The sequence below is a fragment of the Misgurnus anguillicaudatus genome, chromosome 7 (assembly GCF_027580225.2).
Source record: "Misgurnus anguillicaudatus chromosome 7, ASM2758022v2, whole genome shotgun sequence".
Lineage (NCBI taxonomy): Eukaryota > Metazoa > Chordata > Actinopteri > Cypriniformes > Cobitidae > Misgurnus > Misgurnus anguillicaudatus.
The window spans coordinates 38,347,952-38,450,033 of record NC_073343.2 but is presented as its reverse complement, the minus strand read 5'-3'; the positions used below and the strand labels follow the sequence as shown (position 1 = coordinate 38,450,033).

At 36.8% G+C, this 102,082-nt stretch overlaps 7 protein-coding genes and 2 long non-coding RNA genes across 23 annotated transcripts; 4 read left to right on the top strand and 5 right to left on the bottom strand.

The window, feature by feature from the left end:
- Positions 1-3,530: 3,530 nt before the first annotated feature.
- LOC129417372 (AFG1-like ATPase) lies at positions 3,531-14,885 on the bottom strand. 4 transcript variants are annotated; one of them, XM_055172004.2, is made up of 13 exons: positions 14,740-14,885; positions 13,897-14,114; positions 13,756-13,807; positions 13,556-13,657; positions 13,083-13,213; positions 12,860-12,959; positions 12,334-12,392; positions 12,096-12,178; positions 11,814-11,884; positions 11,601-11,701; positions 11,164-11,304; positions 10,975-11,088; positions 3,531-5,107 (listed from the first exon to the last, which is right to left on the bottom strand). In XM_055172004.2, exons 1-13 carry the CDS (start codon positions 14,846-14,848, stop codon positions 3,737-3,739), a joined length of 2,652 nt encoding a protein of 883 aa, XP_055027979.2. In that variant the 5' UTR covers positions 14,849-14,885; the 3' UTR covers positions 3,531-3,736. The 4 variants fall into 4 exon arrangements, with proteins under 4 accessions (XP_055027979.2, XP_055027980.2, XP_055027981.2 ...); XM_055172007.2 differs by lacking the exon at positions 3,531-5,107 and adding an exon at positions 9,576-10,567; XM_055172005.2 differs by lacking the exons at positions 13,556-13,657; positions 13,756-13,807; positions 13,897-14,114; positions 14,740-14,885 and having other exon boundaries at positions 12,334-12,444; positions 13,083-13,111.
- A 1,110-nt stretch (positions 14,886-15,995) lies between these two features.
- On the top strand, positions 15,996-18,094 carry LOC129417368 (uncharacterized). The gene is made up of 3 exons (XR_008635747.2): positions 15,996-16,215; positions 17,224-17,348; positions 18,001-18,094. It is a non-coding gene; the product is annotated as an uncharacterized lncRNA (long non-coding RNA).
- Positions 18,095-22,026: 3,932 nt separating this feature from the next.
- On the top strand, positions 22,027-28,001 carry vsnl1b (visinin-like 1b). Its single transcript, XM_055172002.2, has 4 exons — positions 22,027-22,047; positions 24,249-24,415; positions 25,061-25,276; positions 26,360-28,001. The coding sequence occupies exons 1-4, from the start codon at positions 22,044-22,046 to the stop codon at positions 26,555-26,557; spliced, it is 585 nt and encodes a 194-aa protein (XP_055027977.1). The 5' UTR covers positions 22,027-22,043; the 3' UTR covers positions 26,558-28,001.
- A 69-nt stretch (positions 28,002-28,070) lies between these two features.
- On the bottom strand, positions 28,071-56,970 carry smc6 (structural maintenance of chromosomes 6). 4 transcript variants are annotated; one of them, XM_073869910.1, is made up of 28 exons: positions 56,847-56,935; positions 46,566-46,599; positions 45,959-46,113; positions 45,517-45,634; positions 44,300-44,405; positions 43,445-43,581; positions 43,307-43,368; positions 42,980-43,060; positions 42,514-42,615; positions 42,140-42,259; positions 41,969-42,064; positions 40,065-40,211; positions 36,694-36,782; positions 36,349-36,513; positions 36,077-36,255; positions 35,789-35,990; positions 35,603-35,717; positions 35,336-35,499; positions 34,439-34,574; positions 34,161-34,241; positions 33,908-34,078; positions 33,145-33,282; positions 32,899-33,044; positions 32,250-32,375; positions 30,879-30,984; positions 29,978-30,125; positions 29,785-29,887; positions 28,071-28,492 (listed from the first exon to the last, which is right to left on the bottom strand). In XM_073869910.1, the coding sequence occupies exons 3-28, from the start codon at positions 46,097-46,099 to the stop codon at positions 28,414-28,416; spliced, it is 3,258 nt and encodes a 1,085-aa protein (XP_073726011.1). In that variant the 5' UTR covers positions 46,100-46,113; positions 46,566-46,599; positions 56,847-56,935; the 3' UTR covers positions 28,071-28,413. The 4 variants fall into 4 exon arrangements, with proteins under 4 accessions (XP_073726011.1, XP_073726013.1, XP_073726012.1 ...); XM_073869912.1 differs by lacking the exon at positions 46,566-46,599 and having other exon boundaries at positions 56,847-56,970; XM_073869911.1 differs by lacking the exons at positions 46,566-46,599; positions 56,847-56,935 and adding an exon at positions 46,197-46,519.
- tdrd6b (tudor domain containing 6b) lies at positions 48,728-56,359 on the top strand. 2 transcript variants are annotated; one of them, XM_073869909.1, is made up of 5 exons: positions 48,728-48,878; positions 50,391-55,691; positions 55,841-55,902; positions 55,987-56,058; positions 56,146-56,359. In XM_073869909.1, the coding sequence occupies exons 2-4, from the start codon at positions 50,429-50,431 to the stop codon at positions 56,032-56,034; spliced, it is 5,373 nt and encodes a 1,790-aa protein (XP_073726010.1). In that variant the 5' UTR covers positions 48,728-48,878; positions 50,391-50,428; the 3' UTR covers positions 56,035-56,058; positions 56,146-56,359. The 2 variants fall into 2 exon arrangements, with proteins under 2 accessions (XP_073726010.1, XP_055027957.2); XM_055171982.2 differs by having other exon boundaries at positions 55,987-56,359.
- A 62-nt stretch (positions 56,971-57,032) lies between the features above and the next one.
- LOC129417363 (ankyrin repeat domain-containing protein 66) lies at positions 57,033-77,012 on the top strand. Of its 8 annotated transcripts, none has more exons than XM_073869914.1 (5): positions 57,033-57,249; positions 57,624-57,852; positions 58,011-58,126; positions 76,039-76,267; positions 76,810-77,012. In XM_073869914.1, exons 1-5 carry the CDS (start codon positions 57,111-57,113, stop codon positions 76,955-76,957), a joined length of 861 nt encoding a protein of 286 aa, XP_073726015.1. In that variant the 5' UTR covers positions 57,033-57,110; the 3' UTR covers positions 76,958-77,012. The 8 variants fall into 8 exon arrangements, with proteins under 8 accessions (XP_073726015.1, XP_055027970.2, XP_055027968.2 ...); XM_055171995.2 differs by having other exon boundaries at positions 57,110-57,253; XM_055171993.2 differs by having other exon boundaries at positions 57,110-57,286.
- LOC129417360 (adhesion G-protein coupled receptor F2) lies at positions 58,123-71,175 on the bottom strand. The gene is made up of 17 exons (XM_073870017.1): positions 70,506-71,175; positions 70,148-70,163; positions 69,917-70,045; positions 69,005-69,157; positions 68,792-68,910; positions 68,656-68,714; positions 68,453-68,562; positions 66,539-66,784; positions 63,226-63,459; positions 62,993-63,145; positions 62,417-62,598; positions 62,153-62,335; positions 60,188-61,486; positions 60,026-60,067; positions 59,270-59,305; positions 59,083-59,160; positions 58,123-59,011 (listed from the first exon to the last, which is right to left on the bottom strand). Exons 1-16 carry the CDS (start codon positions 70,554-70,556, stop codon positions 59,104-59,106), a joined length of 3,069 nt encoding a protein of 1,022 aa, XP_073726118.1. The 5' UTR covers positions 70,557-71,175; the 3' UTR covers positions 58,123-59,011; positions 59,083-59,103.
- A 3,012-nt stretch (positions 77,013-80,024) lies between the features above and the next one.
- Positions 80,025-97,122, bottom strand: adgrf3a (adhesion G protein-coupled receptor F3a). Its single transcript, XM_073869179.1, has 13 exons — positions 97,090-97,122; positions 96,885-96,943; positions 96,526-96,635; positions 95,996-96,214; positions 93,503-93,739; positions 93,261-93,413; positions 92,719-92,903; positions 92,440-92,625; positions 82,815-84,128; positions 82,651-82,692; positions 80,427-80,462; positions 80,231-80,308; positions 80,025-80,158 (listed from the first exon to the last, which is right to left on the bottom strand). Exons 1-12 carry the CDS (start codon positions 97,120-97,122, stop codon positions 80,252-80,254), a joined length of 2,631 nt encoding a protein of 876 aa, XP_073725280.1. The 3' UTR covers positions 80,025-80,158; positions 80,231-80,251.
- Positions 97,123-97,269: 147 nt separating this feature from the next.
- LOC129417371 (uncharacterized) lies at positions 97,270-101,880 on the bottom strand. Its single transcript, XR_008635750.2, has 5 exons — positions 101,610-101,880; positions 101,442-101,508; positions 98,282-98,297; positions 98,041-98,169; positions 97,270-97,393 (listed from the first exon to the last, which is right to left on the bottom strand). It is a non-coding gene; the product is annotated as an uncharacterized lncRNA (long non-coding RNA).
- Between the last annotated feature and the right edge of the window lie 202 nt (positions 101,881-102,082).

Sequence of the window (102,082 nt, the reverse complement as noted above, 5' to 3'; positions counted from 1 at the left end):
CACAAGAACATGAGGCACATTTTACAGCTATTGTCACTAGGTGGTGATTTTCTCTCTACAGAGAGCAGTGCAACATAATAAATGATTTTCTTCACACACAGTCAATCCCACTGATTGTTTTTATTGCTTATGAATGAGTGGCTGATTTCTACACGTGTATGAATACACATTCATTTAGTAAAAAATTCACCAAACACAGCAGAGGAGCTCAACGAGAACATTTAGTACATTTCCAAAGAGCATGTCTCCTTGACAACCATTGACACATCATTTGATGTGTCATATTTATTATATTAGACACAGTGTTGCTTTCGCAGTTGCACAGGTATTTCAACATATACAAGGAGACAATGGTTTTTATTAGACCTATTACAGTTTCTCTAAAAAAACTGAAAAGTTTGATACATGATGTAATGAAGATATATGGATTAGAAGAGATCTTGGTATGATTCTGATCTGGTGTAAGATCATCTCTTATTGAAAATGCTTTCACTAAGACAGCATAATTGCCAGCTCTGAAGCATATAAAAAGGTATTTTCTATTTAATTTCACAGCCATTAAAATGAAAAAATATAATTACTAATTAGAAACGTATTTACCCTCTTGTTCATGCAACCCAAATAACAACTGTTTTTAAGCCAGGTGAGGCTTTCAGTTTAGACATCATAATAAATATATTAACAGATTTGTGAAAATAATTTAAAATTGCTTGATCCATTAAATATCACTGACCTTATAATCTAATAAAAACCAAGATCACAGTGGCTAAAATGAGATAAAAAAAAAACATGTGAACATTTCAGGGAAAATATAGGATTTTTTTGCTATTAGGATCATTTACTTAAGTTGGACTTGATGGTGTCAGTAAACTGGAAAATATTTCACAGAAAACTACATAATGTCACATAATTGAGGAGCTGTGGCTGTTTGCCAATAAGACTCTTTAACGCTAATAATACACTGGTCTACTGCATAAATCAAAAATAAACTACCATGCAATGGAAAAGCCAGTGTTTAGTGTTACATTGCTACATATTACAGTTTACAAATTAAAGTTTAAAAACGTTTACAAAACTGGTGAAATTTTAGAAAGAGATGTACCAATGCACCCAGTAGCCTACTTTTTCTTCTGGAGGGATTCCCTGCAGTTTGTATTACATATACTGCTAATGGCTGCCAAAAAAATAATCAGTGTGAACTGGATGAAGGTACATGCACCTACTGAGACAGATATACACATTTGAGAAAATGACTGGATTTGCAATTTAAATCGGACATCTTTGAACAAAAATGGGCACTAATCGAAACATACTTGCTTGAAGGACTTTTAACATAAAATATTTAAAATATAATTATATATTAGTAATATAATTTTCTCCATATTTATATTTATTTATTTTCTCCTTATTTTGCTCGATTGTTAATTTTTTACCTCTTTTTTGTGTTTTATTTTTTTTAAATGCTCTGTTTATAAAAAAAATTTACATTTATTTTCAGATTATCAAATATATGCCAAAGCCTCATGTTGTGCACATTTAAAAACTTAAAAACATATTAAAATAAAGACAGCAGAATCAGGGTTTTTTGTTGTACAGGCTTTATTTACATGCACCTTGCTTTGCACTTCCTAATTTACATGATTCAAAATGGAAATAGACAGGTAAAGTCAAGCAAGCATCAATTGCTAACTAATGGCCAACTGTGGTGTGAGTTGAAACCTACAGATGTTGTTTTCACAAATTTCAATTAAGAGTAAAAGACAAATAAATTTAGGATCATGGGAAATTTTACCAGTTTTTTTGTGAAGGGTTATTTACAGTAAGCAGCCAAACCCAAACAAAACAATAGCATTAAATGTCATAATTTCGTAAACTAAAAAGCATTTGGGATTGCTGAGAAGGGATTACATAAACTTCACTGTGAAACCTATTAAAAAAAGAAAACACATAATAGTCATCTTAAATTCTGTAACTGCAGCTGAGTGCTTATGAAACCTTGAGACTGCCTTTAATAAACATACATTCAACTGCAATGTTAAAACAACATTTACTCAAATTTTGCACCTATTATAAAGAGCGCTTGGCTGTGAATGGCACTATTCATATATTTAAAACAAAACAGTGAGATTTATCATCAGCCGCGTTTGGCATTTTCAAGGAAACTGTGAAACAGTACAGCACACTGTAGAAGTTTGCAATGGGGTTGCAGTTCATTTTAAAATAATGCTTTCTGCTAGCATCTTTCATTGTTTTTCTGTGCACACACACATTGCTATGAAAGGGACATGCCAGCCGTATAAATGGCTCAATGCAATATAGCACCAAACGCTCTTAGCTTGCTTTCTTGCTACAAATACATAAACATCTAGTAGTCCTTATTCAGTGTTCCAAATAACCATACTGTATATATTACCTGTCTAATAAAATTCAATATTTGTGCACGCACACACACATATACAGTGTACTGTATATGTACACAAACACCAAGGGCCACATTCATGAAACAAGAGCCGGACTTGCAGAAATTCATAAAACCAGTCTTGTGTAAACAGATGCATGCATGCGTGTTTATCCACGAATACAACGTACGGTACACTACCGCATACATTATCCGTATTCAATGCATTCAAACCATTTACACAGTACAATTGTATGTACAATTAACGCAAGAATGGTCTTACAAACAAATTGCACAAAATTTCATGCAAATTTCAGATTTTAAAAATTGTATAAATGTAAAAGCTTTCATGCTCATGTAAACACAAGGCAATCGTAACACCACCGGCTTTTGCAAGCTGCAGTCCGCACAGAAATGAGTTTTCCATCAATGAGGCCCTTATAAACGTGAGTATGTACAGTACATACAGGAGGAGTATAAATCTATAGCTTATCATCTATTCTAGAATGGTTGAAGTCAAAAGTGAATGTGGATTGAGGTTATGGAGAGCACACGAATTGGGAACTTCGTGGAAAACACTGATAAACTAGCTTCATACAGCAGAACATTAAATACATAGCTTATCATATCATATCATTATTCACTTTTCCATTTAAGGATCAAGGATACATTATTATATTCACTGGTTTCACAAAACACAACCCTTTTCCAGTTTCACAAAGATTATTGGATACACACCAATTTTCCATTGCCATTGCTTGGACAACGGAAACATTCGTGTTGTAAACAGGCTATTGTTGAATTGGTCCTGAGGACTGGTTTGGCAAAAGGCAAGTGTTTGTTGCAATGCGAGGACTAGAAACCTTTATCATCACGGCTACAACAACTCACAACAAACTAAGAGCACCTACGTACTAAAGTATACACTGTATTCGAGAATGCAAATCCATTCATTTCAATAGTATGTTAACAAGGACACAAGGGAAAACGCAGGGATTGGCACCATTATACGCAGTGGTGCAATTTTTACAATGTAGGTTTCGGGCTTCGTATTTAAGGTGGACTAAGGGAAGTATAATTTGAAACTTCTCTACGGTTCTCCTCTTCAGCAGCTAAGTTCAATACCTTATCATTGGTGATCGGATGAAAAATGTTTTAATACCTTCATCAAACAAGCATCATGTATGACAATACAAAACATACAGCCAGAAAATATAACATCACCACCAACTGAATGAATCACTGAAGATAACTCAAACTCATAGCTTTTCTACAGCATTATATACACGGTTGCTTTACAGTGGAAAGTTGGCTTAAACGCTGTGTTCTGGCCCGTCACTACATTCCTGGGCCTGATAAACCTGGTACCCAGCTTTGAGACGAAGTTCGTTTGGTATTGGTCAGGTTAGCATTCTGAGAGGATATGAGATGCGAATCAAAGCTGAACTCCAGGCCTTCGGCATCCATCAGATCATTGCGGGTGATGGCATCCATATCGCAATCGAGGCCACCACTAAACGCTTCAAGGTCCAAGTCAGACGGGAATCGGTCCTGAGACGCAGACTGAACGCTGGTCACACTGCCGTTGAGACCCGTCAACAACGAATCGGAGTTGAGCTGCATAGATGTGCTTCTGAAGGGAGACTGTTGGACATGTTGCTTCATCAGGCTTTGGTAGTCCGACTCTCCGCTCGAGACGCTGTTCAGCCGCCATCCGGATGGCGACGCCTTCTTGTGCCCCGATTGTCCACCAGGACCAGCCTGGTTGGACATCATAGGGTCGTTACGCAGCAACAGGCCGCTGCGCCGGGAATTCTGAGAGGAAAGGGAGGCACTTGCCTGAGAAATTAGCGGGTCAGAATGGGTAAGAAGGACGTCGCTGCGACCGTGAGTCTCGGAGCCGAGCAAGTCCTGCAGACTTTGCTCGCTAAAGAGGGAACTGCAGGAGAACGTAGCCTGTGTGTTTTCCTGGATCGTTTGCATTGGAGACTGCCTCAGGCCAGTGACGGATGGAGGACTAAACATGGAGTTAGAGCCATAGCTGCCAGATGGAATTGCCAGACTGCTCCCAGAGCAGCTGAAGGTAAACACTGGGCTTCCCTGTAGGTTGGTCCCACTCTCATCTTGACCTGGAGACTGGGAAGCGGTCAAGCTGATGTTATCAAGAAGGTCGTCCATTAGATTGTCGGAGAGGCCATCGTTGAGGTTCATGGTTCCTGCGAGGTCAGCCAGACGGGGCAGCTCGGTCAGGCCGGTGGACGGGGACATACTGCTAGGGCTGGAGTACAGCATGGGCGACAAGGGAGAGTCATCATCGGGAACCTCATCCACCTCTAGGTTGGCCAGAATTGGGGACAGGCGTCCACTTAGGGTGCTGGCATTGGAATTAGTGCGAGAACGGAAATCTGTCCAAGCGTCGAGCTCGTCGCTGCTACGGGATGTCGGGCTGCCGGTCCATTTGGACAGGCTAGACGAACTCTCCGAGCTTCCGTCCTGGGTAGCCTGCAGAGCGGCCTTCTTTTTGGCAGCACGACCACGGGCGCTCTTGATGAGCTTGTTACTGTTGTCCATGGAAACGGCACGTCTCCGTGGAGCTTTGCCCCCTTTTCCGCCGTCTGGGTTGACCATCCACCACGAACTCTTTCCTGTTCCTTCATTCTGGACCCGGACAAAGCGACTATGGAGTGAAAGGTTATGTCGTATCGAGTTCTGTGAACAGAGAAGAGTACATGGTGAGCTGTGCATCATAACACAAAAGAGACATTTGAGCATCTTCCTATTGTGTCACCGAACAAAGCATTTAAATCTAGATTTAAAACCACTTTAGACTGAAAAGCGCGTAGGATGCTGGGGTGGTTGCCAGGGAGTTCCTATGCAAGTGCTAAGGTGTAGACCTTCATCTGAATCCTACTAATAAAATACTAATGAAACTACTAATAAAAATGTAATTCTGATACATTCATTTTGCAAATGCTTTCTTCAAAGGCGCCACACATAGTACATTTTTCAATCTGAGTGTTCCCAACGTACCCAACCCATGACCTTGGCATTGCTGGCCCTATACTCGACAGAGACATCTACACGGTTCATGCAAGCAAACCTTGTGTGTAAATCTCACGATTCTCTTATCATTCTCAAAAATCTCTTATTTCAAATGCAGAAGCTGCTAAAGGATTTATGCAGTTCCTAAATCATGCAGAAAGTTTAGTAGCGCAGTGCAGTGGATCTGCACTAATGTGCACTGCGGTACAGAGGGTACAGCAATCCATAATGCAGTACCTGGAGATGTGAGGAAAATTCACGAATAAGACCTGGTTTTTCTCTTTAGTCTGAAGCTAAAAATGGTGCGCACTTGTAAGATGTCCTGCGGTTATATCGAGAAAAAAGCTGGACTCCGTCCTGTAAAAATCTTCCTAAAGAATGTGAGCAGGGTTTGCTTTTTTACTGTGGTTAAATGAAAGTAATCTAACACACAATGAAACATTGTCTTTGCTGACATTAATAGCTACAACAATTACAAAATAAATCAAAAACTACATGGAATTATACTGATGGTTTAGAAAATTAAGCTTTTCCTGTAGGGACTTTGACTATAAGCAATATCATTTCAACTGATGCTATACTTGCAGCTTCTTTGTAAAAGGACCATATCACTGAACATAAAATATATTTTGAAATAATTAATCTATTGCATTGAATAAACCCTGTGCATTGATTATTTCATAATAAACTGAGTGTTTGAAATGATACGGTCCTTTTAGAAAAAAGCACCACTCACAACAAAACTGCAGCGATGCCAGTTTACACACAATGCTGTAGCTCTTCACACGCTGCTACACACTGACCTACATAGTTTCCAGTCAGCTGATTGCTGCTTATGCTGAAACCACGAGCCAATCGAAAGTGGAGGTGGGGACAAAACAGCCAATAACAACACTGAGACTGACGACATCCACATGGTTTTTATTTTTTGTCCCTTAGAAGCAGATGCGAACACACTGCAGGACGTGCAGAAAGGCTGCTCAGAGCATGCATGAATCTTCATATAATCTGCTCAATCGTAGGAAGTGTCCTTTTGCGATGCAGTGCTTGATTAGGAAATATGGTTTAGGAATGAGCAATTAAATTTGGCATCTAACCTGCATGGATCTATAGACTGCTACCAGTTTTAATAACATAAAAAATATACATAAAATAATAAAGCACATGCATGGTGACTCATAAATTGCTCAGGGTTATGGGTTCAAGTCCCAGGGGACACAATGTGATAAATGTACACTATATCTTCATTGCTTTGCTACAGTAGCTGATTTACATAAAAATGTCTGCAGAACGCACAAATGTAAAAGCTGAGTCAAGGCTTTGTGATGAAGTGGCCAAACTGGTACATGTTCATATGTAAACATTTTTTGCATTTACAATTGGATGTTTGATTAATTAATCTAACTATCCAGTCAAATCATATTTTTAAATGTTACACTGTAATATAAATGTATCACCCTCCTGGCACAATGATTTCTGTATTCATCCCATTTTAAATCCAGCCATGTCAAGAGCATTCATTAGACCTGATTCCATGTTGGATAAATTGCTTTTTGCAGGCCAAGCTAATCCCTGAAATCAACCACGGATGAGATAAGCGCAGGAAAAGCAAAAGCTCTTTCTACATCCGAGTCAAAAAAACGACAACAAGAATTACAAGCTCTGTCGCCGGATAACGCACAATTGAAACGTGCAAGTTTCTATTATATACTCGAATTCAGTTAAAAAAGGGCACGATGATGAAATTTAATTATTATTAACTGCTGACAGATATGAAGCTCAAATAATGATGAACTAAACAGAGGCTATTTAAAAGATCAGCTGTAACACCCTTTTGGTTCCTGTTTAGCTCAGTGGTAAAGCATTGCATTAGCAGTGCAAAAGGTCACGGGTTTGACCCCGGGGAACACACATGCTGATTAAAAATGTATACTTTGTAATGCACCGTTTTATCACTTTGGATTAAAAGCAGCTACCAAACGCGTAAGTGTAAATGGAAGTAACACGAACAAAATCAAGTTGCTAAAAACATTTCTTCACATCAGTGCAATAGGTTATTGAAAAGAATCGTTTCTTAGTATGAATATAAAGAACCTTTACAAAGAATCTTTAGGTTCTGTAGATCAGTGGTTCTCAAACTTTTTCCGCGTACGGCCCCCTTATGTACGGTGCATTCCTTCGCAGCCCCCCCAAAGAAAATTTATGAGAAAAACTTTAACATTTTATTAAACAAAACATATTAAGTTATACAAAGTAGTGCTGTTGGTCAGTAGTCTTATTTTTTAGGTTTAATTACACAGAATTCATGATAAATGAATGTATTTTATAAAATATCATAAAACTGGGGCCCCCCTGATGATACAGCTCAACAAAGAAGCGTTTAGGATCCTGTATTTTTAGTGTACTGAACCAAACCACACATCACTCGGTCAGTATTTCACTTATTTCAGAAACTGTTGAATTTTACCACCCTGTGAAAAACACAAAAGTTGGTTTATTATAAGAACAAAAAAAAAAAAAACACTTTAGTAAATGCAAGGGTGGACTTGTAGTCTGATGTGCCCTGACAGTCAAAAAAAAGGCTTTGTTAACCCGGACATTTGTTTCCATGACCTGACATACCTTCCATCCTGCAGAGCTGTTGCTGTCACCTTTGTCCTTGAAGTATGGCACACTTCGGACCATCCAATCATAGATCTGGGCCAATGTCAGCCTTTTCTCCGGTGAGCTCTCGATGGCTTGCGTGATGAGATCCGCGTAGGAATAGTTTCCCCAGGCATTCCTGCGGGCAGATGATTTTCTGGGCTGCTGAAGAATCAGACCATTGGTGCCGGGGTCACTGCAGGCAGCGGTCGGCACCTGCTGGGAAGAGACTGGAGATCCATTCTCATCATCTTTATCATTGATACCAAGACTGGTTTCTACAGTAGGTGTGCTGTGGCGCTCATCTGCTTGAGTGCAGGCTGATTTTGACGTGTCTGTAATGTCACTAGATTCACAAGCTTCAATGCCATTTTCATCCACCTCTTCCTCAGGAATGATGTCAACATCTGCTGATTTCCCCGCGCTGGACTCCGGTCTCGGGAGAGGCCACGTGCAGGACCTCGGCCTTTTTTGGGGCTCGAAATCAGGGTCTATGTCGACGTCCACAGAGGAGGAGTTCTCTTCAAAAGATTCATCTGCCATATTTCCTCGACTCTTTTCTAGATGAATGATGTGCGGACGGCTTTTGTGAACACAAGAGCAGATGTGTCTTCACGCATGCCATTCATTTGGGTCAATTGTAAAATCCACATTTCAGCACGGGACTCAACTTTAACAATCCGAGTGTAGGCTACTTAAAAATATACTTCTTTCACATGCATTTTGCGCGTGCACGTAAAGCATACAGATTCGCGCATCGCGCTTCCATTTAGGGAGTTTTAAGTCAATTCGCACTAAGACTTTGAGGATTAATGCAACAGGAACGAACATAAATATGCAAATGCACAAACTCAAAATCTCGATTGTAGGCTACTAAAGATTACCAGAAGCTTCCGCGGTTCCGTAGCGAAGCGAATGTAACGGATCAGCCGTTCGAAATTGTTACATTGTTAAATATGCGCTCCAAACCTGTTACAGTGTAACATTACATCATCTGAACGATACATTGTTTCAAAACGCAGCTGCCATCTTAATAGATTTTTAAAGCGATCGGAAAGCCCATGTCCGACCAATCGCCCTCAAATGATCGAGCCATACCTCTGGAGCCTTTACTCGGCAAACGTACACGATTGAGTCCAAACCGAGCCCTCATTTTCCCCAATAAACCTCCACGATCGCGGGTCCATGTCGGAGCTGGACGCTGCGTCCCGCATCCCGGGCGATCCTACACTGAAGCCCCGACTGACTGCGAGAAGCTGCAAACTACGAAGAGAAACACAAAAGATGATCTGCCCCCTGGAAACAGTCCGAGGAATTGCTGCTTAAAACTGGAGCTTCATGCAAACCCACTGCTGATGGTTTAAAGGACACTCGTCGTGTCATTGAAATGCCATCACAAGAGGTCTCATTCAACACTCATGCATTGCCCAAAAAATCTTTAATAAAATATTTTTGGGAAATGTGACCGTGGGAACTCAATAATAAAACGAGGCATTAATAATAATTATATTTTGCATACAAAATTAAGACATTTATGCATTTTCTTGGACACTTTTATCCAAACCAACTTACAGTGCATTCAATCTATACATTTTGTTTTTTCAGTATCTGTGTTCCTAGGATTGAACCGCATGACTTTTGCATTACACAATGCACCACCAATACAACTTCAGAAATTACAGGGCTGTTTGATTATTTGTATTACTATGAAATTAGCAATTTCCAGCAGCTTACCGTGTAGCTAAATACAAAATATTTGATGTATAAAGTATTAGCACACTTCTCAAGAGATCACACAATTTAAAGGATAATTGCTTCAGTACTGTAGTAGTTATGCTTACCTTAAACATAACTAATAAATAACCCTCTCTCGCTCTCATTCGCAAAGATCTAACCACGTTCCCTTCAAATAAAGCTTAATATAAATAATCTCATGTTACACATCAGAGAACAAGACATAGATAAGATAAAACAACCAACATAATAACCAGACATCTTAAATTTGATGAAAAAAAATTACATAAACATTATTTTTTAAATATTTTCCATTATGTCAACTGTTTAACCATTGTATGGATGCAAATAAAATATTTTTAAAACATTAAAAAGGCCTCAGTTTAAAATATATCTTTGGCAGACCCGGACTCTTCCATTAACCTTGTCTGATTTCCCGAGAGCAAACCTCAGTACAGACATTAGTTTGTTTCCTTATTTGCATGTGCGTTTAAATAAAGTGCATCAGTATTGCATACAGTCCTGGTTAAAATACAGTCTGAACCAAATCAAATGCAGTTGATCCCGAGACCTCATGATAGTTGAGATGGCTACTTCACACCGAGTGTCAAATGATAAAAGCTACTTAGAGCTCCTATCCCCCGCAAGCCAGTACTCCTCCGACTGCATCTCAGTAAGGCGAGACACTGTTCTCTGGAAGGCAAACACCTCCTCCTCACCCGTGAAGATGGCCAGCGAGCTGCCTGCATCCTGAGCCATTAACACACATAATCAAATCAATCATGTCTATGAATGTGCAGTGATGATCCATCAAAAAGACATCAAGGTTCACCTACATGAGTCAGCTTTTAAGAGCACTGCTGGAGCTCTTATTTATGAAACACTATCAGAATAAATGTGTAATTTGTGAGTGTAAAACTACTTTTACAGAAAATTATTAAGCTCATGTTGCATGAATAAGAACGTGGAAAAGATAAACATTGTGACTAACAGAGCAGTACGGTTTTCTAAAATAAATATCATCAAAAGCCTAAAAAATTTATTTTTTACCATTTGTCCTATCCTTGATGAGTAGCAAGGACACACAGATTTAATCTTTTATTAAAAAAAAGGTCGCATTTGAAAGTTATACAGAAAATGAATAAAAATGTAATTACCCTTGAAATGCCTAAATCATCCAACAACACATGCGTGTCATGATGATCGTTGTGATGGCCATTATGAACAAACAGCTCATCTAACACTGTCTCTGCATGCAGCACCACTCGAACCTGTGAAGAGATGCAAGAGTTTCATCTTCAGGACCCCCTAACAGAGACTGAACTCACAATTATATTGTTATTTACCTTGTGCTCATAGAGTGCATCAATAAGAGTTATAAAGCGTCTGGCCTGTGTCTTCTTATTCAACGTGAGCAGAGGAATGTTGCGAATAAACACCGTGTCAAACACAGAGGAGATCTCCAGGTAGTCACTGGCTCCGACAGGCTGACAAAATGCACAACAGCTTCTCAGAATACAAACTTATAAAAATATTCAACTTCACTTCTTCTTATTATTAAAATTTAGAGACGGTATAATAAAGAATAGACGGCTCGTCAAAAACTAAATAGGAAATATCACAACGCCCCAATCGTAGTTTGCATGTCCCACTGTCCAATTTAAAGAACCAGTGAGTGTAAATAAACATGTATACGCTTTTTTAAAAGGGCTAAAGATTATATTAATGGTTTAATTTTTATTACATCGCAATTTATTGAAGAGACTTTGTAATAAAATGTTACCCGGTCACAAAGCTCCTCAAAGGTGCAGTCTGCTACGGTCCCACAAGCCTTGTTAAGTGTCAGCGTCCGACCATTAACCTTCAGAGATCTGGGCCGAGTAACTGAATAAAACAGAATCAATCGGATTCATGTGACCAGTGTGATCACAATTATAACAAAATGAAATCTCATGTGGAAATTTTGTTGTTTGAGTAACAATCTAACAAAACTTACTGTCATTCTGCTTGAAGGCCAGCTCATCAAAGAGTTTATCAAGCGTTGCATTAACATCCGGCTCACTGGAGCTGAATTCAAAATTATAATCCATTCAAAATTACATTATGACACAAAATGTGCATTTACTCATAGTTAGTCAAGCATTCGAATTTTAAATATATACAACATAAAGCACATATACATGCAATCTAAGCATGTGTGTTTAAGTGTCCTGAAGCAAGCAGCATATGGTAAATAATGTCCTGCTGTGTGCATGACACAATGAATTTATTTTCTCACAGGTAGAAGAGTTTTCCCGCCGCAGGGCGATTTCTTTTCCGGTAATCTATTCCAGAATCCAGACGCAGCGTGTGGCAGTAATGCTGTTTAACAGAGAGTTGCATTGCTTTAAGCATGTGATCTTTATAACAGCAAATAACCCAACATTGATTATTATCGTGTTTATCAACGAGGTCAATAAATACAGAAACGGTCCCTTATTAATTATTATAAAATAAACATGCGAGGCAGCGTTTACCTTTAGCACAGCTATGAATGGCACAAAGTTCACCCTCTGTAATCCGTTTTTGTACAGATCTGCAGAAGATATAAGACTCCGTACAAACAAGAATCTGAAGGCCAAGATTAACTGAAGCAAACAGCACATTGTGTGAAGGCAAACATGAAGACTAAACTGATCTGAAATCAGTCCTGTTGATTAGTACAACCGATTGCTGTTGCTAAACAGAGTTAAACCTGATAATAAAGCTTGTACTGAAATCACCTTTACAAAGACTTAAACCTGACAAGTGTCTGATATATCATCACATGAGCATCTGCTCAAAATCTATAGAGGTCATGTGTGGTAGCTTTTCTAATGTTTAATATTAGAGGACTGAATGCTGTGTCAATTCTTATATCCAAACAAACATGTATTATATCAGTAAGCACCGGTATATTTACTCCACAGTCATTTCTTTTCATTAGCCCGATTTGCATTCACAAAATGTAAAACAGTAACCGAGAGGAGGAGCTTAGCTAAGGTTGCATTTTTCGTTTCTTACCATCTGGAGGCCGATTGGATGTGGCAACAACTACGACCCCATTCAGAAAGAGATTCTCAAAAAGCTGCTTCAGAATCATGGCATCCGCGATATCAGTGACCTGCTCGGACAACACAGACCAAAATCAATATTGCTTTATTCTCCGTTGACTGTTATTTGTCATTGCACGCTGAAGTGATCACACAATTGATTTAATTACGATCATACAGAGCGTAACATTCACCTGAAACTCATCAAAGCACAGCAGACAAGCCTCCTCACTTATTTCTTCAGCAACCGGTGCTATAGGATCATACGCCTTTGCCATTTTACCCACTTTTCTCTTGGGTAGACTCTGCTTGAGCCGATGAATTCCTGCAAACATACAAGTCATGACATTATTATCGGTCTTTTAATTTCTACACCACTACTCAAGTATAACTAAAATGAGACACTTATCATCTGCTCTTTGATTTCTACACAACTACTACTAACTAACTAACTAAACTTCTGCATCTGTTCCACTTTATAAAGCATTTGGTATTAACAACAATATACCAAATTCTGCCTTCATAAAAAATAAACGCTGAGATCATTTCGTTGATTTAGCATTGAAGTTGCATATATCCAGTTATAAAATATGAGATCAGGAAATCAGTGCACAAATAATCAATCATTTACAGCAAGGTAATAAAAATGACTCTTAGTCAAACTCACGTTTATGTACATCCAACATAAAACCGTGAAAATGAACTCTTTTTTTCTTTGTTGTCTCTACATGATCGTAAAACATATCCATAACCATTGTTTTCCCTGTACCTGCAAACAGCAACAGTGATAAAACACAATAAGCAGATCGGGAAGATGTTTGACTAACACTACGCAATAACCATCATTATGATTCTCACAGAACTTACCAACATCACCATATATGTAGTAACCCTTAGGTGGCTTTTGTCTGGAGAAGAACTGTTGGAAAAGTATATGAAGCAAATATAAATTATGTTAAAAACAAGTCTGATGTTGGTCGCTTTACTGTACAACTTTTCAATTGCTACCTTTGAAAATAACGTCAAGTGATCGTTGCTGTATCCTCGAAGATCCTTTTGCATCTGATCCAGTTTTTCCAAAACAGCCTTTTGCTGCAGATCTTCTCGCAAAACTCCATCTCGTATTAAACTGTTGTAGTGTTCCAAAGGTCCACTGTAATTGATGTTTGGAAAAGTTGTTGAATTGGGCTCTTCAATGGGCTGAGACACCACACCTGCAGCAAACCCTGCAAGACAGATTGTGTTTTATGAGCAGAAACAAGTGTTGAAAAACATAACAGAGAGGTATGAATTGTGTTTTCAAGATGACCCTATTATTGTATGAGTATATTAGGATGGGGCAACTTTATTTTAATTATTGCAATTTTATACAACGTATACTTGCAATATTTGTTTTTAAAACTTTTCTCTATAACAATTTTACTTAACACGATTATTTTTACTATTACAGACTATTTAATACCAGGTCTCTCCATTGTGACAACTTACCCCACAGCCTGTTTTAAAGCACTCTTGTTCCTTAATGTTCAGCACACCCCTACACTGTACTAGCAAATGCCAAATCAAATTTTATTTTAAGAAACAAACTCACCTGGTCAATAAAAACCTGTCTATCCTATAGACAGTATCAGCACTAGTGTTTCAGACTCAACTAATATATTACACAACCGAATAAAGGTTCACAATGACATCCTGAGAAATACACAGTAACATTTCCATTAACGTTACCATATTTTTTTACAATGCTCTGTATTTTTTAAGATGTTCACTCTTCGGTATAAATAATGTCCTTTATCGCCAAGAATAACTGTAATGTGACACTTTTATTAACATGACGTTGTAATTTCTTACCTCTTCTAATACAGTTCGTAATATTAAGAAAAACTGACTTTGACTGCAGCTTATTTTTCACATGAAACTGAAGCCCAAGCGCCACCAAGGACGCCCTGCCGGCCGCCATGTTGATTCAAAATAAAAAAACTTTATTCATACTGCAGCCTGACCGGTATGGAGTGGGCGTGGTTATCATGCTGACAGCTTTGTGCCGCAGGGATGACGTATTTTTGCAGGCCAAGGGGTTTTCTCGCAAAAAGCCCATTCATTTCTTTCCAAAAGACTTTTGGATTCTCGCAAAAATAAGCTCTGTGTTTAACAAAAGTTAAAGACACTTAGACGTTTTGTGCAACAAGGTTTTTGTCCAAAAATTTGATCCATTTTGAAGTGTAATGCGTTTAGAAACATAAAAAGGCGAATTTTGACATTCATAAAAGTTATGTTCATCTGTGAAGACTTACTTGTTGGACCAAACGTGTTAGTGTCATTAACTTTTTTTAAACTCGGAGCTTATTTTTTTGCGATAATCTAAAAGTCTATGGGAAAAATGAATGGGCTTTTTGCGAGAACCCATTAGGCTTGTTCGACTTCATGCGGCGCCGCAGAAACTGACAGCCGGATGACATCGAAGTACCGCGAGAGCGAGACGAAATTAGACTTCCTATGATTTCGCTAATCGTTCTCGCGGTACTTTGACGTCATCCGGCTTTCAGTTCTTGCGGCGCCGCATGAAGTCGAACAAGTTTATTGTCCCGCTAAATTCTGGGTTGGCCTACAAAAATAACATAGGTGTCGTAAAAATGTGAAATAATATCTACACGATGTATATTTATGTAGCGATGTTTGTATATATGTTATTCAAGCGCGTTTATCATATTAATGTGGATACTGTATTCTCGTCACGATGTGGGCGTGGTTTACTTTACAGATGGCCTTGCTCTGTCAAGATCCAATAATTTAGATTAAACTTTAATTAAATTTAGCTTTAAATAAGCTTTAATTGATAAGCTAAGATAGTGTTTCCGATACCTTATATAACGCATCAGTTACAGACACTCAAAACAAAATGTTATTTAATGGGTGTGTAGGAAGGGTTGTCTCTGGGGACATTTGAAAAAGAGATTTCATAATAAACTTTTTTTGGATCATAATGAGATTAAATACTGCATTTAATGTTGACATGAACTGTGTAGCCTTCCTCTGCCTTTGAATTACTGAAGAATGAATAATAATGGAAGTAAACCTAGAATGTTGTAAATGGAAAGTTGCCCAGGTTCGGGATGTCTGTTGCCATGACAACAATGGACCTGTCTCCTGAAGGCTGGGTGACTTAGCAGCATGAAGCACACAGTAACACCCGGTTTAGCTTCATCAGATGCTGTGCCATTCACCTTGCTAAATCTGGAGCAACTCTGCAGGAGATTCGAGCCACCTTTTGCATTCTTTACCATCCATCTTTAACACTTTGTCTTGTATTTTACCCTTGACTGGAAGGTAAGGTGAGAAGGTTCGTGTTGTTTCAGCCATGCTCATTGTATCGGATTATGTGTAGTGTTTTATTCTTAGCAGAGCCACTGTCCATGGCTACATAATGCAAGATGATGGATGATGTATGTGTATGTCTGCATGGATCCATCTTAAACCCTTACACGGAATGCTGTAGTTTAATGAGACAGCTGAAGCCTGTATGACAACAACATTTTGGAGTCCGTATTCTAAAGAAAATACTCATACAATTGACTAGAAATGAGTATTTGTAATTAAAACCTCAAAGTTAAAAGAAAAATAGTTATTTATATTTTGCAAAAGGGAAATGAAGGCTATATTTTAGGCACATTAAGGTTTTAACATTGTTTCCATTAGGATATTAATTTTATTAAAATTACCCACATTTCCAAAGAGCAACATTAATGAGAGTTTAGGTAAAAAACATTGTTTTAAGTTATGTATTTGATTTTAGACCCAGGCTTGTTCTCTTTAAACCCTGTAAGTTTTACCATTTAAAAAGGTTTTATTACTCCCTACTGAAAAAGCTGGTGAGCTGGTTTCCCAGCTTGGTTTAAGCTGGTATTGCTGGTGTAGCAAGCTGGTCTAGTTGTGTTTTGGTTACTTTTTAAGCTGGTTTAGCTGTGTTTTGGTCACTTTTTAAGCTGGACTAGCTGGACTTTGCTGGTCAGGCTGGAAGACCAGCTGACCCACCAGCTTTGCCAGGCTGGGAGGCCCAGATTAGACCTCCTGCCACCTTAAACCAGCTAAAACCAGCTACCAGCTTATGCTTGTATTTGCTGGATTTTTCAGTAGGGCTGGCAATGTGAGGGTAACATTTCCGGAGTTCTAAGTCCAGTTTTAAATTCCTTTCCAGTTCTCCTATGACTATGGAAACCAGATCCCTACTCAAAAACTTAAAAAAAAGTTACAGTAGATGTCAGTGCCAACTTTTGACAGTGAATGTCCTATGACCAATAAACCATTATGTCAATGTTCTCTGTTTGTTGTCTTCAGATCTAACATGAGCTCCTGTGGATTTAGCAGCAGGATTGAGATGAAATGGATTTTCTGAGTCCTTATCCTGAGTCTCTTCTTCCAATAAGGATTCCAAGAAAAGAGGGAATAAACTGGAATTGAAGGTCAGTCTGTGATGATCTGATTTTACTTAACATGGGTGTCACTGTTACTATTCCTTCAATTTTTGTAGATTTGGACAAAATATTAAACCTACGTATTTTTGTATCAGATCTAAAGTTTTATCTGAAGTGTGAACAATAATAAGACTGGGGGAGACCCTGTTGACTCACATTGATAGATTGACAGGAGCAATTTATAGAGACCAGAATATCAGCTCTTAAGGATGGATCTTTTCTTACATCTATGCTTTGGCAGACGCTTTAATCCCAAGTGACTCACTGAGCATTAAATCTATAATTTTTTTTAAACCACCTAGCAATTATTCCATTCACATTAGCAACCAACCAGAACACTCTAGAAACGACATAGCAATGTTCCAGCACAACATCATGGCATGTATGCATGTACATGTGCCAAAATTCAGTGTCATCTATCTGCTGTGAATTTTATGCATTGGCCACTTTACATTAAAACCGTTTTAAGACGTGGTTCTTTAAAACATTAGCTGCATATACCGTGTCAGTTATTGATTGGGCCAGAGTGGGTATCTTCTTCTGTTATAATTACATATTATGGCTGTATTGTAAAAAGCTCACTTCTCCCACTGGCATCTGAAGCCAAGAATGATGATGTCATGTCTGGCTATTTCCCCAGAATGCATCATTCCTGAGTCTGATCTCAGTTCAGCAACACAGGATTCAGCTATGATACCTCATGCTTCTGTACCTGTACCATGACCTGCCATATAGTGTATCTGCCAGGGGTTTGCCTCATAAATGTTTACTTAAATGGTGTTTTACACTTTATGGATCGGGTTGGTTAAAATTCACTTCATTAGCAAAATCCTATAAACCTATTTACTGGTATAAATGAAAAATATGGTCTCACACTTCTGGATGCTATTGTGAATGAGAAACTATGAAGAATAAGTGTTGAGAGAAACATTAATAAGTGCTGATACTTAACATCTTTGATTTAAGACTTCACTTGACTAAACTTTTATCCTCTTCACTTTCAATCCCAAACCTTTCTATGGGTTCCACTCATACGGATGGACCGCTGGCAGCTGTATCAGTCCTAGAGGAGAGCAACACTTAATACTCAGATGTTGTCACGGGTGAGATGGGAATTCTTGCTTTATATGTAGCAGGTGGTTTTGTCCTGTGGTCTGTGACAGATGCTTTCTATTCTCCTTTTTAACAAAACCTCCAGGTTCAGAGGATTTCAGACCTGCTGTCATTGAAGGATGTCATCTGATTGCCGATATAAACACATACTATAGATATACACTCACCTAAAGGATTATTAGGAACACCTGTTCAATTTCTCATTGATGCAATGGTGTAATGGTGTGGGGGATGTTTTCTTGGCACACTTTAGGCCCCTTAGTGCCAATTGGGCATAATTTTTTTGTTTTTTTTTCTCCTAGGGGGTTTTTTACCCCGGGAGGTAGCCTTCTTGGGCTTAACTTAGCTTCTTCTTCTAGACGTTACATTAGTAATACGCTCGCTCATAATGTAGAGTCATAGCCGCAGCAAATTTGACTGCTTATTCTATCGTATATTATGTTGTGCTATCTGTCGTTTTTCTGTTCTTTTACAGATTCAATTAATTTAAAACTGAATTGAAACAATTAAGTATTGTGAAAAGAGCTATATAAAAAAAAATGAATTGAATTGAATTGAATTTAAATGCCACGGCCTACCTGAGCATTGTTTCTGACCATGTCCATTCCTTTATGACCACCATGTACCCATCCTCTTATGGCTACTTCCAGCAGGATAATGCACCGTGTCACAAAGCTCGAATCATTTCAAATTGTTTTCTTGAACATGACAATGAGTTCACTGTACTAAAATGGCCCCCACAGTCACCAGATCTCAACCCAATAGAGCATCTTTGGGAAGTGGTGGAACGGGAGCTTCGTGGCCTGGATGTGCATCCCACAAATCTCCATCAACTGCAAGATGCTATGCTATCAATATGGGCCAACATTTCCAAAGAATGCTTTCAGGACCTTGTTAAATCAATGCCACGTAGAACTAAGGTAGTTTTGAAGGCGAAAGGGGGTCAAACAAAGTATAAGTATGGTGTTCCTAATAATCCTTTAGGTGAGTGTAGTTCAGAAAACTTGCAAGCAAATCAAAGACAGTTTTGATCCTATAAAAACTATATGCATGACATTTTATCCAAGCTCTGCCCCTACATAACAAAAAAAAATAATGCATCTATATAATATTGTACTTTTCTATCCGTAGCTTTTGTATCAGTGGTTTGTTTCAGAGTGATGCTTTCCTTGAAATACAGTACATTTTACTCTTACAGGGTTTCCACGGGTCCTTGAAAGTTTGTGAATCTGGGGGAAAACTCAAGGCCCTGGGAAGTTTTTGGAAATATACATCCATAGATACAGGTCATTGAAAGTGCTTGAATCCATTTTATGCAAGAAGTTTTCTGGAAAAAAAATCCATATTATTCCCTGTGTAGTGTAGGATAATATAATAAAAATTCGAGACTTTTAAGTACACGTGCTAAACTGTTCGCTTTAAATGCTTATATCTTCTGTATGCGAATGTTAAAAAAAATACCAAAATGCTTTTTTGCATAGTTGTGTTTGACACATGAAAACGTCTCAGGTTACGTATGTAACTGTTGGTCCCTGAGAAGGGAACGAGATGCTGCGTCTCTTGTCATACTTCCTGCGTCCCTGTAATGCCGTCTTTGGCAATATTTCAGATAGCGATATACTTCCTGGCTCCTGCGTCACCCCATCTTTGTCGTTAAGCCTCACCATTGGTTGAATTTGATAAACACATTCGGACGCACTTACCCCTGGAGGCGTCCCCAAAGTGTCACCGCAGTGACGCAGCGCAAGTTCCCTCGAAAGAGAACTATAACAATGTATCTTAAAAGATAACACAATGTAACCTTGCTCTCACATGAAATGTGTCCCCACATTTAGTCTTTGAATTTGAGGGTATTGGACCTGGAAAGTCCTTGAAAGGTCCTTGAATTTGAAGTTTACTAAGGTGTGTGAACCCTGCCCTTAATAATGAAGGTGCTACGTGATGCCATGAAGAACCATTTTTGGCTTTATGGTTCCATAAAGAACCTTTTTTAACATCCAAAGAACCTTTCTGTTTTACAAAAGATTCTTTGTAGTGGAAAATTGGTCTTTAAACTTGTTCTTCTGTGGCATTGAAGTGATGTCATAAAACATATGAATGCTGACAGATAACCAATAAACTGATTGTGAAATATGTACTCTTTAATGAAAATACTGTCTAATACTTACACTCTGAAATAATTTGTTATATTTTATTTTATATAATGATCTGAAATGTTTATGGAGTTAAGTGCACAGAATCTCATTAAAATGTTAAAGTATCAGATTTCTCTTTGAAAACACAAAACTGAAAACACGCAGTTACTGTTTTCCATGAAATTGATTTGAAATGTTGGAGCCAATTAAATGTCATTTGAACAAAATGATAAATAAATTTGTTTTCCAACTGTTAAATTAACTGAGGCAGCTGTTGAGAATCAGATCTGAGAAGAAAACAGATCATGTTTGTGATTATAGATAGAAAATTTGACTTTACCAACGGATCTGAACAAAAATTCTAAACTTAAAAACACAAGCATTATCATTGCATTATCAGGCTTTTTAATTGAATCCTCATTTTGGGAGTCTGAGAGACACCAAAACCCCCAACACAGCACTTAAATATCTTTCACTATATGACATTGCTTACATTGTTTATGTTTGATAAGACTAGGTATAAAACATGAATTAATGCAATCCCTGCATAATATGCCCTATACATAGCCTAGCCACATAAAATTAAAATTGTGTATGTGTATTTTCACACATGTATGTTTTGCATAAATATGTGCCAGCCCCGGAAGGTGAGCTCCCCCACCTGAGTCTTGGTTCCTCCCAAGGTTCTCATCTTAACACATCTTTTATCTGGATTACTGAAGGGTTTGTAAGGCACAGTTGTTTTAAAGCTGCTTTGGGAAAATAAAACAACTCCATACAATAAAATAGACTTGTGCATACAGCATTAGGGACCTCACAAGTAAAGAATTGAATTCTATTATAGAATATATAGCTCATTTATACCTTGCACGTATGCATTAAAGCATTTTGGCAACATATTTTAATGCTAGAGCTTCAAATGTGTGCGCTGCCTAATAGATTGTTTACAGACACGAGCACCCCTAAGAGCAGGGTTGCAAGCGTACAATTTGCGCAAACGCACGCCAGGGCTGAACGGCAGTGTAGTGTGGTGCTGATGTGGTGATGCTCGCTGTATGCCGCATGTCTTGCGTCGCATAGCGCACACAGACGGAAGAGGGCTCGTGCCATCCGGATTTACCTGTATACATTATTTGGCATTGCGTAAAAGCGGCGAATCCGAGGAAGTTGGGTTCGGCACACGCAAAACCTTAAGGGTCCCGAGCACCACCGCGCATTTCCAGTAGCCTCCTTCAAATAACTTTAAGTAAGAAGGAAATGCATGCATGCGTACGGAGCTGATATATTTATATGACTGCATCGGGTTCTCTCTTTTCTGGATGTAGCTGTTTTAATGAAATGAAAAAACCCCCTAGGAAAACGCCAGGAATGAACGCATGAATGGATGAATGAGAATTCTGCATTGCATGGCCTGAATACAAGACACTGCGCACAGATGAGTACGTTAGGCTTTAATTGAAACAGTATGGAGTAGGATATTATATTTGGCACACACCATATATCTATAGGCTACCGCACCGTTGCATTTCTAACAAAAGCTCAGGGGTTGATTTGGTGACAGTGCCATGATGCGTTTGGTGTTGTGTAATGCGTGAAAGAGACGAGCTGTTTGTCAGCCACAGATGATTTTTTATCATTTGATTTAAGCGCAGTGCAAAGCGCAGACAAACGCGACGCGACTGCGTCTTTTCTCTGCACGACGGATAGGAATGATCCAAATTCAAACATTTTAACAGAAAACCAAATTTTAATTTATTTTGGAAAACAAGATTTTTGTTAGATGTATGTTTGACACATCAAAAGGTTTTAAAAACCGGTATATATGTGGCTGGTGACGCGCATCTAGCGCATTACATCGTTTCTTATATTGTGTCTTCATTTTTATATTCCTGCATTTAATGGCTAATTATTCTGCATTGTTTGCCGGTCTTTTCGCGTCTCAAGGTCATTTGTTCAGCCATTGGTGCTTAAAAAAGACCCACCAGTGTTACGTAAGAGTGACTGTGGGGTTAATGGTGAGCCCAATTGCTGGCAGTTTTAAAGAAGCGGCATTCATACGAAATGATTTTGATTCTGCTGTGTTTTTCATGTTCAGTCGCTTGACACATTGATGCAGGAGATGTTGCGAGCAGGAGTCGGGAGCTCCACATGGAGATGAAGCTCTCAGCCCCTCCCCATGTGTAGCCTATTTTACCAGATACCCATTTACACATCGACTCGAACAGAATACAGCCAATAAAACTCACACTTTATATTGCAGTGTTGCTGTCTCTGAAATTACAGAGGATATACAACTTATAGCCTACTTCATGATTTACTTATAAATTAATTTGAAAAATGTACACTCTAACCCAGGACTGTGTCAAAAAGGGACAAACCCATGCAGCAGTTGGGTTTAATTAATCCAGATATGTTTAAATTTGGGTTTGTTATTGTTAAATTTAAACAATGGGTTAAAACAACCCAGCATAACACAATGGGGGTTGGGTTCGTTCCATTGCGGTTGAAAATAACCCATCATTCTTTGGGGGTTAATATGTCATTATCAAACACCAAGGGGTGGTTTCCAAGACCACGTTTAGATTAATCCAGGACTAGGCCTTAGTTATTTTAGTACATTTACAAAAAACATTACTGACGTTTTAAGACAAAACAATGGCACTAATATATATGGATATGTCAGTGCAAAATGTTTTTAAATGAAGGCAGCACAAAAATGTACTTTAGTCTGGGACAAGGATAAATCCTGTTGTGGAAACAGCCCCTATATTGTCAAGATTTTAGGAGCGGTCTTAACAATCGAATGTGCATATTTTTGATATAAATAAAAACGAGCTTTAAGCAAACTCAAGGTTTTCTTCTGGCTCCACTTATCAATGAACATGAAAGATCTAGAAAATTTAATTTCTAAAGTAAATGTAATAACATTTTGATAACCCAAGTATTAATCACAAAATAACACATTTTGGGGCGGTTTCCCGGACAGGGATTATCCTAGTCCCAGACAAAAATGCATGTTAAAGATGCCATAATTTAAAACATCTTGCACTGCATTTTGGATTTCTTAACATATATCAGTGCCATTGTTTAATGTTTAGTCTCGAGATGCACACCAGTAATGTATTTGTAAGGTATGTTTGTAAAAACTACTTAAATGTCCTAATATAACTACACTCTCAGAAATAAAGGTACAAAAGTTGTCACTGGGACAGTACCCTTTCAAAAAGATACACATTTGTTCCCAAAAAGTGCATATTAGTTTATTGGCAGTTTAAATATATATATTTGTACCTAAATGGTACATATTAGGACCTTTTTTAAAGGGTACTGCCCCAGTGACAGGTTTGCACTTTCATTTTTGACAGTGTACGGCCTAGTCCTGGACTAATCTAAACCTTGCAGGAAACTTCCCCTTAAAGTTGTAATAGATGGTTTTAATCCATAAAAGCTGTCACTGAGGTGATAAGAAGTATATATTAAGATGCATACCGGTACCAAATGTATATATTTTTTGTATCTAAATGGCACACATTAGGACCGCTTTTAAAGTGACAGTTTTTGTACCTTTACTTTTTAAGCGTGAACACTTTTATCTCTGATTTGAACACAACTAACTTTCTCTATATTTATTTTTATTAAGTAATCATGGGCAAGCAGAACAGCAAACTGACACCTGAGGTGATGGAGGACCTGGTGAAGAACACAGAGTTCAATGAACATGAGCTGAAGCAGTGGTACAAGGGCTTTCTGAAAGACTGTCCCAGCGGTCGACTAAACCTGGATGAGTTTCAGCAGCTGTATGTTAAGGTCAGAACAGTATTTAGCTTTATCCTTCCTCCTTTCTAAACTCTTGATAAACATGATTTTGTTGAGTTTTCTGCTCCTCATCCTCCGCCAGTCATCTCCAAACTGTTATTAATGGTGGCATCACTGCTACTGGTAAACTTTGGGTTAAGTGTTTTAAATCCCTAAACATTTCACTTTAGCATGCAACTCCTCTCATTGCCGTGTATTCCAACAAGTCTAACCAGAATATCCAAGGCTCAGAATTGAAGCTGTAATCTGTGTAATTTTAATAATAGAAAGACTATTACTGTGAAAAGTGTCTGTGATGATCAAAATGTGCAGTTCAAGATGTACTTTTTGTTCCTGTGTCCAGCGTGCAGAAGCAACTTATTCTTTGAAAGTTGTTGAAGCTGCTGTAAAATATTCAACGTTTAGAATGCCTCTTAAAAAGAAACGTTAAATAAATATGACAATTGGTCATATGGTTGTTTCAAACCTATTCTGTAATTTTAGGAATACTTTAAAGCAGTTTGTGCTTCGCTGAAAATACAATATAAGAGTTAATGAGTTTGGAACAACAAGGCCTTTAATAAAACACAGCAGGATGAGTCCGTGACCACTAAGTAAAACTGTCAAACTGATGGAGGTCTGGATTTTTCTCCGCAGTTCTTCCCGTATGGCGACGCATCCAAGTTTGCGCAGCACGCCTTCAGGACCTTCGATAAGAACAGTGACGGCACCATCGATTTCAGAGAGTTCATCTGTGCCCTGTCCATCACATCTCGAGGGAGCTTTGAGCAGAAGCTCAACTGGGCCTTCAACATGTATGACCTGGATGGTGACGGCAAGATCACCCGAGTAGAGATGCTGGAGATCATAGAGGTACATAGTTTCCTCTTCAAATCTTATTCACCCTCAGATCATATGTGGCTTATATATTAAATATTTTGCAATAAAAATTGGCAAAAAATTGTCTTAAGTAGCATGGGTATATTTGTAGCAGTAGCCAACACTACATTGTATGGGTCAAAATGATCAATTTTTCTTTTTATGCCAAAAATCATGTTCCATGAAGATACTTTGTAAATTTCCTACGATAAATGTATAAAAAAATGCATTTATGATTAGCAATATATGTTGCTGAGGACTTTCAGTATTTAGATTTTTCTGCATCCTCAGATTCCAGATTTTCAAATAGTTGTATCTCAACCAAATATTGTCATATCCTAACAAATCATGCAGTACATCAATGGAAAGCTTATTTATTCAGCTTTCAGTTTTTGATGACAGATGACCTTTAGGAGCGGATGGGCGCAGACATTTTATCTACATTTCAATGCATTGGTAATGTTTGCCTGAAAAGCTTTAAAGGGGGGACATGTCACAAGACTTTTTTAAAATGTGAAATAAACTTTGGTGTTCCCAGAGTACACATGTGAAGTTTTAGATAATTTATTATAGCATGTTAAAATTGACACTTTGTAGGTGTGAGCAAAAAGTGCCATTTTTGGGTGTGTCCTTTAAAGTGCAAATGAGCTGATGAAATGCAAACACTGATCGCCATAATGATGGTTTGTTGAAATTGAAACACAATTTTGCTGTCAATTATTTTCTTTCTCTCTTTGCACTAAATGTCAGTGCCGTGGTGGGATAGTGCAGATTAAGGGGCGATATTATCCCCTTTTGACATCACAGGGGGAGCCAAATTTCAATGACCTATCACCAGTCACCTATATGGTTTACCAAAACTAAGTTACTGGGTTGTTCTTTTTCACATTTTATAGGTTGATAGAAGCACTGGGGACCCAATTAAAGCACTTAAACATGGAAAAACTCTGATTTTTAAGAAATCGCAAATGGACGCCGCATGCCTTTGTCTCTGTTTGCCAATGGCAGAGGTTTGATGAATATGCAAGCAGTCTTAACGCCTCCATGTGACATTTTCTCTCTCTCTCTTGTGTAAAGGCTATTTATAAGATGGTGGGCACCGTGATAATGATGAAGATGAACGAAGACGGCCTGACACCCGAGCAGAGAGTGGATCGGATCTTCAGCAAGATGGATAAAAACAACGACGATCAGATCACACTAGACGAGTTTAAAGAAGCCGCCAAAAGCGACCCGTCCATCGTACTGCTGTTGCAGTGCGACATGCAGAAGTGAAGCTGCATGCGCACGCTAGCATGCTACGGACTGAATACGTTATCTGTTTCCACTCTCATTTCCACAATGTTTGGACTACTTTTATGAACTTCCCGTGATTGACAAGCTAGTATGCATGAGAATGCTAAATGCTACGAGTTTAGAGTACTATACGTTTAATTTACCAACACGCAACAACGTGAGATGTGTAAATCAATCGAGTCCGGTCGTTTCATCATTAGTGAAGTGCTCCGCCGTATTTCATTTCTAACTGCAATATTTCACGTGCACACGCAGCAGTATTTCACGCAGTAGTTTGGGTACTCGAATCAAAGCGTCACTTTAAATGTTGCGATGAAATCAGTCTGTCGAAGTTCAATACTTAAAATTACGGAGGGCGGAGAGGTTTGTGCGGCCCTCCTACCAAATGTGCTTGTACTTGAAAATATAAATGTGAGTTATTTGCATGCATGTTCTAAGTGTAAAAACCTACTCTCTCTCTCTCTCTCTCTTCATTTTGGCCACCTTGACGTATAATACAAGGAAGGCCTTATATAAATGATAGTATCAATAACAATACTAATGTGTGAGATTTACATTTGTTATTCATCTGTCCATTCGATGTCCTCCCTCGGATGCACGTTTCCTCTTTAAGACTTACAATGAATGTTGTAAAAGCTTCTCTTAGGCATTATTTTAAATCGTTTTCATCTGCCATTAGCTTTTCCTCACACGAGGACCTGACAACCACTTATACTTGATTTTGATCGCTGCTCTACAATAGCTGACATGAAGATTATTTTCGATTGTCTTTCATTATTTCTTACATTAACACATCATCACATGCATGAATGGTTGCTTGTGAATTTCTTATTAGTAATAATACATAAAGGGCAATATAACATTTAAAGGAGGGCATTTAATAATAGTTTTTTGTTTACCCTAGTAATACATCAAACCCTAACCAATGTGTTTGGTACATGTTAACCCTCGGTGTGCTGCGTTTTTATTAAGCCGTTTTGTAAATTGATATTTCTACTCAACATTTCACGATTTTTACTGCAAGAGCTCAACCAAGAACTCTTGAATAGTTTTGCATTTCCTGCATCGACTAAACATAGCAGTACCCGCTTTATTTTATTCCCAGTATACTGCATCATCCATATTTTCTGTTTACCAAGCACAAAATTAAAAATACGATGTCCCAGATCTTGCACGAAACCCATTTATATCCTGTGAAATACAGGCTGCTTTAAATCCCTCTGGTGTCCGAACGGCTCATCCACGATATATGGTGTATATCTCTGCCCTGTACATATTTGTACCTAATACGGTGAATCAAAATTTAAGCAGTCATTTATTTGTGTAATGAGGTTTGTGTTTTATATGTGGCATGTTTTAACTCCATATGTACTGAAAACATTGTGATTAAAATCAATAAACTATCTATGGGGTTGTTCTCAGAGCGCAGGTGCTCAGATGTGTGCGAGCGTTACCACAAATCAAAAGGCTGAGAAGGCAAAACGAAGAACAGTTATATGAACTCAACATTGTGGTTTATGTAAAGGATGCAGGTATCAACTGACAAATGCAACATGTATTTACTCTGTAGTAGAAACAGGAATGATGAAGAACAGGTGTTAACGGATATAAACTCAACAGCCAAGAGATGAGATCGACATGAATTGTTTTTTGCGAGAAACAGACATATTATATTGTGAGGTAAAACACGCTTCATTTCATTCACACAGACCGATAAAAACGAGCAAATGTTTGCACATAAAATGACATAAAACTTCCATATGAATAAATAAACAAGAACATAAATAAAACCAATCTAAAAGCAACACATGGATCACTACAGTGACAGTGTGTACCTAATGTCCATTCTCCTCTGTGTCTCGTTCTGGATCCTGAAGTTGGTGGATTTTAATATGAGCACTTTTAGGCAGATTGCTGAAAAAAAGAATGCAAAGAAACATTACAGGTTTATGCAAAAAACATGCAAAAGGGCTCATATCATAATTATCATTTCATTGCACTTTCAAAATGTGTTCCAAGCATATGCAAAAACAACATCATGTAAAAAAAATTCATTGTATCCAAACCTTTGACTGATAGCAAAGCACTTTATTTTTAAATTTAGCTTTGCTATGCTGTGCGAAATGTGACCCTGGACCACAAAACTAGTCCTAAGTAGCAAAGGTATACACTCACCTAAAGGATTATTAGGAACACCTGTTTAATTTCTCATTAATGCATTGGTGTAATGGTGGATGTTTTCTTGGCACACTTTAGGCCCCTTAGTGCCAACTGGGCATCGTTTAAGTGCCACGGCCTACCTGAGCATTGTTTTTGACCATGTCCATCCCTTTATGACCACCATGTACCCATCCTCCTACTTTCAGCAGGATAATGCACCATGTCACAAAGCTCGAATCATTTCAAATTGGTTTCTTGAACATGACAATGAGTTCACTGTACTAAAATGGCCTCCACAGTCACCAGATCTCAACCCAATAGAGCATCTTTGGGATGTGGTGGAACGGGAGCTTCGTGCCCTGGATGTGCATCCCACAAATCTCCATCAAATGCAAGATGCTATCCTATCAATATGGGCTAACATTTCAGCTTTCAGTACCTTGTTGAATCAAGGCATTTCTGAAGGCGAAAGCAGGTCAAACACAGTATTAGTATGGTGTTCCTAATAATCCTTTAGATAAGTGTCTTTGAAGCAATAGCCAAAAATACATTGTATGAGTCAAAATGATCTATTTTCTTCAATGCCAAAAATCATTAGGGTATTATGTAAGATCATGTTTCATATTTTCCTAGCGTAAAAATATAAAAACTTTTATTTTTGTTGAGTGGATGCAGGTGCTAAGGACTTTTTAATTTAAATGCGATTTTATCAATACAATTTCATATTTCGGCCAAACATTGTCCTATCATAACAACTCATAGATCAATGGGAAGTTTATTTATTCAGCTTTCAGATGATGTATAAATCTCAATTAGTTTTGCCTTTATTTGATAGACAGTAAGAGAGTATGTGAAAGTGCAAGGTGGTGAGAGGAGTACGGGATCGGCCAAGGACCGACATTCGAATTTGGGTCGCCAAAAGTGCATCTGCACCATATGTTGGACTCTGACTTAATCTTTTTTTTTTATTGACCCTCATGACTGGTTTTGTGGTCCAGGGACACAAATAATCACAGGGGTTTCATACTGTAGGTGCAAATCTTTACCTGGTGCTCTGAGGTGTGATGAAGATGAACTGTCTGAGCTGCTGACGTTCGGACAGCTCCAGTAGAAGATCCAATGAGATCTGGCGATTGTGCATATCCATGTGCGTACAAACAAGAACCATTCTTTAAATATACAGTATGTATAAAATAATAATAAAATCACTAAAAGTGTGTGCAAGTATTCATACCATGTAGACATCAAACTCATCCAGGCATCTGAAGGGCGACTCTGTGATTTCCCAGAGAGACAGAAGGAAGCAGACGGTGGAGAAGGAACGCTCCCCACCTGACAGAGATCGCATGTCACTCACGCTGTCGTTCTCTCGCCCGGGAGGCTTCACCTGAGTAAAAACAATTAACATACATGACTCAGAATCATGTCATGTGCAATGTGGAAAAAACCTATTGTATGTTTTTAAAGCATTTATTGTTGTACTGTCTTAAACTTATACTCATTTAAATATACAATATTGTTGTTTTATTGTCATTTTGTGTTAAATTATTGTATTACAGTAATGAGAATAATGATAATTATAATCTTAAATGGGACGTATCATAAAAATCGGACTTTTTCAATGTTTAAGTGCTATAATTGTTTCTCCAGTGCTTGTATCAAGCTAGAAAATGTGAAAAAGATCAACCCAGTAACTTAGTTTTGGTAAACCATTCTCTGCAAGCATGTGAAAAAATAGCTTATTGAAATTTGGCTCCCAATGTGATGTCAGAAGGGGATAATACCGCCGCTTAATCTGCACTATCCAACCACAGCACTGACATTTTTGCTTACACCTCCAAAGTGACAATTTTAACAAGTTATAATAAATTATCTATATGATATTTTGAGCTAAAACTTTATATGTACTCTGGGAACACCAAAGATTTATTTGACATCTTAAAAAAGTCTTGTGAAAAGTCCCCTCTTATCTTAAAGTACTGTCTGGACATATCATATAACAGTAATAAGAATTTAGAAGTTTTTAATCATGAGTATAAAAATGAATTTAAATCAAAACACACAATTAAGTAAAACTATTAAACAAGCACGTAGGCAAACAAATATCAATCATAAAGGGAAATATTCAAAAGTAACTTACCGAAATGGACAGCGTTTCGTTGTTGTGGTCAAACATCATGGAGCCACAACACTGCAACTTTATCATGAAGTTGTTGAAATACAACTTACACCTCACAGAAAGCGATCTGACAAAACAACACAATTTACATATTCAGACAACAACTGAATCAACTCTAAACTAACCTGACTAAACATTTACAAATACAACTTAAAAGTCCGTATAAAGTCTGATATTAAATGTGTTCTTAGTTTGCCACACCACAGACAAATGTGATATTACCACCCAGACAAATTAAAATAATAAAAAAACACCAAATAAATAAAATAAGTTATCAAAATCTTGGAAAAACAGGCAGGATTATCTGCTCTCAAACACGGGGGCGTGTCCGATGTCACCACTGAAACCACGCCCACTCGTTGGAAAGCTGCCATCTCTTTAAACTTTTAAAGGAGCATTTCACCAGTAGAAAAATTCATCTTTATTGAAAGTGCGTCATATTTGTAGTCGAAATGTAACATACATTTTGGATTTGGTGCCTATTTGACTGAGAAAAGGGGTGTTTGTAGTCTCACCCTCTCAACAAAGATATTGGACTTCCTTCTTTCAATGATGCAAAATGATGATTTTTACATCATTGAAAGAAGAAAGTGCAACACTGAAATCTGTATTTCTCCTGTCTCAGCGGAAACTGAGGAAATTATGCACGACCATTCAAAAACATGACCGGGGTTCTAACGATACAAAGCTTAACGCAAATAGGTGAAGTGTCCCTTTAAATGCAGATACAACCTAAATGGATGCTTGCGATTGTGTTACAGGCGGGGCCATGCTCAGTGGCTCCAGTGCATCATCGAGACACCGTTTTAGCCCTGCCCAAATGCTGAACACATAAATACAATTCAGCATAGTTCACAATCTTTGTAATGTTTTCAGCAATACATTTCTAATATTTATAATCTGTTCAGAAACAATCTGAAATGACTTTACAAGGACTTTAATAAAAATGTTAAACAGTAAACACGTTTCCTTTCTTTACACTCCACACGAGTGATGGCTGACACTGATGTTTGAAAAACTTTTAAAAAGGTATATTTTAATCCATTTAGCTAAGAATGTGCCTAATGCAGATGCACTTAAATCTAAAAAGACATATGGTTTTAATCACTGCACATATGGTGAAGGAAGATAATAACATTAAACATTCATCCTTTAGTAAAATGCACAATCAGGATGGATGTTCAAATAGCACATCAACATTTTGCTTGAATCCAAAATAGCTGATGAAATTTGTCACCTTCTGCCTATATTACCAATCGTTATATTCCATCTATCTTTTAGCATCACTGCTTGTGGAGAGACGTAACGCAGTGTTCATACGATTAAAGTTACCGTCTCAATATCTTGTATCGAGCCTGTCGGTCGGTCATGATGTTGTCCAGACGATCAATAAACTTCTTCAGATCCCTCAGCTGGTTGGATTTGCTTTTGTAATTACCGTGAGCCTCTGCGTACTCTCTGAAAAATGCATTCATAAAGCATTTATTGTAGTTTTCTGTAAATATTTATTCACAGTTATTTACTAAAGCTTTTAAACTAATAGCCAAACTGCTAAAATACACCACGAAAACTAAAAGACATGCTCCAGGTTTATTACTGTGATCTACTCAAAAATACAAAACATTTAAGCTTCACATTTCTGCCATTAAACATTTTAAAAAGGCACTTTTTATTTCATGTTTACTTAAAACTTAGGTGACAAAATCAAGACATTCGCTATAAAAAGTTCACCCAAAATGAAATTTAAATTTTGACTTGCATAGTAGGAAAAACAAATATGATGGAATTCAATTGATACCCTCAACTGTGTGCTTACCATCATTTATCATCTTCAGCATTTATCACAATACTTGACATAATATTTGTTTTCCTACTATGGAAGTCAATGGTTACAATCAGCTGTGTGTTTACCATTATCAAACTATCTTCTTTTGTGTTCATCAGAAAAAACTTTCCCTTAAACAACGATATACGTGCATACCGGATGACTTGTTCCTTGTCCCCGTGGTTTCTCTCGTGCGTGTTGATCTTCTGCCGCAGGCGTGTAATCTCAACGTCGATACTTTTCGTACTCAGATTCACGTGCGGTCGCTCAGGACAGATTTCTTTGGCTTTGGCTTCAAATGCCTTTATAAAACGATTCAAACAATTACCAAATCTCATACTTTTGAGCACTGTCTATTGCTCTTTTAATCCCAATAGTAGTATAAACGAGAATCGTAAATGCCCGAGTTTCCTCTTCTTTAAGAGACAATTCTGCTCTCATGGTCTGAATATTGTCCTGATGGCTCTTTAGTTTCTTCGTCAAGACCTGCATGGTTTGATCCAGTTTACTGTACTCAGACTCGGCTTTCACCTGCTCCTCCTTTAGAAGAAAATCAATCGATCTTTCACTTGTCAAAGTGATTTGCCTACTTTTATTTTCAAGCCTAAAAATGACCTACACAAACCTGAAGACTAACAATAAGACAAAAAAATTACAATTACAATCAATGCAAAATACTACATTAAAGGGGTCATATTATGAGATTTTTTTTAAGATGTAAAATAAGTACTTGGTGTCCCCAGAGTACATATGTAAAAATTTAGCTCAAAATACTTTATTATAACATGTTAAAATTGACACTTTGTAGCCCTGAGCAAAAATGTGACGTTTTGGGCGTGTCTTTTAAAATGCAAATGAGCCGATGAAATGCAAACACTGATGGCAATTATTGGTGGTTTGTTGCAATTGAAATTCAATTGTGCTGTCTATTATTTTTTCTCTCTCTGCACTAAATGGCAGTGCCGTGGTTGGATAGTGCAGATTAAGGGGCGATATTATTGTAATAAGATCCCTTTCTGACATCACAAAGGGAGCCAAATTTACTTGGTTGATCTTTTTCACATTTTCTAGGTTTATAAAAGCACTGGGGACCCAATTATAGCACTTAGAAAAAGTCAGATTTTCATGATATGTCCCCTTTAAATCCTAAAATGACCTCTCTGACCTTTATCTGCTCCACCTCATCTGATAGACGTTCCATTTTATTTTTCACATCTTTATATTGCTGATTAATATTCATGAGGGATCTCTCATGTTTCTTCAAATCTTTCTGTGCGTCCGTCACAGTTCTCCTCTGCGATTCGATCTTCTGCTGGTTCTCTCGTGCATCTTCTTCCTGCACATTTCACAATCACATTATTTCATGCCGTACAACCATACAGATTGTTATGGACTGTAAAAATGCATGAACTTCTCACCAGCGAGCTGATGTCCTCAGTTTGAGGTTCTTCAATGTTCTCCAGCTCTGTTATAGAAGCTTTAACCTTATTGATATTTTCCTAAAAGCACAACAAATATTGGTCTGATAACGAAGCCAATAAAGAGCACAGACATATGATGATCTGCACATGAAGATACTAGCACTCCACAAACCATCATTTGACTCATTTTTACTTCATACACATTTATTTTTGAGTTCGACAAGCATCACCGAACATCTGTAAATTAACAGTAATGTCACATTGTTGCTTAATACCTGATTATGTTTGCAGGTCACGATGACACTGCGCAGTTTCTCCTCCATGGACTGAATGTCTTCCTTTACTGACCTCAAGTGAAGCTGGAATCTGGAGAGCTGAGCCTGATTATTCTCCACCTCAGACTCCACCAAACTATACATCAGATCATATCAAACATAGTTAAAACTTTATATGTCTCGGCCTCATATCCACTGTAGTGTTGTAGCTTGTGAATTTAATTTCACCAAGCAGGACGAGGATCACCATTTGTCTTGAAACAACCAATCAGATTTAGTCATGTTGGTTTAAGGCATGGTTGGATTCAATTATTTCCCTTAGATTTGAATTGGGGTAAGCTACTGTACGATTAAAGGCATAGTTCACCCCAAACTGAAAATTTTGTCATAATTTGCTCACCCTCATGTTGTTACAAACATAGATCTGTATAAAGGCTAGATCTCTTACGGCGGAGTCTCTCACGTCATCACCTGGCGGCCATCTAACCACCGATTTTCAAATGGTTTGGTTTCTTACAAACTTTATTAGCGTGGCTATAATTCTGGATGCTTTAATAAAATAATTCATTAAGTATGCCGTGTCATAGGTACCTCTCTGACGTTTATAACAAACCAAACACTCTGAAAATCGGTAGAAAATTGAGCAAGTTATACTAAAGTAAACGCTGCTCAAAAACGGTTTGCTTACAAATATTGATTAAAATATCTTCCTTTGTGTTCAGCAGAACAAAGAAATGTATACAGGTTTGTAACAATATGAGGGTGAGTAAATGGTGACAGTATTTTCATTTTTGGGTGAACTATCCATTTATCAGTTGAAATGAAACTTTGATGCTTGAATCAGACTTAAGCCTGGTTTTCACAGATACATCACATATTTGTGAAAGTGACACTTGCCGGATTTCTGCCTCTGGATCGCCACCAAGATACTTGACCAGAACTTCATTTTCAGGAGTGTAATAGCGATTGCTGAATACTTGATCGCCCTCGGCAGTAAAGGCCTCGCGACAGTTTTTCGGAGGTCTCGACCCCTGCATGACTTTCCTTGCACGAGCTTTTTCCTGAGATAAAGAAATCATTTCGCTGCGAGTCTCAAAACAAACACTGTTTATTTTATTTGAAATGATTTTCCCAAAACACAGAGAGATTTTTCAAGGCCCTTACCTTGATAATCAGAATACTCTCGATGCTCCTCATGTCAATAAGACAGTTTGTTATCACCGGGTTCTCGATATTGAGGGCGTCCAACACGGATGGAAACTCAGGATGGCAGACCCCACTAACAAAAACATCACAATATATAGATTACCATCGTAATAATACGAAATAGCGCACACAAGTATTTCTTACCGGCCTTGAAGTTTATAAGCGCGGTCTGTGAAACGGCACACTATTATTTGAGGCCTACTGCCTCTGGGAAAATACGGCGACATCAGTTCCTGCAAAACTTTCTCGTCCTTGTAATTGTCGCAGCAGAAGGTTTTCATGAAACTTCGTAGGCAGCTCTCAACAGCCACAACTAAACTGGGATCTTTCAGACTGATGCATGCACCTGTGGTAAAAAAATACATTAAGGGTTATATTTAATCATGCATGGTTTAGCTAACCAGTTAATGCTTTATTTCAGCGTTTGGTCACCTATTGGTCCCACTGGTTTCTTGATGAATCGGCCCTGAGCAAAAGCTCTGTCGATGGATTGCAACAACTCCGGCATGCTGTCACCAAACCGTCTCAATCTGTTGGACCTGCTGGCCATGAGCTGTTTTTTTCTCTTTAGTTTGGACTCCAGACACGCCTGGATTTCTTTTTCCTCCATGCTGAAAAGGAAAAATTGAAATAGTGTTAAATATTAAGGCGATGATTAGCCTTCTCTAATAATTTAAACCCATCCAACCAGTTTATAACTTTACCTGAGTTTATCATACTCCTCTCTCCCTTTGAGAAGCGCTTGCTGTTTGTCTTTAATCTCTTGATTTAGCACGTTGGACTCGGCCTCAAGTTTCTCCAGCTGCTTTTTGAAGGCAGATATTTTCTTCAGACGCTGAATTTGCTCTGCCTCATGGCTTCTTCTGAGACTGTTTAGGATGTGAGAATGAGTCCAATCATTTACATTTAAAGCAGAACAACTATATATAAAGTCGATAGATGTTGGTCAACTATTAAACTTTAAACAAATGGCTGCAGAATTCCTGTATGTATACTTGTATGTAAGAAATGTATACTGTATGAGATGAATAGAATCACAATGAACTTACCTGTGATTTATTTTGTGAATTCTGTCCTGAAGCAGGCATTGCTCCTTTTCTAACTGTTTCAATTTATTCTCAGCACAGACGTAAATCACCTGTAAAACCGGCACACTAAAAATCTATGCAAAATCTTTACAAAATCATCAAGGGGCCTGTTGACTGGAAATAGCCAAACGTTACTACGGGTGAATTATTTGGTTTTCTTTCTGATGTTTAATCTTACTATTTCAGTTGCCATAGATAGATTTAGAGGTATAAGTCAAGAGTTTGGTTCAGAAATGAGAACATTTTTTTTAATTTTTAAAGGCATTGGCATACCAATTAATATAAGTCAAACTACAGTTGGTTTGTTCAGGGGCGCCGCTAGCAATTTTGGGCCCTATGAAAAAATAGGGGGTCAGGCCCCCACCATACCCATTTCGAACCAAACATACAATCCAACCTACTGTAGCTATTCAAAATCTTTGTCTGTAATTTAATAATACAGAACTATTTATTTTGCTATTGTTATGACCACAATTATCAGTATTTATAGACACCTACAATGTCTGCAGCTAAGATAATTTATTGTGCAATGTAAATTTAATTGAAAAATACAGTACATTTATCGAATATTCAGAGAAAATGCAATGTTCTTAAAGATTAAAGATACATGAGACCATGCCTGTGAAAACCCAGCTGAAGTATTTCTTTGTGATTTACTGTTTTCCACATAAATTCATCCTACATAATGTAAAGAACATTTTGTGAAAATATAAACTTGATATCTTTAATATTGACTGAGTAATGTCATGTCAGCGATTGAAATCATAGTGAAATTAATGCTTGAAATTAAACTGTGATGCTTTTTATCTCACAATAAGATTTAAGACTTTAGTCTGATTTTCACATGCAGTCTCAGTGACATACTTGAGCTGTTACACACACCAATGAATGACATTGTAACATTTAAAAATGGCAAACATGCATCTTTTCTATACAGTTACCTTATTCCTCAAATAAGACTGAGTCAAAAATGCTTGACCAAAGCCTGTATTATAATTATTAGCATTATTTATAAGGTAAAGAACAAGTTTCACACACCAGCAGCTTCAGTAAAGCAAAAATAACGACAGATCATTGAAACGGTGAACTTGAGAAAACAGCTAAATTGTTATTAAATGATTCTTCAGACTGTTTTTAAATCAACGGGACTCTAAAATGAAATGAAGGACAACTATAGCAGATTACAACATAAATTTCCATTGATTTCTTAACGCTGTTGCAAGGTGAGACGCTTATACATAACTGGACTAGTTTAGCCTCAGTTGCATTTCAGTTTCATCACAATCAACTCGATTCACGACTGCATAAAAATCCTTCCTTGGCATTTTGCGTTGCAAAACATTGAAGTGTGTAACCGATCGCATTTCTAGTTTATGTTAATTAGCTTATACGGGCTACGTTAATTAAACAGCTTATAAGGACTGACTTTGCGTTAGAATCATAACACAAAACAGGGAACGTAAATGACCTTGTTTATTTTTAAACTGAGGTGAACAGACCGAAGACTTTACAGTGGAAAGAAAACTCCATTGTATTGCTCCAGCGTCACATTGTGTAAACTGCATTTATAGTAAGGAAGTGCACATATGAAGATATCATAGCAAATAGCAGTAAATACACACACCTTGCTCTCTTGTGAAGTTCACGCGCACTGTGAGACCGTGGATTGAAGACGGCGCTAACACGCAGAGTAAAGACGGGGGCGGAGCTAAGAGGGCTCAGCTTAAGGGGGTTGCGTTTGCGGCACAGTTCTTCGCTGGGGCCCTTAAAAGTTCATGGGCCCTTAGAATCGTCCTAACTTTTCCCCCCTTTACGGCGCCCCTGGGTTTGTTTTGATTTAACACTGACTTTTTGAGACATTAGCTTATTCACTGTATCCCCCAGAGCTAGATAAGTACATACATACCTTTTTTATCTCCATACGTGCCTAGCTTAGCACAAAGACTGGAAGTAAATGGCTCCAGCTAGCATACTTCTCCCAATAAGTGTAAAAATAATGCCAACATTTTCCTATTTATTTGTTGTGATTTGTATAGTCACAGGGTGTACAAATAACAAGGCCATATGAGACAGCAATCTTTTAACCGTATACATACTGGGAACTATATTCTCAAAAGGGAAACACTGCTACTTGGGCAGAGTGATTGGCGCAACACTTGCAGCATGCTAGCTGGAGCCATTTACTTCCAGCCTTTGTGCTAAGCTAGGCTAGTGGTGGGTGCGTCAAACAGAGTTACGGGACGCACTGAGATGAAAAGGGTATGTATGGACTTATCTAACTCTGGGGGATACGGTGAATAAGCTAAAGGCTTCCTTTAAGGGGCTGGACACACCAAAGCTTTTACCCCACGGCGGGCGCATGTTTTCAGTTGTTTCCAATGGAAGCTCGGCGCTCTTCAAATTAGCCAGCAGCTAGCAGTTTTCTTCCGCGCTGAAAACCGGCGCACAGGCTTTTTTCCGCGTTCAGCATTTGGCATTCGGCATTGTCCAGGCGTTTTCAGCCGCGTTTAAAAGTTTTGGTGTGCACAACTCCTAAGCCTTCATAACTACATAAAAATACAGCTATGTAGCACAATAAAACACAATAAAAACATGATAACATAATTATAAACATGTTTTGAGAAAAAAAAAACTTAAAAACAGAGTTATCTCATTTTGGAACCAAACTTTGACTATTTACTAATCATCTTGTCTTCTTGTATTATAAACTGCGTTTCCATTACAAATTTGCGCAAAGTTTTTGCTTTATTTCTCAATGTCAACAAAAAATTATTGCGAAATGACGTCATTTCCATTAACCAATGATATGCGACTAAAAATTAGATTTTCCTTTTGATAAGTCATTCCAAACATCATGTCAACTGATGATGGTAGGTTTACTAATTTCACATCCACTGCACTAGGCATTATTTTTAAGGTGTTTCTTGTAGGTAATAGTACATTATTTTAAATCTAAAGAGATGTAGGAGTGTTATCCGAATATTATTATTGGCTAGGAAAGCACTTATTGAGGTGTTTCTAGGAGTGCGAAAAAACATTCCATTGCAGTTTTGCAAAATGCAACTTTTCCGAATTGCCTGAAAAACCACCTCATGCAAGTGTAAAAACTTGTTTGCAATATAGGAGTTTTCGCGAAATTGATGCGTTTCCATTGGTCGTATTTTTAATTTGCAATGTCAATTTGCGCAATTTCAAGGGTAATGAAAACGCAGCTACAGTCATACTGATTGTATGCTTTCAATTTCAGGGAGAAAAAAAAGAGCAAACATGCTTGTGTTTCATAGAAGAAAGTTACAATTTCAATATAACTAACATCACACAACAGATCTCACCTCCTGGTTTTTCTGTGCTTTAGATTTAACTTTAATTTCTTCCTTGAATTTTCGACTCTCTTCTGCCAAACTGTCCTGCTCTTCGGTTAACCTCCAAATCTTCTGTTGGATTTCTTGTGATTTCTTTTCAGAAACAGAAACTTTGTTCTGGAAAACCAAAAAGGGAAACAACCATTAACTTAGCATTTTTAAGTTTTTTTTCAACTTTTAGTTATTCTGCGAACAGGAAAATTATATTAACCAATAACATCTGTCATGAATCTGGGTTCCCACACCTTAGTTAACTTCAAATTCAAGGACCTTTCAACGACTTTCCAGGTCCAATAACCTAAAATTCAAGTACTAAATGTGAACACATTTGAAGTGAGAGCAAGGTTACATTGTGTTACCTTTTAAGATACATTGTTACAGTTTCCTTTCGAGGGAACTTGCGCTGCATCACTGCGATGACACGTTGGGGACGCCTCCATGGGTAAGTGTGTCTGAATGCGTTTATCAAATTCAACCAATGGTGAGGCTTAACAACAAAGATAGGGTGACGCGGGAGCCAGGAAGTATATCACTATCTGAAATATTGCCAAAGACGGGGTTACAGTGACGCAGGAAGTATGGCAAGAGAGACGCAGCGTCTCGTTCCCTACTCAGGGAACAACAGTTACATACGTAACCCGAGACGTTTTCATGTGTCAAACACAATTATGCAAAAAAGCATTTTGGTATGAATCAACATTCGCATACAGAAGATATAAGCATTTAAAGTGAACAGTTTAGCATGTGTGCTTAAAAAGTCTAGAATTTTTATGATATTATCCTACACTACAGGGAATAATATGGATTTTTTCCAGAAAAATTCTTGCAAAAAATTTATTCAAGCACTTTCAATGACCTGTATATATGGATGTATATTTTCAAAAACTTCCCAGGGCCTTGAATGCTTTTTCCCCCAGACTCACACACTTTCAAGGATTTTAAGGACCCGTGGGAACCCAAAAGGCGGATAACCCAGATGCAGACGTTTACACACAAAAGTTTATTCACAGTAACATAAAGGCCCATGAGGGGGCAAAACAACTGACAGAACTCACAGGAGAGGAAACATGGCATCACATGGGACAAAACGAACCAGCACAGAACAGCAAACACAAGGGCACTAGATAGGGGAGTAAATGATAAGGGTGTAGGTTACAGAAATGAAACAATAACAGGATAAATAACAAGACAAGGGGGCAGCGTCAGGACACGAGAGAAGGAAGCACTACCACACAAAACATGTGGGACATGATCCTGCCACAAAAAGCAAAAACTATGACGAGAAGGCAGGAACATGACAACATCGGTACAAAGACACCAGAGAAGTTAAAGGTGCAGCGTGTCATTTCCGCACCACTGGCAAAACAAACAAGTCAATGTATGGAAAGTGCCAACAGGTGGTTTACTTCTAGCTTGTTTTACACATTATACTAGGATAGGAGAAAATACTGCAAACTACAAATAACCAAACAATTACGCTATTGCTAATACACAGAATGTCTCTTTACATATATGCAGAATATTTGGGGTATTTCTCTCATTCTCTCAAGGTATTTTTCACCCAAAAATTTGGTGAGTTTTTTATTTATTTGAACACAAAATAAATGATGATAACCACACAGTTGATGGAAACCCATTGACTTCCACAGTAGAAAAAAATAAATAGCATGGGTCAAGTCAATGGGTATCATCAACTGTGAGCTGTGCTTACCATCATTTATCAAATTTCTTCTTTTGTGGTCAAGATAACAAAAAACTCAAACAGATTTAAAACAGCATGACGGGGGGGGGGAAATGCATTTTTGGGTAAACTATCCCTTTAATACAAATTTACATTTTTAAAAACCAAAACAATGCTTTGCAACAACACAAACCTGACAAAGCTCCAGCTTTTCTTTGAGCTTAAATTCAGATTCTTCTCGTTCGATTTGTTCCTTGAGCTGTTCAACTTGACATTCCATCTCTCGCACCTACAAGCAACAGAGATGCTTCAACACGGCCCACTTTCACACTTCTGCAAAATGTGTTAAAACATCATACTGTACCAAACACCACGCCATCTTCTGTTTCAGGTCCTCCAGCGTTCGTCTCAGATCGTCAAGGGATGATAAAGATTCATATCTCTCTTTCTTTTGCAAGAACAACTGCCTGAGGTCTTTTAGACACTAGAAATACAGTATAAGATTTTCACCCTGTGATTTCACAACAACACAGATTTATACTGTTTTGGAAAAAAATGTAAGTGCAAAAATTGGTCGTCATGATAAAAGCATTGCAGTTGCAATGACAAGTTAATGGGTTGTTAAAATGATAACTAAACCAATTTAAAACCTCAAAAGTCTTAACGAGCAATAAAACACAAACTGTGCATGACTAAGTATGAGCAATGGATTGACAAAAATAAAAAACACAAGGTCACCTCCTCTTGTCTTTCCACCTGGTCACGTGTAACGGCTTTAGTCTGTTTAATGTGAATGTAATCCCGCTTCATCTGCTCCAGAAGAGTTGCTTTCATGAAAAACTTCAAGGAAGAAAGATATTGTGAATTCAACCTCAAAAATACAGCATTAGGGAGTGGTTTCCCAGACAGGGATTAGCTTAAGCCAGGACTAGGCCTTAGTTTAATTAGGAGATAAAACTAATTTTAACAAACATGCCTTACTAAAAACATCACTTTTGATGTAAAACAAAGGACACTGATGTATTTTAAGATATGTCAGTGAAAGTTGTTTTCAGTTTGGACATATCTTACATTTATTTTAGTCTAGGACTAATTTAATCTCTGTCTGAGAAGCCGCCCAAAAAAGCCTTTTACAAAACCAGGATTAGCAACAAAACTTTAGCTATTAATAAGAGATCTGATTTCACTTTTTAAACAAAATCACCTTGTATTTGTCGGTCTCATTTTTTGAATGCAGGAATTGTTTACTCATTTCCTGGTTGAGGATTGACACTGGATTATCAACCTGTAACATGAAATCAATTGAGAACATAAATGAAAAGTAATAAGCCAAAGTTTAATAAAGTTTAGAAGTAGTGATCTGAACCAACAAGACGTTAGAGCGGTTACGCACGTGCACAGCTGAGGTCAAAGACCTCGACACAAACATGTGGTTTGTGGTTAATGTAACCAGGAATTCATTACAACGTTAAATCCTAAAGAAAACGACACAGTATTTGTAAGAAATTGCATTGGAAGTTATCAAACAAACCTGGATGTTGAAATGGTCCAGTATAGCAGTTAACTCCTCCTTCTTTGTGGAGATAACGTGCCCTAAAAATAGAGCAGATATTTATATGTGAAAGTAGAGAGGAGGCTAACATTTCTATCCAAAGAAATGACATATTACCTGTTTTATTCTTAATCTTACAAGTCCTGCAGCCATCACTTGTGATCCGATGCTCGATACAGATACTGTCACCATAAGTCTCGATCTTATAGGCCTCCTTCCCTCTGTTCTTTAATTTCACTTTAATATCTGCAGCGCTGTACACAAAGTGCCACAGAGTGATTACCACACACAAAAAAGATGCTATCATATAAAGAAGCTTCACACTTGTAGTTCAGTTCACTTAGTTCTTTGGTTCGGACCAAAAAAGAAACAAAAAACTTTGGTGCGCACTAAACAGGCGAACAGAGACCGCTTAAAGGTGTGTCTCTGTCTGCTTCCTAACAAACTGTGGTGTGGTTCGACTGATATGTGAACGCACATGGACTAGAGCGCAATGAACCAAAAACAGTATCTGATATTACAAGACGTGACCCTGATTTCACAGCGGGATGAGCGATGTATGCATAAACAAAATGAGCAGAGGGCAAACGTTGAGCAACAGAGGTAATGAGCCGCATTAAAATTTGATCCATCAAGCATATGCTGGAAAAATGCACAAAATGTTTGGTGATAGTAAAATATATTCATGAGCTCTAAGCTGTTAATAACAGCTCCATATAAAGACGCATAAAATGAGCATGTTTACTCCAGCATGCATATTGTTTTTGTGGATGAGTTGACATGGCTGGCGACCTTATCCTTACGCATTAAGGTTTGTTATCTTCAGGTTCCCTGATAAAATGCTAAGCGAACCATGACTTAATAAATTGTTATTTTTTTTGGGTCCGGACCAAAAGAATAAAATGAACCGGACTACAATTATGAAAACACGCTAATAGAGTCCTTGCCAGTACTATTTTAAAACAAACTAACCTCTCTCCATATTTTACAAAACCCTTCAAAGATGCTCCTCTGTTGGTTGTGGTTGCTTTTCCACCAAGCCCCACTATAAGCGCTGTCAAAATGGCACTTTTCCCACCTTACAAAATTACACAAAAAAAGAAAGTTCATAAAAGATTTTGGTTCCAAAACGCGATAAATGCCATTTACAAAAACGAGTTACTGTCCAAATCAGTATTATATCAAGTCAGTATTTAAAAGTAAATGCTTAATTTTAGGCAAAATACAATATCCGCCGTGTTATTCTGTCATCTTTTCTACCTTTTTTCCCAAAACGCAATAAATGCCACTCCTCCTTTTCTGCAGAATGCAATAAATCCGCTCCACAAATTACAGTGCACCATTCCACGCATTGTAAACAAACAATGGCGGCAGGTTGAACACACAAACTCCTCGATGAAGTTTTCCTCATTTTGTACTTCGTGATCAACAAACAAACAAAAACTAAATAATACTTTATTGGCATTGATAAACCTGTGGTGGTTTTCTGTGACGGGAAAAAAACGTAAGCCATCAAAATCTAATTATTTATGTGAGGCACTCGGGAGCCAGTTGCTTGTTCTCCCTACAGCATCAAGCTTCTGTCATGCTAACACATTGACCCCAGGGGATCTTTTGGAAAACTTTCCATTATTTTACTCAAAGTCAATGAAAATCGAGCAGGACTAAAACATTTTACAGCTGATCGCTGTGAAAAATGTTAAGCAACGGCATCAAGTATAACCGCAGCAATGACAGTGATCTTAATATGACAAAGTAAGTGTTTTGATTAATGCCATTAATGTTTATTTTTTTTTAATCAGTGTATACAACTAGTCAACTAAATGAATATAAAATTGCAAAGATGAATGCACATTTATACATATTGATTTAATAGATTTATAGCATTTTGTGGAAAAAATAATTCGTTTTTATAATAAATCTTTGAAAATCAAGTTACATTTTTTTTGTTTTTATAACTTAAAGATGCTATGTGAAAGTTTGTAACAGAAAATAGTGGTTTTAATCTTGTCACTTTCTTATAGAAAACACGTTTTTACCGAAATTTATTGCGTTTTGGAACCAAACTCTTCATATATAATATGGAAATTATTAACTAATAGTCACATAGAAAGTCTATATTACTATTACAGATAATCATTCTCATAAATCATGAAAAAGTGTCAAATTCTGGTGGTACCCATACTTACTTCCATTGTTCCCAACAATGAAGTTTACATTTGGTCCGAAGCTGAACGGTCCAAGTAAATGGTGATTCATGAAGTTCTTCAAAGTGATATTTTCTATGACACCTATATCTCCAACACTCTGAAAGAAAACACAATAATAAACATTAATTGTAGTTGAACTATCACAATCCTCATAATGAAACATTATCAAGATCACTCCAAACCATAAAAAACATACTTTTTTAAAGAAAACCAACAACAGTACTTTTCATCTGTTTGGAATTATGCACAATTAAACTGTCCTAAATCCACAATGCAATGAAAAAATATTGTATAGTACAATAATCTGACATTAACATACTGCTAGATAAAAGTCTTGGGCTGGTGAATTAAGTTTTTTCCCATTATACCCAATTACTCTCATGTTGTACAGGTATACACACAATTTAATGATTAAACTGACAGAAGCAGAGAGCGGCTGGTCTTGCTGGCCTCCATCCTCTTCATCAACATCCATATCATCCTGAACACATGTTTTTCCCTCCGTCCTAGGAGTTTTAGAGGGTTTTACAACATCAAGGACACAGGACCTCCTCTTATTCATGACTGATGCCTAACCTAAAGAAAAGACACACTATTACTGTTCAAAACAAACTAGCAACCACTAGTAGTACTACATCACAAAAACACATCAGACGCACCAGCATGCACCTAAACATAACAGTCCGCCGGTAGAGGGATGCGCCTTACAATAGACTAGTTAAAAATAAAACTAACGAGTTTAACTTTGCAGTTCATGTTGCACAACCCAGTTCAGACCCCCGATATTAAAAACATGAAAGATTTAAAAGCACACTACGAATTTAAAACGTCATTCAGATGACAGAAACGCGTTAGCATGTCGACAAACAAAGATAAACAAAAGGTGCACATGCGAACACGCATCATCATAACTGACATTAAACAGGTAAATTAACCAGACCGTTTTAAAGTTTAACAAATTCACATTCGCGTAAGTATTTTAAATTATATTTCGCATAAATTGCATCACATCAAGAAACTGGACTTACTCATTCCTCAGCATCTGGTGCATTTCAAGACTTCCTGGTTTGATGGACAGCGATGTCAAAAAAAAAAAAAAAAAAAAAAAAAAAATTGACAGCGAACTCCACCCTCAAAATACAACATGACTAAAAACGTTCAGTCTACTCAAAACATACGTATCACACAGATATTTTTTTTACATTAATAAGGGAATTAATATGAGAATTTAATCATTTAAGATTTTGTGTATTATTTTTCCGTTAGAAGGAGGAAGTAGCTTACTAAAGACAAAGAAATATCACATAAATGTAGATGTTTCCATTAAAAAAGCAGCAGTTATTTACATTTTTACTTCTACGTATACTTGATCCCATTCAAACTATTTAAAAAGCTTGTGAGAAAAGATTGTGATACAATTTTATCACAGTGAACGCTAGAGGTCCTCTCGTCTCGTGCAACGTTCTTGCGGACAGGTGTGTCGACCTCATGCGCATCGCTGCGCATACCAATCGGCGTATGACATCACAGTACCGCATAAGCTATTCGACTGCTCTAGCTGCTTAGATCGAACAAAAATATAAAAATTAGGGATGTCCCGATCAGGTTTTTTTGCCCTCGAGTCCGAGTCCGAGTCATTTGATTTTGAGTATCTGCCGATACCGAGTCCCGATCGGATACTTCTATAATACATAAAAAAAGAATAAATAAGAGCGAAAAAAACAGAACCAGGATGTTCCTTATGTCATGCCGCATGCATTGCTGTTTCTGTGTGGAGTCAAAAGAGTCTAACTCTGTGCCAGCGCATAACTACAGATGTGTTAAAAAATAATGAGAATATATATAGTATATATGTACAGGGGTTAAATTGGGATTTGTTTTGTGGGGATGCTCTGTTGGGAGGGAGGGTTCGAGGGGTAAAATGTTTAATCCTGATGACAGCAATGCCACTGGTGTGTTTCAATGACATTTTGGACCTCTGATAGGATTTTATAACTTTCAGTTTTAAAGCTGTGCCACATGTTGACCCAAACTTTAAAACCTGAACTTTAAATTATGCAAATCTATGAGTCTGACACCCTATATGCATTTGGTGCACATGTCATTATGCACAATTGATCAAACTTTGAAGGAAGTTATAAGAATCAACCTCCTTGACTAATTCTAGGCATAAGATAGGCTACCCAGACTCAATTAACAAGAAAAACAACATACTGATTCAGCAATATGTCTTATAAATTAGCCATAGAGATTCCCTAAGCTGGTCAGCAGTTAGTTAAAAAATACCTATAGTTAGGTCGTAATTAATTTGTATAATCAAAATACATTATTTTATTAAACTATACAATCAGTTGTATCCAGTTATCTAGTTAACATATTGTAATGAGATGAGTGACATGGCTAGACATACTTTAATACTTTGTTTCTAGACTTCTATTAAGTTTTCTCGACGTGGGCACCATTCTTACCTCTCTCTCTATCTCTCATCTCTACAGTATCCTGCGCAAAAGCGCGTTCTTGAGGTTCTGAGTGAGACGCGGAACTGCGTCTGAGCCCATGGTGACAAAAACGATCAACGCGTCGTTTAAATGATCGGTAAAAATCCGGTTTTTTCGTGGGTTCCTTCCACGCACGAGTGTGAAGCATATGAATGTATTTGAAAGCACGTCAATAGGCTTGTTCGACTTCATGCAGCGCCGCAACAACCGGCAGCCGGATGACGTCAAACTACCGCGAGAGTGATCCGCGAAATCATACGGAGGAGTTTGCTTTTACTCCTCTCGCGGAACTTTGACGTCATCCGGCTGCCGGTTGTTGCGGCGCTGCATGAAGTCGAACAAGCCTATTCTCTTCTCATCAGTTCACACGCACCAGCGCAGCGCGTACACTGGCGCGGAGCAGAGCGAGACCTTAATGGATTTTAAACCCTGCATATGTATCCGAGTCCTGATCGGGAGGTAACGTCCGATTCCGATCGAGTCTGAAAACACGTGATCGGGGCCGATTTCCGATCACGTGATCGGATCGGGACATCCCTAATAAAAATCCACAACACATAATAAAATATCAATATACAGGATAAAAGGTGTAAATGCCGAGCTAAATGAAATATTTATGTAAACAAATGAAGGCAGCTCAAGTTTTCGAATCGCTCTCGCGGTATTTTGATGTCATAGGCCGATGGGTCTGCGCAGCGCCAGATGAAGTCCAACCAACGCACCTGCCATCATGCACGTGAGTGACGCGCGTTTATTGATTTGTTTAAATCACGTCAGCGGCGTTTGAATTGATGTTTCCAGACGCTGAACTCATCCGTCAATGAAATCGATGGGTAAAGTTTGGTAAGTTTACATTGTTGAATTAATGTTTTGACTTTAAAGTTCTCATGTTGAAACCATGGTTGAAACAAGAAAACCCTTACTAGATTCACGAGCCCTTACTGCAAAACAGCTTAGCTATTTCTTAACTGACTAATCGGCTTTTTTTCAGTGACGCTGGTTAACGCCACTCTATCAATATAATGGACATTTCTCTTTTTTTTTGTCAACTTGGATTGTATAAACGATGGTTGTGCCATTCACTATTTTAGTTTGTGTTAAATGATGCAGGAAATGTAACGTGCTCCTATATCTGGGATTATATACATTGGTTTATAAACAGTAAACTGATTCAATGCCACATTGCACTCGAATTTAAACTAACGAATGCCATAAATCTGTATTCAGAATAAACACTTTTCTAATGTTTATATTGAGGCGCTGTTAACAGGTCTGTATGTGTATGAAGTTTACATTGTAAGGCTGTATGCACAGACTTAATATATACAAATGTTAAACAGGTGGCATGATTAAATTATATGTTCTTTAAGTTTTATGTTATGAAAAACCAACATGGCAGAGCAGTCAATGGTGTTGAGGAGGGTATACGCAGGTATAGACCCCTTCAAGGTTTGTAAACACGCGCTTGACACGTTTAAAATTGCTTACAGCCACAGGTGTTGCATTTTTTGTTTTTGAGATTTTGCAGGAATCCCGAAAAACTTAACGACAGACCTGGTGCGATTTTCAAAGCCCACAACGCAAGTAGGCATTTTTGATGATACCGAGTAATACGCAACTCAATCTGCTGAAATGACTTTTCTGACCTCGACATGCGCAGTGGGAACCGCCTGTGACGTGAACTGTGAAGGGGTCTATACGGACTACGAAGTGTACCCACTTTTTTTAATAGATGGCATGGGGTATACCCAAATCCTTTTTAGATGGCATGTTAACCTTATTTGGGCCGCTATTAAAAAATGGGGGCATAAATTAATAGTATACCCACTCAGCACCATTATACCATTGGGAGCAGTGGCTTGCATGTTGTAGGTATGTGACAAAAATTTAAACATGGGTAAATGCTAAAACTAGTTGTTCAGATAGAAAGCGCTTGAAAAGACTTTACAATGACTCCAAGACCATGTCTATGGGTTCAAGAATAAACAAAATACTGGCCATTTGAAACTCGAAAATCATCACCTTATTTTGTCCCATTGTTTTCCATTTTGCGGGTGGTAAAACAACCCTTGTGCATCGTTCAAAATCATTGAAATTTCATTCACTTGTAGTTTAGCAATTAAACTAAAGCTAAGTTACAATTTCAAGAATGTTTTTACTCCACACATCGCTTGAGGTACTCCAAAGTTTTGTCGAGAGGAACCAAATTGACAGTCGTGACAGCCGAGATTGTCACGTACCTACATGTTGTGGTGTCATCAGTAATCAAGTTTAGTCAATTTACTTTAAAAACAGTGGGTATCACAGTCAGTTAATACAAAAATGATCTTACTAATTTGTTTTCATCTCTCTTAGAATGTTCTTTAACCTTCTGGAAAAGATTCCACATCAAGATGTGTTCAGTTCCTGCTTTGCCAGACATTGGGTCAAATATTACCCTTCACATTACAAGAGTTAACTTAAACCCCCACAGTGTTTTAGTAGAATTCGGAGGAAATTTAAATCACAGACCAGAGAACACGGAAGTACAACGACAAATAAAAGAAGAGATTGATTTCGAGAAGGAGAGTCAGGATAATTTTGAAGGCAACCCTGGAGATGTATGCTATGTATATGACGATAAAGACTGGCATAGAGCAAGGATTCTTTCAAAATATGAACATGAATACAATATGTTCCTAATTGATGAAGGTAAATTATTCTGGGCATCAAGGAACGTTTTAGCAAAATGTCCACCCAACCTTTTCAGTTTACCTCCAACAGTAGAGCATTGCATTTTGGCTGGTGCATTACCTTTGTGCTTTGAGAGTGGATGGTCTGAGGCTGCTTCAGAGTTCATCAGATGTTTGTGTGGGAAAAACATCTCGGGACGTGTTCAGGATGTGATAATGCCTTACAGAATCTTGCTTCTTGACATTCCAAGTGTATCTGATCAAATGTATGAACTTGGATTCACCAGAAAGGCATCTAATGAGGACTTTAAAAGCCTTGTAAAAACTTTGCTGCATTCACCAAAAGGAAACATTTCGATACGGACAGACTTTGGGATGCCAAATGCACAGGACCACACTGTTGAATCTGAAATGTTGTATCAGTACTTGTACCCAGAGTTGTTGCCTGGAACCATTGAGATTGTTACTGTGACGCATGTAGTTCACCCATTGAAAATCTTCTGCAAGTTGCATGTCTTTTCACAGGAGCTTAAGAAATTAAGTGATGTACTCCACAAATGCTATGAAGATGCATTACCTTCTCTGATATCACAACCACTGTCTGACGGGTCTCCATGTGCAACCAAAGGAAGTGATGGCAAGTGGTATCGATCTGTCCTCCAGCAAAACACAGTCTCCGATGTCGTCAAAGTCTTTCACGTCGATTACGGAATTGGAGACTTTGTTAAACTCTGCAATATCAGACCTTTGTCTCCGAGGTTCCTTCAGTTGCCGGTTGTCACTTACGCATGCTCTCTACATGGGATCGTTGACAAAGGCACTGGATGGCGAACCGATCAGATAGATTTTCTCAAATCTATTTTTCAGGGTCAAATCTTCATTGGAAAGTTTGAGCAGGGCAGTCTCCACGAGGGTGTCTACCATGTCACGCTGTATGGGAATGATAATGTCAATGTAAACAATGTTTTTGGCCTCAAAGAGCATTGCTTGTCAGTAGCAGAGAGAAAGTGTGCTGACAAAACTCTCGAGGCGCTGAACAAAGTAACATACAGACATCAGCATGACAATGTGCCGGCATGTTTTCTGAGTCCGAATACAAGTTCTTCAACAGATACCCGTGAAGGGTCCAGAACAGAAGCAAACTTTGAACCCACAGAGGGAATGCAGTCACTAAATAATGCATGTGATGTTTCACCACCCGAAACTGAAGTGGGCACAAAAAAGAAGGTATGGATAACTTGTGTCAGAAGTGTAAACCAGTTCTATGGTCATTTTGTGCACAATTTTGATACTATTAAGAAAATGACCAGAGATATTCAACAACTGTGCCGCAAGCGAACGCAAGGAAAATTTTCACTTTCCCCCAAGATGATGTGTTTTGCCAAATATACAGATGGGTGTTGGCACCGGGGACAAATAGAATCAACACATCCAAAATTACTCGTCCACTTTGTAGATTATGGCAATGTGTTGGCTTTGGATAGATCGGAAATTCTACCGCTTACTCCGGAGGCCAGTGCAATTGCATCAATTCCCATTCGAACTGTTGAGTTTGAACTTTTCAATGTAACATTACCGGAGTCACATGAACTTAATGAGTGGTTTGAAAACTATGCCACAGATGGTGTGTTCTGTGTCACTGTAATGAAAAAGAATCCTTTAGGCAAACTATCAGTGGAGATGTACGATGAGAAAACAAATCTCAATTTAAAAATGAAAGAGAAATGGAGCAAGACTAAAAAGCTGAAACAAGGCTCTAATATCAACAGAGACGCAGATAAGGCTCGTGCTTGCAAAGTGTTTTCAGAAGTTATAGAGTCAAAAAAGCAGAGAGAGCAGTTTAGTACTACAACGCAAGCGAATGAGATGATGTATAGGAAAGTGCCGAAACCAGTTATTCAAGGTACACTGGAACAAAATTGTAACACAACTGGACACAGCAGAGCAGAGTATAATGACTCACGGCAACAAATGGCTAAGCAGCAAAAAGTGACGTCTCATTATCCAAAGCTGACAGATCTTCCCTCAAGGGGTTTGCATGAAGGATACGTTTCAGAGGTTTATCTTTCACACTGTAATAGCCCATCGAGTTTCTATGTACAATTGACAAGTGAAGAAGATATAACATTTTCCCTTCTGGATGAACTTAATTCTTCACAGTTAAGCAGTGCACAAGTTGACCTCCAAGTGTTGAGGGCAGGTGATGTTGTTCAAGCAGAGTATCCCTCTGATGGAGCTTGGTATCGTGCTGTTGTTCAAAACAAACAAGACGGCAAGGTTCAAGTGCAGTTTATTGACTTTGGAAATGAGGCGACTATCCCACCCCCTAAAATACGGCAACTCGACAAGCGGTTCCTAAACATTCCCAGGCTAAGCATTCATTGCTCACTTGAGGATGGTAAGACTGGATACAAAAGAGATTGGACCAAAGAACAGGTCATAGCTTTTAAAAAGGCAGCAGGTGAAAATGGTGAGAAGAAAATCCTTTGCAAGTTTATTCGCAATAATAGATCTGCTTGGCTAGTCAGTTTAGAGCACCAGGGCATTGTGCTGGAAGGGCCATCATTTAACATGAGCCAAACTGACGCGCAAATGCCAGGCACTAAAGATATCCAGCCGGTAACGTACAAGGGACCAGCTGTAACCGAAAGACAGACTGTAGAGGCATATGCTTCATCAATCTGTGGGCCAAATTATTTCTGGTGCCAGTTCAAGAACTCGGAAGAACTTGACAAAATCTCCTTGATTGCGCAAGAAATTGGAAATGGCACTCAAACAAATCCAATTCACCAAGATCAGCTACGTGAGGGACTACCATGCCTAGCACGCTTTTCGGATGAGCTGTGGTATCGTGCGCAGATAATTACCAAACTTCCCAATACACTCTCTGTTCTCTTCATAGACTATGGAAATGAGTCAGAAATTGACCTAAACTCTGTGAAGTCCCTTTCCCGTGAGCTCCTGGAAAGACCACCTCAAGCATTTCTTTGTCAGCTGGGAGGATTTGGTTCCACGCATGACGCTTGGAATGACGTTGCATCTGATAAATTTTTTGAGCTTCTGGTGGATGAACCTTTAAAGGTGACAATTCAAAACACTGTTATTAACCCTGGTCATAAGTGTCCTCAATATAATGTCCTTGTTGAATGCAAGGGACTTGTTGTTAATGATTTCATGAAAGATTATTGGTGTGGCCCGAAGCCTCAAATCTGCAGTCAAGTTTCAGAGGGCACGAAATTGAATCCATTGGCAGGTCAGAACAAACATGCAGTAGCAAGCCCTAAAACTGTCCAGAAAGATTTGATCCATGATTCTGTAAATCCTAAACTTCTAGTGCAGCATTTACCTCAAGCAACAGACCTTCCTTCTCGTGTGATAGAAACTGGTATGGTGTGTGAAGTTTACATTTCGCATATCGGCAGCCTAAGTAGTTTCTTTGTGCAACTGGCAGAAGATGAGGACACTTTGTTCTCTCTCAGTGAACAATTAAATTCACCTCAGTTATCAGAGAAAGACGTCATTCATGCAAGCAGTATTCAGCAGGGGAGTCTGGTGAAAGCCGTGTTTCCAGAAGATGAATGCTGGTATCGTGCAGTTGTCAAGGGGATTACCGAAAATGGCATGATTCAGGTGGAGTTTATAGATTTTGGAAATGACGCCATTGTTTCTCCATCTAATATCAGTAAGCTTGATGAGCTGCTACTTTCTTACCCAAGGTTTAGCATTCATTGCAGTTCCAGTTTGGAGGATCAACTTAAAATGCAGAAGGGATTGGAAGAGGAGATACTTCTTTTCAAAAATGCATTTGGCCAGGTTGGTGAGAACAGAGTTTCTTGCAAGTTTATTAAAGAAGACAAGGCCACTTGGGAAGTTAAAATGGCACTCAAGGTTAGCACGTCAGACTCCTCGTTGGGTAAAAGTGAGAAATGGGATGATTCAGATCAGATTCAGCAAAAGATTCACTCTACAAAACAAATGGTGTCTCAAGCAGAAGTTTCTATACCTGTCAATCCTCAATTTAAGAAACCAGATGTGTCTTTGGGACAGACGGTAGAAGCTTTTGCATCGTGTATTGTTGGACCAAATTATTTCTGGTGCCAGTTTGCAAACTCTGAACAGCTTGACCGAATCAGCCATATTGCTCAAGAATATGGAAACTCCAACGAAACGCAATCAATTCAGATGGATAATTTGGGTCCTGGAAGCCCATGCCTGGCTCGTTTTTCTGATGACCTGATGTGGTATCGTGCACAGGTTATTAAACAATCCAAAGACATGATATCTGTGCTTTTTGTCGATTATGGAAATGAGTCTGAAATCAATAAACGTTCTATAAAAGCACTTACCTGTAATTTACTCGACACTCCACCTCAAGCATTTTTGTGTCTGTTGGAAGGATTTGCACCCTCAGAGGGATCTTGGGATGATTCAGCTGCCGATCATTTCCACGAGCTTCTAGTGGATAAACCTCTGAAAGTTACTGTGAATGCCATTGAAAATACAGTTGACCCCAGCAGCCCGCCGTATTGTGTTAAAATTGAGACGCAGCAATGCCTTGTAAATGAGCTCATGAGGAACTTTTGGATTACTTCTGTGAGACAAGACCAGAACTCTGGTGAGGTGTTTATCTCATGTGAGAACTCTGTTGAATCTGTAGAGCTGTGTCTTTCTGAGGATAATCAAACAAGTGAAACTCATTGTGTTCCTCTACCTGAATCTGGTGAAGAAGAGTTAACAGCAGATACTGGCTTGGATGTTAGACCTGAAAGCAAGGTGGATGACAAGCTAGATAAAACAGACATGACTGCTACCATAACAAATTATAATGCCATGGATAACAGTCCGACGAGGACAGATTCACTTTTAGAAAACAATGATCAAATCCATGAATCCGATGACGGAGTTCCTGTTGTATCAGGGCAGGAAGCGCTGCTGGATACAGAGGACAACAGAAAAGAGACAGAAGATGAAAGGTCTGATAAAGGTTAGTATATTTATACTGTCTACGTTTAATACTTTTTATATATTAGCAGTGCTGGTTGGGCATGTTGGTGTAATAGTTTTGCTTGGTTGGTTGGTTTAATCTAGTTTCATTGGTTAATCACAGACTACGCTCACTTTATTTTTTCACAGATGCCCTGGCAACACTGAATAAAAGTAGAACTTGGACAGCTGGTTTAGAAACGCTGCACATGGTATTCTAGATTTTTCTTTAGTATTTTCTTTTTAATAAGTATATCTTTTTGAATTAAATATTTTTTGTCTTTTTTTATTTATAGGTTTGCAATGAAGAATTCTGCGAATCCACCGAGTGCATCTCAAAATGATCATTTTAAACATTTAGTGCTGGGGTGGGAAGGTGTAGTACTTCGCTCTTATTCATTTTTTGTGACACCGATGAATATTTCTTCTCAGCAGATGTCTTACCTTTTAAAAGGTGTAATGATGACATGTTTTAATTATGTTGATCATCATGTTAGTTGACCTTTTAAAAACATGATGCTTGACTGCATTGTTTGTAGCTGTAATCCGAGGAGCATATGTAATGTGTGTGTTGTTTTTTTTTGCAAAATTTATATTATGTGCATTGTGATCATCTCCTCTGTGCCTTAATCTGAATGTTTATTTGTTTGAATAAAACAATTTCATAGATTTATCTGTTTTGAGTATATGCACTCCATGTTCACCTTTAAAAAACGGGATCTTTATTTCACTTACTCTAGTTTGGTGGGTCCCACTGACAAGCACAAAAAAGCGTGTACGTAACTGCCTATAAATAAAATTTATAGTTGTGTGTGAAACAACTTATTTTAAATATAAATTATTCACGAATTATGTATTATAATTAAGCATAATATTCATTAAACGTCATCTAATGCTTTATTTCACAAATACCCGGCCGTTAGTCATGTCGAACAAAAGGGGGCGCGTGAAAGCTTTAAATCCTCCATTGAGCAGCTTTCAAATCTCTGGACATTGTTTTACTAGATATTTTTTTACACAAAACTATTCATGAATTATTAGTTACCGGACACAAAAGTGTAAAACCGCCCAATTTTGTTTTTGAAAATGCAGTCCAGTAATCGCCAACAACTGTATTTGATCTCTCATGGCCAGCGCGGAGGAATGTAACACTTACCATGTGACGATGCTCTCAACGCAACATAAATACTTTATCTATTATATGTTATACCTAAATAAAGCTATATTAAAGTTTCTCAGAGCGTATACTAAAATAAATATTTTACCCGCTCAATTTGTTTCTGTGGACGCCACATGCAGGCGCGCTGTGACGCAATGACGCAGACAGCAACAGAAGTGTGCAGTACATAGAAACGGTCAACATTAGCGCTGTATATACAGTAGAAAACTAAAACTATTTTATAGTTTAATTATAAAATAAATGACTGAGTTGCACCAGGCAGCAGCTGTTGGAGATGTTGATCTTGTGGAGGAAATTATAAAAAAGAAATCATGTGACCCAAATCACAAAGACACAGACTGGAATCAGAAGACAGCGCTTCACTGGGCTGCATCCAAAGGCAGGTCTTCAAACTTCAGACAGATTTAAGCGTTTATGTGAGATGCTGAATGGTGAATGTAAGAAAATGAATCTACTGCAACTAATGTGTCAACAGTTTGTTTTAGATCTAGTAGGGTGTTTTTCAAAGAGCGTGTACAGGTGATGCTGTAGTGTAGCCTACATCATGTCAATGCCAAATTATAAGAGTAAAGCAAAGAGATTGTTTTTCAATGTGACTTTATTTTCATGATAATAAAGCAACCTCCAATTGTAAATTATTTATACGTTAATTCATAATTCATAAGTGCAGATAAGTTTATATATAAAAAATTATGTTCTTTTGGGTGATGCTTTGATCTATAAGATAGTCTTAACTGGTGGATCTCATCTAAGGCCAAACAGAGGTGGTTAGGATACTGATGGAGAATGGAGCGAGGGCTTGTTTGAGGACAGATGATGGATGGACGCCCGCACACTTTGCAGCAGAGTCTGGAAGACTGGCAGTATTGCGACTTCTGCATTCCCTCCACGCCCCCATAGACAAAGAGGATTCATCTGGAGACAAACCTGTCAGGATTGCTGAAATCTATGGACATGAAGACTGTGTTCATTTTCTAAAAAAGTATTATTTTTCATTTTGCTGCATGTTATGCTTGAAAAACTATTTTTGACTTTTATCTGTATGTACTTTTAGTAGTAGGCTACTTTGTTCCTTTATTTTTTAAAGTAGCACTTAATAATCATGATGTTTAATAACTTTGTGGTATCTGTTATTTTTAGGGCAGAGGTTGAGAGCAGAAACTATCATCAGATGGCAAAGTTAAACGGGCTGACTATAGATGACACTGATGACGAATGGCAACAGGAAAGAGAAGCTAATAATGCTGAAAAAACAAGTAATAAAGAAGATTTTATTATTTCAAGATAATAAAATACAGTTGATTGTTGAAACAAAAATATAGCTTAATAAATACAACTTTCTTTCTTTAATTAGTCAGAAAATGAAAAACATATGTAATATACACAGTATATCGTCAGAAAAAATGGTCCCAAGCCCTTAGGTCTTAATATGTACCATTTAGGTACAAATATGTATACATGCACTCGTTGATACCAATAAGTAACTCTGAGGTACTAATATGAAGTCTAGGTGCATTTTTGAATGGGTGTCACCTCAGTGACAGCTATGGACTATTTTTCTGACCGTGAGCATTCCAAACATTTGGTTGACAGATAAATACGTTTATTATAACAATAAAAAAGTTTTGAATATGTTCATATAGTTAAAAAACACACAACACACAAACACACAAGTCTATACACATTTACTAGCCATTTTATAGTTAACTTTTTAATTTCACTTGAATTAATTTTATATAACATGTAGAATGCAGATTTTTGTAATTTGAAGTGTTGAAACCTTCAGAATTTGAAAATAATGTATAATGTAATTTTAGACTGTGTGAGGAAGGTCTACAAAACAACAAAACTGAAAACTTTACAAGCCTGTCGTAAAATGAAAAATCAACTGAAATGCCAAGTTGCCCACATAATTCATAAGTGCAATTTTTTTTTTCAAAAATTAAAATAGACCCCGTCAGAAATCAGACTATGCAATAAGATAATCATGTGATATGAAATGATATACACATCAATCCTGTTTTATAGCAGTTTTACACTAGAAATCAGTTATTAATTGAATAAAAAATAAATAAGAGATCTGACAGAATTGCATCCATAAATGTTTTCCTCCTGCGTTGTCATCTGCGTCCGTTTAAAACCTACATTTCAGTTATGAACAATGTTAGAGAGAAATGACAAATAAATTCCAAAACACTGAAATGTTACTTACCTTAAACATCTGTCCAGATGATCATTTCTTTAGTGATGTCGATTTGCTTGAGTGTTCACTTTTAGAATTCACTGATTTCTAATGAGAACATGCTCTGTGTTATTATAATGTATGTGTTTGTGGCCATAAAACATTAATAAATATTAAAAAATGTATTGTATGTTTCCCTGCATGTGTATGTACTAACCTTGGTCCTGAAACGCTTTAAAAGTGCTTCACGAACCTTTGGAGAAGAAATTTGCACGTTATGAATACCATACAGTACATACAGCACAGTTTTCCATACTGGATCGAATGTAACAAACTAATGTGAACTGGTTAAATAAGCCTGAATTCATAGTAGGGTGGATTGCCCTAAAGTGGGACTCTGCCTAATGCGGGACACTTAAGGTTTAATGTTTGTAGGTCCACAAATAATACATGAATGCCAGTGAAACTATGGCATCACAAAAATAAAAAAATCACATGACCTATCAAATGTTCAGACATATATGAGGGTAGAGCAACCCACTCCCTAGCAACCAAATACAGTACCCTAACAACGGAATAAACAAAGCCTTATATCTCTGCATCAGAACATCGTAGAGACATGGAGGTTGGATCGTTTCACTTGTGGCTTGGACTATAATAACCGGTGGAGGCCAATTCACTTCTCGCAATCGATTAAAAAGCCTATATCTCTGCATCAGAACATCGTAGAGACATGGGGGTGGACTCTTTTGAGTTATTTTTGTAATATTTTGTTTTCCCGAATTTTGCCACATCAAGCACCACTTCACACTTTCTTCAGAAAATGTAGAAAATCTAGTTATTATTATTCTTATGTCTGGAAATAGGCATAATTATTTTGTTCAATTCCAAAATCATTGAAAGCACATTTCACAGAAGTCTACAATTAAAAAAACATCGCACATTAGGACAATTCACCGTGTTATGTGCTTACCTTTTTCTCTCCGAAGCAGTTTGAAAGCAATATGAAAAACCCCTGCGTTGAAATACAATGAGATATTTTTGTTATTTCAAATGCGCATCCAGAAACGTATCAGATGTAGGTGAATATATAGATATGGTGTATTGTGTGCATAATTAGATGGACGATTCTCACCTGTAGGGAATTCAGTATTGTAAATGCGTAATTCACGATCTGGGCATATGGCTTTTGTGTAAGGTCAAGTGTGAACACAAAAAATCCTAAGATCCATGTTATTCCAAGGATAGGGCTCAGCAAAACGATCGTCTTAATGATGCTTTTGGCGACATCCTTTTCGTCCCGAGCTTTTGCCTCGGACACAGTAGGCTGTACAATTTTTGTGATGACCACAAGCAACGCAAACATATTTATAACCACAACGGTACCAACCGGCAAAATAAAGGCAAAGAGTGAACCTTTCAATGTTGATTGATATACTAGCCAGCAAGTGTCTTTTGAATAGTATTCACCCTCCTTACCATTGCCAAACTGAATGACGGTCACTGCCACACACAATAATGGGCATGCGTAACCAACAGTGATCGATAACGCCAAATAGACCCTTTTCCGTAACTTCTCAAAAACAAATATTAGCTGGTGAAGGAGCACAAAACTCAAGCACAACATCCAGAAAAAGACGGCCAAGAAACAAAACTGCTTCACCACTGTAAGTATCATGCACCAGTTTGAGGGGATTTGCTTTGGTTTTGCTGATGCTAAAAATGCACAATATGCAAAAAGCAGACAAATTGAGATGTTGACCAAGGCTATATGGCGAAAATTGGCGATGTTTGATTTCACGACCGTGTCCCACACCATAATCTCAATCAGTATACAGAGCACGAGTGAAACCATTGAAATTCCCAAGCCAACGTATGTCAGTTCCTCCATATACGGAAGACTTTCTGCTGTTTTGGACATCATGATGGTGAAAGCAGAGTTGTGCGTACAGGTACAGAGTGTCGGGTTGTTTGCACCACCCCACGTGCAGCCAACACTTGACCACTCGTTTTTATTTTCATCCAAGTAAACACAAAACATTTGGTGGTTGGGTTTTCTTATTTGGCCATCATTGAAATTCATTAGATTAGTGTTATTAGTTGTATTTACCTCTGTAACTGACAAGATTATGCCATTTGATTCAACACTCTCATTGTTCAGGGTTTGTGGTAAATTGGTAGCAAGATTCCTAAATGCAACTACAACAACGTTTTGCTCCGTTTTGACGCTGACATTGAAAGAGTTGCAATCACTGGAGTTACAGACCTTCAGCGCGACGTTCGAACGGTTGACGGAAGAAGACAGATTTGAGTTGCTCATCATTTTCTCAACACTCTGTAGATATTTTATAGATAAATTGGTAGCATTATCATTTGATGTTTGTTTCCAGGAATTGGTGTTGTTCAAAATATTGCTTATAGCACTTACAAAATCCTGAAAAAGAAAAAGGTAAGTGATTACATTCATTTGAAATTATGAATAAAATGATCGACTAGTCAAATCTATCTACTGGACTTTGACCGTTAACATTTTAATGTAAGGTTCCATTTCTTACCATTAGTTAACTACATTGGTTAACATGAACTACAGTCATAACAAACAATAATTCTATTTTAATGTTAAAATGTAACAATTGAAGCGCTCAGATGCAAAACTCTCTAAGGGGCGGTTAGCTTTTCATGTCTAAAACCGTGTGCACCACTTTCCGACACAGCATTCTGAAAAGTTGAAGTATTTTCAACGGGCTGCAGTGCTGACGTGCCTGAAAAAAAATCGCACATTGCGACTGCGTCACTCTCTCATATGACGTACAGTATTTGCGTGTGCAAAAGATGTGAACCGCCCCTTGGTGCATCTGACCAGTTTTCTTGTAAATTTGCTTTTTTTTAATCAGACTCTTAATGGATTCTGCCAACAAAGCGAATTAAAAATAAAATAACTTGGCAAACATTATTTTGTAATAATATTTTCCTCTAGCATTCCAAATAAACCGATAATGTAAAAAAATCGTCTTCCTTGTAACACTACCGGTTTTGGATTTTTTTATATTAAAAAGAGGGACTCAAAACTTTGAGAAACACTTAAGATGAAAATACTCACAGGCATGATGGTGTCGTTCCATTGATGTGACTGTGTTTCAGACACGTTATTGATTGAATCCAGAATTTCTACAGTTGCATTTATATTTGGAAAGATGTTAATAGTATTAGAAGTTGTTGATATTTGTAACTGGCTGAAAATGTTTGCATTTTCCTTAATAAATCCTAGTCCCTTTCTTATTTCCTGTTGAAGAAACAAGAGAGTTAAGAGTTGTATACTAGCTTCATCTGAGAGGAAACTATTACTGAAATTATCAGATTATACCTCTATTTGATCTTGAATTTTGTGTAGACCCGTATCCACACAATAAGAGATTGTCTCTTGCCACTTACAGTCACGGCATTCTCTGGTCATACTGCCAACAGAGTTATCACAATCTAAAACAGCCGTGTAGTTACATTTAGTGTTAGGCCAGCCATCTTGTGTGGCACAGAATGATGAGCCATCTGTGTGAAGAAATAGTAGAGAACAGATTTGTTTTTCGCATAGTTCAAGTAAATATGCATTGTACCTGTAGCTATTCACCCATAGCCTATAAAATTTGTTCCCCTTATGTATAAAGATCAACCGAGAAGATAATTTTTATTATATACCTTTGTGTTGTTATAAACGGTATTGTATTGTATTGTATGTACATGGTAGACCACTCAAGTAAACAATACAATGGCTTAGTGTTTATAAATTTGGGTATTCAACATACAAATGACTTAATAACAGAGGTGACCTTATAGATTTAACTAAACGAAAGTATTTAAAAATGAAAATACACTTAAATAAAGTAAATAAACTCATATAAAATTAATAACATACATTTTACATAACATGAAAACCAATGCTTACTTTGAATGATAGGGATGTTCACAGTCATTGAGCTGCTCTTGTTTTTTTGGGATCTGGTGTTTGTGAAGGTACACGTGGTGCTTAGAGATTCATTTAAGTCTCCACATCTAATCATTGCTTGTGCTTTGTGATTGATCTTGTTTCCTTTGGACTCTTGCAATAATGTGAAAATCGCATGTGTTAAACACACAACACTGAGGTTGAGAGCAAAAACAAGAAGAAGATATTCTTACCTATTGATATTATTGTGAGATCTTTGAGCTGAGTTCTGTCCCATGAAATAGTGTAATTTTCTGAGTTGTTTGAAATGGCACATTGAATTTCAACCGGCACAATTCTTTTTGGATTTGTACAATCAGGAAATTGGGGGTCACTACTGCCTTGTATGTCTGGCAAAAGTGCAATGTCCAATGTTTCACTTGCTGTGAGCTTTATGGGCCCTTTTGTATACTCGCATGTAAACAGTCCTTCAGTCAGCAGATAGACATGCGGAGGGAGAGACAGACAGATAGTATTATCAGTATAAAATCACATATGTTTTACATAACAAATTTTAACGTTGGTTTCATGTGTACACTCACTGGCTTACTGTATGTGCACAGCAGTTGCCAGACTGAGTGGACCTTGGTGAAATAGGGTGGACATCAATGTCTACTCTTAAATTACATAATTTTACAATATATTCAATTAAATTTTATTTATATAGCGCTTTTCACAATTTGTAATTGTTTCAAAGCAGCTTTACATTAATAGAAGCAGGGAAAATTTGACAGATAGCATAACATAATACAGATAGCATAAGCAGCAGAATTTGCTTTGGCTATGAATCAACATTATAAGCGAATGTATTAGTAATGTAACGCATAGAAGAGGGTGTTAAGTTAAGCCCAAGAAGGCTCCCTGGGTTGAAAAACCCCCTAAGAGAAAAAATCCCCAGACTTTTAGCCGGGGAAAAAGTCCTAGGAGGAAAAAACCCTTGGGAGATTCTTCGGTTGTTTGATTAAAATAATGACACAAACATAAGCAGATTTCTGGGTACTGCCAGAAGACCGAATAAGCACGGATCAATGACACACATCTAATTTATTTCTGAACTTTTTGCGTTCTGACTGTATTTCGAGATAATTTTGGATGTATGTGTCCATCACAAGGGGAGCCAAATTCAATCAATTACCTATTTTTTCAAATTTTTTCTAATAGTTTACCAAAACTTAGTTAACTGGGTTGGTCTTTTTCACATTTTCTAGGTTGATACAAGCACTGGGGTCCCAATTTGAGCACTTAAACATGGAAAAGTCAGATTTTCATGACATGTCCCCTTTAACATTTGTAAGGGTTAGAAACACTTGGAAATGATAAACTTTCTATATAAATAGTTATTTATTTCTAAATTTGTACGGTTATTATTAATGAGATTATTATCATTTATGCATGCTTTCTTTTGTTTAACTTTGCGTCCCAAATTGCCATCAAATTGAGTGGGCTAGTGCCACCCTGGCCCTTAAAGGTCACATTCTTTCTGATCCCATTTTTTAAACCCTAGTTATGGCGCTTTTCCATTGCATAGTACCCCACGGTTTAGTTTAGTTTGGGTCGGGTCAGCTCACCTCACTTTGGCGTGGTTAGCTTTTCCATTGAGTTTAGTGTCACTTCGCAGTGGGAGGAATTATAGGCGTGTCGTTATATTTGCGCTGCATACGGCTGTGACATCATACAAGAGAGAGCCTCCTTGTACATTCCCATACATTTATTTATTTATCAGTCCGCCACAAAATTAAAATTGGCCACCACAAATAGATGTTTACTTTGCACATCGCGTTTAAAACTACCTATGTCTCACATGACAGTTTCTGTTCAAACACCCGTGGCGTCAGTCGACGGCTCCGCTGAGCCTCAATGAAGTTGCAATAAAGCATAAATAATACTGACGTGCACGTCGCGAATGTGCCGCCACAAAATTAAAATTGGCCTCCACAAATAGAAGGTTACTTTGCACATCGCGTTTATAACTACATCTGTCTCACATAACAGTTTCTGTTCAAACACCCGTGGCGTTTGTCGACGGCGCTCCGCTGAGCCTCAATGAAGTTGCATTAAAGCATAAATAATACTGACGTGCACGTCGCGAATGTGCCGCCACCAACTGCAAGTCTGGAAAAAACTTTTATGTGTTCCTGATTCACAACCTGTGGATGTTTTTAATCGCTAAAAGGGTGTTTGGAAACTTAAAACAGAGCACAGATGACAACATGTTTGCTCGAGACAGCGCAAGCTAGCAGCAAGCTAAAGCTAATATTTTACATAATAGGATGACGGCGCCGATGACGATTCTCTCAGACCAATCAGTGAACTACAGTGTTTATGCGTCACGTTTGGTATCAGCTCGGGTCGCTTGGAACCCCAACCGAGGTGGTACGAAAAAAAGTATCGGGTACTACGAAGTGATCCCAATGGAAAAGCTCCCAAAAGTAAGCTGACCCGACCCAAACTAAACCAAACCGTGGGGTACTATGCAATGGAAAAGCGCCATTAGTGTGTAATGTTGGTATAAGAGCATAAATAATACCTGTAAAATGATAAAGCTCAAAGTACACTGCCAGGCGATATATTTTCATTAACAGAATTCCTCTTTCAAAGCCTACAGCGAAACGCCAGTTTGTACTACAGCCCTCTACTTCCTGCTTTAATGACGTCACTAGAACAGTTTTTTGACTAAACTCAGCCCACAGGAATACATCAGTCACCAGCTAAGCTAACAGCAATTTAAGCTGCTATCCAATCACAACACACTAAACAAACTACACAATCAGAACTCGTTACGTATTTCTGAAGGAGGGATTTCACAGAACAAGGAAGACATCAGACCGTTTTGAGGACAGTGAAAACAGCGCTATACAGTATAGAAAAGGAAATTGAAAAATACTGTGTTTTTTTACGCATGAAACATGAACACATGTTATATTGCGCTGTAAAAACAATCAAAGCTTCAAAAACATGGAAAGAACCTTTAAGCTTTGTTTATACTTGACGCGTCCGCATGATGTCAAAAAGTATAAACAAAGCTTTATGTAGCCTCGCGACTGGTGCACAGTCATCAGGGTATAAGCACCCTACACAAGTTACCCAGACATACAGTTAAAAAAATATACATTAATCTACCTTAAGGCAGTATTTAACATTTTGGTCAAAAATGAATTACCTTAAATTAAAAATTCTGTCATTGCTTACTCAACCTGGTGCCATTCCAACCCCACATACTCTTGCTATTTTATGTAACATGTTGTTTTTGCACCATTTCAATTATGCTTTAAGAGAACAAACTGACAAAACATGATGTTGACACTACCTTCTCTATATTGAATCTGAATGTGAAGGGAAGATTATTATAGAAACCCAAAATGAGGGTGAGAAGATTCTAGCAGAATTTTCATATTTGAGAATTTTTTATTTATTTAAATGATGTAAATGTGTACAGTATGAGTAAGGACATGAGTAAGGAAGAGTACAGGCACTATATATATATATTTTAACATTTGCATACCATACCTTTCCAGCTTGCTGAAATGCTCCTCAGAGTAACAGTGTCACTAAAAGCATAAGAGCTCAATCTCGCTTCTGTTCCATTGGTGATAACTGTTGTTTTATTCTGAGTATTTGTCAAAGACCACGTCACAGCTCCCAGGTTCTCTTGTTTCGTACAGGTAACAGTAGCAGTTGTACCAATATCAACAGGTTGTTTATTAGCTATATTAATAGTCACGAGTCCTTTGAAGAAAAGAAGAAGTGGAATATTTCAACAATACTATAATACATATACTTTAAATAAACACTTGAAATGAATGCCATTTATGTCTGAAGAAATGTACATATACATTTTAGCAAAAGCAAAAGTTTGCCCAAAATAAAGATTTTCTCATTATTAACTCATCCTCATGTCATACAGCTATGGCCAAATTTTTACAAAATCTTAGGGTTAGTTTTGGGGGTAGGATAAGGATGAAACCAGGCAAGATTTTGCCTCTTACTGTATTCCATCTCACCACAACTACATTGTAAAAAGTGAAAAGTTGGATCAACTTAAAAAAAATACTTCAATTTTCATTTAAAGGTGCAGTGTGTAACTTTTAGAAGATTCCCTTGACAGAAATGCAATGTAACATATGTAACTATATTATCAGGGGTGTATAAAGACCTTTCATAATGAACTATTATGTTTACATTACCTTAAAATGAGCCATTTTTATCTACATACACCGAGGGTCCCCTCTTACATGGAAGTTGCTATTTTGTGCCACCATTTTGTCCTTAACGGACAAACTTTGTTTACCAAGTTGTCTCTGATGATGACGTGTTTGTCCTATGGTGGCTAGTGTAGCTTCTCTATGCGTTTCAAAAGCGAGGGATGAGCCGTTGACTGAGCCGTTGGGCGCAATTTGAAACCTCACCACTAGATGCTGCTAAAATTTACACACTGCACCTTTTAAGGTGAAAAAATTAACTTGAAAACGTCATTTTTTAAGTTGATCCAACTTATCACTTTTTACAGTGTAGTGTTTACAAATTCTTCTTTAGTACATTAAAGAAGTTTGTACTTCTCTGTGCTATCTTGAGACACCTTGAAATTGAACTAAAATGCACTTATAATATATGTCTGTATTAAAAAATAATATATATATAAAAAAAATTGTTAACACTTGTATTAAACTTGAACCCAACTTTCATACAAAGATGGGTTCAAATTTACATGGGTTTAAATTAAGTGGTACCTAAATATATTTTTTGCACATTTTAGTTCATATTCATGGTGTCTCAAAATAGCACATAGAAGTACACTACAAGTACTAAAGATTAGTATATTAAGTACAAATTAGTGTGCAAAAATAGAGCACTTTAAGTTCAGTAGCCTATTAAAGTATAATTCTTTCACCAGGGCAGTAGTGATCAATTCAGATTCTTGTGTAATAAAAGGTACTTTATCACTGTCTTTAAATCATTTCTATCATACGTACTGTCAGTGTTGGGGGTAACGCATTACAAGTAACGTGCATTACAGTACATAATAATATTCCTTTTCTGAAGTAACGAGTATAGTTACGCATTACTTTTTAAATGTACACAACACATTAATATTTGAGTTACTTTTTTAAAAAACTAATGCGAGTTACTTTCAGAAAAAGTAACGCAAGTATTACTTTCCATGAAAAGTAACTAAGTAACGCAATTAGTCACTTTTTAGAGGAGTAACTTAATATTGTAATGTATTATTTTTAAAAGTAACTTTCCCCAACCCTGCGTACTGTGCGCCTTATATTATAAAGTGTCATCGAACACATACGTGGAAAAGAGTCGTGGAGATTCAAATTATTCCCATATTTAACAGAGTGAAATAAACAATTGATGAAACTAAACAGAATTTTTATTTTTAGGTGAAATAATTTTTTACGAATAAATGAAAATTACCTTTTGTTAGTATTGTTGTTGATTCCAGGTTGCTAGTTATATATTGAAGTTGAGTGAGGTTAAAGGAACTGAGCACTTTCACCGTATATTCCACAATCAGACTGCCTTTTCTGTAACACACATACAAACTCTAGCATATCTTCAAGGACAGATGATCAATGACACATCCAGAACTCAATAAACTTTCTTCTTGTTATTATTACCTGAATCCTGTGATGACCAGAGAATCGAACCATGGCAGGGTGCTGAAATATTTTATGAGCTAAAAGAAATAGAAACACGTTATTTTTCTATTAACTATAAATTCTCTTTTTTACATTGTTTGTGTGTAATACATACCTCATCGGTTATATTCTTTTTTGTTTTTTCGTAATCATCAGTTTTTTCGTTGTTTTGATTATATAATTGACCATAATCATAACCATATAGTTTGAAGATAGTCAACCCATTGATAATCACTAGAAAGACAGATTTTTTTCTTCGTATAAGCAGCACGCACTGATTTCTTGTTTCTTGCATTAATATGTTTCGTTCACATATTAATTACTTTACCTGTATTAATAGGCAGGCACACGGCATCATCTGTGACATTAAGTGTGCAGGTCTCATTTTTCTGTGTGTTGCATATATCTGAACTCCATTGGTTTCCTTTCTCGCAAAAACATTTTTTTTGTGTGCTGTTGCTTTCTTCATCCACTGTACAATCTAAAAACAAGTATATTTATCATGGTTAAGCCCGTCATTAATATTTAAATTGACTTTCCACTATGCAGCAAATTTTAATAGTGTGAAATATTAAACATACAAAATATCACGATTAAATGAACGTGTGTGGTGGAGATGAATTGACTACTTATGGATATTGCCATTTTGCCACGTCTCTATTACTTCTACAATGAAAACCTATTCGGTTTGTTATAAAGTGTTTTTCCATGTATTTTTCTTTCTAATAAAAATCATGTTTTCTTGGAAATGTTGTTGTTAATGAACGTATTGGATTATCACCCATTAGAATCACTTTGCATCCTATAAGTGTTTAATATTTATTTAACTAATAAAAGCCATGTCCCAGCTGTGAAAAATCTCTTAAGTTAAGAAAACCCTTTGATGTATCTGTAGGTCACTGTGGGATTTCTTTGCAGCTATACATTTTTATAATCGAGAAGTGGCATTATTTTTACACTGTAAAACATTTCTGTAGAAATTACAGTATTACTGGCAACTAGCTGCCAGTACTACTGTAGAATTTACATTTATGTTATTTACTGGTAACAGTTTGTTCAAAGTTGAATGAACATGAAACATTTTCAGTCTTTATCTTCTACAGTAAGTTACTAGCAACCAGCTGCATAATTACAGCAATTTTTTTACAGTGTAGTTAAACAATAAAAACATGTTTTTGCTGTTTCTTACTATTAACAATATTTTCACTTAGTTAAATTCATAATATTGTCTTTTTAATACCTGCTGTAACGGTAATGTTCGAGACAGTCCAATCTCCAAAATTTAAAGGTGACAACTTCGTGAGGTTCGATTCATCATATACTGATGACTCTATTTCAAGCTCAAAAAAGTAAACTTGAGTCGAGTTTTCTGAAACATAACACAAGCAAATTATTCAGACTCACTTGCAAACAACTATAATTGTAAAATATATATATATATTTGTTTACGTTGCACAAAAGCCATATTTACCTGCTGCCACAGAAACCTATCAAACCAAAGCACACAGTCATGAAGTGTACAACATAAGTGTTACAGTATACTGTTTGTATAATATAAAACAACAAAACCAGTCATAATACATTGAAGTTTGTTAGGATAAGAAAATATTAAGCAGAGATGCAATTATTTTAAAGTTGTCCAAATGAAGTCCTTAGCAACACGTATTACTAATAATAAAAACATTTTTGGTATATTTATGGTAAAAAAATATGATTTTTGGCACAAAATTATAGATAATGTATTGTTGCTACAAATATACCTGTGCTTATGAGGTCCAGGGTCACATATATTTATGTGAATAAAATTTCAAGTAAGAATCATCACAAACCTTATAAAACAGTCCCAGGAAAAGAAGCACAATTCCTTTGCACAATGTCATTTTGTGTTATAGATGTCTGGTGTGTAAAGAGAGTTCAGTCATTCATGTGTCATCTAACTAACTGACCATAACAAAATGCATTTATATTTACAGAATGTCATTTCTAACCGTAAACACAAGAGCATCTCAAACTCACCCCTACTCTTCACAACTCCTCATAGAAATATTGATCTGCAGATTCAGAAAGTTTCAACATGAAATGAGAGAGGCACTACAAAATCGTGAGAGGTGTGGAATGAAAGGCCACTCAAAGTTTTATCTCAATAACTTTCCTGATTTGCTTAATACGGTCATGTGATACCATAGGCAAATGGTACCAATCTTAATTCAAATTACAACAAGGATAGGTTGATTTTATGATATGTTGACCAGTATAGATGACAATAAATGATTTATATAAAATATTTTTTAGATTTTTGGTTTTCCATTTAGCTGTGTTGTTCCTGACTGGTTTTGATTTTTGCTTTCTTTGTGGTTGTCAAAATTATGTGTACAACAGTAAAACTTTTGTAATTTGCATTTATTTTTTACAGTAAACATTTCTAATGGCCGTGTTCTTGTGCTATGCCCCTGGTTTGCTGTGGTGCCCAGCCTGTTATTGGGATAAAAGGGGGTTGCACAATTCAGGACAACAGAAAAAGCACAAACCAAACAATGTTTAATAAAGGTTTACTTTTTAACAAGAATAAACAAGTTTAATAAAGGTTTACTTTTTAATAAGAATAAACACGGTTTGTTTCGAATGCTGTCAATTTTTTTATTTTCTACCACAAACATGAAACTATCCAAACTCAACAAAACAATTTTAATTCATTTTAAAGAATCATTTTTAAGAAACATTTTGGGTTCTGTGTTGGGTCGCCAAATGATCTCCAATTTTAAAATTTGGATTATAGAACCTCAGGCGTAATGAGGGATTTTTTTGTTGATTGTTAGATTGTGTGCAGAATAGGGTTTAAATAGTTAATGCTAATTTATGATTTAGGGCTTTGTGATGTGAGAAACACAACATGGAAAAAACTAGAACATTCCACATCGAGACTGTAAGACTGTATCAAAAGCTAGTTTGCATATCTGTAAAATGCATATTTCTGGGAAACAACCGTCGAGGAAACAAACTCTGTCAACAGGTTATTTTAAAAGTTTTTTAGAGCACAGATATTATTTTGTTATCTTATTTGTTTATGAAGATGAGTAAATGGACCTGCTGTTGGGTCCATGAACAATCAGGGTATTTACCGTCCATTCCATATCCATTTTCAAATCAAAAACGGAAACCAAAATAAACAAATCATATTTCATTTATCTTCCATTCATAAAAAAATTAAAGGTTGTTAAAAAAGAATGAACTGCTACATTTTTCTATAAAAAATGAAATGAAGAAAATATTAAAAAGCTCTATTTTCCAATTTTCAACTCTCAACAGCATTTGCAAACGTTACCGACGGGGGGAGCGAAGATGTAATAAACTTCAAAAATAGTCCATAAACTTACCTAATTTATAGATGTGTATAATTGGCGTGGCAGTAACTTTTAACATTTAAACTTTTCACAAATTCTGCAAAAAATTGCAGAGCATTTTTGTCGCCCATGTGGGAAAGGTGTGCAAAAAAAAACATTCCCAATTTGTCCTAAATTGCTCAGTGGTAGAGCATTGCAAAGGTCATGGGTTTGAACCCAGGGAACACAAATATTGATAAAATGTATGTCTTATAATGCACATTGAATAAAAGCGTCTACCAAATGCATAAATGTAAAGTTTATTATTCATAGGATAATAAATTGTGTTAATGATTACATCTGTGTGCTTTGCTAAATGTCATTGGAAGTCTTTGCTTCACTCGCCTCAATAAGACTTTTCTCAGACTGAGAAACAAAATTGAAAAATGTATAATTCCTAGTTTTCTTTTTTCATTTTATAAATGGAAATGATAAATGAAAATTCAATTTGTTTGTTAGTTTTTCGTTTTTTATTTGAAATATGAAATGGACAGAAGATACCCCGATTTATCATGACTGGCTCATGCACATTGAAAAACTGTAGTAGCGGAGGACTTATGAGGAGCTATTTAAGTCTGGTAAACGCTGCCATGTGGTGTTCTTGTCTTCTTGTTCCATGTCACATCAAAGCCAAGTCTTTCAGTTGCAGAAATGAAAGCTGCCCAATTTAGAAGCATTAAGTTTCTCTGTCATTAATATATGCAGAGATGAATCACATTGCTTTCCTGAAAATATTACCGATTTAGCAAACCCTTGTCCTTTATCATCTTCACCTCTTGCTGACGTTAGGATTTTAAGGGGTGGTTTCCCGGATAAGGATTACCCTAAAGGGGACATATCATGTAAATCTAACTTTTCCATGTTTAAGTGCTATAATTGGCTCCCCAGTGCTTTTATCAACCTAGAAAATGTGAAAAAGTTCAACCTAGTTTTGGTAAACGATTCTCTGCAAGCATAAAAAGCATAAAAAGAGATAATTGAATTTTGTCTCCCTTTGTGATGTCAGAAGGGGATAATACCGCCCCTTATCCTGCACTCTCCAACCATGACACTGCCATTTAGTGTAGAGATCAACTCATTTGCATTTTAAAGGACACACCCAAAAACATATTGCTCACACCTACAAAGTGGCAATTTGAACATGCTATAATAAATTATCTGTGAGGTATTTTGAGCTAAACTTTACATGTACCCTCGGGATTTATTTGACATCTTAAAAACGTCTTGTGAAATGTCCCCTTTAAGCCAGTATTAGACCTTAGTTTAATTAGGGAATATAACTATTTTTAACAAACATGCTAAAAACATTACTAGTGTGCATTTTGAGGCAAAACAAAGGGCACTGATGTATTTTAAGATATGTCAGCGCAAGTGGTGTATAATAACTCTTTAAATTTAGCATCATATACACTGAACATCACATAAGAAAATGTTATAATGGTTTTTAGAAAAAATATAAATGCTTTATTTAATCCTTCATTGAGCAGAGCTTAAATCTCAGGAAATTGTTTTAATATATATTTTTGTACACAACAATGTATAATCATTTAAGTCTATTAACTTAGTAAATTATTACCTGACACAAGTGTTAAACCGCCCAAAATGCACCATCTAGTAATCGCAAACAAGTGTGATTTGATCTCTCGTGGCCAGCGCGGAGGAATTTAACACTTACCACGTGACGATGTCTTCAACGCCACACATATATTTCATATATTATATTTATACCTAAATAAAGCTGTATTAAAATGTCCTTAGTACATCGACATTAAAATGTAGAGACAGCGAATAATAAATTGTTTACCCGCTCATTTTGTTTCTGTGGACACGACATGCACGCGCGCTGTGACGCAATGACGCAGACAGCAACAGATGCGTCATGCGTGCAGTACATAGAAACGGTAAACTTTAGCGCTGTGTATAGAAAAACTATTTTATAGTTCAATTATAAAATAAATGACTGAGTTGCATCAGGCAGCAGCGGTTGGAGATGTTGATCTTGTGGAGGAAATTATAAAAAAGAAATCATGTGACCCAAATCACAAAGACACAGACTGGAATCAGAAGACAGCGCTTCACTGGGCTGCATCCAAAGGCAGGTCTTCAAACTTCAGACAGATTTAAGCGTTTATGTCAGATGCTTTAAACATTAATAGTCTACTGCAAGTAATGTGTCAACAGTTTGTTTTAGATCTAGGAGGGTGTTTATCAAAGAACGTGCATAGGTGATGCCATACCTGTCAAGTATCCCGTTTTGGCCGGGAAAGTCCCGTATTTTACCCTTCTTTCCCGCCGTCCTCCCGTATTAGTATTTTCCCGTAAATCTCCCGTATTTTAACCTGCGTTATTACAAAAATAATAATGCCCGGGCAGAGTAATAAAAAACATTCCCAATCCCAGATCGCTAAAGATCCACTGATTCCGCTAATCCACTTCGTGTTTTCCCACCCGCTCCGCAGCATCTCTGTGTGCACTCTCTGCCTGGAGACTGGAGAGCGAAGACGACAGTTTCTGTCTGAAGTTTGTTGCATTAACAGGTAGATTTATTACATAATATATATCAGTTGTTAAACCGCAGAATTACTAATTTGGAAGTTTGTTTATGTATTTCTTTGGTTAATGATTTGCTGTCGGTGTTCTAAAAGTGCTAACAAGTTAGCAAGCAAACAACAAAATATCTACATTATCGTTACAATGCTTGTTTAATGAATTAAATGTTCCCGGTCAGATCTAAGTTAACATAAACACTAAATTTGCTGTTGTTGGCACACTTTGTAGACAAAAATTAAATACCAAAAACACCAATGTCTTCACAAAATAAAGACAGAGAACGGAAAGGGAGGCTGGTAAAGGCAGTTCAACATTGCAAACATTGATTCAAAGCTCCATCAAGCCAGCAGGTAAATCATATTAAATATCTATTGTCACACTTTAATTCTTGTTATTATATTTTCCCATTATAATCACTTGTTATCACTTGTCTAAATTGATGCTAGTAATATAGTAACACATCATTTATTTATAATACTATATTAAAACCAAACTAATAGTACCACCCCCATAGTGCTCTTTTTGGTTTGGGCCACTGCCCCACCTAGCATTTTCATTTTCTAAATGACTGTTCTCATTACAAAGAAAAGTGAATTGTTTATAAATAATTTTGGCATTAAGGTATAATGCAAAAGAAGTTCAAATAAGGCTTTTCAACCTAAGGCCAGTGGGTTTTGTACAGATGCAAATGTGTGTATAGTATTTACACTATGAGTGTGACTTATGAAATGTAGTTTTCACAGAGCTGTGTGTTTCACTAGTTTTCTTGCTAATGAATTAGTTTGTTTAGTTAATTTTAACACAATTATCAGCACTAAGGTTTAAAAAATGTTATCCGGCCCTCACCAGTCTTAAAATGAAAGGAATACTGTGGTCGGTTGCATAAAACTTTAAGACTAGTCTTTAAAGTTAGTCATTAATTTTTTTCTTCAAGACTGATCATAACTGTTTTAAGTATGTTACATAGAAAGGTAGATTGGTCTAATTTAAATCCAAATAATAAGACTGATTAGCCCTAACTAATTGCTAGTTAATCAGAATCATTCTTAAGACGCAGTCTTAATGTCACGGCTATGTTTATGCAACCGGCTGCTGGAGCTTGTTGGGGTTGGTGGTGGGACTGTTTGCGGTGGGCGCCGGAAAATTTCCCTTATTTTCAAATCCAAAACTTGACAGGTATGTGATGCTGTAGTGTACATCATGTCACTGCCAAATTATAAGAGTAAAGCAAAGAGATTGTTTTCATTGTGACTTTATTTTCATGATAATAAAGCAACTTCCAATTGTAAATTATTTATACGTTATGGTATCACAGGTGCTGTATTTGTTATTTTAAGTGCCCATTTGTCAGATAAAAATATACATCTTCTGTTCTTTTGGGGGATGCTTTAATCTATAAGATAGTCTTAACTGGTGGATCTCATCTAATAAGGCCAAACAGAGGTGGTTAGGATACTGATGGAGAATGGAGCGAGGGCTTGTTTGAGGACAGATGATGGATGGACGCCCGCACACTTTGCAGCAGAGTCTGGGAGACTGGCAGTATTGCGACTTCTGCATTCCCTCCACGCCCCCATAGACAAAGAGGATTCATCCGGAGACAAACCTGTCAGGATTGCTGAAATCTATGGACATGAAGACTGTGTTCATTTTCTTAAAAAGTATGATTTTTTTGCTGCATGCTTGAAAAACAAAATTTTGACTTTTATCTGTCTGTACTTTTACAGTAGTACTTTGTTTCTTTATTTTTTTTAAAGTAGCACTAATAACAGGCATGGGTGGGTTTGAGATTTTGATGGTATGATAACCTTAAACAAAACTGCCACAGTTTCACAGTGTTGCGGTATTGCCATTGCAACACTAAAATGTTTTATTTTCAAATGTTTGCATATACAAACAACAACTTTTCAACTGGACACAATACATTTTATTTTTAAGTAACATACAACATGTATGCCAGGTTAAAATAAAGCCCTTAATATTCTTTAATATATATTAAATGTAAACATCAAATCAATTACATGACAATTTAATTATTTTGTGTAAACAGCTCATACCTTGGAAATGGTATCACAGAAAATGTAAGTGGTTTTGAAACATTGAGTCTTTAAAACCTCGGCATACCTTGAAACCGGTTACCAGCCCATGCCTACTTTATAATAATTATGACGTTTAATAACTTTGTTATCTCTGTTATTTTTAGGGCAGAGGTTGAGAGCAGAAACTATCATCAGATGGCAAAGTTAAACGGGCTGACTATAGATGACACTGATGAGGAATGGCAACAGGAAAGAGAAGCTAATAATGCTGAAAAAACAAGTAATAAAGCAGATTTTATTATTTCAAGATAATGAAATACAGTTGAATGTTGAAACAAAAATATAGCTTAATAAATACAACTTTTTTGATTGAATTAGTCAGAAAATGATTAACATATAATATATGTAATATATACCATTGGGTCTTAATTTGTACCATTTAGGTACCGATATGTATAATACATACTAATATGCACTCGTTGATACCAAAAAGTACCTCTAAGGTACTAATATGAACTCTAGGTGCTTTTTTTGAATGGGTGTCACCTCAGTGACAGCTAGGGACCATTTTTCTGACCGTGAACATTCCAAACATTTGGTTGACAGATAAATACGTTTCTTATAACATTAAAAAAGTTTTATATGTTCATAAAGTTTAAATACACACACATACACAAGTCTATATACATTTCCTAGCCATTTTATAGTTAACTTTTTAATTTCACTTGAATTAATTTTATATAACACATGTACAATGCAAATGTATGTAATTTGAAGTGTTGAAACCTCATGCACAATTATTATAAAAGCATTTGAAAATAATGTATAATGTAATTTTAGACTGTGTGAGGAAGGTCTACAAAACAACAAAATTGACAACTTTACAAGTCTGTCTACTTTTTTTTCAAAAGTAAAAATAGATCCCGTCAGAAATCAGACTATACAACTTTTTTTTTTCAAAATTAAAAATAGACCCCATCAGAAATCAGACTACACAACTTTTTTTTTTTAATTAAAAATGGACCCCGTCAGAAATCAGGCTATACAACATTTTTTTTTCAAAATTAAAAATGGACCCGTCAGAAATCAGACTATACAAAATGTTTTTTTTTTAATTGAAAATGGACCCCATCAGAAATCAGGCTATACAACATTTTTTTTCAAAATTAAAAATGGACCCCGTCAGAAATCAGGCTATACAACATTTTTTTTCAAAATTAAAAATGGACCCCGTCAGAAATCAGACTACAACATCTTTTTTTTTTTCAAAATTAAAAATGGACCCTGTCAGAAATCAGACTATAAAAATTTCATTTTTTTTAATTAAAAGCCCCATCAGAAATCAGGCTATACAACAATTTTTTTTTAAATTAAAAATGGACCCTGTCAAAAATCAGACAATACAACTTTTTATTTTTTTCAAAATTAAAAATAGACCCCATCAGAAATCAGACTACAACATCTTTTTTCTTCAAAATTAAAAATGGATCCCATCAAAAATCAGACTACACAACTTTTTTTTTTTAATTAAAAATGGACCCCATCAGAAATCAGACTATATAAGATAATCATGTGATTATGAAATGATATACAAATCCAGGTCCGTAGCCAGCCTTTTGAAAGGGGGGGTTCTTTTTTTCAAAAAGTGGACCTTTTTTGCAGTTTTTCTCCTCCTTTTGTATTTAATTATGAGCAGGGCCATACACAGGATTTTATAAATACAGAGGTCCATATATGTATTTTTCTATGGCATGCACCCCAGGAAAAAAAAATATTTCTCTGCTCTACATATATGACTTTCAAAAAACATCAGAAAACCAAAGAATCAAATAACACATGTTTTTGTGTATATAGATTTCAAACCATGTCAGTATGCAGAAGATTTGTGTTGGTCATTATAGAAATGCATTTTAATAATTATTTTACCATCCTGGGCACAATGGGCTGTCAGTAAAGTAAACGTAGGCTTACTGAATATAGGATCATTTTAGTGAATTAACTAAAGGCCATCAATAATTAGTTTATTAAATTAATTCAAAATATGCACACACTTATTATACACTTAATATGCTTAAATACAACATCAGTAATGCAGGAAACTAGAATTGTATAAATGGGTTGGCAGAGACTACTTTAGGGGGTCCTTATCCCATGAAAGAAAATTGTAATTATTAAAAAAGCATAAATGAATCTACGATTACTTCACATTACCCCACATTAGATAAATATTCTTCTTGCCCTGCATGCATTATATTTACTGTGTAAACATAATGCAAGCATTCATTTTAAACTTCTCAAATCTGATTTAATGTCTGTTAATGAAGCAAAAGGCTTCTTGTTAACTGCAGTAACTTTAGTAAAAGTTGTTCAGAAAATCAAAATTCCACGATAAACCTAAACTTACTTTTAATAGCAGAGCTCAACACTATAGGTTACAGTCAGGACCAGTGACTTTCTCTTCTTTTGTTGTTTAATTAACTTTAATGACTTCAACAGGTACTGTTTATTGTGCTTTAAGACCGAATGCAATAAAATGTTTAAGCCAAAAGATGAATATGGGCTCATTTAAACTCCGTGCACGCGCATTACCGGTGGGCGCACGTGATGCGTCGCGTTTTCAAGTTCAAGCTTCGCAGCAGTTCAGTACAACACAGTGAATCTAATCATACAGTAAAAAAGATATCTTAAAGAATTAAAGAGCGGCGTTGAATTTTGTTAATAAACACGCTGAATAATGGGAAGTGAATTAAAGCAGCGCATTAAATTTGGACACCCATATGTGCTCAGCTGCAGTAATGTTTCTTGTCTTGTCACCTTGACAATCACTGCGTTTCATATTTCACATCATTAAACTGCTGTATAATAGTCAGCGTTTGATTACTTACATCTTTCTTGCACTTCCACTAACTGCGCATCAGACCCCTGTGTTGCACCTCTGTCTGCCTGGTCTGATTTTATTGGTCATCTCAGAATAATTTTGACTTTATCTTACTTAATGGGGTGCAGCTCAGACCTGTTGGCATGTGACATCACACTACCGCGAGATCTATTTAAAAGCATACTGAGTCATTTACTATTGAATCGGTCTCGCGGTGCTAAGACGTCACATTCCGAACGGTCTGCGCAGAGCAGCCAGAAGTCAAACGAGCGCTGAGCGTTGAGTCAAATAAAGCGAGCCTCAGAAAATGACAGAAATCATGCGTCCAGCTTCAATAATGTATCATATTAATTTGAAACAGGAACCCAGAATATTTTTCACAAGCATTGATTAAAACAATGATGACAATAATCAAGCGAAAAAACTACTTAAATTCTGGACCTTTTGGCAGTGAGGGGGGGTTCGTTCGAACCACCCGAACCCCCCCTGCCTACGGGCTTGAAATCTATCCTGTTTTATAGCAGTTTTACACTAGAAATCAGTTATTAATTGAATAAAAAAATGAATAAGAGATCTGACAGAATTGCATCCATAAATGTTTTCCTCCTGCGTTGTCATCTGCGTCCGTTTAAAACCTACATTTCAGTTATGAACAATGTTAGAGAGAAATAAGAAAATAAATTCCAAAACACTGAAATGTTACTTACCTTAAACATCTGTCCAGATGATCATTTCTTCAGTGATGTATCTTTGGTTGAGTGTTCACTTTTAGAATTCACTGATTTCTAATGTAAGAGAACATGCTCTGTGTTATTATAATGTATGTGTTTGTGGCCATAAAACATTAATAAATATTAAAAAATGTATTGTACAGTATGTTCCCCTGCATGTGCATGTACTAACCTTGGCCCTGAAACGCTTCAAAAGTGCTTCACGAACCTTTGGAGAAGAAATGTGCACGTTATGAATACCATACAGTACATACAGCACAGTTTTGCATACTGGAAGAATGTAACAAACTAATGTGAACTGGTTAGATAAGCCTAAATTCATAGTAGGGTGGATTGCCCTAAAGTGGGACTCTGCCTAATGCGGGACACCTAAGGTTTAATATTTGTAGGTCCACAAATAATACATGAATGCCAGTGAAACTATGGCATCACAAAAATAAAAAAAAAATCACATGACCTATCAAATGTCCAGACATACAGTGAGGAAGGTGGGTGTTTGGGCACCCTGCTGTTTTGCGGGTTCTCACACTTGGAAGTCATGCGGGGTCTGAAATTGTCATCCAGAAATCACAATGTATGATATTTTGGCTGTTTGTTTGTATGATACAGCTGCAAATAAGTATTTGGACACCAGAGAAAGTCAATGTTAATATTTGGTACAGTAGCCTTTGTTTGCAATTACAGAGGTCAAACGGTTCCTGTAGATTTTCACCAGGTTTGCACACACTGCAGGAGGGATTTTGGCCCACTCCTCCACACAGATCTTCTCTAGATCAGTCAGGTTTCTGGCCTGTCACCGAGAAACACAGAGTTTGAGCTCCCTCCAAAGATTCTCTATTGGGTTTAGGTCTGGAGACTGGCTAGGCCACGCCAAAACCTTGATATGCATCTTACAGAGCCACTCCTTGGTTATCCTGACTGTGTGCTTCGGGTCATTGTCATGGTGGAAGACCCAGCCTCGACCCATCTTCAATCCTCTCCTTAATACAGTGCAGTCGTCCTGTCCCATGTGGAGAAAAACACCCCCAAAGCATGATGCTACCACCCCCATGCTTCACAGTAGGGATGGTGTTCTTGGGATGGTACTCATCATTCTTTTCCCTCCAAACATGTTTAGTGGAATTATGACCAAAAAGTTATATTTTGGTCTCATCTGACCACATGACTTTCTCCCATGACTCCTCTGGATCATCCAAATGGTCAAGGGCAAACTGAAGACAGGCCTGGACATGTGCTGGTTTAAGCAGGGGAACCTTCCGTGCCATGCATGATTTCAAACCATGACGTCTTAGTGTATTACCAACATTAACCTTGGACACGGTGGTCCCAGCTCTTTTCAGGTCATTGACCAGCTCCTCCCATGTAGTTCTTGGCTAATTTCTCGCCTTTCTTAGGATCATTGAGACCCCACGAGGTGAGATCTTGCATGGAGCCCCAGTCCGAGGGAGATTGACAGTCATATTTAGCTTCTTCCATTTTCTAATGATTGCTCCAACAGTGGACCTTTTTCACCAAGCTGCTTGGCAATTTCCCCGTAGCCATTTCCAGCCTTGTGGAGGTGTACAATTTTGTCTCTAGTCTAGTGTCTTTGGTCTTGGCCATGTTAGTAGTGGGATTCTTATTGATTGTATTGGGTGGATGGGTTTCTTTATGCCGCTAATGACCTCATCTAATTTAGGATAATAAATGGAGTGGAGGTGGACATTTTAAAGGCAGACTAACAGGTCTTTGAGGGTCAGAATTTGCAGCTGTATTATGAAAATGAATGGTTTGGAGGATCATACATTGTGATTTCTGATTTTTTTTATTATTATGTCTCTTACAGTGGACATGCACCTACGATGACAATTTCAGACCCCTCCATGATTTCTAAGTGGGAGAACTTGCAAAATAGCAGGGTGTTCAAATACTTATTTTCATCACTGTAAATAAGGGTGGAGCAAGCCACTCCCTAGCAACCAAATACAGTACCGTAGCAACAGAACAAACAAAGCCTTTTATCTGTGCATCAGAACATCGTAGAGACATGGAGGTTGGATCGTTTCACTTGTGGCTTGAACTATAATAACTGGTGGAGGCCAATTCACTTTCTAGCAACCAATTAAAAAAGCCTATATCTCTGCATCAGAATATCGTAGAGACATGGGGGTGAACTATTTTGAGTCAGGTATACATTTTTGTAATATTTAGTTTCACAAATTTTTCCACAGCAAGCACCACTTCACATTTTCTTCAGAAAATGAACCATAGTTATTATTATTCTTATGTCTGGACAAAACTGGTATAATTCTTTTGTTTGATTCCAAAATCAAATAGGAAGCACATTTCACAGAAGTCTGAAATTCACAAAATGTCCCACATTAGGACAACCCCCCCCCCCACCGTTACGTGCTTACCTTTTTCTCTCCGAAGCAGTTTGAAAGCAATATGAAAAACCCCTGCGTTGAAATATAATAGTTAATACAATAGTTATTTCAAATATGCATCAAGAAACGTATCAGATGTAGGTGAATATATAGATATGGTGTATTGTGTGCATAATTAGATGGACGATTCTCACCTGTAGGGAATTCAGTATTGTAAATGCGTAATTCACGATCTGGGCATATGGCTTTTGTGTAAGGTCAAGTGTGAACACGAAAAATCCTAAAATCCATGTTATTCCAAGGATAGGGCTCAGCAAAACGATCGTCTTAATGATGCTTTTGGCGACATCTTTTTCGTCCCGAGCTTTTGCCTCGGACACAACAGGCGTTGCAATTTTTGTGATGACCACAAACAATGCAAACATATTTAAAACCACAACGGTACCAACCGGCAAAATAAAGGCAAAGAGTGAACCTTTCAATGTTGATTGATATATTAGCCAGCAAGTCTCTATTGAATAGTATTCACCCTCCTTACCATTGCCATACTGAATGACGGTCACTGCCACACACAATAATGGGCATGCGTAACCAACAGTGATCGATAACGCCAAATAGACCCTTTTCCGTAACTTCTCAAAAACAAATATTAGCTGGTGAAGGAGCACAAAACTCAAGCACAACATCCAGAAAAAGGCGGCCAAGAAACAAAACTGCTTCACCACTGTAAGTATCATGCACCAGTTTGGGAGGATTTGCTCTGGTTTTGCCGATGCTAAAAATGCACAATATGCAAAAAGCAGACAAACTGAGATGTTGACCAAGGCTATATGACGAAAATTGGCGATGTTTGATTTTACGACCGTATCCCACACCATAATCTCAATCAGTATACAGAGCACGAGTGAAACCATTGAAATTCCCAAGCCAACATATGTCAGTTTATCCATATACGGAAGACTTTCTGCTGTTTTGGACATCATGATGGTGAAAGCAGAGTTGTGCGTACAGGTACAGAGTGTCGGGTTGTCTGCACCACCCCACGTGCAGCCTTCACTTGACCACTCGCTTTGATTTTCATCCCAGTAAACGCAAAACATTTGGTGGTTGGGTTTTCTTATTTGGCCATCATTGAAGTTCATCTTCAGATTAGTGTAATCAGTCCTATTTACCTCTGTAACTGACAAGATTATGCCTTCTGATTCAACGCTCTCATTGTTCAGGGTTTGTGGTAAATTGGTGGCAAGTTTCCTAAATGCAACTACAACAACTGAAACGTTTTGCTCTGTTTTGACGCTGACATTGAAAAAGTTGCAATCACTGGAGTTACAGACCTTCAGCACGACATTTGAACGGTTGACGTAAGAAGTGGTGGACAGATTTGAGTTGTTCATCATATTTTCAACACTCTGGAGATATTTTATAGATAAATTGGTAGCATTATCATTTGATGTTTGTTTCCAGTATTTGGTGTCGTTCAAAATATTGCTTATAGCACTTACAAAATCCTGAAAAAGAACAAGGAAACACGATTACATTTATTTAAAATGATGAATGAATAAATTATAAAATTAACGACTAGTCGAATCTGCCTCGTTTTAGACTCCGTTATAGACCGTTAACACATTTTCATGTAAGGTTCTATTTCTTACCATTAGCAAAAAGTATAGAAGCACAAGAGGGGAAACACTCATTCGTTTTTGGCAACAGTCACTATAGCGATTCAGTAGCGCGACCGCCATTTTGGAATGAAAATTTTCACAGCCAATTCATTCTCAATTCATTCTCAGCGAATCTCAAAGCCAAATCAGAAGCGCAATAGTAAGTTTCTTAAATTAAAATTTTGTTCACGTGCTACACCTACACGAAATGCTGTATTATCTTATATGTATGTGTTGTGTTGTTGTTGTTATCAGTTGTGGAATCCAATCATTAAATAGATACACATTTGAGGTAGTTTTTTCTTGCTTTATTTATGCTACTTTACACATTTACTATTATTAGTTACCAACTCCACTAGGTATGAAAAATATTTTGTACATATTAATCCCCTATATCCCGCTACAAACATGATAATCTTATGTATGATGCATGATGCATTGCTCTGTCTGTTATCCTAAAACTGTGTGTTTTTTTACTTAATCCATTTTGAGCGATTCAGATGTATATGTGTGTATATGTGTATGTATATGGAGCCAAAATTTTAGTGGAAGATTTAAAGTGGAAGACTTGTCTAAAAATCTGAAAATAAACTGTAAAAAGAGATTAACCCTTGTGCATCAATTTAAAAAAGGTTACACTCACAGGGGACAAAAATGTCCATGTCCAAAAAGTGTCATAAAAATATTATAGATTAATATTTTTTTCCACTTTCACTGATGCCATTTTTTTAACCAGCATCAGCTCTAATCACAATGACCAAACATTCAATAATTTTCAGAATTTTAACCCTTTAAATGCTGGTTTGTTTACACAATGCCACTGCTGTTTTTTATGAAAAAGAATAATTTTAATTATTTTCAATTTACTAAATGCTAAGCAGATTTTTTTTCTTTGACTATTACAGCCTTGGATATGTCAGTGATTAACAACAACATTAATTTTTATGCATTCATATTTTTTATGCAGTATCAGATTTAAAAATAAAGTTACCTCTCAGGTCCATAAAGGACAAAAATGTCCATGTCAGAAAAGTGTCAAAAAAATATTATAGATTAATTTTTTTTCACTTTCACTGATGCCATTTTTTTAACCATCATCAGCTCTAATCACAATGACCAAACATTCATTAATTTTCAGAATTTTAACCCTTCAAATGCTGGTTTGTTTACACAATGCCACTGTTGTTTTTTATGAAAAAAAATGACACATGCTTTGCAGCGGATGTAGTCTTTTGATTTCCAGTACAATATATTTTTTTTCATTCAAACTGTTCACACATGCACACACACACACGCACATTCTGGTTTCCATGTTTTGTGGGGACATTTCATAGACGTAATGCATTTTATACCATACAAACTGTATATTCTACTCCCCTAACCTACCCCATTCCCTAACCCCAACCATCACAGAAACCCTTCTACTACTTCACATTTTCAAGAAACATCATTCTGTTTAATTTATAAGCTTGTTTTCTCATGGGGACCTCAATATGTCCCCACAAGGTCACAAAAATACTGGTATTCCTATCTTTGTGGGGGAAAAGGGTCACCACAACGTGATAATTACACGCACACACACACATACAATTTTCAGTACACGCATACAAACCACACTCTGACATCCATACCAACACACCCACACAATTATAGCTTCATAATATATCTAATTGGCTCTATAATATGCATAAGCAGAAAACAACACTAAAGAGATAATTTGCTTTATATGCCAAACCTAAAAAAATGGCACCATCTGGTAAAAAATTGTACAAATTTAAATTTTGAAGCCTTGCCAACAAAATGAAAGCCTGTTAACAAAGATTGCATCATTTTATAGTTGAATGGCAAAGGGATTAAAAATTGCAGTTTTAAAGGGTTTCAATGGGGACATTTTTGTCCAAAAGGTCCTGAGAGGAAGTATTTGTGTGCCTAGTAGAAAATAGATTTTTAAAGGAAATGAAGGTGAAATATTAAAATCCCAATAAAAATGCACACCTGTGGAAAATTTTATGCAGTTAGCATTAACACAGGCAAAATTATCAAAAAAAACAAAACTGAAAAGGACAAAAATGTCCTCAAGGATGCACAAGGGTTAATGATCACTGGTCTGATTGTATGTTATTCTGTGTAATCATCATTCAGTTTGAATTTGATCTTTTAATGTACAAATTAGCTGATATTGCCATCACTTCTAGTTGACTCCCGAGTAGCTTTCATTCAAAAATGGCGGATTTGTAGGGCTGCTGCTGGGCGCTGGTGCTGCAATGAAACGTTCTATTGAGATTCCCCTCTTGTGCTTCTATACTCTTTGCCATTAGTTAACTACATTGGTTAACATGAACTACAGTAATAACAAACAATACTTCTACAGCATTTTTTTATCTCAAAGTTAAAATTTCACAATCGAAGAGCTCAGGTGCAAAAACCCCTAAGGGGCGGTTCACATTTCATGTCTAAAACTGTGTGCACCACTTTCCAACGCGGCATTCTTCACCTCTTACACCCTGAAGCTATTTTGGGGATTTTCGCCAGGATTTGGCCAACCCAATTTCAAAAGCTTCCCATACCCACATGCAGAGGTTTACATACAAAAGTTTGGTATAATTTTACAGGAAACCCTTTGAATAGGGATGCACGATATATCGGCCGACATATCGTTATCGGTCGATAGCTGCTTATTTTTAATATTATCAGTTATCGGTCTGATAGCAAAATTAGGCCGATAAATGAAAGCCGATAAATGATGGATTATTTTGGTTTGTTGAACCACTTCACTTGCTCATTGCTGGTCATGTGGAGTTTTGATTGGTGCCTTCTGTGACATAGCACGAAGATGACACGTGTCGTGGGCTTAAGAAGAGTATGCTAGTCTAGCGCAAAGACAAGATGTCCGCGGCCTGGGAGTTTTTCATTGTGAAAATAATATGAAAATTTATCGGCCTATATATATATTAGGGCCGGGACTTTAACGCGTTAAATAAGATTAATTAATTACACAAAAATAACTCGTTAAACATTTTTAACGCATTTTAATCGCACTTATTTTTGCACCGCGGAACATTTCTCATGAGTTTCGGCGGACCGATTATACTGGAGCACCAACTAGCGTTCATGACTTCACAACAAACCACAGTGAAAAGGAACCAAGAGGCTGATGAGATCGCTTTGGTTGGCCCAGTGGATTGGAATTTTTTTTATAAAAAACGAACGGATGTAAGCGTCGATAAAAGCATGGTTGTGTGTAAGCTATGCAACAAGGAATTCACATATCACCGCAGCACATCGAGCATCTCAATGCAAAACATACAGCAGCTAGCGTGGACATTAGCCCGACTCCGGGCACAACGACTTATTCGGACGGGATTAGTTTTACATAGGGATGTGGGGTAAAGCAAGTTTTTATCAGAGCTTCTCGGTGATTTTAGTCCAGTCCGAATGCTCCATGTCAGTAATCATTACGGACAATGTCAGTAAAGATTACGGCGTCTTTTACCTTCTGTAAAAAGGTCCGGAGAAATTACCTCAGGTAATACAAATCCAGTGCGAATAGACCAGCTGTAAATATACACGTAAATCGCGTCATTTCCTTTTAATTTGCGGGTTTCTTTTAAATATAAAAGCGCTTAAAGAAGCGTTTACTTGCGTTCTAGACGGAGAAACAAGTCAGTTACAAGTCAGTTTCTGAATAAAACACGACACAAACTTTAAAAAAAAAAGTCAAATTTACTTCTCAGAGGCATGGAACTGTTTATAAAACTGACGTTCTCCCCAAACTGAAATTAAACACAGTGTTTTGCGTTTTCCTTGTCTGTGCCATGTTGTTTGCACATCTGATATCTGGAAGCAAGGTAACGTGCACGTGAAGACGAGAGGTGACGCGCTGCGCCAACGAGTTACCCCTCCCACTTCTGAATGTTTTACAGAGATTTCTAATCCCGTCCGAATTGACCATTTATATTACCGACGTCCTGTGGTAAAATTACATTACGCCATCTACCCCTGTAAAACTAATCCTGTCCGAATAGGGCAACACTATTTTGTTGCTTAAGCTTATGTATTCAGTCATTATTCATGGTACACTCTAAGAACGAATGTGTTAAAAACAACACATTAGTGTTGATTCTGGGACAACACACTAACTGCGTCGTCCTGGAATCCACCCATCTCTGTGTTATTATTGAAACAACACATTTTGTGTTACTTTTAACACAACATGTGTTATACTTGAACACAAAATCAAGACAAAATGACTCATAATGTGTTAAAATTACACATAATGTGTTAAAAGCTTACAGCACAATGATGTGTATAAAATTAACACATCCTTTCTAAGAGTGTATACTAAAATCCATGTAAAAATTACTTCTTAATGTTCTCAGGTCAAATATTTATATGCGATTAAAATGCGATTAATTTAGATTAATTAATTACAAAGCCTCTAATTAATTAGATTAATTTTTTTAATCGAGTCCCGGCCCTAATATATATATATATATTGGTTATCGGCCCCCAAATATAAAGAGTTATCGGTATCGGCCAAAATTTCCATATCGGTGCATCCCTACCCTTGAAATGACATAAAACACTGTTGAAAGTGCTAAACATGGTTGTATGTGTTGTCAGTCCTCTAACAAACACAAAAATAAATAGGCGTTTTTTGATGTTTTTTGTTTTTCTAAAGTTTTTTATTTGAAAGTGTATAACTCTGGGCCTGGGTGCTCCAGCTACCTGCAGACATTTCCAGCAATTGTCAGCTTACAGAGGAAAAAGGAATTTTTTCTCTGTCATAATGTATGCAAAAGTTACTTTACTCCAACTGAAGGGAGGAATAATACCCTTTTTGTATACAATTTCTGCCTAAAAACATTTGAAGTGTCCCCATAACCACATACAGTGGAATAAATGCAATTTCTTTATATCATTTTAACGAAAACCCTTTGAAGTTACATAAAAAGCTGCTGTTTGTGACAAATTTTGTTATTTATGATGTTTTTCATATGACGAAACACCAAATTGTCTTTTTTTATGTCGTAAACACTGTCTTTGAAAGTGAATAACTCTGGTTCTGGGTGCTCTAGCAGACTGCAGACAGTTCTGTTTGTTAGCAGCAGCGGACAGTAAACACCCAAAAAGAATGAACTCTTTAGCATGTCGAATTCAAAAGTAAATCTCATTTACTGAAGGGTGTGAAAATACATTTTTCATATAAATGTTAATTTTTTGTTTTGCACATATAATAAATAGCAAGGGATTATTCATGCATACAACCAAAGAAAATATTTTTTAGAGTAGGACTTAAAATAAAAGATGGTGTATCATTTGTGGCTATATGTGCTATCTGAGGCAGTTCATACTCAAGTTTCACATATGTTTACAAAAGACCATTTTTTATGGTTTAACTTATTATTCATTCAACGATTGTTGGATATGTGTTGATAATAGAACAAAAATAATGAAAAATATATATAAATAAATATAAAAAATATGAAATATGTAAATATTAAATAATATAAAAAATATGGGGGGGGGGGTTGATAGTGTAAATTAAGTGTAAATAAATTTCTTAAAGTCAAAGATATCTCAAAGTGATGCATATCTGCAGAAAGCAGATACTATAAGCTTTCAAATATTCATATGTGTTACTGGGGTCCATGACAGACCATAAAAGATTAAAATAATATTTTCAAAATAAGATATTTTGGACCCGGGACAGGGTCCTAGGGTTAATGTTAAAGTATTTTCAAATAATATATTTGCGCACACAAGAAACGAAAAATGAACCTCCCCTAAGTGCGTCTGACATGTTTTCTTGTAAATTTGCATTACACAAGGCCGCAATTAAGTGGATTTAAAGCGAAAGTATTTAATGAATGTATATTACATACCAAGAGCATTCGGTTAATATCATTATTTATACCACGGGTCTGTTGAATGATGCATTCTGATTGGCTGAGAAATGTTCTATGGGTGTTGATTATTTTTCTGTAAACCGCACACCTAATTTTTCAAATGTCTTAAAAATAGGCACCAGAGCAATGTTTGGGGTAACCGTGGTATAAGCGGAATGGATGACTCCGGTCCTTTGAATTGGTTGAAAATGATGCACACCTGCGGTGCATTACCACCTTGGTGTGCATTATTTTCTTATAATTCAATGGCCCGTCGTCAATTATTCCTTACGTAATTTAGATGGGGTTTAAAGGCTTTTGCATCAGAGCTCCTCAATTATTGATAAATTTTTAAAATCAAAGTTGTTCCTAATAACATTATTTAATGCACAATGAACAAATATATGAAGATACTTTTAGTTAGCCTGTGTTTCCCCATGCTGCCTTGTGCACAAATTTGTTCGTGCTGCAAGTCTAGCATGGAAACTATGGACCTTTTTTGCCCCTGAAATGGGGAGCCGATCGCAGAGTGGTGAGGGGGCGGCGGGACGATGGCGCGGTCTATGTGGCGCGCCCAGGCAGTTTTGTTTATCCACAGCAGACACAAAGTTGCTTTTCAGTGCAGTCTTAGGTAGTGTTTTGGGTAGTTCTGAACGCAATTAAGTTTGTTTTTAAAAAGGGAGCGACTTTTGGCGTTGAACAGTTTCGTATCCAGGAGGGACGTTTGGATATGGCGAGATATGATAGCCATGAAGTTTTGTGGGACCAACCTGCTAGGCATTGTCGTTGACGAAGTACAATTAACTTATAAAAGGTAGGTGGTATTTATTGGTATCATGTTGTCATTGTGCCTGTGCTGCGGTTGTCGCGGTGCCACTGGGTTGTGTTGCTTTTCAATATGGATGTGCGGCTGCCGGTTTGGTTGCATGGCTTTCGGCTGTGTGGGCACGATAAAAGTTGTCGACGCTTGAACCCACGTCGCTCTACATGCGCCACCCGGCACCATTGAAACGATTGGCCACGAGCTACGTACAGACAGACTTGACAGACACTCGCAGCGCCCAACAAACGGCTCCGAGGGCATTCGTAAAACACGCCTCAAATACGAGAAATTGAACATATGGTTCCCAGACCACGTCTCATTCTCTATGACTGGTCTGGTGTAAGCCAGGCTAACTCTTAGTATGAATACATTTAAAACAACACAATCAGTGTTAGTTTAGGGACAACACATATTATTGGAACACATAGAACTTCCTTTTTCTGTTATTACGCTATAGTTTGCTTTTTAAAGGCATTACAAAAGAGCAGATTTATATAAAGGTTGTTATTGCAAAAGAAAAAAAATATTTCTACACAAATTGTGTTACTCCATGATTGTTGGTCTTTTTTTATAATTCTACACTATGGGACCAGATGACAAAAAATTAAATATCATGTGGATTCTAAGTTAAAAACTGGGTGTTTCTAGCCTGGCTAACACCAGACCAGTCATAGAGAATGAGACGTGGTCAGGGAACAATATGCAAATTTTCTCATATTTAAGGCCGTGGTTTATGAATGCCCAGAGCCGTTTATTGGGCGCTACGAGTGTCTATCAAATGCGTCTGTACGTAGCTCATAGCCAATCGTTTCAATTATACCAGATGACACATGTAGAGCGACATGAATTCAAACATAAACGACTTTTAACGGGTACGTGTGCACACAGTTGAAAGCTATGCATGCAACTAAACCGGTAGTTGTATATTTATATTGAAAAGCAACACAATTTAGTGGCACTGTGACAACCACAATACAGACATAATGATAATATGATATTAATAAATAACACTTACAATGTTTTTTGTCGACGACGATTTCTAGCAGGTTGATCCTAAAACTCGGTGGCTATCATGTCTTGCCATACAAACATCCTTCTTGGATATGAAATTGTTTAATGCCAAAAGTTGCTCTTTTTTTTAAATAAACTTGCGTTCAGGACTACTTAAACACTATCTAAGGCTGTATTGAAAAGTAACTTCACGTCTGCTGTGTTGGATAAACAAAACTGCTTCGGTGTGTCACATAGACCTCGTCATCATCTTGCTGCCCCCTCCCCGTTCTGTTATTGGTTCCCTATTTCAGGGGCAAAAACGGTCCAAGTTTCCATGCTAAACTTGAAGCGTGAATAAATTGCCAGCAAGGCAGCATGAGGAAACCCAAGCTAGGGTGTTTTATTAAAAAGATGGATTTGAAACTTTGAGAAACACTGAAGATAAAATACTCACAGGCATGATGGTGTCGTTCCATTGATGTGACTGCACTTCAGACACGCTATTCATTGAATCCAGAATTTGTACAGTTGCATCAATATTTGCAAAGGCCTTAATACTTTGGAAAGTTGTTGATATTTGTAACCGTTTGAAAAAACTGTCCGCATTTTCTACAATAAATCCCAGTCCCTTTCCTATTTTCTGTTTTTATGAAAGACAAAGGAAGTTACTAACTTCATCTGAGAGGAAACTATTATTGAAAATTATGAGAAAATTATTATAAATAAATTATACCAGTATGTCGTTATAAAGTTTGTTGAGACTCGTATCCACACAATTCAAGATTTCCTCCTGCCACATCGTATTATTGCATGTTCTGCTCCTATTGCCAACAGCAGAGTTATCACAAGGTAAAACAGCCGTGTAGTTACCTTTAGTCTTAGGCCATTTATCTTGTGTGTCACAGAATGATGAGTTTTCTGTGTGAAGAAATAGAAGAGAACAGATTTGTTTTTCTCATAGTTCAAGTAAATATGCATTGTAGCTATTCACCTATATCAATAATTTTTTTCCTTATGTATAAAGATCAACCGAGAAGATAATCCTTATTATATACCTTTGTGTTGTTATAAACTGTATTGTATTGTATGTACATGGTAAACAATACAAGCAGTGTAGTGTTTATAGTTTTGGGTATTCAACCTACAAATGACTTAATAACAGCTGACCTTATAGATTTAACTAAAAGAAAGTATTTAAAAATGGAAAAAAATTTACTTGTGAAATAAAGTAAAATCATTTACATGAATTTAAATAACATGAATACCAAAGCTTACTTTGAATGATAGGGATGTTCACAGTCATTGAGCTGCTCTTGTTTGTTTGGGATCTGGTGTTTGTGAAGGTACACGTGGTGCTTAGAGATTCATCTCCGTATCCACATTCAATCGTTGCTTCTGCTTTGTGATAGATCTTGTCTCCATTGTACTCTTGCAAAAATGTGAAAATTGTTGATCAATGCTATGTTAAAACCATAACACTGAGATTTAGACCAAAAACAATGACGATATATTCATACCTGTCGGTTGTTGTGTGAGATCATGGAGATTAGCTGAGCTGTTCCATGAAATATTGTAATTTTCTAAGTTGTTTGAAATGGCACACTGAATTACAACATGCACTTTTTGGTTTGGATCTGTACAATCAGGAAATTGGGGGTTGATACTGCCTTGTATGTCTGGCAAAAGTGCAATATCCAATGTTTCACTTGCCGTAAGCTTTATGGACCCTATTGTATACTCGCATGTAAACAGTCCTTCAGTCAGCGGATAGACGTATGGACAGACAGACAGACAGAGTCTAATTAGTATACAAAGCTAAACTGACATATTGACATAACAAATGCTGATGGTTTCATGTGTTCACTGGCTTGTATGTGCATGGTCTGCATTTTATCAGAAAGGTACACTGTAAAAAGTACTACTTAACCCTCTGGGGTCGGACCCTTTTTGGACACAGTCAGAGGTTCTGACATGCTCTCACATTTGGTCTTTTTTCAGTTGCTTTAAAACACATTAATGGCTTATATCACATAACACTGTATTCAGCACAAACTGTGCTATAATAATATGTAAGATAAATGTATGTACATGTTTGTATTTTTAAGTAAATGATGTTTATGCGTGGTTAGTAAAAAAAAGAAAAACAAAAAGTTGCTGACAAATGACTTCAATTGGTAAAAAATCTAGTTTTTAGTAAAAAATCCAAGTGAAAAAAATGTAAGATTTGTAAGATTAAAAATGTAATTTTTAAATTACTTTAAAATTAAGCTGGATGTACAGTTAAAAGTATACCTTGTGTTTTAATGAAATACACATCTACCTTGAGGGAGCATTAAAAAAAAATTTCAGAAAAATTTACAGTTTATCTAAAAATAAGAATTCTGTCATTATTAATTGTGTAACACGAGGGACAAAACATGACCTTGACACAAGCGTCGGGCTATTGATCCGAATGTGAACCTGAAGGGATGATTATAGAAGCTGGTACACAAACCTGTCAAATCCAAAGAATATCTGGCATTGTATGGAAAAGTTGTTAAAAAATTTCAACTGAGAAAATAGTAATACCACTTTTGCATTTATCTTTGAGAATTTTTATTTATTTAAATGATGTAAATGCATAGAGTAAAGATGAGCAGAGACTAAAGGCATTAAAGAGCTATCGGATTCATGATTTTTTTTATGTGTAAATGTGTATTAGTACATTAAACATATAAAGAGTTTGGTTCCAAAACGCAATAAATCCATTTTGACTATCACATAGCATCTTTAGGTTATAATGACATAAACAATTCTATCCATAATTTGATTTTCAAAGATTTATTATAAAAACTGATTTTTTTTCCAAAATGCTCTAAATCTATTAAATCAATATATAAATGTGCATTCATTGCCATGTAATATTCACTTAGTTGACTAGTGGTATACACCGATTAAAAAAATAAACATTAATGGCATTAATCAAAACACTTACTTTGTCATATTAATAACATCGTCATATCTGCTGTCATGCTTGGGACGTCGTTGCTGAACTTTTTTGACAGCGATCAGCTATAAAATGTTTTGGTCCTGTTGACTTTGAGTAAAATAATTAAAACGTTTTTCATAGGATCCCCTGGGGTCAATGTGTTAGCGTGACAGAAGCTTGATGCTGTCTTGTGAGAACAAGCAACAGACAGCATTTTTCCTTTGCCCGAGTGCCTCTCACGTAAATTATTCGATTTTGATGGCTTACGTTTCTTCCCTGCCACAGAAAACCACCACAGATTTATCAATGCCATCAAAAGTTTTTTTTTTTTTTTTTTTTTGATCACGGAGTACAAATGTGTATTCAAAGCACTGCCATTATTGTTTACAATGCGTGGAATGGTGCGCTGTGATTGGTTAAGCAGATTTATTGCATTCTGCAGAGAAGGAAGACTGCCGTTTGTCACGATTTGGAAATAAAGTGAGAAAAGATGACGGAATAACATTAAGAATTTACTTTTTAATACTGATACAATACTGATTTTGGCGGTAACTAATACAAATCAAAAAATGACATTTATCGCATTTTGGAACCAAACAATTCATATGTAAAGGTACAAATTCCTAAGTAAACGATGACGCAAGTTATCGTCTCCAATTCTTGTATGGTTTTAATATTTTAGTATCTTTACCTTATCAATATGTTACATTCTGCTCAAGCCACGCTGGCGAAGTTGATCGATCAGATTGGTCATCTGCATTTTCTGGATCAGATTCGGGCTCGTATTGATAAGGTAGAGGTATTCAGGCCAATCACAACGCAATGGATAGCTGGCCAATCAAAGTAAATCGCGCCTTTCAGAACGATGAGCTTTTGTACAAAATCTATGTGTTCCAGAGAGGCAAGGCTTTGAGGAGCAACAATAATATACGGTATGTGGACAATTATGTGGTTTTTAACCATAAACCAAAATAACTTTCTGTTTAGCAATGTAATAGAGGCTCTTTAAAACATTCTTAATTACAATTGAAGCATACAATACCTTTCCAGATTGCTGAAATGTTTCTCAGAGTAACAGTGTCAATTAAAGCTTGAGAGCTCAAGTTCGCTTCTGTTCCATAGGTGATAACTGTTGTTTTATTCTGAGCGTTCGTCAAAGACCACGTCACAGCTCCCAGGCCCCCTTGTGTCGTACAAGTAACAGTAGCAGTTGATCCAATATCAACAGGTTGTTCATTAGTTATATTTATAGTCACGAGTCCTTTGAAGAAAAGAAGAAGTGGAATATTTCAGCAATACTATAATACATATACTTTAAATTAATGCCATTTACGTCTGAAGAAATGTGCACACAAAGGTTCAACCAAAATGAAGATTCGTTTCAGACATTTTCATAGTTTTGGCTACGGCCAAAATCTCGTAGAATGAGCACTGTCTTCGTCCTAACCCTTCCCCCTAAAGTAACCTGAGATTTTGACCGTAGCTGTATCCCATCTAGTCATGACAGCAAATGATAAACTAAACAGAATTGTCATTGGGTGAATTCATTCTTTACAAATAAATAAAAGTTACCTTTTATTATTAGCGTTGTTGAATCTAGGTGGTCAGTTATATTTTTAAGTTGATTTATGTTAAAGGAACTAAGCACTTGCACCGTATAATCAACAATCAGACTGCCTTTTCTGTAACACAAAACACAGACTCTAGCACAGTGCTTTCAAATCCTGGTCCCCCTTCCAGGGAGTTTTGGATGTCTCCTTGTTTAACACACCTGATTTAACTCATCAGCTTGAGATTTTGGAAGGAGACTGGTTGGTTGAATCGGGTGTTTTGAATGGGGAGACATCTCGGGCTTTTTGGAAGGGGGACAAGGATTGGGATGAAAAATGACACACGCAGAAATCAATAAACGTTCTTCTTGTTATTATTACCTGAATCCTGTGATAACCAGCGAATCAAACCACGGCAGGGTGCTGAAATATTTTTTGAGCTAAAAGAAATAGAAACATTATTTTTCTGTTAACTATAAATTCTCTTTTTTAGATTGTTTGGGTGTAATACATACCTCATTGGTTATATTCTTACTTATCTCGTCGTACTGATCAGTTTGTTTGTTGTTTTGATAATATAAATCACCATAACTACGACTTGGAAAGGTAGTTGACCCATTGATAATCACTAGGAACACAGATGGGAAGGGGGTTTGGGTTGTTATTTTTTTTCGTAAAAGCAGCAAGCAATGATTCTTGTTTCTTGCATGAATACGTTTCATGCACATATTAAATACCTGTTTTAATAGGCAGGCACACGGCATCAACATTAAGTGTGCAGTTCTCATTTTTGCAGCATTTGTGTGTGTCGCATATATCTGAAGTCCATCTGTGTCCATACGTGCATGAACAGTTTTTTTGTGTGCTGTCGCTTTCATTCACTTTACAATCTAAAAACAAGCATATTTATCATTGTTAAGCCCGTCATTCATATTTTAATTGACATTTCCACTATGCAGGACATTTTAATGTACATTGGTCTCAAATAAAATATTTAACACAATACACAATATGAATTGACTAGATTTGAGTGGATAATGCCATTCTGCCATTACCAATCTTGTGCTACGCACTAGGGAATATTGTTTCAGTTGTTAATGAACGTGTTGGATTATCACACATTAGAATCACTTTCCATCTTATAAGTGTTTAATATTCATTTAACTAACAAAAGCTCAGCTGCAAGAAATCTCTAAATTTAAGAAACCCTTTGATGTATCTGTAGGTCACTGTGGGATTTCTTTGAAAAAGAAAATGAAGTGGCATTATTTTTAGTTAAACAATTACAAAATCATCTTTCCATCCTATAAGCCTTTAATTTACCTTCACAGTTTAAATAATCGAATCATCCAATAGATAAAGTGTCATTATGAGCTGAAGCATGTTTCTAAAACTCTTTCATCTTTATTATTATAACACAATTACTGATTAAAACAGAAAACTGAATATAAGCAGTGACCCTTTAATATTTTATTTGGGTATTTTCCTCAGACACGTGCTGTTACTTAATATAAACAATATTGTCTTTTTAGTATACCTGCTGTAATGTTGATGTTTGAGACAATCGCATTTGGTATATTTAAAGGTGACAACATCGAGAGGTATGTTTCATGATATACTAATGACTCTATTTCAAGCTCAAAAAAGTAAACTTGAGTCGAGTTTTCTGAAACAAAACACAAGCAAATTATTCAGACTTTCCTGCAAACAACTATAATTGTAATATATATATATATATATATATATATTTGTTTAGGTTGCACAAAAGCCATATTTACCTGCTGCCACAGGGACCTATCAAAACAAAGCACACAGAGTCATGAAGTGTACAATAAAAGTGTTACAGTGGTAGTCCGTATAATACAGGGGTGTCAGACATAATTTCATCCCATGGTACATCAGCGTTACGATTGCTTTCAAAGGGCCGGTGGTATTTGTAAGACTATATAAATGTACATATTCTGTTTTATCTACTTTATACTATTGACATTTTATTAAATTATTTCTTATTTTATGTTATCTTTCGACATTTTGTTTAACTCTGTCTTATCTATTTTTTATTTTCTTTCTGTGTATTGATTTTATTCTTTGTAAAGCACTTTGGTCAACTTTGATTGTTTTAAAGTGGTCTATAAATAAAGTTTGAGTTGAGAATCTATCAATTTGTTTATTACATTGCATAATTACCTCTGCATTGGATTACTGCTGGTTTTGTTATTTACTAATTTAATACCTAACTTTAAAAGTAGAAGTGCATGACAAATAATTACAAAGTGTGTTAAAGTGTGCTACATTTAAAAAACTATTTTAAAAAAATACGGTAACAAAAACACATGTTGTATATGAGCACATCTCTGATTTCTTGGTTATCCTTCATTGTGCAGGAAATAAAATGAGAGGCATTTTCAGATACCAATAAAGAGTTTTACAACCTCCACCACATTATATAGGCCATGCATTTGTCTGTCCTCATTTCTTGCCCTCTTTGCAAAAAAGCTGTGTTTTTTACCTGGCTTTGAGTGAGTGACAGACGTCTCATGATTGCAGTGCTATACATATCAGGCTGTAGCCAGGGTTTGAAAATTACAGAGGTCCAGGGTGGGGTGTTAAGAGTTAACAAATGCTATCCCAGGTGAAAAAAGTGCACTTAAATAAAATACACTTTTTAAGTACACGTGGACTCATTTTGTGGCTTTTATATCACATTTGTTTTTGGTACTTCTTAAAATTAAGTTAAGAACATCTAAGTGTTATTTTGAGACATCATTTATTTCAATAAAAATCTAGTTGGTACTGGTATTCTTACTTTTTCAAGTAAACTGAAGTAGTGCTCAAGTAGAACTTTACTTTTAATAAGTATATTTGTAGCATAACTTTACATAAATGTACTTGCTAGTATTTAAGTGGTTTAAAAACATTGAAGCATACTTTATTTTTACCTGAGATCTAAAATATTCTATCTTAACGTTTTTACACCTTTGGTACACTCTGTTTTGGGGGATGGACTGGGACTGCTGAATTATTTATTACTTTTTCATGCAACAATTATTTTTGTAATCATTTTAATAAGCAATATTATATAACAAAAAGGTTACAAGATTTTAAACAAGAACTTGTTTAGTGCTCTTATTGTTTTCATCATGACTTTGTTAAAGGTTAACTTCTAAATTAAATGAAATAACTGAATTCTTAATGCTTATGTTTTGTTGAGATTAGCTTTACCGTTTTACGCTACGTGTTTTAACATATTTGGCATATTTTATTTAAACCCAATTCTTCTTCATCTTTGTACCAGAGTTATTTTCTGTTTTTCAATAGTGTTGTTGATACTCTTACAGATTATGTGGATTACTTTTATCTTACAGAATGTATCAGCAATAACCTGCTCGCGCTGAATGATGCGTCTTATTTGATAAATTTCAGTTTCCATGTTGCCAGATATTAGTACGAAAAACAATCAAAAATAATTGGCCTTAAAAAACAAAGTTTGTGCAAACCTTATATTTTAGAAATAAATCAGAGAAATCGCTTATACTAACCTACACCTAACAATCACTTTATAGATAATGTCAAAGTGTCATATTAATTGCTAAAACACTACGTCTAAAGAGGATTTTATCAATAGGATCTGGCAACACTGCAAATTCTGTACCCGCGCCGTTGCAGTAATCTTCCAATCTTGGTCATTTTACACTAAACTATACAGTAAACTGTCCAAACTTAATTATATATGCAGATTCGTTTTGAAAAACTAGTCATTCAGGGAACTTCAAATTGTATTTTTTATATGAAAAAATTACAGAGGTCCGGACCTCTGTGACCTCATAGCTGGCTACGGCCATGCATATCAGTAGTTTTAATCGTTCATTAAAATGAATCGGTTTAAATGAGTCATTAGTTCACTCAGAATTAAGATATTAGCGGAAATAGGCACGTTATAAACGAATCCCAACTGGACATCGAAAACATTTGTGTAAATAAGACGGAAAACATTTTCTCGCTGGATACGATATTTGGTTTTTACCATCCCGTATTTGTTTTGACAAAAACGCGCATGAGAGAAAGCAGATACGTCATCATTTATTATAAGTTAACTGAGCATTACATTTGCAAGTTGTAATCATACTACGATAATTTACGATTAACTAATAGTCAACTGTAATTGTTAAATTCCGGAAATTCGACCTCGGGAGTCCGAAGACTGCAGCCTTCCGGTCGAGAAACGACCACTGTGCGGTAGAGCGCGCGCGTGTGGTGCTTGGCTTTGCTCGTTCTCTCTCACAATCATCAACCCCACTCCTTAATTACATTAAATTATCAAAAAAGACTTTAGCGGGACAAAAATTTGTTTTGGCGGCCAATAAAAAAATCAATGCAGGGAATACCCTGCAAAAATAAAACTTAGAATAATAATGAAATAATTTGTAAAGTATCGCGTGTCACATAAAATGAGGGGGCGGGCAAGATTTCATTTGACACCCCTGGTGTGTGTGACCCTGGACCACAAAACCAGTCATAAGGGTCAATTTTTTATTGAGATTTATAAATCATATGATAAGGCGGAATAAGCTATCCATTGATGTTTGTTAGGATAGGAAAATATTTAGCCGAGATACAACTATTTGAATATATGAGGGTGCAAACAAAAATCAAAATATTTTTAAAAAATTGCCTTTAAAGTTGTCCAAATGAAGTCCTTAGCAGCACATATTACTAATAAAAAATACATTTTTGGTAGATTTACAGTTTAATATCTGTATGCAACATCTTAATGATTTTTGGCACAAAACATCTGTAATTTTGACCCATTCAATATATTGTTGGCTATTGCTACAAATATACCTGTGCGACTTATGACTTATGTTTTTGTGGTCCAGGGTCACATATATTTATGTGAATACAATTAATTACAAAGTAATAATAATAAAAAGAACAAACCTTGCAAAACAATCCCAGGAAAAGAAGCACAATTCCTTTGCACAATGTCATTTTGTGTCATAGATGTCTGATGTGTAAAGAGAGTCCAGTCATTCATGTGTCACCATAACAAAATGCCTTTATATTTACAGAATGTCATTTCTAACCGTAAACACATCACAAACCTACCCCTACGTTTCACAACTCCTCATAGAAATATTGACCTGCAGATTCAGAAAGTTCAGTTTGTTTTTCAAGTTAGACATGAAACTACACTACAAAATCGAGGCACTATAAAATCGTGAGAGGTGTGGGATGGAAGTCTATTCAAAGTTTTTCTCAATAACTTTCCTAATTTGTTTAATACAGGTCACGTTATACCATAGGCAAATCGTGTCTTAATTCAAACTAGAGGTTAAAGTTTGTGAACAAACTTTGATGTTGGCTAGACAAAGGCCCCCGGCTAAACATGCATCTGCCGGACCGTAATCTGACTCATCGGTGTTGCTTCCTCTCATAAGACCTGGCACAGTCCGTGGGATATTTGATGGTTTGATTGTCCGTTTTACAAATTTCATAAGTCCGGTCCCTTGTGAAAAATAATACTCCATAGGCCACTTGCCAGCATGAATTATATAATTATTATACAATTTACCATAGTA

Coding starts and splice junctions, on each gene's coding strand:
- LOC129417372 (XM_055172004.2), bottom strand. CDS start 14,848: ATGGCGGCCGGCAGGGCGTCCTTGGTGGCGCTTGGGCTTCAGTTTCAT. Junction 13,214..13,555: donor TATGTTGGATGTACATAAAC/GTGAGTTTGACT, acceptor GTATGTTTGCAG/GAATTCATCGGCTCAAGCAG. Junction 11,089..11,163: donor ATGCACTCTATGAGCACAAG/GTAAATAACAAT, acceptor ATCTCTTCACAG/GTTCGAGTGGTGCTGCATGC.
- LOC129417360 (XM_073870017.1), bottom strand. CDS start 70,556: ATGACATTGTGCAAAGGAATTGTGCTTCTTTTCCTGGGACTGTTTTAT. Junction 63,460..66,538: donor CATTTCAGCAAGCTGGAAAG/GTATGGTATGCA, acceptor TGCTGACTGAAG/GACTGTTTACATGCGAGTAT. Junction 62,599..62,992: donor GAACATCCCTATCATTCAAA/GTAAGCATTGGT, acceptor TTCTTCACACAG/ATGGCTCATCATTCTGTGCC.
- smc6 (XM_073869912.1), bottom strand. CDS start 46,099: ATGAATAAGAGGAGGTCCTGTGTCCTTGATGTTGTAAAACCCTCTAAA. Junction 43,582..44,299: donor TTTGTAAAATATGGAGAGAG/GTTAGTTTGTTT, acceptor CTTTGTGTACAG/CGCTGCAGATATTAAAGTGA. Junction 42,065..42,139: donor AGAAGATGGCGTGGTGTTTG/GTACAGTATGAT, acceptor TGTTGCTTGTAG/GTGCGAGAGATGGAATGTCA.
- vsnl1b (XM_055172002.2), top strand. Junction 24,416..25,060: donor TTCAGCAGCTGTATGTTAAG/GTCAGAACAGTA, acceptor TTTTCTCCGCAG/TTCTTCCCGTATGGCGACGC. Junction 25,277..26,359: donor AGATGCTGGAGATCATAGAG/GTACATAGTTTC, acceptor TCTTGTGTAAAG/GCTATTTATAAGATGGTGGG.
- tdrd6b (XM_073869909.1), top strand. CDS start 50,429: ATGTGTTCAGTTCCTGCTTTGCCAGACATTGGGTCAAATATTACCCTT. Junction 55,692..55,840: donor AGATGAAAGGTCTGATAAAG/GTTAGTATATTT, acceptor ATTTTTTCACAG/ATGCCCTGGCAACACTGAAT. Junction 55,903..55,986: donor GTTTAGAAACGCTGCACATG/GTATTCTAGATT, acceptor TTTTATTTATAG/GTTTGCAATGAAGAATTCTG.
- LOC129417363 (XM_073869914.1), top strand. CDS start 57,111: ATGACTGAGTTGCACCAGGCAGCAGCTGTTGGAGATGTTGATCTTGTG. Junction 57,250..57,623: donor TCACTGGGCTGCATCCAAAG/GCAGGTCTTCAA, acceptor ATCTCATCTAAG/GCCAAACAGAGGTGGTTAGG. Junction 58,127..76,038: donor TAATAATGCTGAAAAAACAA/GTAATAAAGAAG, acceptor TCATCTAATAAG/GCCAAACAGAGGTGGTTAGG.
- adgrf3a (XM_073869179.1), bottom strand. CDS start 97,122: ATGGGTCAACTACCTTTCCAAGTCGTAGTTATG. Junction 93,414..93,502: donor TCTCACACAACAACCGACAG/GTATGAATATAT, acceptor CATTTTTGCAAG/AGTACAATGGAGACAAGATC. Junction 82,693..82,814: donor CAATACTGAATTCCCTACAG/GTGAGAATCGTC, acceptor ATTTCAACGCAG/GGGTTTTTCATATTGCTTTC.